Raw genomic sequence first — 121,896 nt, 5'->3', positions numbered from 1 at the left:
TAATTACTCTTTCCTAACAAGGTAGAATAACTGACACCTAGGGCTGTGCTTCAAACTAGCCTCTTGCTCACGGCTTGTTACAGGAGCACCAACAGCCCTCATGGACTGGGACTGCTCTTGGGTTATCACATCCTGAGATATTGGCATGAACTGTCACCTCTCGTGGCAAAGACAAGGTGGCTGCCTTTTTTTTTTTTCCTTCTTTTTTTTTTTCCTTCTTTTTTTTTTCCTTCTTTTTTTTTTTCCTTCTTTTTTTTTTCCTTCTTTTTTTTTTCCTTCTTTTTTTTTTCCTTCTTTTTTTTTTTCCTTCTTTTTTTTTTTTTCCTTTTTTCTTTTTTTTTAATGTGAAGTAGTGGGAAAAAAACAGGCAGTGAAAAAAGTCAAGCAGCCGTACTACATGTGCTGCACATAAAAGTTTTGCAGTAAACAGTCACAGTAGCAAGTAACCTAAACATATGGGTATTAGGAATTTTTTATACTGAACTTGAAGATATCCTGTGTTTCTGGTGGTCATCTGGTGAATGCCAAAAGAAAAAACGAACCTCAGCCTTCCTTCATCCTTATTCAAGCTTCTTCTCATTTTGTCTCATCTCTTCTCTGTGATACCCCTCCATGTGAATCCAGATCTGGATGAATCCTCTTAAGCTTGCAGTAGGACAGACCTTGTGTGCCCAGCAAACTTGCTGAGACTTTGAAGTACTTAAGGCTGCATAAATACAGTACTCTGGCTGTGACAGATGGGTCACCATGATGCCACGTTACAAAATGGAATTTTAGTGTTTTGGCGAATGGAAATTTTGTCGGTTACAGAGCCCTAAAAGTTTTTTGCCTTTGGGTTGTGTGCAAATACAAATAGGTATGCAAACTGAGTACTCCTCATTTTTATACCTTACCTGCATATATGTGTGTGTGTCCCAGGCTTGCTGAAGTGCAGAAGGAGAAGCAATTGTCCAGGAAAAATCACCATATCCCTTCTGCCAGTCTTGGAAAGCCAGGACCACCCTTTTTCCCAGGGATGGAAAGGTCTTCCTAGAAGCAGTATTGGGTATCTCTGGTCCCCTGAGGAAGCAGAGAGGGCAGGCCTGGCTCTCCTGGAGCCTTTCTGAAGCCATCTTTCCATTGCAGCTCCAACCCTTCTCCAGTTTCCATGACGAGTGGCCCCCTACCAGGCTTTTCATCCTCCAAAGTAACAGAATTAAATTTGCCAAGAGCACTGAGAAACCTTTGCCTGGTACATGTAGTGCAGCACATGTATCTATCTCTTTCTCTATAAACAATATTATATTCATGCACATAGTCAAGAGGAAGTCCCTAAAAATGAGGTGAGGTCAGTCCAAGAAAAAGGGAAGAGACATTAGTCCTTTACATTGCAGCCCTTTAACTTGTTTGTTTGTTTGTTTTAAATGTTTATAAGGAACTGATGACTGAACCCAGAATAAATGCGGGAACTGAAGCTTAAATCCTTTGTTAAACGTGCTGTAAAAGGTAAGAGTTTCTGAACTTTTCAGAACTATTGTTAACTTCAGTCAGGAGCTTGCAAAGATTGCTGCAGAGCCACGATGGGGGGATGATAGACTGCTAAGAAGCTCTTATCTATGAATCACTCTGTTAGCGTGTACCCTCCCTGACCCTTTGCCACTAGCACGGGGACCCTAATTTTTTTCTGTGACTTTCAACTACTACTGTATTTGAAGCAATAAAAGCATTTAATAGTTCTGAGTTACAAATTACAAAAGAACATGCCCAGCAATTTTTCTTAGATTTTGGCTCGGTGTTTTCAGGATTTTGGTTTTTCAGCACAGGGAAACACGTATAGTGAGAACTACATTATGCTGGAGAAGCCCCTAAGCATTATATCCTACACAGTTTTCAAGGGTGGTTGGTCATCCATAGCAAGCAACTTAGATGAAGTGCAGCAGTGGATGGGTCACCCATTTGAATGGGAAGCTGGGGAGGAGGGAATGGAAGTTTTGACTCGGCGTGAGGAAGTTCAAGGTGTGGTTTTTTTCTCTGTTTAAATTCACATCTAAAACTTGAGTCAAGCAGACTGTCCCAGGGATCAGAAAGTAATGATTCCCAGGCTTTTACGCTGAGCTGGGCTTAAGCCTATATTTGCTTGAGGTGCATGGAGGACTTCACCTTACTGTAAATTTTTGCATAGCTGGCTGTCATTACTGATGTAGGGAGCAGATGAAAAGGTCTGAATGCTTGCCCTAGCCTGTTGGTGGGCATAATTTACTCCATTGTTCCGCTACATTAAGGGTTAGGGTAATCTCCACTGTCCACCTGTTCACTTGCTGTAATGTGTTGCCCTGTTGCAAAGCCTCACCTGTTCATGATGTATAATACCTTGATAAATTATTACAGCATTGGACTCTTGCAATTTTGTGCAGAAACGTTATCAGACTTCTGTTTGTGCTACTAGGTATGAACCAGGTTAAGTAAAGGTTATTTTGTGCAACAGAAACTGTTTCTTGTAACACATAGCCAATTTTCAGGAGTCTTCAGTTACTTACACAAAGGACATGCAAAAATCTGAACCCTTTGTTAAATGTCCAAATGGGACCCCAGTTCCTGAAAATCTGACCTCCATGCTCGCTCCTAAACACTTAAAAATTTGGACTTGAGCTTGGAAAATTTGTTGTCATAAGGGTCAGGATTTACATACAGCCTGTAAATGGTTTCAGTGGGAAATCAGAAAGATGGCAGAGACATCCCTTTAGTGTTAATTGTTAACCTGTTTTGCAGACCACCCATTCTGCCTGTGCAATAGAACAAGCCTCAATGCGGCATTCATTGCCAAGGTTCGTCCTTACTGATTTCCTTTAGCTGATTTAAAAAATAAAAAAAAAAAAAAAAATTGTCTCCTGCATCTGTTTTCCTCATGAAATCTTAGGCTGACTACAAAATCCTCTTAAAGTCTCTGCTGACCCTGTTTCAGATTTCATTTTCAGGGGAGTGCTTTTTAATAAGAAACCTTAAGAAGTTCAAGTATTAGCAGGCATGAGAGTCGTTTTCCTGCACTGTTTTACTGATTCAGCAAGATACTTATGCAGATGATCAGAGGCACTGTCAGGTTGAAGATAATGTCATGACTCCTACCTTTAAGTTAGGCGTAGGCTTAAATACCTTAAATACTTTATTCTGATCTGGCTAGAAACCATTAGCAGGGATGATCAAAACATCAAGCTTGCCTGAATCCACTCAAAGACCCGAGGGTTCTCTGCTGTGTTGTTGTTTTATTTTATTAAACCAAAATTAAAAATATCTCCTATAGCCAGAGAGCCTTAATCAGGCTAAGGAATAGCAGTTAGAAGAATAATAATAAGGACGGTACTTTGAGGGAAAGAGGACGGTATAGAAACAATCAAAAACAAAACAGAGAAGGCCACCCACCAAAGACGTGTTGAAGGGATGTAAACAGCCTTGAGAGTAGGCATGCAGATCCTTGAGCTTCTCACATTCAAATAATACAACCCACTTGCAAGCAGTTACTGTCAGAGAGAGGAGGAGCCTTTCTTGGCTGTAGTTGTTGAGTTGCAGCCTACAATTAGGTAATGTTTTGTTTCAGGGCCCTGCTGTATGGGAGGTACTGCTTGTGCAAAGGCTGCCTTTACTCATGAATTTAGCAGTGGCATAGCCTCCGAGGAGAAAAATTATCTCATTAACTCTTGGCGAGGAGATGGTGTGCAGCCAGAATGCTCCACATGTGCACAGCATGGTCTTCATCACACAATACAATTTGTAATTGCTGATTACTTTTTGGCTGATGTTGAAAGCCTGCCTGTCAATCCCCACCTGGAGTGCAAAACAGTAAGTAAGCATCCTCCCCCACCTCCAGTCTGGTTCAATGTGAGCTTCACAGAAAAGGCAGGCAAGTCTTGCTGCAAGAGGGGCTCATAACCTTTGGTCATATACAGCTCTCCAAAACTATGAATTAAATTCCTGAAGGATCATACTGTAGGTAAGTTTTCTGTATGAGTGCACATGTACTTAATGCATTTCAGAAGTGTTTTTTCCCTCCCTCTTTCATTTTTTTTTACCACTTATTGGAGTGGCTGGGGTTTTTTTAATGATAACCATGGAGCTTGGGAAACCGTGGGATTTATCATACATAGATACATCCAGTATAGGGTTGTTCTTGCTTGCAGTCAAGCAGTAACAATTATCCCAGCACATTTTGGAATATTTAGAAGAAAATAGTACTTGGACCAAAAGCCATTTTTTATTGTAGCTTTTAAACGTGAAGTATTAAGGAAGTTAAAATTATGTTGTTTTCATCAAGGTGATTAAAAGTTTGGAAAGCTCATGTCAGTGAAAACAAATGAGTGTGCAGAAGACAGAGATATTGAGTATAATAGATGTTCTACCCACATTTGCCAGTCGGTCAGTCAAAATCTTGAGGGTTGGAAAACAATTATCATTCACCAAGTGCTCAGCATCTAACCCTGGTTCCTTCTCACGCCTGTCCTGCACGCTCACAGTTTTCTCCTTGTATATGAACATAGGCTGTCTTTTCCTGCCTACTTGCCCTGCCTCGCTTCCCAGGTGCACATACGCTTCTAAAAGCAGAGACAGTGCTTTTAGAGAGTCTGCATAGTACATTGTGTTATCTGTTATTCCAAGTGGATAACTAATTTTATTTAAGTGGGTACTTCCAGACAGAATGACATAACAATTAACAATAAATGGCAAATTCACTGAAATCAAAGGACTATTTGAAAGTGTTAGGCAGGAGGAGAGAGGGAGAATCTGAACTTCATATTCCCTGCATTTCTTCAGGTTTGTTCCCTCAATGCTGGAACTCCATTTCCTGGAGGAACTGAAGCGTATGAATCTGCTGATCTCTGATACACTGGTGTCCTTGCCAAACCAGGTAATGGTGTGTAAGACTATTTCTGTACCTTTCCTAACACAGCTGTCCCTGTGTTATAGCAGCATGGTTGTCGATGACAGGCTGTTGCCCTTCTCTAAAAGCAATGAACCTTACACACACAGTCCTGCCAAAAGATGTTACTCTCACCTGTACAAATGGCAACTAGTAAGAGTAAATACTGACCCTATTGACAGCAATTCCTATGCTTTTTTGGAGCACAAATTGCTACAGGGAATAGTTATTTCATTATGCCACTGTGCCCTATATGATAGGCCGGACTTACTTTGTGGGAAGATGGTATAGGGTTATTCAGAACTCATGACTGATTAGTCAAGAGGCAAGAACAAAGAAGCATTTCAGCACAAACCAAAGTTTGTTTCTGTTTATCAAAAAAAAAAAATCTTTCTGGAGGTGTCTGTCCAGTCCACAGCTCATACAGATTAGCTGCTGGGGAAACATTGCTTGTAACACTGTGCAAAACGGTGACTGTGTCTTGTGTGCATGTGCCCAGCTTTGACTGCAGGGTAGAGACAACTTAAAAATGCACAAATGTATTGTGCCCAGCATGGGCTTACGGCCTGAGATGTCTTTTCCTTTCAATTTTAAATATTTCCTTCTGAACTGTCCTCCCTCTCTGGTGCGCTTGTTCTCAACACAACAGCAGGACTGGGAGGGCAGGTGAGGGCTGTTGCTGCTGCATGAAATGAATCCCCAAGTTGCTGTCACAGTGGAGTACTTCCTCCCTCCTCCAAGGCAAATTAACAAAGCTGGTGCTCAAGTGGGCATCTCTGCACACACTGTGCTGCACATCTCTAAGCACACCAGGCAAAATCCTGCACAGTCTTAATAAAAGTGGAAGACAGCCTTGATTTTAATAGATAAGAACAGGACTTTAGGGAACAGTTTTCCAAAGAGGGCAAGTCTGGGAAACTAGACTGCCTAGTCACTAGGGTTGTGGTTGAGTTGGCTCGTACTGATGATTGCTGGGTTGCTGACATATGCAAAACACCAGAGCTGTGAATGGAGAGCGCCTCAGTGATGCTGACAGATTGGCTCTACAGAGCGTCTTGTGGCAGGATTTGTTTTTGCTGAAGGCTGGAATTCGTGTGCATGCTGTATATGGCAGCATTTCTGTTTTGATTAGAATGAGTGTGTGGGAAGCTCCTTGTACTTGCAGGCTGCATTATTAAGGTACGATGATTTATAACAATAGATGTGGGGATCATCTGAACTGTAAAGTTTTTCTCTGGGGAAATCTGAGATAGCGAGGTAAATTAATGCTTTCTGTGCAGATTAATTATACAAAATTATGCTTAATTAAAAGGAATATTCTAGTGTAGGTTAATCCAAAAGATCCAGAGTCTTCAGGTACCCAGTGGGCCTCTTGAGATATCAGTAGGGCTGGAGAATATTGGCAGTGCAGGTAGGAGTTACAGTTGAGTATTACTGGAAGAGTTTGAACTTCAGACCCATTCAGAGGGGAAAGAAGGGCTATGGGAAACCTGGGAGACCTGCAAAGTCAAATAAAATGTTTGTGTAGGCATTCAGAATGTACTGTCAGCACGGAAGGTTTTTGACCGTTAAACAAAAGTAGAAATTGTGCTCTTTCTTCAGTATTCAGAGTACTTGCAGGTAACAGACAGGTCCCCATAGTCTATCTGTTAACTACAGAAAGCATATAGGAGCAACTTAATATGTACAGAGAACAAAGGGATTAATGTCAAGTGTTGCTGAACAAATTTGTTACCCAGAAACTCTCAACTGAGTGCAAGTCTGGAATGCACCCCTTCTCCCAGTATTGCACTAGTGTAATTATTTGTTTAAGAGGTATTCACGTGTTTACTGCCTTTGTTGAAGCTGAGCCCCACAGGTAGGTCTGGCCTCTTCGTGAAATCTCAGGCAGAGTCATGTGTGAATGAGGTGCACTTTTCATTCAGTGAGCCAACAGCTCAGATTCTCAGAAGACGTTCAAAACACGACGTGCGGAACATTTCATGCAAAAGAAAAGTTTATCAGATATACACTTATATCTTGTGGACAGTCATTTAGTGTGACAAGTGTACCGTAACACGCTCATGACATATGGATATCCTGAGAAAGAAGCAATTTATTTGAAATAATATAGCAGATTCTCCTTCCAATTTTTTTGCCCCCCCCTTTTGCAACCATTGGCTATTTCAGTTATTGTTTACCAGATGTACCACTGATGGCAGCATTGTGTTCTTTTTTCATGCCTAGGGTTTTTGGTTTTAGCCAGCTTTCATATCCTGCAGTTTCCCGTACTGTCTTTGGGATTTGTGTACAACTACTGAGCAAGACTTCAGTATCGTCCAGTGGCAGTGCATTCAGCTTGGAGCTGAAAGGCAGGGTGCTAACTAGAAACCTGGGGGATGCAAGTCTCCAGTTTTCCCCCATGACACAGATTCTGTTTCATGCCAGTTACTGTCTCTCTTCTCTTTCCTTTTACCACCTCTGAGTATATAAATGTTATTCTCGCTCGGCCTGTGATTGGGCCTGATGATTTCTTTACAGTTAAAATTGAGCACAGGAAATCTTCTGACATTAATGCAGCAAGCTTGATAGTGAATAGGGGCAAAAATGATTACATCTACAGTAGTAGCTCAGTCTTCTGTTGAAACAGTGGAGCAAATCTGGTAGTCCTACTCACTGATGATCATTAATGCATTTTTAGCTGAGAACCAAGCTGGTCACTGGCTCCTGTTGGTAAATGCATCTGCCAAGAGCAGCAATGTAGATTTGGACCCAGTAGGAGAAAAGTAAAATTGAAGCAATTCAAACTGATTTTTTTTCTGGATGTGTCTCATTCCATGTGTCTCGTATTAGAATTCACAGTGAGTACAAAATTGTCAATTGGAAAGAAAGCTGTTTCAATCTGGTCTGTCTCTGAATGACGCTGAGGTGCGATACTGAAGCTGGTAGTAAATAACATTGTTTTGACCAGAAATTTCCATACTGAACTGTAGGAGGAAACTTGACTGTGTGTTCCAGTGTTTGATTTGTCTGTCTTTCCTGCGCTTTAATACAATGATGGCAGTCATGTTTGTTCTGTGTGGCTTCTGTATGTTGTTAGGACTTTATTTTCTGTCATTGTTCTGACACGCTGCTGCTCCTGCAATGAATTCTGCTATTGTTACCTCCGTTTTTTTGTTTCCTGGGGTTATTATTTTTGCAGCTTCCGGGTGTGTGCATTTATGACATTTCTTGAATGCATTTCAGGGAGTGTATTCCAGAGCAAGTCAGTGGGATGATACGGTAGGTTGTCATTTGATACCATGATTTTGGCAGAGCTATCAGAGCATGAAACTCTAATAGACTGGGCATTAAAGAGCGATGTGTAAGTTTCCTCTTGTGCTATGAACTGATGTTTGTCTGAGCTGTGAGAATCCTATTTCTCAAGCTGTGCTGAGCTGGGGACGGTATGCTTCACCACCATTTCCTTTAACCACCAGTGAGACAACATGAACACGTGGATACAAAACTGGTTTGGGGAGACTGAAAGTTTATTCCTGCCTCTGCTACAGAGTTGCAGCTGCTCAATTAACTTCATTAGAACTTTGTTTCTTTTTCCAGTGTGTGCCTGATTTGACTGGCTCTTCAGGGCATACGCCATTTGGGAGATGTGTTTCCCTATATGCTTATGCGGGGTCCAACTGCGGTTGGTCTTCTGGATACTATTGTAGTTCAAATGATGAATATATTAGTTTCAAGGTATTTAATACCAATATTTGAAAGCCTTCATTGAATTATTTTTTTCTGGGGTAAACCTGTACCTAATACCTCCAGCAAATGGAGACTATGAGGACTGTCTACCTTAGTACTGCATCAGTATGGTGGTTTGTATGCAGAGAAACAGAGTATTGCTAATTAAATCATCCTGTGGATTGTACGGGGATCCAGAACTAAACATTTACCTGTTTGTTACAATACTGTAAAAATATAAACCCAGTAGCTGCCATTGTAATGGTCACAGCATTAGATCCTGTGCGTGTATCTAGCATCAGAGCTGTTAGACCCTGTTGGCACTCTGCAACCTAAAGGGCTTGTACACAGTAGCCTGGAGAGTTCCCTGAGGTGGGGCTTCCAAAAGCGACACTAGAATTTGTTGGAGGTCACTGGTTCCGGTGTGACGTTTGGCCCATCTGGCTTGAGGAGTGTTTCTCAACTCTCAGACGTTCGCACGCAGGTTTGCTGGTACTGCTAGCAGTTATCTTCTACACCAGTGGTCCCCTTGGAGTACCTTCCTTCAAGGCTCAGGGGTGAAAGGTGTAGACAAAGCATAGCTCTTAATCTAACAGTGCTAACTCCTGCTAACCTGGTTTTCTGGGAGGAGGACTTTACTTGTGTTCACCAGGCATCCAAGGTTTTAACCCTCTTTCATTTTCATGCTATAGAGGGAATCCTGTAGGTGTATTTTTAAAAAGAACCATGTCTGAAGTGTGTTGGACAGTTTTTTGGTAATCTGAGAACGTTATAAGGTACTTCCAAAAAGCAACCACTTTTTTAAAGTAGTTTGGGGATGGGAGGATGCTGCCACTTGTTGAGCTGAGTAAATGTGTGAGGTGGAGAGGTTGTTTATTGTGTGCGACAGGCATTGTACAGTCAAGAGGACTGATAGCTTGCACGTTATATCAGTGGCAGGTCTGTGATGAGTTCATATATTCAAAGAACAGAAGCTGGGAAACTGTATGCAATGACTGACAGGCTTTTCAGTTGCCTTTTGTCTGTTTTAAAATATTCTTAATTAAATTAACGTCTTCTGAATGAGAGGCTGCAGTGCCATGCTGACAGAGCGGCATTCAGCGGGCAGCCGTGCTTCCCGCTGGCAAGCGGCAGCAGTGTCAAATGACGTTCGGATGGGAGAGAGCTGGTGCTGACCACCTGATTTCCCAAACATGAAAACAATTAATTTGTTCAGCTTTTGCTTTAATTGGGCATTAGGGTGGAAGCGTGATATAAGTACATTTCCTTTGCAGTTGTGCCAGTACTTTCTCATGGAAAAATACACCCACTCTGATTGTAACAAGGAGGCATCAGAAAGCAGAATTACAGTTAAAGCAAAACTGAGTTTAATTTGGCTGAGAGACAGGGCGCAGTGGTTTTAATCAAATGGAGAGCTTTCCTGTGAGAGATTGAGTTACTCCACACTAGAAAGCATCTTACTTTTTAATTTTTGACATGGATGGTCAAGAAGTGGAGCTCTAGCTAGCTGTATCACTGCTGTGTAAGGTTTAACTTCCCTGTGAAATGTTTTTTGGGAAAATGCCTTCATCAATTGCAGTTTTTCTTGTTCTGCTGTTTCTCTCTTTAAATTGAAAGAGGTAAAGTAGACACCCAAGTCCGTGAACTCAGGGAAGAGCTCTCTCAAAGTGGAAAAAGATACCGGGTTTATATTTTGTCAGAAACCTACAGTCAGAAGAGTGCAAAGTGTGCACGCTGCAGAGGGGGGAAATGCTGTAACCTCCTCTGTGATGTTAGATTAGCAACCTGATGCCCTGCCATTGCATTGCCCTTGTCTGCTGGAGGTGTGGAATAACTGAGCAGAAGGATGGAAATTAATAGGTGATAAATTTATTTTGACACGGATGAGCTGTGTGATTCAGAGGGGGAAAATTGCAGGCATAATGCATTCAGGAAATACAGCGAAGCAGTCAAAACTCAGAAGTTCATGAAGCGTATTTAGATGTCAGCATTCTGACAAGTCTCAATAGCCCATACTCTTGCTGAAAATGAAAATGGGCGTTTTTTCCTTAACTGTCTGGAGGTTTATTGGACACATTGGGGGCAGAATTCAGAGTTAACTAGACTTAATTAATAGTCTGTTCTAGCTTGGTAGTGCAGACAGCAGTAGCTCTACTGACAGTGAAACTGCAGATTGACACAAACTCTACAGATAAAGTCCAGCCAAGATAAACTCACACCGTCTTTTCATGCATGTGTTGGTGTGTGTCCTCGGGTATGAATTTTCGGCTCTGGGCTTAACAGATTATTTCTGTGAATGGCTTCTCTTTCATTATGAACTTCATTGAGTAACCAAGACATTTTGAGGACTATGTAGACTTCTGAATTATAAACAAATTCCAGAAGAAGATTCCACCTTTTTGCCAAATAAAATATACAGTAGTTACATTTTAGGAAAATGTCATTGCACTTTATCAGGGCACATACTCATTCCAGGCCAGCCATTATGAAAACTTATGGGTTCATTTGGAGAAAAGATTAACTGTTCAAAGTAGCCCAGATCATTGGCAAAGTGGTAACAAAAATAAATACTGCTAATGTTGTTATTAAAGATATATCAATTTTTAAGGGGAAAAAAGTGATTCTTGGGGAAGGTATTCTGAGGGAAAAAATTATTAAAATGGATCTGTCTCTGTTTTGGGGCCGGTGGTGTGGTGGTGGTGTTCCCTCTCTCCCCAACCTCCCGCCCAGTTCCTGGCACTTAACTTTTCATGGAGGAGGTTGGTGTGATAGCTCTTGTTCAGCTAAAGCTTTGTTCATAACAATCCCTATAAGAAATACTGATTTCTTTTTTCTAGTGTTGTGAGTCAAAGTATCTCAGATTTACAGAGGATCACTTCTTTTCAGTATCAGAGGGGGGTAAGAACAGAGTAGCTGAAGTAAAATCCTGCTTGCATTCTGAAGTCTGACATAACTTAGCATATGTTGACTGTCATGTTTCCCTAGGTATTACATAGCAAACTTGAGGTGCTTAAGAGAGCTCCCACTAGGCCATGAGTGAGGAGAGTATTTATCCTGCCTATTAGCCTTGGAAGAACCTGAAATGAAACTCTTACACTCAAGAGACAATTAATTTTATAATGCTGAATGAAGAGAGCAATGCCTTAAGTGCTGTCAGCAGGCTATGCTGAATTCATCTGAAAGTCAAGTTTCTTCTGGGTGATTGTACCGTACCACTGTCAGGAGAGTATTGCAAGGGTTAAGTCATTTTTTTAATAGAACAATCTTTTTCTGAAAGAATCTGTTCAGATGAAAAATATCCTAAAGAAGAGATGAAAACACCATTTCAGGGTTTTTGTCTGTTTAAGCAAATGACATAAGAGTTGGGATTTCCCTGAATAGAAATCTCCCTGTTTGTAGAGCATCTAGCGTAAGATCTCTCATGGATCACTATGGCACAGTATAAAAGTTTATTAATTATTATAGCATGACCTATTTGGGCACTATTGGCTTTCCAAAAGCAATCTTTCTGTTACAGTGGCACAGGATTTTCTCCATCAATTCTTTAGATGTCTTCTAGTCTGAGAGCCCAATGCCTTCTCTCCTGCCACTTTGTGGCATCACTTTTGCATCAACACAAGGGTAGCATGAAACACACACTGACCCGAAACTTGGCGTTTGGCATTCAGGGTGTGCTGATGCTAAGAGTAAGACAGTGATGAACCATGTGGTAGGAAGAGCAGCCTAGAGGCACTGCTAAGAGGCAGTAATCCAGGGCTGCTGTCAGGCTTTGGCACAGTGACAAAATACCATAGAACTGTCATGCAGGAGTCAGTGGCTACTCACTGCAAAGTCTGTAACCTCCTGTTATGTTATACAGTAGGATTGGTGGTATAGTTTACATTATTTTTTAATATAAAATGCCACTGGTAACTGTTCAGCGTTAGGAAAAATTTGGGACGTGGAATTTGCCCACCAAAGAACCAGAATACTCGTGGTGGTGGTTTACCTGCGTTACCTTGGATGTTGTTATTTGCCCTTTGGTTTTTGATCATTTTTTCTTCTCTCCATAGTGGTCCCTGCCTCTGATTCCCCAAGGCTGTGGGAAATTGATGATGGACTGAAAGGAGAGCAAGGGCTGTAACCGAATGGCTTGGCAGCAGGCTTTGGGTGCACTTAAGCCCTCGGACATTTGAAGTTGCTGCAGAAGCAGTTGCAGGGAGGTATTGTCTGTGCCATGAACAAAGCATGCAGATGACTGTGAACTGATGTTTGGAAATGGATTGGGTAATAAAATGGTACGACCACGCTGCAACATGGCGCAGACAGACCTTACCTTACTGCAATTTCAGAAGCAGTCTAGCACTAGCAAGAGGGAGCTCAGCACGGGCTCTTGTGCTCTGCTGGTGAGCCCTGTCTGAGCATTGCGCTGGTCTTATTAGTGTCAGCTGTGGGAACGCGCTGCTGTCTGCAGTTATCGTGCTGCCTGGCTCTCTGCAGCTGTCTGAAGTAGGAGGAGATCACTGTACGTGAGAGGAATCCCAAGAGCGGTATCAAAAATGGCAAAGCGACCAAGAAGTTTGATTAACCAGGAAAGATCAAAAGAGCTGCAGGACTTAGGTTTGGCCAGGTGATTAAGACACAACCTGAACTGTACAAAGGCATTTTGGGAGTCTCACAAGAGGAGGAATTTCAAATTAGCTGAAGCAAAAACTCTGGCTGAAGGTCAGGAAAGGTACTGCAGCGTGAGCAATCCAGCTATCCGTTTACTTTGGGTACCACCTGGAGGTGCCCGGCTCGGCTCAGAGCCTCTTTGTGCCAGGCACAGTATGGGCGTACACAGGGGTACAGCCTGCACGCCTGCTGCGAAGAGGGGGTCACCTGGGGCTTTTGAAGCACACCAGGCAAGGCAACAGAGCAGATCCTGTTTCGGAGGAGTCCTGCAGGACAGGGGGGATAGGCAGGATGAGCTATTGGGCTGTACAAACTTTGCTCTGCGTGATTTTGGCTTAGAGTGAGGTGGGTGTGTATACGCGCTCCACGTGGTATTTTTAACTGGCTGATGTTATGTTTCTTTGAACCCTTTTAAAATGTCGGGAGACTGAAGGCTTTTGTTATAACAAGCAGAGCCTGACACACTGCTGAGGATTTGCAGCTGTGAAATGGGGGAAAAAAACTGGCACTAGGGGAGGTTGTTCCTTCTTAGGTAGCCCCTGCTCCCCCAGTAAGCCCCAGGGAGGGGTTCGGGAGGTCCTGCCTTCCCAGCACCGACCAGCATTGGCAGCACTTCCCAAGCAATTCTTGTTACACACAACACAACCAAAAACAAACAACAAAACAACACAAACAACAAACAAAAAACATTTTACCTGAATGCATAAATAGGCTTTTTATATATATATATGTGATACATAATTAAAAATATCTCTATATATGTGCTGTTCCTCCTATATAAATAAAGGTTCAGTATTGGAATTGGCTTCCTGTGAGAGACATGTTCAGCTTGTCATCTGTTGCATTTCACTGTAGGTTGTTCAGAGGGGGGCAAAAGTTGATTTTATTTTTTATTTCCAATGTCTGGGAGAACAAATAATGAGTCTAGAAATGTAGATAAACCACTGGCATTATTGTAAGCAATATTGACTTGAGGAAAAAAATGCTTACTTTTTTCTTTTGGGATTTTGCTCTTTTTTTGTTGAATGAAGTCCTTCCCTTTTGCTCTCTGAAATTAGCCAGAAGTGGTTGATAACTTTTTGTTTGTTGTTTTCTCATCCAGCAATTATTAGTGTTCAGCTTTAGAGAGCTCTGCAACCCATCACCTATTTTTTCCTTAAGTTTGATGTGGAAGAAGCAAAGTAAATTTTGTGATTCTGACATACATGAGAATTAAATATTATTTCTGAGTAAATGAATTATGCTGGAACTCATGGGCTGGAAAATCAGCTGATATAAAAACAGCACAGCACCATTTGAACTAAAACCTTTATTATAACTTTTATCAGCTGAATTTATGTAAATGTATGGTAACACTAAGCTTAGTCCTCCATCTCTGAAGTCAGTAGCTGAGCTCCATCCAGGAGGGAGGTGGCTCAGATGGGCTGTGCCAATGGGTGAAGCTCTGACTTGCATGCGTCTCACGGTATCTTATTTTCAACACCCCTTTAGGACAGAGTTTGAAGATGGACTCAGCAAGTAGAGGGAAAAGAGCATTAATGTGCAGGGGAAATTTTTTACATTTCAAAATCCACTGTTACCTCTTGCTGGGCTCATTGTGCGTCTAAGTTTTGGCTTGAAAGAGATTTTTGGCTCAGGGTGCATTTGCAGTAGCAGGGGGAGTGTGACAAGATGCAAACCAGAGCCTCAAGGGGTTGCTCCGGAGCTTGCCACTTCTTGTGACCTTACAAGCGTTGCTGAGGGCAGCAGCCACGGAGCGGGTTAGGGCGAGGAGGACAGACGGCTGCAGACTTGCTCCGGCAGGTAGAAAACATGGCAAGAGGCAAGTTCTTCACAAGGGCGTTTGCCACTGCCTCTTCTCTTGGCTCAGGCAGCAAAAAGCCGATTTTGCCATTAGGAGATGGCCAGAAGGCTGGAAAATGTAAAAGGATGGGAGAAAAGAAATGGGGTCAGGAGCTGGGAGTGAAAGGTTGATTGCTTGGGAGTGCTCTCCCCAGGCACAGACCGTGGGCAAGCAGAGATAAATTGTATGTGTGAATAGAAAATAGATGGGATCTGACCTTGCTTACTGAGGAGTTTAATGACAGTTCAGACAATGAAATCAGGGGAAGGAGATAGTTGCCGTAATTTTAATCTTTGTTTATCTTTACATAGTCTTAGAAAAAATGTTATGTATTTTAAACGAGGGAACAAGTACAGAGGAGAGAAACGGCTAACTGCTCTGTGTCTCTGAATGCTATTATACCAAGAGGTCCCTGAGCTGATACGGGTCTGTATCATAATTTGCCATGGACTTCATACTTTTATTAGAATTACTAGCAGTGTTACAAACTGAATTTACCTGTCATCTTCTGAGATGAAGGGAACAGTATGATTGTTGGAATGGCTGATGTCGGTGCCCCTTGGTCGTTTCAAGTTACTAATGTGATTTTTTCAGGTATAGAAAGTGTTATTATTACATGGACGGGCAACAGGACTTCACTTGGGTTTTGGTTCACTGTTTTTGCTTGTTGAAACATTGGCAAGAGTACAAGTTTTTCTTTTCTTTTTTTAGTATGCAGAAGGTTCAAGTTGCAACACTCAGGACTTGGACATTTCCAAGATGTGATGGAGTCTTACGGCAGGAACTAAAAGGTGGTTCCCTGCCAGGTCTGAGCTGCTGCCCAGGGAAAACAAGTGATAGAGGAAAAGTTACAAAGAGAAGAATTTAATTTTTTTTTTCTTTTGACAGCTGGCTAATCTTTCTGAATTTGGAAGGTCATAGTCACGAGGCATAGGCAGAGTAATAATAGCAACGTGTGTCTGACAGAATGCCCCACTGCTTTATGGCTATTAGGAAAATACCACAGGAATTAATTTTTTTAAAATAGCTCAGTGTTGCAGGCATAAGGGGTGTGACTGTGGTTGCAGGAAAAAGTTCTGGCTTCTTAGTTCCTAAAGTAAAAAGAATCCTGTTTGCTTAATATTTATCTTGAGGACTAAATTGGCCTCTCGTGCCAGAGAAAACAGTCTTTGGGTTCAGCAGGTCCTGCGGCAAAGAAACTTTATTATAGGTTGGGCAGGATCTGGCAAACATTGCCAGGTGCAGTGCTTTATACCTAACGTGAATCTTCCTGGTATACAGGGGCCTAAACTTAAAAGCATGCAGCTGAGGATAAAGGCTTTGATAGCCTGTTTTTCATCAAAAGCTCAAAACCACAGCAGCAACACAGAACTGGAAGATGGAGAGAAAAAAGTTGGGCTCCTGGAACAGACTGGAGAGTAAGAGAAAAAGTGCAGCTGGGAAACTTTGAGAGTGGTGTGAGGAGGAGGTGGAGAAGGTAGGAGAGGAAGCAACCTGTGCAGAGGATGGGGAGCTGTACCCCCACATGGTGTACCACAGTGGGTGCATCCAACTCCAAAGCACACGCACACGCTTACTGTGGACAAGATAAAGAAATACTCCAGTTCTGAATTCACAGTCTGTAGCCACTTGCTGCTTAATTCAAGATTTGGTTATGCTTAGAAGCAATGCCAGTGCCTGCTCTCCTGCTGTCAGTTGATGGTGCCCGTCAGCATCCCGGCTGCTAGGGCTGCCAGCACACCACGGGCTGGGTAGTGCAGGCTTGATAGGCTGTATAAATTCAGGTGGTTGTTCTTTGTGGATTGCCCAACCACAAAGGCTAAGAGGCAAATGGGGCTTTTTCCAGTTTGATTTGAAGGGACTTGGTTTGAATCTGTTCACACCAGGAGCTTGATCCAGCCTTATCTGAAGTCAGGGCAGTGGCGGCAGGATTGGGCCCTGCCAGGACATAGAAACCCCACTATGGCAAGGTGCGTGGGTGTCGTGATGCCCACGGCTGCCTGCCCTCGTGCTGTGCAGAGACAGCACACAGCTGCGTAACGGGGCAGCGCAGCTGCATTAACGCAGGCTGTGCCCGTGCTGGTTTATTCCACTGGGGGAAACCAGCAGATCTAGGGCCTGTCTGGAGTGGTGTTGGCTTGGCACCAGGTCCCCTGGTGCAGGAGCACCATTAGGGGCAGGGGCCCCGGCTGGGTGGTGGGTATTGCCTTTGCATTCTGCCCAGCGAGTAGAGCCCTCAGCTGGGACTAATTGGGGCAGCCCAACCTCTCCACCAGCCCAGAGGGTTGTAATGTCTGGAACCAGAGGAGGCGGTTTGAGGGTTTGCATTTTGCAGGTGAGAGTGCCAGTACTTCAAGTGTAGTGCTTATAAAACTGCTGGTAGGTCTGCTGAAGAGCTTTTGAGAGGTTGGTGTCACTGTGGGCTAGACTGGAAGCTCTGCAGCAAAACCGTAATGTGCTGAAATGTGAGGCTGCAAGAGCTCTCCCTTTGTCTTGCCCTGATGTTGCCCTGATTTAGTGTTGGTGCAAATGCATTTTGTAAAAGACTTAGAATGCTGGTAGCTGTTTAATGAAAGAATCCACTTTGGAGTCTTGTAGAGTGCTCTGCATAGGAGATAGGTATGACATGCAGTACCTAGGTAGGAAGAAGAAAAACTGTAGCACAAAGCAGAATATGGTGAAGAAGGGAGGAATGTTGTGTTTCAGTTCTTTGATGTGGGCAAAAAGAAATTTGTTTGTTTTCAGGTACAGGAGAAACAGGATTTTAAACAACAGTTCTTACTTGGAGTAAGAACTCCATTTACTGTATCTGCTTTGAAACGCTGCTGGGATGTTTGTTACTGGAGCACATGCGGCTCTTCTGCAGTGAGTTTGCCAACTGCTTGGCAAGGGACAGGGGAAATGCCTGTTAAAAATTAACTAGCAACTGAGATAAATCACATATAAACAGCTCAGGGAGCACAGTGATTTCATCAGTATCTGATCTGTTTGCTTGTCTCATGGCTGCCCAAGTTCCTTTGTAATGTTTTTTTGGTTTTCTCTGCTTTGTGCACAGTGGCATTCTAGATGCCCTGATCAGCAACTCCTTCAGGAGAGAAAGTCAGATGTGTTTCTGTGAGCAGCTGAGAGGATTCATTTTAATGAGAAGCAAGGTATTTTGTATGGTATTAACGAAGGACCTGATCTTGTGCCACAGAAGCCGATGGCAGCTGGGTCCAAAACAGCTTCAGCGTGCCTCACCTGACTGTGGCGGTGGCAAAAGGGCCAAGTCAGAGGTCCAGGCTTCTGGAAGTTACAGACAAATTAAACTTATTTGTAAGCTTTCTCCCTTCAATAATGCTGGATAATGGAGGCTTTTAATTGTGCTGCTGCTTTTAACTAACTGCTGTTGCCGGTTAGGCTAGTTGACCTGTCTGCTGTGGTTGTGTGTCAAGAGGACAGTGTGTAGCAGTAGGATACGCGAGTAGGTTCAAGTAAATGGCGTTTATCTACCTTTAGGTGCACAATATAAGTATTTGCCTACTTCTGTTATCTGCCACGTGGGTGAGTTTACTCACCTTACAGCAGTATAAATAAGGGTGTAGAAAGGTGCACAGAGAAAATTCTTACTGGTCCCTTGAACATGTTTAGGGAGCTCCCGGGCAGCTTCACCCCTTGGCTGAAAGGCCGGTGGGTGAATCCTGATACCACTGGAGCAGCCTGTGCCTGTTCTGCTGCAGCTCTGTACAGTTCCCTTATGAGTGCAAGAGGTTTGTATTCCCAAAAGTGCAGTCATCAAACGCTAGAGCTTGTTCGTGCAGTCTGTACACATCCCCTAAGGGAGTTGTTGCCCTGTCGCTGAGACGTGAAGCATGGGTTGTCCGTATTGAGTGTTGGGACACAGCTATCATTCCATGGATGTTTTTAATAGCAAGGTTTGAAAATCCCCCTCATGTGTTATTTTCATGTCGCAAGATTACCTTGCCGTCACTATTGGCAGCCTCGCATGGTTTGGAGATGCTGTGTTCCCGGGCTGTCCCAGGCAGACCGGCCGTTGGAAACCTCACCAGTTGAAGTGTGTGTCAGTGCATTTCAGGGCCAGGAATGGAGCCGAGTTGTTTTGCAGTGCCATGCTGGTGAGTGCAGTTGCAGGATTCCTTGCATTGCCCATTTGTGCCTCCTGTAGTTTCACCCATAGGTACCTCTTGAAGGATTATAGTTCAGATCCATTTGCCGCGTGCTCAGGATATTGCCTTATTTGGGTTTTTTGTGCGGTTTTGTACCTACGCGCTACTTGCAGTACGCAGGGGATTTCGGTCAGAGCAGCTAGCGCAGAGGGTGGTACTGAATGGGTCTCCTCTGCGGAGGGTCCCTCATTAGGAAGGAAGCAGACTTGCATGTCAGGGAAGGAAAATCTCTTCCTTACCTTCATCAAGGAACATGAAAGTTTGAATTTGCCCAATGTCTTTAGTAGCACAGCTCGTACATCTGACAAAACTTGAGAGAAAAATGAAGAGAGTTGCATGCGTTAGGGACCACATGGTCCCAGCCAGCTGCAGAGGGTTAGTCATCATTTGTGTGTTTGCTGCGATGCCAAACACGCTCTTTGGGCTAAGTGGTGTCCTGGGAGACACCCTGGGGTGGGTGGCTGAATAGAAGATGAGGAAGAGTGTTACAAAGAGCCTGAGTGAGAGGCCAGTGGACTGAAGCTCTGTGTCCAAGCCGTATTTGAACCCTTACAATTTTTGTCTAGCCCTCTAACCACCTATGTAAGTGGATCAAAGGCTATAAAGGTGATGAAGGCCATGTACTTGATGTACGATGTACTTTCTCTGCCTGTTTTTCATATTAATTAAATATTTTTCGCAAGCCCCAGTCCTGTATTTGTTTATTTGGCGAATTACTCCAATAAAAGCTGGCAGAGTAGCTCACAGTGAGTTTCCCAGCAAGCGTGTGAATGTGCCAGGGCTGCTTGCTAATACACAGCCAAGCTGCCAGAGTGCTGAGGTCTCCTAACACCCCCCAAAACTGCCTGTTGTACCTTGTGGGTAATTAAACATAACTCGCTTTTAGCAATCTGCTTCAGTAATGGAGTTCAGCCAATTAAAGTATCTTTTTATAAGCAGGATAAAATCAGTGGCATACGACAGGAGGGTAACTGAATTGCTCACGGTTTAATGACACTTCTAACTGTGCAATAAAGGTGCCTGGTTTCTGCGTAAATTGTTGTACGCTATAGAGTTGTGGGGTTTCATATTAGTGAGCAGTTTCAGTGTCTTTGAGCCCTGTTCATACACTCCAAGCCACAATGACTAAAGGGATCCTCTACACTGTAACGAGAATCATGTATTTGGTATTTGAGAACACTAAACATCCCGTCTGGGCATGGAAACCTTGAAAAGCCCTGTGGGATCACAACTTTTCCTGTCCTCCAGCTGGTCCAAGAAACTGAGGTAAGATGACATTTCCTGAGCTAACTCAGAACTTGAAAGGGATGGAAGTCAAAGTGTCTCTCTTGGGTGCCCTTCTGAATCCTACTAATCAAATTTCTTGCCTTAGACAGTCTTCCAGTTATTTTCCTCATTTGAAAGCATAACTGGCACTGCTCAGTGCTTATTTGGGTTTAGTTCTCTACTCATATCAGGCTGGATGTCAAGATGGTCTTTGCTGAGGTGTTGTCATCACCAGCTGAGGTGGCATACATCGTGTGAGCTCCCAGATGAGGAGCTCTTCTGCTAGACCTGAAGCCAGGGATGTGAGAGTGTATTTCACTGTGCCACTCTCAGTATTTGTATCTAGATGGAAAGGTCTGGAAAAAGGGAAGAAAGTTTACTTGCACTTGGCATCCCAAAATAACGGTATTACGATCCAATGAGTAAGTTCCAACATCTGCTGGAGCAAAATGATAGGCAAGAGGCTTGTTCTTTTAAGTCAGCCAGCATTTTTTTTCTTAATTTAAAATTTGGATGTTGCCTTTGATCTGTTACCGATCACATATCAAGGTATACTTTTGGCTGCTTATCTTTTTTCTCTGGGCACTTGTTCTACACGTGTATTATTGTGCTCATCTGGGAATAAAATCATGTAAAAACATACTTTAAATTGGCAGTGGTTCCCTTTTTTTTTTTGGCAGAACCACTGTGGAGCAGCTGTGTGACAACCTGAGACAGAGGCTCTGAGGAAAATGTGTTTTAGGAGTGGACTGTGCAGCTTTCCCAGCGGGAGTGTTGGTGGGGCTTCCCGTTGTGCTTCCTCTGTGGATTGGGAACGTGGCACAAGGAGGAAGGCTGACAAGGCACCGTTTGAGGGCTGCAGCAGGAGGGGGACCAAGGGCAACTCTTCCTTCTTCTTCCACATCAGACTGCTGTGCGGGCCAAGAGCACCTTAGAGGTACAGCCAAGAAACACAGCTGTCTGTCCCCCTGTTGATTTCACGAGCTTGCAGGACCTGAGGGTTGTAGCCATGGTCAGTGGTTTTTCCCAGGGGTACAAGAAGGTGTGATCACGTTTGAGGACACCAGTCACAACTCTTGCTAGGGACCGGACCTTGGTGTGAGGGTGGTAGGTATGAGCATCCTTGGGATTTTATTCATAGGGATTTTTGTGAGACTGTCGCACAGCTGCATCTCAGCATCGGTGGTGTCTGTGTAGAAAGAGGTAGTGCATGGGGCAGGGGGGGACAGCAACCTCTCCCCCTCCCCTGTGCTCACTCCTCTTGCTTTGATGACACCTGCCCTAGCTCTGGCTTTTGATGACTCGTTTCTTGTTTGCTGGCTCTGTTGTATACGTAGCTCTGCAAAATACTTTTCACAAAGCAGCCACACTAAGAGCAGGCCAGTTGTGCAAGCTGAGAGGCAAACTGTGTGCGTTTGCATCAGGGGATTGGCAGAGCATTTCTGAAGGAAAGAATGTGTTTTACTATTCGTGTCGTGCTGCTGTGTCCTCAGAAAGCACTCTCTTCACCTGCCTACAGTGCACAGGGCACACCTGCCACGGCTTAAATCAGGACTTGCAAGGTGGGGCTGCGCCTGGGTGGGTTTGAGGCTGTTTCTGCGGGTGCCGTTCTGGGGAGTCGGGACCTGCAGCGACATTGAGCCCCATGGGCTCCAGCTCTCCCAGCAAACGCTGGCACAGCATCAGCCCTCACCAAACAGCTCCTGGTATGGCTGGCAGTCAGCTCACCCTGGCATCAGCTGTTCACAGATAGAGTGCGCATCAACACCCTGTTGGGGAGAAGGGGATTTAATAGTATGGATGCATGGATATAGATTTAATAGTACGGATACAGGTATTATGTGTTATCTAACCTCAGGGATGGAGGCATGTTTGATGGAGGCATGTCCCAGGCATGTTTAATTGACTAATAAAACAGTGGCCTCTGTGGAGTTCATGGAGACTTAATTTCTGTTAAGTTGATATTATTACAAACTGAGACATTTTGAAAGAAGAATCTTTCTTAAACCAAGTGGAGTATTACATGACTATGCCACCAGACCCATGAGGTTTTGCATTGTATATGGAAGCTTAACATTACCAGTTTCCTTGCAGAGGAGAAGGATGGGCACTCGCTATGATACATGTCCAGTCCTTTTGTTCTTTCGAAACCAATTTTCTTTGAAAGGCTTTTTTGTTGTTGTTTGCAGTAAGAAGCCACAGGTACTGAACTGGAGTGTATGCATGCTGCAGTAAACCTGCTTCCTGCATAGGGAAATTCTCTCTTGGACAATCCTGATGGGGAAAAAATTTGTGGTGAGTCCATTTCTTTGAGTTTTTGACCTAAAGTGGGGGCAGGGGCAAAAGGCAAGGGAAGAGGTGATGTGGTCCCCGCCCTTCTGCTGGGGCAGCAGTGGTACCAGAGCAATGAAGGTGTCTCCCTGAAATCCCATGTAAGTGGCAATCCCAAACTTTAGCGCGGTGTTGCGTACAAATGCAGTAAAATCATTCTCTGAATACGCACTGTACCTTGTCTTTCCAGGTGTTTGCCAAACTCGGAATGAATATCAAAAGGATTCTGGATGAGAGTCTGAAATGAGAACATGGGCTGTTGAAATGCATGATGAGGAAAAACCTGGGAGAAGAGTGTGAAAGAGGACGATTCCTGGCCTGAACAAAAGGTAAAAAGTCATAAAGTAGAAGGTTAAAAATTACAGGAGAAGTGCTGTAGTACCTTGTGGTCAGAAGAAGGCAGGATTTGGCTGTATGACAGAGAGAGGAGCATCCTTATTCTGTGTGCTAGATAAATACTTGGCTTCCTTGCTCAAACACTTAATACTGCCCACAGCCTATTGGGCGCAATACGCATCCGTGTGCACACACGCGCGCACAGTATATGCAATTATACATAATGTTTCCTGGTATATAGGGTACAGACATGCTGTAGGGATGGCCCTTTTGCTCTAGGGATGTGATGTTTGCGATACCTGTAGAAGAGTGGTTTGATGGCAATGGAGGCTTGTTCCTGGGGAGTCCTTTAATAGGTGAATTGCAGGAAAACAGTGAAGTGGCAAAAATCTGCCCATGTAGTACAGAATGAGGTTAAATATTACTAAGAGTAAAGAAAGAATTGGTTGATTCTTAACAGCTATTGGGAAGCAACCTGAGGAAAAATAATGATGGAGTGCCTGATCTATAGAGTGAGGAATTATTTCTGTCTTTATCCAGAAAATTCAGGTCCACTTTGCTTTGTTCTGTGACATGTTATTAAGAAAATGCGGGATAGATCTATACTTTTGACATGTATCAAGCATGTGTAAGCATGATATCCCATCTGGCTCTCTGGAGTTAGAGATTTCTTACGACAAAAAAGGCAACCTAACGCCAACAGCCCAGTGAGCACTCGCATCCAGTAATTGGATCAGCTATCCTGATCTCGGTGATGTTACCCAGGCTGTTTGTCAAGTTTAAGAAGCGAGAGAAATTAAAAATAAAAAAACATTCATTTTTCAAAAAACGGGCTATCTCAGCCCAAAGCAACCAGCAAGAGTACTGTCTAGAGGACAATTTGTTTCAAAGCAAAGAAACAGGGTTTGTGCTTGGAAGAGGTCATACAAGTGCACAAGGAGAATTGGTAAGAGCAGAGCAGCTAGAATGTGATTTGATTCATTTTGGACTTACTTACAATCCTGAAAACCTACACGGAGCTGGTGTCTGAACTCTATAGGTGCTTCAGTCCGTACTGTTAAAGTTGTCTTTGTGGCCCCTGAAGGCCTTCAGTCCGTTGGCATCTTCTTCTCAACCAAATAAAGCATTATGGACATTCAAAATGCATTTCCTCACTTATCGCTAGGTCAGTTTGATGCAGTAGGTGTGCTCTGAGAATGCATTAACTTTCAACACTTGAGGAGGTTTCTGTGTTCTTTCAAACCGCTTCTGGAACTTACCACTAAAATGTCTCTTACTGCTTTCTAAAGTTGGAGGTTTACACCAATGCAGCACTCATCTCGATTTTTTTTACTGGCGTGGAAAAGCTGAAGCCATAAAAACTTGTGTGACTACAGGACATCAGGATAAAACAGCAGGTAAGAAAGTGTTTTAACTACCAGGAAAACTTTGATAATTTGGTGTTTGAGATCCAGATCTATATAAATAAAAATTGCATAGGATTTAACTGGGCCTCAGTTGACAATTAAGGACTCTACCTTTCTAACATTCACAATTAAAATTTTAAAGACAGACAGCTACAGTTTATCTTGTTGCATATCTTTAAATGCAGAGTGAACAGGTTTCAAGGTGACTGTCACAATGCATAGCTTGATCCAAAGTCTCTGATTTTAGCAATCTTTGTGACAATTAGTGTGCCTTGTTTTCAGGGAGGAACAACCTGTAATGGGGTATATATAGAGAGATCTGGCACTGGGATTAGAGGCTGGTGCTACTGTTGCATCTTTTCTCCAGGAATACAGAGCAGGATGATGAAGGCTGCTGTCATAAGCGTTCTTCCGCTCAGGGTTGTCTTCTCATGACTAACTGGACTTTTATTAGGGTGGTTATTGTAATCTCCGACTATATTAAAACCAGTATTTTGACCTCCAAGTCTAGGGTAATTTATTGAAGGAAACCTAGGGAAGCTTTTCTCCAGAATGAATGGGGTTTATTGAAAGCACTCACTAGTGACTTAATGACACAGCTCTGATGAAAGGTGAGGTGACTGTACACATTGGAACCTGGAAACAAATCTTGTATCAGTCCCTTCCATTGTACTCGCTTTGATGTCAGCAAATGCAGTAAACACACTGCCACTGGTCACGGTACCTGTAATTTATGAAGAATCTTTATTTTCAATCTTTTTAGGGGAAAACTGTTTAACAAGTCTTTTAAAAACAATAAATTGTAAGCTGGCAAGAGGTTATACGGTACATTTGATATACGTTTTCACGTTAATTTAGTGCAATTTCTTCTGCTTGCCTGAGTATTTAAGCTGGAATTTCTTTTGGCACAGTTACCTATTTATTAAACCCTCAGCAGGAAGGGCAGTTACAACCTACTTCATAGGAAGACCTCAGGCTATACACTCATCTCTTTCTGGAGGCTCAGATTGCTCCGTCCTGGCTGAGGTGTGTGGCTGCATGGAGCTGCCTGAAAGGGCGGGCGCAGCAAGAGCTGGAGAAGAATCGTCACAACAGAACCGCTGACTGACTTCGCCTCGTCTCTTCAGAAACGCTGAGAGAAAGTGACCCATACAGCGTCACGGCACAACCAGCTGCAGAGGTGAGTGACTTAGAGCCATAGCAGCTCCTTCAGAGCCACACAGACTACCTCAATGTCCACTCAGTCAGCTGAGACTTCGGTTCTTACAAGGCTTTACAGTGTTCCTTGTTTGACTGTAAGGATGAAATGCATTCATAAAACACAGAGACCCTCAAATCCTCCTCGTGTCACCTGAGTACTTATTTCTGTTTACCTTCTGAATTCATTCAAATTCTGGGTTCTAAGGGACATCTGTAAAGGGGCAAAAAACTCTTTCAGGCTTGCATAGATAGCTACTTCACTTTGGTTGCATTGTCATCTTTCTGGTTCATTTCACTGTAATAAAATTGAGACTTTTGATCCAGAAATGAAAACAAGATTTCCAGTTAGTAGCAAGTAACCGCCTCCTTTACTGATTACTTTAAAATACGGACAAGGTATTTCAACTATTCACAAATATTTCTGACATATTACAAAGTAACGTAAGAGAAAAAGATCATGATCGTATTTAAAGCTAAACAGTTTAAAATGTTTACAAATGCATTGTTTTTTCCTTTCCAAAATGTTTGTCGATACAGTTTTGCAAGAGACTATCTGTTTGGTCAAATAAACTTCTGCTATACATACTGTGCTTTGTCCTAGGGGACAAATTGGAAAAATATTTTCAAAACAGTACTTTCTCAGAAACAGGGAGTTGGAATATGACCTCTAATGGTCTTGCAACAGTGTCTCTGTGGACTTTGTGCAAGGCTTAACATGAATTTTTTTTCAATGATGGTTTTATAACATGACATGAAGCTGACATTATTTTACATTGTATTTAAGTATTTAAAAGATCTGAGACCTATTTCTTCTATATATACATTTTTGAAGCTTTAAGGCTGCACCACTAACAACATTTTATCAATCTTTCTTTTGTCATTTTCTGAAATGTTACAATTACTTTGTCAAATTTAAAATTGTTAGCAGCAACGATGATGAAATGTTCCTCACTTAAAAAAATCCCAAACCAAACAGAAGAATTGCCTGGGAAACTGCACATCACATGCATGATACATAACTAAAAAATTAGTCCAAAGTTCTTTTAAATATTTAGTTCCAGCTAGAGCTGATAGTTGTTCTAGTTCTAAAGAATAAAATGTTTATTATATACAGAAGGGTTGGATGGAATATGGTCATTTGACAAAGATCACTCAAGGCATTTCATGGTCTGAATTGTTCATACAGCATTAATGCAGCTGCCCTTTTTGCTTACACGTAGGCTTGTGCCACCTGTGGGAAGGGAACATTCCTGGTAGTGTCAACAGGCTCAGTCTTACAAGATGCAAATAATTATTATCTTCTCCAGGCTGCTCAGTCTTCAGCTGAACCAGGAGTTTCTTGCAGGACTTGGAGCCCTTTAGGGCTTGCTCCTGAGCTAAACGCAAACTTGTACAGCATTGTCAGATGCCAGTTTACATCAGGTAAGTGTTTGGTCTTTTGCCTTCAGCATATTACAACATGAAAAACTGCAACAGCATTTTCCGACGAGCACCATTAACTGACTTTGGTAACGTATCTATTAGCACAACCAGCAGGATCAAAGAATATGCTTAACTCCTGTCTTGTACAATAAGAAAGCACAGCTGCCAATTACCTTGCAACTAGAGTCTGTAAATATTAAAAACATAAATATGTTAATAACCATACACATATACACAAAACACAGCAGTAGCAATATTACAGGATGCAATGCCTACTCTATATAACTGCTTTTTGTTAATACAGATGCAATACCAAAATAAATGCTATTTAATATGAAGCAAACCCTTCTTCAGAGGTCAATGGCAGTAAGCCAAAGTTCATGTCCAGGCTTCTACTAATCTGAGGTGACTCTGAAGCTAGATCAATCCCACTGCCTATCAAATCTCATCAATGAAAGAGTAGCACTATGGGAAGACAATGACTATCAGTTAACACTAAACCTTTCTGAGCTGGAGCTTGCTTTTGCCACCATTTGTAATTAATTCTCCCTTTTTCACAAGTGCTCTTTGTGTGAGCACTCACCAGGCTTAACAGGGGATAAAGTTATTACATACCAAATATGATTTAGAGGTGAGGATTAATAGAAATGACCAGCACAGGGTTGGAGTTCCTGAATCCTGGGAGATGCTCTCCATGTTTTTAAGTGACATTTCAGTGAGATTGCACTTAGCAGATCTCCAACTTTTTCTTTTTTTTTTTTTTTTGTGCGGTTCTGTTTCAAAGCTTGGTAGGAATAGCATGGGAACGGCTAGAGGAGATGACTGTGCTGGTCCATTGTCTTTGCTAATGCTCTTCAGAGCAGCGTCCTCTCCTCAAGATCACGTCATCTAGTCCAATATCCCCTGTTCGTCCTTTCCCTTTCTCGCCTTTGAAAATAACCTGGGAAGAGAAATAGAATGATTTGAGTGCAAAAATAAAGTAAAATGAAAGAAGCTTTGGTTGAGAGAGGTCTCAACAGTAAGAAAGCAGAGGCAATCGTAACTGACTCACAAAAACCTATTTATTCTGCTCAGAATTATGGCTGTTTTTTCTGTTTGTGATCCTCTCCCTTCTTCCCTTTCGCAGGGTCTTTGTGAAAAAACAGCAGTTCAGGACAGAGTTGCTCCAGTTGCACCATCTGCTGTAGTGAGATGAACCTCCATGTAAGAGATTCTTGGGCCCTTCCTACATACCACCTCTGCGCCTTTTTCATTGTCCCTCATGGCAAACACATAAAATCCTCTGTGTTCTGAAAAATCTTGTCTAATAGAGGAGCTGTCCGTTCCTAAAGCACCTTGCAGCTGCCTTAGCTGTGTGAACTAGGAACACCCATCGTTTAACAAATTTTGGCTCCTGCAGACTCATGGTAATCTACAGAAGCACTGGCTCCTCACAAAATGGCGGCAGAAGTTTGGGTATGGATTTATGCAGATCATTAGCTGTCCAGATTTAGCCTGAGTAGGAGAAATTCAACAAATACAAAGCTTGACTAGAAGGACTGGAGCATAAATCAGAGATGATATACAGAATGGCCAGCTGACTTTAAGAAACGCTTCCCGTAAGTCAGTACTGCTCACCTGTGCTACTGCTGTAGATTCAGAAGCCTGAACTATTTAATACAGTCAGTGTTTTTGACCATGGCTTAGAAATTATTCGAAGCCTGCAGCTTAGAAATTATTCGAAGCCTGCAGCAAAACTTTGTAAGAGTCTGCTCTTATCACTGAGCTGGAAAGAATTAATACAGGTTCATAGATCAGAAATTCAGCTGTGTAGTTAAAAATAATTTGGATGCTTCCTGAAAGCACACTTTTAAATAAGGAGTAGGAATGGAAGAGGTCAGAGAAACTCTATGTTGAATGTACTGAATTATTTTTTAAGAAATGAGTGATTTGGGGTGTACTTTAAAATAATTTACACAGAGCTAATTCATTAAAAAGTGTGATGAAGGATTCTGTTCTCCATCCATATTCTCCTCGGGGTTCCAGTAGGCCCCCCTTAAAATCAATAGTGTTGAGTTGCTTTTGGTTTTTAATTAGCTAGAAAATAAATCTTCCATATTTCCTCTTGATTTCTCTGTGGCAGAGGCCTTGCTTACCTAGAGCTTTCTCTCATTCCCTGATCCTTGGAATAAGTGCCACAGTGGTTCAGGTCAGCAGCCCAGGCTCCCCATGCTGGCTGGAAAAGATGCCAAACTCGACTGTTCTGTGAGGTGCCACGAGGCAGCTCTGGTCTGTGGACCGGCACTCGGTTATGGTTGGCAAGCCGTGCTGACAGCTGTTGCTGAGGTGGTCAAGAGAGGCAGGGGACAGTGCAAAGGGGAACTGCTGGTCTTGTCTGGGGTCTCTCAAACTCATTTGCTTTTCTGCCAGACAGTGTATTAGTGATACACACTTATTTAATGAACTGCTCTATCAGGTGAGACAGACCTGAGGATTGCCAGAAGTGTTAAACTTAGTGAAAAAGGGTAAGAATGTGCCAAATATACTGTTCACCTGTTATAAATTTCCATATTCTCAGTCTGACATTCGCTTACAGCTAACAATGTCAGGCATGTTTTGTTACTATTGCAGAGGTAAAGTTTTCAGAAAATTATCTGCGGTAATTACAGCCTTAATATTAATTTTAGAACTATATACTGTGTGTGTTGTAGCCTGCTCCCACCATGAACATTATGACGTGTGAGCTTTTTAGGCCCCCTGATATCTAAGTCAGAGCAAAATAGGCCCTGAAGCACCCAAGCCCCTTCTTCAGATCCGAAATAGAAGCTACCTTCAAAGCTAAGCAGAGGTTGAAGAAAAATGCTGAGCTTTTGATATCAGTTTATCACCCAATGTTTCTGAGATTTCCAGGTATTGAAAGATTCTCCATGGCACTTCAGACAGCTTCTTTTGATTGCGCTAAACCATTCTGTGTTATTGGTGTAGTTAAGTCATCATTTACCTCCTTGGCCAGATCAGCTGCAGGTACACTGAAGAGCATAAAACCATGTGAGATTGCACGTGTAACCTCCCTGCATTATCAAAAATTACTTATTTGCAATATCTTTGCCCTGGTTTAGCCAGTTACTAATCCCTAGGGGATGATTCTTCCTATTTCATGGTACTGTGTTATTTAAAGCACTGTTCATGAGGAACCTTGATACAGGCTTTTTTTAGAAATCCGTGTACAGTATGCCATTGTCCATTAGACTACTCTTTCCTACATGGTGATTCCCTTAAAACAGGCTGTACAAGGTAGCTCAGTACAGGCTATTTTGTCATTTCCTATATGTCTGTTGCTGTAGGTGGAATTTTTTTTTGCATAAAACTAATTTGAAAAAATGCACTACTCTCTTATCCTTAATGTGATTCCATTGGCAGGGATCAAAGTAGTAAAACACAGGCTGAAATTGGACCCAGAAGACAAACAGTCCAGTGCTACACCACGTAAGCGTCTTCAGCTTCTCGTACAAAAAACCAAAAGGCAGCACATGCATTGGTACTTACACTCTTGATGCCTAGTCCTCGTAAAGTTATGTGTGTCCGTCTCCAGCCATGGCCACCATTTCTTCCCCAAATGGCTGGTCCGTGAGCGCCGTTTTTCCTTACAAAGACTTGGAGGGCACCAGAATGCAGTCCGGGCACCTTATGCCTAAACGACAGGCACAAGTCACCAGCCTGAGCCATGTGACCCAACGGCAGGATAAGATGCGCTACTCTTCCTTCTTTGCCTTTGGGGTCAGAGATGGTAAGATACTGTCCCCCTGCAAAAGAAAAAGCGGTTAGCTTTTTTTTTTTTTTTTTTTTTTAATTCTACTATGTTGCAGGACCAAATGCACAAGAGTCATTAAAAAATAAAAAAGGGCTCCACAAGGTCTAGTGAGTCTTAAATAAGGCAGATAGATAGTGGCTGGAACGTGAACCAGAACTGATGCATCTGCCTCCTGCGGGATAAGAGTTACAGTGCTGGTCTTCTGTTTACATTAGTACCAGTTTAGGTCTTGCCCATCTAATTACTTTTTTACAAAGCAAATAATACCTCTTTTGAAAATGAAAATTTCATGTATTCCTTCATTTCTGACAACCCCTTGGTGACCGCATGATTTTAAACCTACAGTGGCATTAAAGCTACTGTGTACATTTATGCGTCCTGTAAGCTGCAGTTTTTTGCTATTGGATAGATGAATGAGAAGGCCAGCATAAATGTTATCACGTAATTGAGCTACAGTTCTGTCCCTTTCCTTTTGTTTGGGACCTGTATTAACAGGTTAAGTCTCAAAACATATCCATTTGCAAACATGGATAGCCTTTTCATTTAACTGTAATTTAAACTTAATCTGGATTAGAGATAGAAAGCTAGAAACAGTAGAGATTTCCAAATGGCTGTTAATTTGATCCACTCCCTGAAGTCTTCTCTAACAGTAGTAAGTTGTCAGTGAACATATATACTTAATTCAAAACCCTATTATTATCTCTGATCATGTATGAAGTAAAGGTGCCTTCATAAAAACACCTAGAACATGAAAAGTAGAGTATCTCAGGTATGGCAACACCCCTTAAACCTAAAAAAAAAAAAAAAGGCATATACTTCCAGAAGTCCCATGCACCCTTTCACATAGACACTCAAAACTACAATAAATGAGACTTCACCTCTTGGAGAAAACCCACGCCTGTATTTTTACTTTTCATTACAACTTTTGCAAGGTGGATGATAACTTTAAAATCTGAAATTACCACAGGGAGGAGGATTCATTTTTAAAAAATAAAAATTAAAAAAAAAAAAAATCTTACTCTGAACCTAAGATTATTTTTTTTTTTATGAGATCTGATTTTTTTAATCGTTTGTTTTGTCAAAAAATCCAAGTTTAATGAACCTAAGGTAAAGGTGGGATTTAGGTTCCTTAGTTGAAACCAAAGATGTAGAAATATTGGGGGTTTGTAATATTGTTGACAGAGTCTTTACTTAATTATAGAATAGAAAAATATTTTTCATTTAAATTGTTGCCCTGCTACTACTCAACCAGAGCTTTATTTTTTGAAAGCCACAATGATTTCCCTCAAAAGCTGTGAGATTTAATGACAATGTACCAGGGCTTGTCACACACTTAAAAAGAAAGCCAACCTTGTTTCCAATTCACTGCTTCTACATAGGTTTTTAAGTTCTTTGGTCTCCATGAGATTTAACAAAGCAAAGTAGTATGCTGCTGTCTGGGGCCCCAGATCTGCATTTGGGCCTGAAGTGGGATCCAGTTGGTTGGGGTGGTTTTAGTTTTGGATTTGTTTTTTTTTTTTTTTTTTAATGCATTGTTTTTGCATCAAGGTCACTAACTGCTAAAATAAGCATAACAGACTTTAAATAACTGCACCTGTTTGTTGTAGATACAATTATATCACTATAAAAGTACTGACTTGACTCATTAACTGCATCTGTTTCGGATAGTTACAGTGACTGAATCCAATCAATAGGAAACAGATTTAGGTAAGCACAAAGCCAACACATCTGTAGGCAAGCCCCTGCAGGAAAAGGTCCCCTCAAATCAGCATTTTCTGCATGCAAGATAAGCTTCTAAGGCTTCAGCATGGCACCTTTCAAAATGCAGATTCTGATAAACCAATAAATAGCAAACTTTGAAAGGTGAAAGCAAACACTCAGGAACAAGCTGTGAAAATAAATCCTTGCAACAAGGTATTACAGACAAGAGGGAGTGGGTGGGTGACTTCAAGGGACTAGTTTTAACAGGTTATGTCAACAGCAGCAGAACATACACAGGAAACAAAAAGCTGAGATTGCTTCCCTGACAGGGAAGCAACACGGGAGAATAAAAATTCTAAAAAAAAAAAAAAAAAAAAGCCAGTTAAAAATCATGGTTCTGGGACTTAATATGTATTAACAACAATTTCTGAGTACAGCTAATGAATATGCTTTAAGCAACTTTCTCAGAAACAAAGCACTTTTAAATCCACTGTTTCAAAAAGATGTTTGAATTATGTTTGATCTTTTTCAAAACGCCAGTCTGCAAGCAGGAGACAGCTACCTGTTTTCTCATCTGCAGGAGGAAGGAGCTCTGCTCTCTGAGTCACTCGTGAGACTTTTTAAGTGTCATAAGGAGCATAGGAAATACTAGAGCATGCCTGTGGGTGGGGAGGGGCCCTGCCCAGTAAGTGAAGACAGCATTTCCACTTAGCCAGCTAAACAGCCTGAAAAAGGTGCCGGGTCACCCGCTGCGGTGGCAAATGACTGTCTCATCAATGGCAATGTAAGGACAGACATCTATGATGAGGTGGTGCGTAAGGAAAATGGTTCTCAGTGCCCTCACCCTCCCTCAACTTAACCTATAACATTTTACTGCCTGAGAGCGCATTTCCTTCCGAAGTCTGCCATCCCCTCACATAATGTAAGCATTGTGCACTTCAAAGGCTGCTCTTCTGGGTATGAAGTAATCCCATCATTACGGGGAGCCAGAGATGTGTGTCTAATCCCCAGCAAGCACTGTGGGGCAAGCACTGCTGGGGGAAGGGTATGCAGGCAAGGACAGCCAACCTCCCAGTGCCAGACAGTAAAATCAGCAGGGGACAAAATACAACTAACTTCCAGCAGCGTAGATGTGCAGTTCTGTTGGGACTACACCAGCAGAGGTGTGCCAGTGGGAGGGGTTGTGGCTTTGGCTGACCACCAGTGCCAATGCCACTCTTCTCCTACCCTACAAGTGGCTAGTACACGCTCCCCTGTAATACTCATTGCAAGGTCACTTTTTACCATCCCAAACATACCCATTTTCAGAAGTCTGTGCATATGAGCACCTTCCTTCCAGTTACTTAACAGTTTTCCTATACACGGGCTGCTGTAACTCAGAGTAGAATTCAATAAAATCAAACTGAGAGGTTAAACTAGAACTAGATTTGGCAGCAGAACAAAGACTATTTCCAACCCTTTCTATAGTTTTGCTAGTAATATGGAAATAATTAGTTTGCGTGGTGGTTTGAAAAATAAGCTTTTATTTATGGTGAAACAAAGTTGTTTTCTAGTCCACATTTTTGTTCTTTCTGGTTCTTTTAAGACAGATAGTCTTTTACTCAATACATTTACTACTCCTTCGGAGACATTCCTATTGTAAAGATACCAGCTATGATAAAAGTGCAAATTCTCAATTGCTCTTTCGCTTTGGGAATCCTCAGGTTTGATTTTTATACACAGAAGAGGTGTGGGTGTGAAATATATCCTGGAACTAAAGGGAACAGAAGCTGTGTAAATTTGTCGTAACATGAGAACTGTCATCAACCTCAAGCCTGGGTGGTTCTTCAACTACAGGATGTGATCGTACACAGGTATCTTACCTGACGCATCCCTCACTGGTTCCCAGTGCAAGTCATCATCTCTGTCCTTGATCCATCCGCACAGTCCACTATCAAAATTACAGCTGTGTACCAGCACACCTAGGCAGAACAGAGCAGAAGGTCAAAAAAAAAAAAAAAAAGTGATTTGGATTGTGTTGGTTGGGGAACTACAGCACTTTCCCTTTACTTGCTGACACTAGCAAGTAAATACAAAAATTAAATGCAGCAGAAGGAGCACTAGAAAAAGAATCTACAAAAATACTAAAACAATAAAAAGGATGCTAATGTTATTATTAACAATTCACAACATTTTTGTGCTAAATCTGTTAGGAAATGAAACTATAAACATTCACTTAGGTGGTGGGGTTTTTTTCTTTTTACAATGCATAGTTTAAACAAGGGGCATAAGATGTAGGACTCCTGTAAAAATGTATAAAACCCCAAGAAATCTCAAAAAATCCTAAACCCTAGGCCCTGAACAGGAGATGTGATCTTTACCTGGGTCATCGTTTGCTTCAAATTCATCGGCGGTAATCCCTCTTTCAATTTCAAGTATTTCAAACAGATTATTGCTCACTCCAGGCTGGCGTGGAACTGTGAGAAAAGTAGTTTTTCAGAAATGAATGAGATAAAGGTAGTTAGTGACCTACTTCCTTATCTTTAATAAAAAACAGCAGAGCAGCTCTGGGCATTGTGCTTTTCTTGGAGAACTCAATATATTTAATTATATTTGACATGAAGATTCATAAACTTTATGCCTATATGATTTATGTTGTAACATTTATCTGAGCACTGCAAAAGGTGATTCCAAATCTGCTAGAGGCTCTTCAAATGAAAGCTCCTTTTTAACCGGGGCAGGGGGGAAGAGAAAAAAAGCTTTAACCTTGAAGCACACTATTCCCCTCCAAATGCACTTTTAAAGATAGTGGTTTCTCAATAAAATAAAGCCGCATTAAAGCCCTTGCTCAAACTTTCCGATCCACTTACCTTCCACAGATGTTTATAGGAGAATCTCAACAGGAGGCAGTGGTACTTGGAAGAGGCCCCACACACACCTAACCTTCGAAACACAGCTGAAGGTACCTCCATCTATCTGCAAAGGATTAGAGCTCCCTAAACAATTATCAGGAGGGTACTGAGAGTTCAGAAGGAGGAGCTCTAGTGGAAGCTGGAATTCAACTGTAATTATACTTTTTGCTTTCCAGCACAGTCTGTCTGTCCTTCAGCTGCTGTTCTCAGCTGCAAGAAGGAACACTCTTGGTGATTAACAGGCCCAGAGGTTATTAGACATTCAGCAGGCAGGACAACCTGAAATTTAAGAGGTCTTTGCAGGAACAATGGCTGCCAAAGTCAGGTGGCTACAAAGAGTTCCACTTACTTCTGAAGACGCTGTGCCAGTCTGTATAAGTCTCCAGAAATAACACACCCATGTCATGCCTGATGGACAGCTGTCAACTAGAGATAAACAGATTGCACTGGATAGAGCTGTCTTGGAAATTCCTCTTTTAGAGGCAGGTCTAGTGCATAATTAATAACAGTAGTGGTGTGTTTTGGACACGTCCTTAGATGTTATAGAAACCTCTGACACGGTATTTGTAAGGGCCTTATCTATTAAAAACTTGACACGTTTTCCATTTGCAGTGCTAAAACAAGTATCTTAATGTCTCTATAGGCTTCTTAAGCAAGCAAGAACAAGAAGTATTGAGATGACTTACAATTCTAAGCTGAAATAAAGGACTGTTGTTTTCAGGAAATCAAATCAAAGGTAAGAAGGAACTTCTTTTGCACTAGGACATGTAAATAGCACTGCTGCAAGAGCTCCTCTGAAGCCAGAAGACAGAGGTGAACGAAAAATAAGAATGAAGTTGCTTCCTGCTTTTTGGAATTAGGACAGAATAAGCAGCCTGATAAAAGGCTGACCAAATGCTAATGTATTTTAAAAGTGGTATTACAGGCTACAGATCTTGGATGGAAATTTTGTATGTTAAAAATAAATAAATAAAAAGCTTGAAGTCTGTAGGAAACTGATTAACTCCCTAATATTATAGTCATTTTGGAATCATTACGTCTCTTTTGGTTTTTTTTAATCCTTTGTAGATTTTGGATTATGTCTATTTGCAGTCTAGGATATTAATGCTGAAACTGCCTCAAGGACTTTAGGTTGGCTTGGGTAGTAAAGGCCTGTTAATTTTTAAGGATACATTGTAATAATATTTTTGCTGCTTTGTTTAATCTGTGTTTTTGCTTACGTGATTAGAATTTTGAGATTTAACATGAAAGAAACCTTACAAATGTGCACAGTCCACACCACCTAGGCCAATAATCACCCTGCAATACATTTATGCACAAATACTATATTAAATTATATAAAGAAAAAAAATCTGTTTACCTCAGGCAGCAAAATATCGAAACAGGAATGCTCTAAAACCATCGTTCACCCTTAATCCCTCCCAGCAGTATACTGCTGTCTTTCCTAAGAGCTCTATCTAACATGTAGGCGGGGCAGTTAAACAAGCCCATCATACAGCTATAGTCACACCTGCACAGAGGTGCTTACGGCAGTGTAAGCTGTTCCGACACGTAACCGCACAGACACTCTTACACTGCTCTAACTGCATTACAGTCATGGACAACCACGAGCAGTAGCTTACGGAGTAGGTATGTGTGTGAACCGTCTATGTGTGCCTAGACCACCGCCGCTGTGGTACACACAGCAGCTATTGGCACCATTTAAATTCAGCTGCAGTGGGTTTGCTCAGGGATGTTAAAAACTGGTAATTCAATTTGCCAGCCACCTAGGACAGCAAATTTTGTAGGAGTATTTACTTACAAAGCCTGCAAAACTAACAGCATCCTGTAAATTACTTACTGTCATTTCTGGCAGGACAGTGCTCTGACTGCAATTTCGCCTTAGATAAGCCCTCACAGCGGAGTTTTTGCCTTGCGTTACAACCACGCTGCAGGCTGCTGCTCCCTGGAATGCAGCAGTCCCCACGCACGAGACGTATCTATGCTGCACCCCCAGGGACTATCACCTTGCTTTTCCTCTTCTTGGACTGCACTAAGGAAAAAAGATACTGTTCCTTTCCTACGCTCTGAAGAACAAGTCGGCAATCCGCTTCAAAACTGCTGAGCGCAGCATACGTACGGACTGTAGCTGCTAGTCTGGAATGGACGCGCAGCCTTTTCTTGAAGTATCTTTACATCTGCCACACCCACACGGCACAGGGATGGAAAGAGGCCAGCCACGGCAGCAGACGGAAAAGCAAGCTGCCCTCTCCCTGAGCTGCAGGAGGACTCCAGCCTGCGAGGAACCTCACAGTGCCATCACCCTCAGGCCCCCACATACACACCAGCGACGGGATGCCCATATCCTCTTCTCATCTAGGTTAACACTGAACTTAACACTCTACACCTCCATATCTTCCTGTCCTTCCCCTGCCCCTTAAGTTTTGCTTGGGGACCAAAGGCTCAGACCACAGACTTGCAGATGGTTACAGGGCTCTAAATGAACCCTGGCAGAGAGCATTCAGGAAAGCCACTGCCATGCTCTAAGATTTGTAGGATACTCGGGGGTCACAGTCTCAAGGTATGCGCTTGCTCTGTGGATCCCCTTCCGAGACCCTCGGAAAATACTGCAGAAATATTGGGAATTTATTTGCCAAACTACTTCAGTTTACTTACTAAAATACCATTTCTAACGCACTGCTATTTTTTTACAAATCTGAGTTACATCTGTGCACACACACAAGCATTCCCCAAATTAAAGTTGATATATTTGCCTATAATTAAAGCTCTACAAAAAAGTACTTCTTCAAAACTTTATTCCCTAAAGTTCTCTCCAAACACTGCTGTTATGAACTTCTAGAAGAATGTGTTGCAGAACTTTAAACCAGTCACTTCAGTGCTCAGAACTAATTAGAGGAATGTGCACTTGATATGAAACAACAGTTACCGTAAGAGATGTGGGACTCTAAACCCATGTGTACACTTCTTTTTGCCACGACGACTACTATGTTGAGTGGTGATCGTGGGAGAAAGCATTTGGCACAATTATTTTCTGCAAGCTTTCCAAGCCCTTTCTGCGTACTTTATATAGCTTATCACTGTGCTTTTCACTTAACTTCAATGGTTTGATAAATCTTGTTAAATATAAACTTGGCTTCTTTTTCTTGGAGAATTTTATAAGCTCTGAGTAAGCCAATACATCAACACTACCATATTCTCAAAGTTCATGAGCGAAGTTCTTCATAGATGCATGAATGTGTGTGGGGGGGGGAAATTTAATAACTGCAAAAGACTGATTTCTTATCAGCTCTTTAATCCTTTGGAAAAACAGTAGGACTTTTTTTTTTAATTTACTTGCTAATTGCTGAGTTTGGGAGTGTAAGAGATGGTGTGTACATGTCAGGTTATTTGTAACTACAGAATAATCACTGTTTTGGTGTTACAAAACCAAAACAAAACATGGAGTGCGCTTCATGTTATTAGTAATTGTTACTACTATTACTAATGCAGTGTTCTGCCTTGCAACAAACACTGCGTTCTTACGCAATTCCATTCCACACAATATTCATGACCAAGTTTCCCGTTTGTTAAAAAAAACAACAACAAAAAAAGGACAAAGATTTTTTGACTGAATAGTTATGATTGCAAGTTGTTAAATCCCACTTCCAGAACCCCCCCACAAGTGATGAGATCTCACACAGAACTAGTAGAAAATAGCTAAAAAGAAGGGTAGTCCAGAGGTCAGTCAGACTTAGTAAACAAGAATATGTCCTGTTTTCCTCCAGGGAAGACTTCCATATATGCTGGGCTAAAAAGAAGGAGCAACAGAGAGGTACACTTCACCCTTTTATCCGGATACCTGCAGTGTCCAGGATATGTTGCCTAAAACTCTGCATACTCAAATTCTGCAGTGAGAATTATTTCAGGAAGGGCTTTCATGGACTGTCCCACCCTCTAACAATACCATCTGCATAAGAGGGGAGGGATGGTGCTAGTGTGCAACTACTCTAAAGTCCAGTCTTGCACTTCTCGGGCAGTTACAAGGCTCATTAACTTTGACCTAAATTAAACATCTTATTATATATTTTCCCAGAAGATTTTCTGAAAAGTAACCTGCCTGCTTTTCTATGAGCAGCTATTCAGGAGGTGCAGAGTGACAACTGAGTTTCAGGGAAGCACAGCTAAAATAAGTAGTCTACAGAAGCTTGCGTATCAGATCTGGGGACACAACTAGTTGGAAGATTGATGAAGGGTGTGATTTGTAAGAGTCCTAGATCTTATGATTTAGCTTCAGAGTACAAAGAGGAACAAAGTGCCTATATTAATGCTTAAATATTAAGACAAATACATTTTAATAGGTGTCAGAACAGTGAAGACAAATGAAATGCTATTGTAAAATGATGCTACTCTAATGATACCATGAAATAACAAAACCCACATTCTTTGATTTTAGCATTTCCCTTTTTTTCAACAGCTTCAAGGATCACATAACTGCATTTACTGCACTAAGGACTTTTCAGGGGGAGCAGAAAGAATCAAGTTTTAATCCAATCGTTAATTTTTTTTAATAGCTGTTATGAGAAAAGTCTCCTAATTCCAATCTTTTCAGCTCCACTAAGGGCTAAGAAGGAAAATTGCTGAACTATCTTTTAATACAGATAAGGGGTTTTGTTCTTGCTCTGCTGATATCTGGTGTTATGCTTTGTCTTTAAGTTTATGCTCTTAATGCTTATCACCCAGATCCCGATGGTAGCAGAAATTCACAGTCTTACTGAGTACGTTCTATTTGTTAGAGGCTTTATCCGAGTAACCAGAAAAGATTCCTCCGTACTTCACTGTAGTTTGTATCAGGCCTGAAACAGTTAAATATTAAGCCATTGCTGCATTCCTCCCTCATTGCCATTCCCCCCATATCCATATCAGGAGAAGATTATCCTTGGTGCCAGATTCCACTGTCTGCATCTGACTAAGTGGTTCAAAGGCCAAGTGTAGGAATTCCATTTTAAAAAAATACTCATTTTTTTGTTCTCTGAAAAAGCAGCTCCCCGAAGTCACTGCAGACATTTTTAGAAAAGGGGTAAAGCATCTAAAGAAATGCAACAACCCAATACCTTTCAAAAATTGCAAAGGTATTTAAATAAAGTTATCAGCACTATTATAATTTGTCCTCTGTCACCACTGAACAGACCAATTTCACCGGTCCTCAGCTGATTTCAAGCTGAGCAGCACATTCAAGAGTGTTCTGAAGTGAAAGCTTAGGACAAGTTTACTCAGCGTGTGGGATGGCAGCTCAAATAACAATGAAGGGAGAAAATAGGGAGCAGCAGGTTACCAAGGTAAGCTCAGGAAAAGGTTAAAAAAAGAAAAATGAAAATTTGAGAGATGCTTGCAGAAAACAAGTACACTTGCCCAGGCATGTTTCCTCTCCTGGTGTGGACCAATCCCAGACCACCTGTTGTTTGGATGATTTGGCCTAGTGCACTAGGACATCTATCAGCGTACAGCGCACCAACTACCCCTTTCCCATGGCTTGCCTTACAGAAGTACCACCTATTCAGATAGCTTAGCAAAGCAGCATTTACTGTCATGCTGCTTTGTCAAAGTCTGGCTAAGGCTTCAGAGCCTGAGGGGGAAAAAAAAAGAAGGAAAAAGTCCATGCATCACAAGATAACATAGTTTAAAAACACAACTTTAAATATTGAGGTCTTCAGCAGATGCTAAGGGCTGGAAGATCAGAATTGCCAGCAGTCACTGGCTACAGTGCTCTCTGTGCTGGGTTTTGCACATCCTTGTGTGACAAAACACATTTTGTGACTCTTTGGGATACAACAGCCCCTGGCGACACACAAGGAAGCAGCCATCTAAGAAGACACCATAACTCTTCTGAAGACTTTACAAAACTGAAGTCCTACTTCATGATCTGAGTGGATCTAACATCAATTTCCTCCTCTGTTTTCCAAGACGGTAAGTGTTATAAGATGACTGAATTGCTGCCTGCATTCTCCCATGGGAAACAAATAAGGAAGGCCAAGAGTGAGGCCTTCTCTTCTCTTTTCAGGCAGGCATATGGGGACCACAGTGCAAATTCATTTTTGAGCTTCTTTGCTGCCTCAACTGGAGAAGCAGATGATGTGGGGAAATGAACCTAAAGAGGCTCAGCATAAGCTAAATGAAATTAGCTTATATCCACAACCCAGGAATACTGCAAAGATGTCTGATGTGGGTGAGATTAAAACTGCAACAGTTCTGAAGGAATTAGCTGAAAGAGCCCCTTCCCTGAGGAAATAGAGGCAAGTGAAAAATCCACAAATGTTTTTGGAGGTGTGTGGGGGGATATGTTGGCACATCCACATGGCAGATAAGCAGCACGTCAGAGGTTAGCTAAATGTTACTAGTTATTTCAGTTTAAAATTCTGTATTATCTTAACATCATGATCGTCGACACTGTGTTTGGCTGTGAGGAATGCTTTTTGAGAGGCCCTGGCTTACGCTTGGTGGAAGCGCTGCCTTTCTGAGCTTGCGGTGCCTCACACAGAGCAGCTGCAGCCCAACAGTCAGGCACACAGCGACCCATGGGCCCAGAGCAGGGGCAGGGCTGGCCTGCAGCACGCCAGCAGGAACCTGAAGCTTAACCCACCTGGCAAATGCCATCTATAAGCTAACATGAAAGGCATTTGAGCTAATGCGCTTCACCTCACATTTGCCACCGGCCAAGAGCACGCACACAGCCAGTTCCGCAGCCCAGCTAAGGCCCAGGAACTCGGCGCCTGGCAGTAATGCTCCCATGCTGCTGAACCCCTGGTGTGATGACATTTGTTGAGTATCTCTGTATTATCCTCAGAAGTGCAGGTCTCGGAGCAGGCGAGGACAAGCTGAGTCATGCCCTGCACATCCCATTGTAGTAATGTATGTGGTTATAACTTTTCTACCTGTTTTTCTAGATGTCCCACATAAGGAAACGTAACTTCACTCCTTCCCCAATAGATAAAGCAACACCTTACTCTACAGCAATGCTTTCCTTGACAAGGTAGCGCATTCTTCTGGAACAGAACTGTTTTGCACCTGACTGTAGTTTTCAAATCCTAAACAAGTGCTTTTGTGCACTCACTAAAAAAATACCTCTGGACAGAGAGAAAGTGGGAGGGGACACCAGTGACCACCACCTAGATAATACTTTCAAAGTAGTCATGAAAGACGGACGGAGACAGACGGACGGAAAGACTTCTGCCACACAGTTATGTCACACACATGTGTGTATATCAAGTATATCTTTAGCACGGGATAGAAGAAGAAATAATATGGGACTCAAGACACATATCTGTTGAACTCATCTGAGGAGCTATCTGTCCCTGTATTACCTAGTGAAGCCAGTAACGGTTGCTGGTGCTTGACCTGTTGGAATCCTGCTGTATTGTGCACTGAAGCCTTTGAAGCTATGTATGTATATCACAAACCTCAAAGGGTGGCAGCTGACCTAAACAGTTGAGAAACACTTAGCAGAGATCAACTTTTCATGTGTTTGTTGTATGTACCATAATGCAAGCTTACAGTCAGAAAACAAACTCTCTTTTACTTTCCTGCTTTCCAAACCCCTCTATCTCAAGCATACGTATTGAAAGCATTAGCTTCAAAATTGAGCCTCTAGGGACAATACAGAAAGACAATTGTAAATGATAAGCTTTATACAGATGATTGTTATGACTTCATGAAACTAGCTGAAAACTACCCCTCTGCTTTAGAATCCCAGAGAACAGCTGCAACACAAGACAGCCTGGGAAATGCAATGCTGGAGTCTAGAATAATTTCCACAGAATTCTGTATTTTTAACTATTGGTTCCCATTATATTAAGTTTTGGGAGTCTTTACTACATTTCTTTTTAGAATTTTATGTTAAAATGTTTTTATATTTTAACTGAATATACATTGCTTAAAAAATAACCTTGAAAAAGCCAAAAGCACACTCTTCTGAGTAGTACCAGGATTTATCTTCCCAAATTCTAAGTCAGCTTTTGTCTCCGTTTTAAATCTATCAAACTGTCTACAACAGATAAGATGTCAGCAGGGAAAACAAACCATTTTTTACAAGGAACAAAATATTTCACTGTGTAATGACCTAAAAGAACACAGTCCAAGAAGTTACCGCATAGATGCTAAAGCAACTGGAAAAAAACTCCCACATTGCTTGTACACCTGCTCTGAGACAGCAAACTTTTCCTCCTACTACATTGCTTCAGCAGCTTTACTGTGCAAGTTGAAAGGAGAAGGGCCGATGCAGCACACCCTTCCCATCTCTAAAATTAGCGGCAGAACTAAAGATGAAACCGGGTGTTGACTATTTCTTGGCAGACGTGTAACTCTGCATGTGCCAGTAATGTCTTCTGTGGTATGCACTAAAGCTGGTGTAGAAATGGTGCAGTAGCTTTCAGAGCAGCTCTTAAAATGACATGTGTTCATGCTATGAGAATCTTTACTATCTTAAGCTTTTCATGTACCCATTTTCATAGATGCAGTCCACAAAATTAGCCTCTATGTTATTTTTATGCAATTTTGCCATTGCTTAGTCATAAACATCCAAGACTATTTGAATTCATACAATAAGGTAACATAACAGAGTCTTTAAATAATCAGATATGGTCCCATTTCTTACCATTCTTAAAGCTAAGGAAATACGTTGCCTAAGAGTGACTCTGAACTCCCTGAATTTGAATCCATTAAGTATTTATGAGTTATGTGGCATTTCAATATTTTTCAATAAAATGTCTTTCGTTCTCCAAAACTTTCATCTGAAAGCGTAATTAGGTTAAGCACTTATACAGGACAATATGGTCACAAACAATTTCAGGAAGAAAACCTGAAATTTTTAGTTGAGTTGATCCAAAATTTCCTCCCCACAATTATTTGTACAGCTTTACCATATGAACACTTTAAGTTTTGTGGTTTTGTTCTCACTGATAAAGTGTTCCCAAAAAAACCCCAAACAGTACAGTGCATACTTTCACCTCACTGTATCTACAATTCTGATATATGAAAGGATGCATAAAATTACTTACTGAACACATCTCCGCGGGGTTTCTGAGGATCTATCTGGATCCTGTTGTCATCTCGAATTCCTTGGGAAGATGTAGTTTCAATGGGAACATGTGAAGGCTCTTCAGTTGTTATCAGAGGAGTTCTTTGTGGCGGTAGTGTAGGTCTTAATGTTGTAGGTTGAGGTGGTGGTGGAGGTGGAGGCCTCGTCACTGGCCTTGTTGTCACTGGCACATACCTAGTGGTTGGCTTTGCTGTCAGTCGAGTTGTTGGCCTGGGTGTAGGACGAGTCGTTGGCCTGGTCACCGGCCTTTCTGTAACAATAGCAGGTACATATGGTGGTCTGAGGGGTTGCCTTGTGCCTCCAACATCAGGAATCCTATTGGTTATACCACTGCCTCCCTTAGGAAGCGTGCTGTTGCCCTTGAATATATGATATGGACCAGGTGGTTCAATCATAACATTAGGAATAACTGCAAAGAGAATCCAAACAGGACCAAAATGGACATCCGAGTGTCTTGCCCCAGAAACTTAACAGTGTATTTCAGTATGACGTGGAGAGTCTTTGCTGAAATAATTTCTCTTCTTCCAAATGTTTCCACTAATCCGAAACATACTTTAGCGTCAGCGTTGCTGAATTATCACATCCCTTTAGATAGCACTTCTCATTACAGCAGTTTAGAGATGATTTAGAATGACTGAAGGCCAAGAAACTTCCACCCTCACCTCCTCCCAAGCATCAACTCTTTCAGAGGTGGTAAAACTTGCCTAAAAGCACTGTTAGTAAAAGAGCATGGACAGGAAGATGTGTGTTAAGCAGCTCTCTAAACTGGACAAGTTTGTAGTCAGGAGCAGAGGCAAGTTTAGTAAGACTTCAGTGTTACAACCATTTTGGTCATGGATGGGCAGATACCTTTGGCTTAAGAAAGTTATCTTTCAGACCTTTCCACTTCTTCTAAACTTTTCTCCTTGTCAATAAGCATTAATCATTTTACAGAGATTGAATCTAAGCCAATAGCCTTCATTTACATCTTTACCTTTGCTAACACCAGGAAACTAAGTAAATGGCATTTTTTCAGCCTCCACAAAAAGGAGGTGGTGAACTGAGCACCACCTACACCACAGTGACAGTGCCTACAGTACCATCTCCCCCAGTATTTCATACAGGACAACAAATTTTAACTTGGTTTCACAAGGGGAGTTTCTGCAGACATGAAATCCAAGAACATCTGTTTTGTTATTTATAATTTTCTATTTGTTACTAAGCCTTTTATATCTCACTGGAGATCTTAAAAATCCCAATAAGAACTCTAGTCACATATTTTGTGTACAAGTGTTTCAAGTATAAGACACAGTGAAAATTAAGAACTACTGTTTGTTAAACAATGAATTGTTTGATGACAGCAGGTAAAAAGGTTTTCTCTCTGGCAGCCTGTTTACTACTATTCTTTTGAACACCCTGTGGGTTTTATATTACAGTATATTAAAATATAAAATGCACTTTAGGACTATGTCCCAGTAACACATGAAGTGCATCCACATACAATTGCAAGCACTCAGGTTGTGAAAGATCACCTTAGCCAGATCACATTACCGTGACAGCTGTGACTGCTACAGCCAAAGGAAACAAGTCTGCAATGGTACTGCTCTTTAAAGAGATCGGTGAGTCACCAAAGACCAGAACCCATGTATGAACACAGCGTCCTCAAAAAGATTCAGCAGATGTCATAGAGCTGCACAGTCCTGAGGGATGTCAAACATGGGGGAGCTCTAATGGCCTATTCTGTACCAAGGGGGACGGCTGCTTCTCCCAAGAGAGGTGAGGAAGGGAACTCTCCAACAGGGAATGCTTCCAGAGAAATCGTCCCTCTCAGCTCTGCTCACATCTGGGGAGCAGTGGGGAGTGGCTGGGGTGAGCTGCTGAAATGGGCCAGTGGCAGAGTGTACATAATAACAGGGTATGAGTAATATGTACTGTTTGACCAGACCTACCCTGCTTACTCAGTTCTCATCCTGAAGCAATCTCTAGAATGAAGCTGTGAATAGGGAGAGGTGAATTTCTTTCTAATTATGAAAATGTCTTAGGGAGAGGTATTTTTACCAAGGCATGCTAAGACTCAGAAAACTCTAACTACATTCACTGGTCTCTTATGAAGTGTTAAAAATAGTTAAAGAGAAAATGAGCCTGATAGTGCTGTATGTCAACATTTACAACATGGGACACATTTACTTTCAGAATTCCTTTTTTAAAAGGAGCATTACATACGTATGCAGTTTGTTCCATTGTCTCTGTACCCTTCTTTACACTTGCATTTGTAGGATCCTGGTGTATTGTAACATCGTGAAAAACTACCACACTGATGGTGGCCAAGGGAACATTCATCTATATCTGCAACAGAAAGTTACGTTAAAAAAATCATTTACATCAAAGAAACTTACTTTCTGCTTATCCCTGCAAAAACACAAACAGTAGTATGGTCATTAGGAAAATATTATTAATTTTGAAAAATTTAATAAAACTGAATTGCCAAGGGGAAAAGGAAGATAGACAGTCACAAATCAATGCGATGATACAAACATCAGGGTAAAAGAGACTATTGTGCAACTCTGGTATTGCTCAGCTTGTACTTTAGCATCAGCTTCAGTGATGGGGTATGGGTAGATTGCAGCTGAGATCATGAAGATCACAATTTTAATAACCACTTCTTGAAGGTGACATGATAAGAAAAGAAAAACTGAGTGTACGAATATGTATGTTCTTAATCATACAGGTATTAAACTGTTTTTTCATAAAATGCTTCCTCTATTATACATCTGTATAGATGTTCCTACATCAAGTAGAAACCGCTTCAAGCATCTTATATATTATTTCCATGTTTGTTGTTACTGATGCAAGCAAAAATCTCCAAATTCCAGTGCTCTGCGTAGAGATTTCTCTCAAAAAAATATACTTGAACAAACATAAAGCAATGCTTCATTATCTCCACATGATCCTTTTTTCAGTAAAAGGATCATAACTAGTCGAGGCCCTGGGAAACTAAGATGGTGGGACCTGGGAGCATCTTTGTTGAAGGGCATACACCAGCTGCATTCCAGTCTCACGTCCAGACAAAACCAGGTTATTTCCTAACCCCAGCCTTTTCCCCACCTGTCTTCAGGGGAAGGAAAGTTCGGCAGGCTAGGTTGGAAGGAGCTGGGGTGTGCTCTAGCCACATTTTCATATCTTGGATCTCGAGGTATGCTACAGAGCACACCTGAGTTACAGCTCAGACATAGCCTAAGCTCATATACTGCTCCAAACCTGCAACTGCCTGTGCACAGCGAAACCTGTGGGGACAAAGGCTTTGGAAAGGAATTCCTGCAGTCATCGGCTCTGCTGTCCCACTAGGTTCCACAGGAGAACCAGTTACAAGAATGGGGCCGAATATAGGCTTTCTTTTTCACAGTCTATTTCTATAATCCACTCTTTCCTAAAATAGAGATGCAGTGCAACCTAAAACAACCTGCTTCAAATTTTCAGCCATAATAAGCAAACATTCCTCTTTAAACCATCAATTTCAGTTTAGAATATGCAGCTCTGTTACATGCACTTTAGAAATAAGTTGTTATTACCATGGCATTGGTATTTGCCTCCAATGTACATTAGATCAAAGCCTTTATGACACCTGCAAATGTAGCTTCCAAAAGTATTGACGCAGTGCCTAAATCGTGGACAGATAACTCTCCCAGTAGCACATTCATCAATATCTGTGGAAACAAAGGAACTGTATTATTCTTAATAGCAGTTAAAATACAATCTTTACTATCTAAATTAAACTAGTTTCACATAATGAAAAACTAAAGAAGAATAGCTGAAGTATTTTTGATAACGTCCTTTTGGCTACAAGCTAGTCAGCCAGCACTAACACCTAAGCACTTCTGGCTGTGCCATCTCAGTTCAGCTCTTGGTCACATGGCTGAATTTTTATACGTCCTGTGCCAGAAGCCTTTACAAATACTGTGAGTGACAAGAGATGCACTGGCATAATGAGCATTGCTACTGAATTTGGAATGCTTGCTCTATGCTCTTGCCGTCCTGGTACCCTTCCCCTTGGAGAGATGTTCTCTAATTCCCCACAGAACGGATGACAGCTTCTTGAAGGCCTCAAAACACTCGTCCTTAAAACTGTAATGGTATTTGTCTGAAGAAAAGCTGTATCATGTTATTTCTACAGCTTTGTTTTGTCCCACTAAGCCCTGCCTGCTCATAAAGACAGCACCTGGATTTACAGACAAGGAATGATAATAAAAACTACCCTAGTAATTCTTTTTCTGAAACATGCCTGAAATATTGTTCCTGTAGCACAGATCATACACGCCTATTCAAAGTACATCACCCTGCAGTAGGAAGTGGTTTGTTTTTTTAAAATCTCAGGTGTCCCTAATCCATGACCTGCCCATTGAGTCTATCAGGAAATCTTCATCTTTTCAGGACTTGCTCCAAACAGAGTTCAAGCTAATGACAGGGGTGCAGTATTTCTGGGCCTCCTACCAGTTATAGTTACCACAGGCCAAACGCTTTCTGAGTACCTGCTCTTTGCAATTGCTTACCCTGCAGTGCCTGCGCAGTAGCTGACCCTTCTTTCACAGACAGGCTGGCTACTTAAGTGACCTTAAAATATCCCTGAGGTTCTGAGATGCATGGCTGCCATTTGGCCTGCCAGGGGCTCCCAGCAGGACCTGAAGCAGTGCTTCAGCAAGCGACGTCCAGGCAAGGACAGAAGACACGGTGTCCATGGGAAGATGCAGGTGATGCTCAGTAAATGACTGATGCCCCTCATCTCCCAGAGGATGCTGCCGTTCACGCTGACTCACAAGCCAGGCGGAGGCCCAGGGAGCAGCTGATGCTCACCCAGCCCTGCTTGCACTGCCTGGGAAACTCTCAGATGAGGTCAGGCTGATACACAAAAGATGCTTGCGCTACCACTCACTTTGTAGCCCTTGGAAACCGAGCTGAAGCCTGCTGAGTGCTTGAACCCTAATTCTTCACAGAGGCGGAGGCCTGCCATGCCTGGCTGCCTCTGACGCACGCCGCTCCTGACATTTGTTGGTTATCTACAGAGCACAGTTCAAGCCTTTGCTCTGCAGCTCTATCAGGAAAGCAAGATTTTGCTCTCCTCCACGCTGTTCTTTCCCCATAAGGAGCACTTCAGCTGCAGGTGTCAAGAGTGCAAAACAAAGCTGAGTGATTGATGCCCTGCTGCTTGCAAAAGAGGCCTGAACAAGGCAGAGAGTAGCCTGAGTCTCTTGCACAGCACAGGAAAAACGTAACCACAAAACTGCTGGTTAGTTAGGGCAGCTACCTGAGGCAGGGGAGGCGTAGCTTCAAATTCTCCAGGCTGTGTTTCCCCCAGCCAAAAGAAGTGACCTAAAGCCATGAATTACTGGCTCAATGGGCTGCCCCAGTAGCTGCTGCCGGCACTGTCCTGCTCTGCCTGAAGAATTACTGAGGGCAGCAAGGATTCAATCCCTCAGCTCCCACACTCCTGGCCCGTCAGACTGCTCTGACATCGCAGATCTCCTTTACTCTCGGTCGGGAGCACTTCTGCAATGCCGTGGTAAAGGCCTGAATGAGAAAGAAAACGAGGCCAATACTGGGCACCTCTCCACGTGCCTGAATCTCCCTATAAATCTGCCTCTTGGTTTGAATCTATTATTAAATTTTTAGGCTTTGAGTACATTATTAACAGTTTTAGAAGTTCTACCATGTTCCCTACTGTTATTTAATTTACAAGCCACAATTTTCTGCCCTTTATTAAAATATTATTTCAAGGCTGCAAATTTCAGACTCTTGATTACTATGAGTTAGTTGGGGTTCCTTGTTGTTGTTTTTGTTTTTATGTTTAAACCACAACTTCAAAAAGCAATTCAGTAAGAAAAAGATTAGCCACTGAATATACCTCATCATGGCATGGATTGTGTTCTTTAAAACCTAATGTAGCTTGTCCTGCCTTTCCCTCTGAACATATTCATGTTTTTGCAAATTCCCATAAGGCAAGAAGTATATTAGATGATGAGAGCACTGTAGTGGTATTGTTCAATTTTCTAGGCAGTTACACACCCTAAAGGTACAGGACTGAACTGCTAATCAATACACTGTTGAAAACTGACACAAAAATAATGGAAAAAATTAACAGTCTACTGCTTGCATTTAATATGAGAGGTGGGTGGATGCTCATTACTGGTGGGAAAAACACTTTTCGATCATTAGCCAGAAGCTGGTATGCACGTGCTTACGATTAGTTTCCTGCAGCTCTCAAATAGTACAGTGACTGTGGCTTCTTTCAAATCCGTGGACCCATGCCAATTCACACCTGGGCCCAAATGGTGTAAGGCTGTTTCCCTTTGCCTGCTGCAACATGCTGCAGCTCATGCCTGCTTCCTATGAAAACTAGGGCACGAAGGGGTGATTTGTATTCTGATCTCAGCCTGGTCTGCCATGGGGGTAACATGCCCAGGCTTAGCGCCAGGGAGCTGCTCCAAAGGCACACAATACAGACAGCACCTACTATGTGTGATGGTCAGTGTTCAACAAAAAAGCAGAATTACAAAGTCTTGCTTCTCTCCTGCTGTATGACCATATTACCAATTCAAGCAGTAAACAACAATGAGATTGATTTAAAAATAGGATGATTTTTATGTTTACAAGGCCATATTTTCAAGTTTCTATACACAACCAAAACAACTAGAAAGAATTTATTTTACAGTGAAAATAATTATTTTCAGTCTTCAAAGAATTTCAGACCTTCTGAAGCTGAGATGTGTATACTGCTAATTTCATTAAATAAAGTCCAAATCCAAAAAGCTGGCAACACTGATTTATTGATTCAAGAGTCATTAATCAATTAATTAGTCAATTAATCCGTATTTTGACCGAATACTTTCCTGAATTCTTTTTCAGTTCGTTGTTATTTAGTTTATATGATTTACCTTCATAGCCAAATTGTTTGGTGGCTCTTTACTGATTGTCTGGAAAGTACATTTTTAAAAAAGAATGATCAGCATGGGTTGAACTAAGAATAGAATAATGCCTAGAGGAATTTCCACCTGTGCTAAAAATAAGCATTACATTCCCAGCTGTCTTTCAAACTCTCCTCAAACAAGGATTTCATGAGCTGCAGCCAACGCACACTTCAATTTTTTTGTCATCATTTACACTTCTATTTGTACTACAGCAATACCCAGACCCTCACTGCAGCTGATGACCTCCCCAACAGTGATGGGCTTGTACACATGTGAGGAAAAGGCACAGTCTTAGCCCCAAATAGGTTCAATTCTTGGAGGTATTTACTGGGTTTAGTACAACTCAAGGTCAATAAAGAAATAACACAAAAAGGGTGCATGTCACAATCAGTTCTTACCAAAAAAGGTGAGTAGATCATGTTATGATCCATGAAGGACAGACATCTCTTGCTGTGACTACTTTCTCTGTATTGTACAAGACTGCTCTGAATTTTTTGTGGAAAATTTTAAAAATGGGTTATGAGATCTATCTGAATGATGCACACTAAACTGAAATGTGGGTACACAGTTCTTCACCTTTCTGGGAAAAAAGTGGAACTACACTAAAGAACTGAAAGCGCTTCATAAAACTACATAACTGGTTTGAGTGCTAGTCATCAGCATTAAAAGTGCACTTCGTTTATTTAAAAGTATGAAGTTTGCCTGAATATAAAAATGCACACTAGGAGAATGTTGCAAGTATTTTTCTAGCAAATTTCTGTACTTGGTATAACAAGTTATTATTTATACTTAAAATCTCTCAGCTCACTATGGCATGGCACAAGTCTCTTCCAAAGATCTATCTGCCTTAATGTCCACAGCGTGATTAATTACAATTCAATCCCTTCAGCATGTGACAATGGTGGTTTTATTTTCCTCCTGTTCTACCTATTCTTTTGCATACATAGACGTGCCAATCATGCACTTCAGAAAGCCTCTGACTTAAAGCTGAGCCTGCTCCTCATATCAGAAGATGTAGAATCTGTCCCTTGCTCTGCCAACAAATTCTTGGTCAGCATGGGTCAGCCACTTGGAGAACCATCTCCCCTGTGGACAGCCATGATACCCGAATGGATAATTAGGGCATCCACGTTCTCTTACATTCTTTCAGGTGCAAGTGTTGTTACTGGTTATGGAACTGTAGCACTGCATAGGATATAAATAATAAAATCACTGAAGCATCATATCCATTCAGGATGTATAGTTAATGACTAATGAAATCACATGTCACACTGTTCTTCAGACCATAGTAGAGTGTGGCACAATACCGTCTGATTAACCATAAGCACCTTTGAATGTGGGAACAAAACATTTCACCTTTCTACAGTCTGAATTCCTGAGTTTATTTTAACCTGGAGTTTTCAGAGTATGGAAGAAAGACAGTAGCTTCAATCCCATTAATATTGGGAGCGTGCACAGACCTTCACCTCGTCCCAGCACAATCGCAGTGATTTGCACAAATTATCCCTCTACTCCCTGAACCTAGGCACCACCTTGTTGGGTATGAGGGAGAGCTGACCTCCCCATTCTTTTTTTTTATGCAGGCAGGTATTTTGAAGTCTCTGTTAGCAATTGTTTAAAATGACCTAGTAACAGGAGTGGTAAGGGCCTAGGGCTTGGAGGCCAAGCAGCCCATGGAAGTTTTATTCAGTCAATGAAACTTGCAGGACTGGAGGAAAACGCTGGCAATCTCTGACACAGACCACTTGAGAGCACTTGAGGAAAATGCCTATCCCGATTCTCATTAGTAACATCTTTACACTGCACCTGTGATGCATTCTAAATACATCTGATAAACTCTCTTGAACTGCGTTCAGTGTAAGGATAAAAACATTCTGGAGAAAAAAAATTAAATCTACATTTGATCACCTACCTATGCAAGTCCTTCCATCAGGCCCCAGCTGCAGTCCTGGAGAAGGACAGCGGCAGCGTACTTCCCCTTTCAGTACATCACAGCCATACTGACAGTTTGCCATTGAGCAAGAAAGGGCATCTAGGGAAAAATAATTTAACGTATTTAGATAAGGACTTAGATCAGTACCAGAAAATGACTAAAAACTTTGGAGAACTAAGACATCATATAATTATGACAGAAGTGGAAAAATGCTTGTTGAATTTGACAGGTGTCCATTCAGGCTTTAAAGAGCAAATGCAGATGCAGTAAATTTTTTCTTTCTACAAATTGCATCTCCAAGGAAAAAAAAAAAATAAAAAAAGAAAAAAAGCACAGCACAACAATTGTAGCAAGTTATGTCATGGAATGCAGCCCCATGAGGAATATAAAGCCCAGTATGTACTATAAACCCTCCTGGACAGTCCTGCCATTTTCAGATCAGAGCATCTTTAATTAAAGGTAATTTCTCACTCCTTCTCTCTATCCAGACACTCAAAACATCCACTTTTATGGGAGCAAGTAGGAACCTGATCTCCAGAGAGATGACAATATAATTTTATACCAGTCAAACAACCAACATCTGCAGCTTTAATGACTTTACATTCATAAGGACATAATACAGCGGAACTGCAGGTGTCTTGCTGCAATGAAAACTGCAAGCACTTGTCCTTGAAGGCCAGTTAACAGTGATTTACAGCACTGAAGAATGCTTCTGGGGAAACTTGTAATAAAACTAATAAAATCAAAATATTTGCTCTTGTTTTGTTCAGCCTAATTTCATTAGAAAAAAGCAGCTCATCTTGTGCAACTGCCTAATTTCCAGCAAGATTAATCTTTTACTTTGGGACTCATCTTCATCTCATAAAAGTTTCCCAGGGAAACCTAAGCAGGGATCTTGAGGAGCTTGAAAAAAGCAAGCAACAAGCCTTGCCATACTTGAGCACGTTCCATCTGGCATAAGCATGTAGCCGTTCAGACAGTAGCACTTGTAGCTGCCGTAGGTATTCATACACCGGTGTTTGCACGGCCGTGGCTTTAGTCCACACTCATTTAGATCTGAAATGAAAGGTACATGGGAAGGGGGTGGGAAAAGAAAACATACAAAGTATGTGTGAAAAAACTACAAGTTCAAGTTCCTGGAGAATGAAGGAAAAATACAGCAATTAGCTTTTTATATGCAGTCCAGCTGATTAGCAACTGTCCAGAACATCCTGCATGAAGCACTGTTCACCCCTCCTGCCAAGTGGTGTATATTCTTCTGTTTCACAGATATCCTTTCAGAAATGACAGTATTAGCATTAAATTAAGTGCCAACAGAAGTTTCATTAGGGAATGCACAAGCTCAGGCTGCCCACATCTTGCCACTATTCACGTTGATGCCACATCCAGAACCAGCCAGAGCTCTGGAGAAGAGGAGGGAGAAAGCAAATATCACTGCTGCAATCACTATCAGTGATTCTGATAGCAATTCAGTGATTCGCTCTCATGCTTCAAAATTAGTCACAGAGGAAGGTAGGAAAGCTGATGCAAACCTACTTTAAACAATCTCACAGAGAAAATGTATTCCTTACTATCTAGAAAATACTGAAAAAAAGTATCTGACATCAGTGATATTTGTCAAGGACTATTCATCAAGGCTACTATTTCAGATTTACAATTTAATACAGAATTCATGACTTAAACTGAAAACATTCAGCCTACAATTTTTGTATTAGTAGACAAGGCTTCTAACAAGAAGTAACGATTGAGCGAGCATTTCCTTCAGAATTGTCTTCCAAGAAAGAGTACATGTTGGTTTTATCTGGGTAAACCAGAGTAATTTGTTACTTAGTTATTTGTATAAGGATGAATAAAGATGACAATAAAGGTGAAAATAATAAATCTGTTCACAAATCCAGCCAGCAAGTACTTAAAAAACTGAATTACGGACCCTCATCTCTAATATTGCACAATGCTGTCTGGAGGTCCATTACAGTAAGAGTCATGGTTATTTCCAGGAACTTTTCAAAGAGCCATCTCCACTGTTGAGCATGTTCTCATCAAAAGTCACTCCCTAATTCACGTAGCAGAAAAGTAAGCCTTGGGGTTCCTACTGTGTGGTAGACACACAAACACAGTAGCCACTTTGTAAAATGCCATCTGAGAAGGAGAAGCCTGCTTTCTATGGACTAGGCGTGAAGGTTTAGAGTTAACACGTTAAAACAGACAAACATACCTCTGGTTAGAATGAAGTCAGTAATTTTTAACAGTGTTTGTGCATATCAATGAATCTGTTGTCTTCTGACCTACTTTGTTTTCATCCTCATGGGGTCAAAAAAGAGCAAGCATCATGCAGACAGGTACTTGCCCCTCCCCAAACCCTTTCCCTAACTGATGGATATGACTTTTTTTTACTTCATTTTCCAAGGCCTCGGGAAGACCAGCAGGTTTAGGGATAAGAATACTTCCTGCTCCCCTCTGCTGCAAGAGGGTGGTGGTAAGGGACATAATTTTCCCTTTCTTCCTGCAGAAGGCTGAACAAGACGTTTCTAGGAAGCCTGAAGGGAAACGTTTGCTTCTAGAGTGGCGAGGTGAGCATAAGCAGGACTTCAGTGAGGAAAAGGTGTCAAAATAAGGGCTGGACCTGTGTCTGACAAACAAGGAGTGATAACTGTCTCCACAGTCTTCCTGCGGATCATGCATCCCTTTTTAACTCTCACTCTTTGGGAGTCTGAGAACATTTCTGGAGTTGCTAGGACAACATACTTCTGCCAGCAGGCACCAATGCCACACTCACAAGAGTGTACCTGCTGGGTTTGAGCTGTAGAAGAGATGTACATTTTCTACTGTGAAAGCGGGATCTTCAGCTAAGAGTTGTGACTATTGATAGAGTACGTGCATATGTCAAATGGCAAAGCAGCAGATGATGACGCTAGAGGGGAAGGGCAAGCTTTTGTTGTGAAAATCTTTGTGTAAAAAAAACTTTACATAAAAATGCTCAATAATAAACAGGTGAAAGCTCATATTTTGGGAGGCAGAATTCTCTGGGCAGCACAAAAAGCTGCTTTTTTGTTTCTTCTGTAAAACTTACTACAATTAGGCAGCTCCTGACAGACATTATAGCTGCTTTAACATATTTATTACACACGCAACATGTCTGTTAAAAAAGTCATTGTTAAATTCAAAAACTCTGTTAGTTTGACTTCAATTTACAAAAGTACCCCCACAGAGCCCATACTATTGACTATTCTATTCTGACAACAACCATTTTGAAATGAGAGAAAGAAAACTTCTAGAAGTCTAAAATACCTGTATTCTTCCTCTTTTGTACAAAAAGCATCACTTTTCAAAATAAATGCGTAACAGAGCTAAGTACAAAATACTTAACTAGAAGTAGGGAGAGAATGAGGAAACATAATGCTGAAATTAAGCTGACAGGGCAGGATTTTAACAGTGCCTGTGTTAACTTTCAGTGCTTGCATCCCACTGCACATCAGCTCCTAAGTTCAGATACTCAGGAAGACTTTACCCTCAAGAACTGTCTCACATTATTTCCTGAGCTGCAACCACAGATCCAAAGTTGAAAATTATAAGAATTTATGACTGTTCTCAGTTTACCATCTTGCATAAAGTGTAGATTACATTATGAGCCTTAAATAATTGGATCTTTCTACAGGACTCTGAATACTACACCACCATTTGGTACATAATATTCTTAGTACAGAAATGAAAGCTCTGGTATTGACAAGTAGACAGCTATTAGTAACATACTCTGAGAATAACCTGATCTTAAAAAGTAGGTGCAATCAACTGTATTAGGATATCACATCACACATTTTTCATTTGTGGAATTTTGACTAAATTATTTCTATTGTCTTCGCTTCATTCTCTTTCTGCCTGTCAACAAATGCTGTCAACATCAGCTTTTGAGTCACATCTTAAAAAACATGCTGAAAGTAAAATGCCTGTGCCTTGAAAAAGTTCAAGTTTTTTAACCTTGCTGACGTTAACAGAAAGCTAAGATCACAAGGCAGCAGAAATAGGCTGTTAGCACAACTCCACTTAAACCTAAACCTCATGTGTCATGGGTTTTCACTTTTGCCTTTGAAATTACCTATTGAGAGAAAGATGTTTTTAACCTTGTGGAGTCAGAAAGAGTGCTACTGTTTAGGAAAACAAGTACTGGCAGTGCTGTGGCTGCTTAAGAGAGAAGCCAGCCTGCAGACAGGTTAGGTGTGTTAGAGCATACTGCTCAACCCATCTTATTTTCCCCAAAATGCAACTTTTCTTCTTTTCACCAGCACAGACAGGCATGTACTCGGAAACCGCATGACAAGCACCACTCAGTTTCCTAGGAGGCACATTATACAATTACTGGCAGGTCCTACTGGTTCTACATAAAGGCCTGTATGAATATGCTGACAGCTCTCTTGATCCACCTCCAGGCACCCACAATCCGTAACAGCGTGCTTCCCTAAGAAGAGTCCGGATGTACTGCACGTGGACTGGAGGAATGCTGAAACATTCCTGCTATTTATACACTCTATCGGTTTGTGTGTTTCTTGTTCCTTAAGTAAGGTCTATTTTTTCAAGAACAGGTTCAGGCTAATGTTAGCAGTCAAAAAATCAGCCGTAGCAACACACCTCTTGAACAAATGCTGGTTACTTATCAATTGTGTATTTCAGGCAACATCTATGAAGACATCTCAGTATAAATGTCTATGCATCAAAAGAGAAAATATGAAAACAGCAGAAGTTTCCTCTAAAAAAAACCCTGAAAGCTAAATGTATAAACTCAAAGGCTAATAAAAATAACACTTTAGCATTGTTTTTCTTTTTAATAAAATATCATTATTTCTTCTATATAAAATAACTTCTAATCTCACACTGGAATTTAAAATATAAAGCCCAACATTATTAAAAAGTTTAACAAATCCCATTAATTTCTTTGCAGGAACGCCCACTCACTGCCCTGCACTTGAGAATTTCATTGTTCAACCACTTAAATTCCCATGTTGCCTTAAATTCCCATGTTGCCTACAATTATACAGTCAAAGCAAAACCAGCATTCTTAATTTCAAAATAACATAAGACAGTACTGTACATGAAAGCAGACTGACAGTTTTGGGCACTATGGAAAGCAGGTCTACAACATAAGTGCAGGCTGCTGAGCACAAGTATTTTATTTTTAAAGAAATGAAATGAAAATGTGAATGCAAGGAAAGGACAAGACTGCTATGCTGGCAAATCTGGATGTGACTTCTTTGACTACTGTGTGACACCACACATGATCCTGAATAATGACCGACTTGAGCACACACTTAACAATGGGGCACTTCTTCCTAGGAAGATGCAACACACACTGCTATTTTCTTTAATTATCTTCTGTAGAAGACTCCAGCACTCAGACCTTTTCTGCCTTTTTCTCCCTATTAGCTAACTTGGATCAGGCAAGACAGAGGTCAAATATTCAATACCAAATTTACTCAGACTTTGAAAACAGAAAACCAGGGACCAGAAACCAAGTAAAAAATTCAACTGTTATCACCATATTATAAACAGTAGATCAGCTTTCATTTCCAGCAACTACCATCACACTACCTGTCAAACCTGTCAAAATTATGACAGGAGATTTGTATCACCCTAAGAGAGTTTTGTTCGCATCACTTAGTCTGATTAATCAACAGCTGTCAAGTCCAGACATTAACAACCCTCATTTTCTTCAACTTCCAGCTTTATGTAAATCACAGTTTTGTCTTTATCTAACCTGATAAACAATTTCCATTGCTCTCACTTTACAAAGGAACTTGGAAACAAACAAGAAGTGCAGGCCCTGAAAGAAGAGCAGAGGAAACAAACAAAAGCAAGTTACAACCATGAGTATGGTGGAGAGTCAAGCCTTTTCAGAACACAGACACACAGCATCAAGGAAATACAATCAGTTATTTGCTCTGCATGCTAATGACACTGCAGGTTCAGCTTTTGCATCACAGCCATCAGTCTGGTAGCCTCCAACCCCTTTGCAAGAAATTGTATTACTGTTTCAAGCCGTGCAGGTAGAAGGAGCACGCCACCTGAAGTACAGGACCATCTCACCCCTTGATGCTATATTTCTTGCATGATGATCCAGGGGGCGGAACAGAAGTGCTGCACTGCTCTGACCAGGTGGACTTGCAGATAGCTGCTCATCTTCATAGGATGGGAAGAAGGCATAATAAAAATGAAATTACCAGATCTTTGTAATATGCATTACTTCATCATTTAAAAAAAAAAAAAAAAAAAAAAAAATCATCTTTCTTTCTCCCTCAAGTGCTGACAAGAATTGCATTACAAAAAGAGAAAGTAGCAAACTTTGCATCACATTCCTGGAACAAACAGGGTAAGAGGACAGTAAGTTATACAGAAAAGCAGCCTTACATTCTTTGCATAAAGACAACCTTACCCAGCCGCACAAAGTTAACCTTCACATGCTTTAGACTGCCAGCAAAAAAATCACAAGTTTTCAACTATTCGTATTTGTCCGTGAACACAGGTCTTACTGAAGAGCAGGTATCAATTTTCTGATGAACACATTTTGAAAGAAGTATTAGTTCCGTTATTATCACTACAAATTAGAGAGCGGGCACAGAGTGTTTTCTTTTGAGTTGCTCAGCTTTTTTCTTAACCAGTTACAGCTGTAAACCTGGGATCAAAAAGCTAGAAGGGAAACACTAAAGCCGCTCAGGAGATTTGAATGCTGTAGGGAGAGCACATGGTTAGCTCTTGTGCAAAGTCACTGCAATTTAATTGCTGATGATAGCAACATAATAAAAGAAGTATCAGCTAATCCTAACTTCTGAGTGACCTAAAGCAAGGTCTAGATTGCCACAGCAGCTGCAGTGCCACTGGAAAAGGGCAAGAATCCAGGCATCATCACACAGTCAGGGTTCAACAGTTCTGCTGTGAGGCTGTGTTCGTCTCTTGGATTGGTCCCTGGAATACAGCTTGATCCACGAGGGCCATGAGCAGATGTGATGTAAAGCCTGTTTATCAGCGCTTGTACTCAAAAAACACCTTTCACCAAGAACCTGAGCATACAGCCCAGCACCATTCAACACATCCTAGAAAGACTTCTGTCTCTGCAGGGGAACTCTACCATTTCTTCTGCCAACACCATTACTTTCTGTTATTGAGAATTATTATTCTAGAAAAGAAGTGAGAAAGATGGCCCATGGACTGAACAGGACAGGTGCTATATTAAGGCACAATAACATAGGTCACACTTAACCTGTGCGATTTGAATTTCCTCCTGGCAAAAGCAGACTCTGCATCCACTATACGCTTTCAGGTCTCATCCTAACATGGAATCGGCACATGGCAAGAATGCATACCCTGACCTCAGGAACACCTCAAGGGTCTCACCATATAATAGAAGAGATATAGGCTGTAGTCACCTGAACTGGTGTACATTTGGGACACCACAGTCAAAAGGCATCTCAGAAACCTCACGCACATCTGCCATGGCAACTTTGCCACCAATACCATGCAAGAATATTTGATCAATACTGCCTAAAAGGCTTCCTTCAATTGTTTATCACCACATTTTTTTCCTTCCTTAGCATTTAGTGGAAAGTGAATAGTTTAGTTCAAGACTGCAGCCTCCAGCAATTTGCACAGCATTCTTGATATTATTAATTAGTATGTGTAAAAACTGTTACATATACACATAACAACTGTTAGCTCACTGCACTGTTTTCTAAAAAAGTTCCAGACTGACCAAAACAGGTGCAGAATAATAAAATCGTAACAACCACCACAACACCAGAGTAAAGGGAAAAGGAGACAGGATAATCTGAGAAGTGACAGAATAAATAAAACTTAAAACAAAACTGAAAAATACAACATTCATTTCCACATCAGTTTGGGAAGGATTAGTAAATCTGAAAATAAATATATAGCTTTCTTAAAAGAAAATAATTCACTCTAAAATCAACACATCAAAAGAAGGTTAGCAAACATCAGGGTACATTTCTGAACAGCAACATAGTTCTAAATATCACACTTTTCTACCATACTTCCTCAGCACTCTCAGAAAACATATGAACTTTTCCTGCAGGCTGAGACAACTGGAAAAGAGAACAGTCTTATTAAGATACCTTTGTATGTGAACATGTCTTAGGCACCGAAGTCTAATAAATCATGTATTACAATTCTGTTTTATACTCTATGATCTTTATACCATTACATGTTTTGGAGATCATTTTTGGCAAAGAAACTACAATGAAACTATATTGATAATTCAGTAAGAGAACACTTCATCTTTCCAACTCTGAAGTATGCGCTACAATTTATTGCTATCTAGGTAGTTCAGGATTAGAAACACAAAAACTGGAATGCATGAATGAATTTTTTTTTAATTAAACAAATATTATTTCACTATCCAAACCTGAAAATTGTGAATTTATGAAATAACAATCCTGACCACAAGATTTAAATAATTTGATTCAGATTCAGGAGAGCATGTAAATACATACTTAACATTAATCTCATTGATTTAATCTGAATGAAAGCAATTTTTCCCCTGTGTCATTCCACTGCAGATGTCATTGTCTCTACAAATGTCAGTCCCAATATCAGAATAGCTACTACAGTAGCTTGGTCTATGAGTTCATTACCCTATAAACGCAGGTGACACACGCAGCATTTGGAGGGCTAGAGGGATCAATACTTCTATGATTTCAAGAAGAAATTTTCTTTCTTGGACTTCACTTTCTTACCTTGGTTGCAGGTTTTTCCAGTGTATCCCGGGTGGCACTTACACTTGTTTGGCCCAACGCATTCACCATGTTTGCATCCTGGCTGACATATAGCTGCAAATAGAGGAATACTCATTATTCTTCCACTCCAGTCACGTCTGACAGCGCTTTACTTTGAAACAAATGGCAATGAGCTAACAAATAGTACCATTTATGTTCCTCCCTTCAGCATCATTATATGCTTCAACTACTACTGTTCCAACATCAGGTGCACCTCCAAAAATAACCACCATCCCAATACACGTGGGAAGAGCGCGATACTTAGTAGTAGTCTATTTTTCTACAACATTTCATTGTGCTGTTTCTGGGATATTAAACCCTTTTAATACCTAATCAGCAAGCAGACACTGTGCCTTCACTTGCTCTCTCTATGTATATATATACTATGATTCATGCCATGGAATTCTGTAAACCTGGAATATGCCCAACTACATAGAAAACACATACATCAGTGTCATAGGCGACATACAAACAAAACCATAGTTCAGTCACCGGCAGGCAGTAGCACAGATCCTGGCATTCACCATTTTCCTCTGACTATAAGGCAACACTCTTTACCCCCTTATTAAGCAATGTTTTGCCTAAATCTCTCCCTTTTGGGTGTTTGGATTCTGGCATGGGAATTATTTTTATTTTCTTTTCTTTTGGAGGAAAAAAGGACTGGGTAAAAGCAAAAGCAACACTGACTGTAATATGCTGCTTTATCACTGCACATACCCAAATTACTTCTACTCAGAACATTTCAAGCATTTATTACCCAACCTGCTATACAGATAAAGTCTCAGAATGTGAAGTTATGGTCTACTCTGCTTCCACAGTCAAATTTGCCAGGTAATTTCTAATTCCCCAAATGAAGCATAAACGCAGCACTCCAAGAAATAACAGCTTGGAAGCCATGTTTTGGTACCTCTCTCAATATAACACAAATAAAATTCATAAAACAAACTTTTAAAACTTCAATAATAAAACAAGCATTGCTTTTCAAGAAATAGAATAATTCATGCACAAATGTATTTCTACTGATGTAGGTTTAGCTAACAGGAATATTTGCAGAGTGCAACGAATCCTGCCTAACTCTGGAAACCATTTTACAGCTGAAAACTTTAAACAACATTTCCAAGTCTTTTCTTTATTAGAAATGTCTTTCTATACTAAACATACTGTTTCAACCTACTGGAAAACTAAACCATTTACTATCCTCTAAAATGTTGTTTATCATTATATGACAAAAATGCAGATGCAAAATTCTGGTGAGCTTACTGTTCAAGCAAGATGGACACAAATTAGACAGAAATCAGAGGGTGGCATAACTTGAATATCCTGTAATCAGGATTTACTATTTACCCTGGCTTTAAGTTCATTTTCTAAACTAACAGTATCATTTGGAATTTGCAAAGTAACTAACTAGATCCAGCTGTAATATTAATTAATCTGACAACAGGCTGTGTCATAAAACTGCATGTATTAAGGATGTAATTTAACAGAAATCTGTCAGAAGGCACTCAAAAATGTAGCTTGCATTCTAGCCAAGCTGTTCAACAGAGTTGAATTAAACAAAATTAAAAGAGGAACAAGAGATTAGTTTTGGTTGTGGAAGAACTATGCAAATATATCTCTGATGTTCTAAAATCTTCTCCATAAGATTGAAAGCATCCAGAATCAACAGTTCCCACAAATGCATCCACAGAAGCAACTGTTGGCGTAGGAGTTTGCTCCAGTTTTAGGACTGCATTTGCCCTTTGTTATCAGGGCGGTTTTTTGTTTAAACGTTATATATACACACATATATATGGCCAGTGATATCCCCTAAGAAGATAAAACCTTGTTTTAAATCTACAGCACAGCTCTTGACGGATCTTCCTAACACAACGGTGCAGTCTCTTTTCTAAAACTGTCTTAAGGAATATCTTAAAAGGCAACAGAGAGGAATGTTTCTAGTTAATGCAAGATATTTACTTTTTTCCATTAAACGCTGTCCAGAAACAAAGAAATGGGATTCATATTTAGAAACAACTCTCACTTAAAGCATTTGGGAAAGGAGTTGCTTAGACTACTAAAAGGTATGTTTCAAAAAGTATGCCCTTGGGTAATGGACAGATTTGACTGAAGAAGAACTTCTAGAACATTGTACTTGGAAACAATTACAGCTTTTTTAATCACTATGGTCATAAGCAGGAAAAAAGATCTTCTTTGTGTAAGAGCCCATTTAGGCACTGAGACTCTTATCTTCCTGACATCATAGACCCAAGTCTAATTAGAGGAGATGGTGGCAAAATGAAGACTATGAAGACCAACTTCATGACTTTGAAGTCACTGGGAAAAAAGATGTGATCTAAACTACAGTAGAGAAATTACTATAAGTATGTTTTTGAAAGTTTCCATGAAATTTCAACCAACTTTACAGAAAATCCATATTGTGGAGTGGGATACAGTTAGGTAATAATGACTCTTTAAAAAACAGAAAGCACCACAGGATCAGCTTGGTGTGAAGTATTACAGTTCACTAGCTGAACCTGTGGCAACTTTAGTTTAGCTGACTTTAAAAAAGTCTTGGTCCCTCCCTCAATTGCATAGATTGTAAATTAGCAGCAGCTCAGACAGAGATAAAAGTTCTCATACTTGAAGAAGAAAAGCCTTATAAAATTCAGTAATGAAATAAATGAGATTTTCATTTCATTTTGAAATGAAAATGTTCCTCTAATTCAGAAGGTCAAATACGTTTATATTAGGAATGGGATGTTTTGCTTAATTCTCTCAGTTAACCAAGTAGGTCAGATACCATACTAGAACAAAAAATATGTCTTAGCATTAGTTTAAAACAAATAATATACAACTGTCTACAGATATGAAACATGTAACATAAGCCATGTTATTAAATCAAGCAATCGGATCTATGTGATCTTCAAGAGATCATCTAGTCCAATACATGTCAACAAACATAGCTCCATACTATGCAGTATTTAATGTCTTGTATGACACACAGGTGGGTAACTCCTGATCTAGTCTACCACCTACTCTCAAGATATAATTAAGAAATGCATTTAAATCACATGACAGATACCTCTCTCCTCTGTTTTTAAAAGTCTCAGTTAAAGGAGATCTCAGCCCCTCAGCAGTCTACTGCTCCAGAATCTCTACTACCACAAGGGAAGCTTCCTAACAGTTAGCAAATAAATCACTATCGATAAAGTCAAAGTCATCATAAAATGCTTTTTTTGCACATTAAACAGGTATTTGGAAACCTATGTTTGCTGCCAAACACCATACTTGCAGAAATCCTAGTTATTAGAGTACATTCTGTGCGCTTTGGCTACTTAAGTATTATGCACCTCATTTATACACAGCTGCTGAAATTCAATACAATGAAGAATTTCTATACGCAAGAGAAAAGTGCTTTGCAGTAAGCTCAGCTAACACCACAGATACATCCCACAATACTTCTTATCAGGAATCAAGCCACCCTCAACAAGCAATTTGTATATCCTCCCATTAACTTGAACAGGGGGGTGGCTTTGCACAGTCCTCAGGACTTCAGAAGCAGACAGCGTTCAGCCAAGTCCACACACCTAGCTGCGGTTCCACCAACCTCATCTATATGCCCTTCCGACTGACCTCTACTGGAGTCACTGGGCCCAGAGAGGTGGGCTGGCTTGGGCTCTCATCTGCAGCCTGCAAATGCTCCCTTCTCCAAAGGAGGAGCTGCCCCTGCACCGCAGCAGAGGTAACACTTGCTGACTCCCAAAGGGTTCCCTTTGAGCATGGTCAACAGTGAGATCTAGGTATAAAAATAAGCTTGAGCCTGCCTTTCTGCATTTCTTTTCATAGCAGGCAGTTATTTCAGCTGTTTGGTATGAGTCTAGGCATACACCATATATGCTGATGCAACTGGGTTTTTTCTTTGAATTTTCCACTTTACTTATTTTCTTGCAAAATTCCAGATAGAATAGAATATTTCAGTTGCTCTGGTCACACACAAACACATGGAGTTTATCCATTTTTTTAACACATTAAGATTCATAAGTAGTGGGGAAAAAAGTCTCCCAACTAATATTCTTTGCATCATGACAATTTAAAAATTCCCCCACAACCGACCACAACAACCAATAGAACATCATTTCTTTCCCATCAACTCACATTTACAATGACTGAAACAAGCCACGTCCATTGACTTCAGTCTGCTATGTAACACTCGCTTCCCTGCTAGGCAAGAAGGAAATGTAGACAGTGGAGAGTTACATCAGGCTGAGAAAGCCACTCTCTTATGCACGTAAGGCAACGAAGTCCAGAAGATAAGAGTCTGAAAAGGTTGCCAATAAGAAGCAAAAACCTTCTACTCTTTATAATAGTAATTGTTTTAAACAAAAGTTAAAAGTACACTTGTATAGACAAATGCCACTAAAAACAAGATTGCTAATTTATTGTTAAATCAATATCAACAAAGACCTACCATTTCTCCAAGGATTCCTCTCTGAAAACATTTAAATTCCCATTGGGTAGTAACATGGACTGAGAGAGGAAGAAATCCCAAGCACAGCTATTTTCATCTTTAGTCAACCACTGCTTATTTATCGAGGCCATAGAATAAACTACAACTAAACTTTCCATTTCATTTTGTTGCCCAATTCATTCAAGAAATATCAGCAAATAAACTCTGGTCTCCTGATTATTCATTTCACTTTGATCATTTTAAATTCTTTTTTTGCCCCAGATGTGAAGACTTGCTCTGTCTCAGTTCCCACTGACTTAAATGGAGTCAAGGAGGTATCCTAAAGCCTTTTATTTGGCCATAAATCTAACAGAGTACCTATTTTAAAGGTTGGCAAGAACTACCTTTTCCTCCAAAATAAGATGATCAATACCACATTTTAAGTCTCCCTTAAACTTCAGGACAAATTAAACTTCCTGTGAAAATAACACAAGGAATTGAAACATGAATGAGTGGTTTGGGTTTAGGGTTGAGGGTTTTTTTCCAAGTGTGGGAGAGAGGGAGAAAGAATTTCTGGTGAAATGCACATGCTGTTAACATGTGTTATGCTTGTGTAAAAGCCAGAAGCCACCAATCTTCCCAACCACTACTAGCTGCTGGTGGTGTCTGAGCAGGACTCAATATTCTGAATTATTATTTTTTAATTGTTGCATAAAAACAATAAATGAAAAAAACATTCAATCAATTCATTATGGGTCTATAATGCTGGGCGTTTTTAAATTTCATCTGTATTTTCCCCCTACACACAGTTTCCTCGGAACCACTTTGGAAGTCCCCCTCAGGTTTTGTCAGTTCCTCTGCACTAAGCTGCCCATGTTTTGAGGGCATGGATGACCAACACATGCTGTCTCCTCTATTCCTTCTCATCTAGATTTTTAACGTTAATGATTTACTTGTTGATTACCAAACACTGTTTGGTGGAATCCTAACCAGACGGTTGCACTGCCTGGTTCCTACCTGCCTAACTCCTCCTCTTCATTTGTGGCCAGCAATGGAAATCCCTGAGCTTTCTTAGTGGAGTATCTCTACCAATTTAACTCTTCTTTGTTTTTTCAGTGCTCCTAGCTACATTTTTCATCAAAACAGCCTTGCGTATAATTCTGTTTATAATTCTTACATTCTTTTTCTCTGCTTTGCCTCTTAATTTCTGTTCCTTAATAGTTATTTCTTATTACTTGCATTTTCTTTCTTGCGCGATGCCCACAAGAGGGTTTCATTGACAGAAGTTGCCCTCAAAGTCCTTAATTGCTCTTTCTGCATCCCTCCACTCAAATCTGCCTCAAAATGCCAGACTGCAGATGTCCAACCTGTCCTTGAACTTCTATTTTCACCTCTCTGAAATCTAAGAATATGCGTAAGAACACCTGCATCTGAAACAAACTATGCTGACCATCTGCCTGAACGGCCTTGCTTCTCCCCTCTCTTCCCAAGTAACATATAGCCCCCTATTTATTCTGACTCTAAATCCCAGCTCCTTAAAATCCAGTTTGCCCAAACACAGAAAGTAATTTGTGCGTCAGCCCAGAGATGATTACATACTCTTCAGCTTCACAAACCTTTATTGGATCCTCTTACACTGCTGAATGCAGAACAGACTTCCAATCTTAAGATTGCTACTTACGTTCTCCCAGTGCCAACTTTATAACAAGACTTGCATGTTGGTGAAACAAGCTTTCCTCTATGTTTCCTTCTTCACCTGAAACTGGCTCCCTATTTCCTGTGGTGCTAACAGACCACAACCTCAATGTTCTTTACTTCTCTTCCTCAGAGCCAGCTTCAGCTCACGTCTGTCTCTTTGCATTTACTTTTTACAATTCTTTGCAAATTATGCAATTGCATAAACATACACTCAGGAAAATAAATCTGCCTTATTCAGAAATTTGGATCTAGGATCCCAAAGGTATGAGCTAATTTGTAAAATAAATCACTGCAGCTCTTTCAGAGGTACATATTTCTTTTTTGTTCAACTACATACAAATGCAGGAGAATGCATAAAGCTTAACCTACCACACAGTTACCAGTAGGTGGTCAAAACATGTCATACCCGTAACTCACATTACATAATTACTTCTGAAAAAATAACTTTGCTTCCCAAATAAGTGTACTAGCACTCACAACATACATCTCTGCAGCACTTAATAAGCCTAACTAGGGCAACTAGGTATTAATTTTCAGATAATTTCATATGCAAAACATTCCTTACTCTATTTTTTGAAAGATAATAAATGTCCTTGACCAACTTCTGTAACTACAGACCGATAATATCATCAGATAAAATGGTAGTAACTAATGCCTGAATATTTTTTCACAAATTACTTTCACTTATTTTTAACATTCATGATAACAAATGTTGTCAAAATGCATGCTTAAGCTTCCATCTGAAACATACAGTTCCATTAAGTAATCGGCTCCTAATTTTTCATGCACCACTACTACATTTGCCTGGGTAAATCAGTTACTCAGTTTGCACATATGATTCTGGTAACAGCACATTAACATGACAAACTGCAACCAGTGCGGGCTATTCATTGCACTGAATTCTTTGCTTGGCTATGACTGCTGCCAAATGTGTTTCTAAACTGCATAGACAAATCCAGGCCCTAGTTCATGAATGCCTTGCTATTCCAAAAAGCTCTTAAAAGCATGCATAACTTAAGCATGGGTAACACTGAAATCAATAGGATTTAATGAAGTCAGTGAGTTAATCTAATGCTTATGCACTTAAATACTCTTTTTAAAAAACAGTGAAAATTTGATCTAACGCAATGCAAATTTAGAAAAGCAAGAAATATTTCATGCTTTGTCAATCTTTTCATGTTTGCATTTCAAGTGGCTCATGGTAATTGCTTGAAGAACAGTGCTCTATCATCTCAAATGCCTGTTTGTTACCTGAATCTTTCTGTGTGTCTCCTGAATTCCAGCAGGTAGAAGCAAGCTAGCGTAAGTGTTTCTATGTGTGGTGGCAGAAAACAAACTGGGCCCTTTTGCTATTTTGTTCAGTAGAATATAACACCCACTGGCTTCAGCAGAGTAAGTTCTGTATCACAGTAACAAAGATGACTTTCACAGACAGATGAACAGCTGATTGCTTTGCTCCCCTTTCTAAAGACTGGTATGCCCACCATAGGGATAAGTAAACAAGACACGTCAATTCCTAAGCAGCAGTGGACTACAGCCCTGGGTACCAAGGTAGAGCTGTGTTGATTTCATTTTGCTCTAACATGCCAGGTTGTACGCTGCTGTAAAGCAGGGGCTGTAAAGTTTCCCTGTTGTGGGAATGACAACCTGTAGTGGAGGTGCAAAGCAGGCAATGGGGGGCAATAAGTGCTTCAGCCATCCCAAACTAACCTCCCACTGCACGTGATCCAATACTGTGAAAGCAAATTAGGGCTCCTAACTCTGACAGCTTGTAAATATGATGCTGGGAGTATAAACAATTTGCAGGAAGGAAAAAATGTTGCCGGGGGCTTGAGGGTAAAATAAAGAAAAAGGAAAAGAGGGAAAAGGGAAAAGTGCAATAAATATCTCATCAGATAGGTAACTGGGATAAAACAGCCCTGTTAATTTCCTTCCCCCCCATCTTCCCCAAATCGAATGTTTAAAGAAAGAAAAAAATAAAAGAACATCTACATCTTCTTGTCAAGTATTATAGTTTTCATGTAAACTTATGACTTAGAGGCCATAACTCTAAGTCATAACCTTGCCAAAATTATTTTAAGAAATATGTTCAGCTAACCTTTGGGCTGGCACCTTAGGCTGGCTATTCTCTGCCTTAAGACGTAGAAAGCTGCAAAACAAATATCCAAAAAAAGAAATTCGAGCTTTTTTTTTTCCTGTAAGGAGGATGGACTTGGCTGGGGTTTTTATCAACTTGTTACATTCCTGGAGACTTAACACACATTCAACATTCAGAGCTTTTCTGAAATAAAAAAAAAATTCTGGTACACATTTAAAAATGGAAATACCTTACATCAGTATTTCATTATGAGATTTAACAAACACATTCTGATACATAAGCGTAATTAAATATAATGACGTGATGCTATTCTTATTCAATCAAATAAGGAGCTACACTTTGTCATGTTTCATATGGTACATAGTTGTAAAAATTCTCATGTTTCACACTTCAGGTTCAATGTTTCCATCAACAGAACATAAATGCTTTTCTTAAAGAGACAGTATCCTTTCATTTAAATATAGGTATATATTTTTAATGTTGTGTCTCCACAGAGCAAACATACACGGTTAGCATCTGGATGCTAATTTGAGAGTAATTAAAATTACACCCATTTATAAGTATCTGAACATCTGCAACCAATAAACATGCTGGCATATAAATTTACTGGTCATTTTTATAATGTTTAAATTTTGAATGTCACCTAAATTAAAACTAATGCTTAGAGACCTTTTCAGCTCTTACTACCATATGAAACTAGGTATGCTACAAAAGTTAAATAAGATGGAAACACAGATTTATGTTTCGGGCTTATTTTAAATCAATTTATTTGCCAATAAAATTAATGTTAGCAGCATGGCTTGTTAGGCTACATAGCCTTATTATAAAAGACTGGGACTTAAGCAACAAGTATTTTAAGCAGTATGTGACCAACACTTAAGGGTTTGCTATGATTGCAACTTATATTGGTTTAAATTAGTTTCAACCAAAAAGTCCCTTAGCGTTTGTTACAGCTGAGGGAGGCTCTCCAAGTTGTTACTGGGCTTCGAGAGAAGCTCCAGATATGAATACACTACAGTTGTAAATGGTTGAATCATGTTACTGTTAAGATTTCCTTGGGAAACACTGGACTGCAAAACTATTATTCTATGTATGAAGTGCAGGAGGGATGCGGTGGGGAAGTGGAAAAGGATACTGTATCTTTAACGTAGTAAAGTCGTAACTACTTTAAAAGCATAAAGCTTCTAAACTGAAAAAAAAACCCAACAAACACCAACTGAATAAAAATAGCAAAACCTCATTTTTTCTTGCATAGCAGTATTAAAGCAGTATTGCAATTCTGTATAAAATGTCTTTTCATTGAAAAGTACCAGGGATGCACAAAAATATTGGTCATTTTTTTAAGAAGCAGACATACTGCATATCAATATTAATTAAACATTGTCAACAGAATGCATTAATACAGGCTGTAGTCTTGCAACCACAAATTCCGTAACAAAACGTTTATTTACTTTAAGGAGGTTTCTGGTAGTGGGTCAGTCTCCTGGAAGCCAGTCTTTTCATGGCTTGTCATTGACAAAATCATGGGTTTATTTTTGTGCATCTTGGGCTATACAGAACTGCCATTTCCACTGAAAGCATTGTTATGTGCAAGAAACAGAAGTCCTAAGCAGCTCATGGCCTCTTCTCCCATTGATGTATGAGATTATTTATATGGGTAAACTCCCATCAACACTATCATTGGTGATACAAAATCTCCTTCTAGGCATCAATGAGAGCACAGCCACCTCTTCGCCCCCCCAACCACCAACACCTTGCATCACTGTAAATAGATTGCACAGTACAGATACACAGTCTTTAAGCTCATTAGGACAGGAGCAGCAGCACAGGCACTGTAAGTTTCTTCACAACTGTTGTAAGAAGGCAGCAGCATGCACAGTTCCCAGCAAAGCATTTGGTTACGCCTACATCTGCTATATCAGCTTGTACAAGCTCCCCTCTCTGTTTTGCAGGTCCTCTTAAGAACCTCCTGAAACAGTATGCTTTCTACTAGGTTTGACTAAATCTAAATGCTAAGCTGACATCCTTCAGTTAACATTTCTTAATGATGCAATGTTAAGGGGAGGTGTAAACTGATGGCTTGACTTATACTTTTACTAATGGGCTATTTTACTGTATACCTTCTTGATTGCTCTGTCCCTAGGCTTTTAAGCCAATTCTCACGGTTTTAGTGTAAGGTGGTGGGAAACTACTTTGCTGACCTATTCTGGTTTTGCTCCCTAGGTAGAACACTCAAACCTCAGCACAGGGAGATAACCAGATGGAGTTACAACAGATGGATGCTCTGAAAGAGCACACTCATCTTCACAACCCCTTCTCAAGACAAACCTTATAGACTTTGTTATCATTTAAGGAGAATTCAACACTGAAGTGAGTGAGGTAATAAAATAACATCACTACTTGTAAAAATCCATGTCCAGTGGGATTTTATTCCTGTCAAGCATCTTCTGTTGGTCAAATTTTCTGTCCACCAGACAAAATCTGAGTACCCTCTGCTGACTCCAACAGTCATGCAGACTCATGCCAACAGAGGATCTGACAGTGGATCTGCATCCATTTATAGAAACTGCACATCCAACCTTCTATTTTGTATATATGTGAACACAGCAAGAGGAACCATTTTTGCCATCACCTCTAGCAAAGGAGTTGTCCAAACTGTAATGCAGAATGAGAATTCAAGCTGGTTTATATTGCTTTTCTTAAAAAAATCTTGCTTAACCTTTTAAATCTACGTTAAAGTAGTATCTCTTTCTACAGTTCTTGGCTGTTAAACTGCAGCTGAAATTTTGAAGCAAAAAGCAGCCTACATCTTTAGTGTACCTTGACTACATGTAACTAGCATACAAATCAATTACAAACAGACATGCAGCCAAATACAAAGCAGGTATATTTTGTTCATGAAAGACACACGCATGTGGAAACCATTTTTATAGCTTTTGAAAGAACTACAGAGATATTTGCAAGCCAGCTAAAAGCAAGGAAGGTAGAGACCATTAGTTCTAAGAATAACTTTCAGGGAACCAAGATGGATTAGTGGTAAAACCGTCCACAAAGAACTGTTTTTCAGACAACCCCTACCATGGCCTGCTGGAGACTGAAGGGAAGAACTTCCACTTTCATACTGAAGAAAAAAAAGCATCACACTACTACTCACGTAAGTCTCTCCATGACATGAGTGCATCTCTTATCCCATATTTTAGTTTTCTGATAGGCTAACCAGGTTCCAGAGCTCAGTACGCAAGTATATATTCACAGTTGATTTCTGTACACCAGATTATCAGCGAGGGTCAGTCAGCAGTAGTTCCAAGGACTTTCCTGCTGCTTAGACTACCTCTTTAGCTAGCAGAGACACTTGGACAACAAGGCCCAGATTATCCTTTCCTTGAGAAACACTCAGGAAGACAGCCATCCCTGCAGAATACTGTCACAGACATCTTATTAGGGAGATGAGATGACAGGCTTCAGCAGGTCTCCTAGACTACAGTAGCTAGAATACAGGAATGGACATGACTGTTTTCTATTCTGCACTTGACATTTCTCATCCAGCTCAAAGAACTGAGCTCCAGCCCTACCACTGCTGGAAATTCTCTTCTCCCAGGTATTTCAAACCATGGAAATTAATGCTGACTAAAACATTAAAAAAAAAAAAAAAAAAAAAGAGTTGAATCAACTTCCTAAGGCAAATTTTTTCTGCTGGCACACAGAAAAGTGCGTTTTGTGCAATATGCATGCAGTGATGCATGCCCCAACTTGGTATTCCCTGTATGCTTTAAAACCCATTGAATGGGTTCTGGGTTAGGACAACACGCTCAGTACCACAGATGCAGGTGACTTACAATGCAAAAGGAGTTATGAACTTAAAATGTACTGTTGGTATCTGCTCTCACCAAAAACGCTCTGCCACAGGAAGTCAAAACCCCCTACTCTGAGAGAAGAAATCCAGAAGAAACTCTTTCTACCCTCACTTTTGCTCTGGCTTATACTTTTGCTGCATGCACAACAATAACACATAATAATGCAAGACAACAGCCCTATTTTTACACACTTCTCATCTTTGTCAACATACCATTTTTCACAGAAGTAGGCTTTTGTGTGATTACTCCCACTTACAGCTATTACTCCCACTACTACTTATCAAGGTGCAAGTAAATCCTGCAGGCTGGGCAACAACATGGGATTTTTGGACTGATTTCAACTGGGATATTTAACATCTAACTTTAAAGCACTGATGTTGTGAGTCCATCAGTGTAAAGGATCAGCTGATCATGTGATGAAGTTACTTCACATGAACCAAGAGTTGTTGCTTAAACAACACTTCTGCTGCTTCCAAATTAGCCTTTCTACACATGAGGTTTAACCAATAAACCTGGTTTATATACCAGATCAAAACCTCAGAAAAGCTACTTAGTTAAGTTAGCAATGGAATATATCCACAGTTCTAAATCTACATTAGGACACTAAATAAGTGTGGATGGATTTTCAATTCACAAGGAGTAAGAAATGCCAGTGAATTTATTTGAGTTACATTTGTTCAGCCCCTTTGAAAATATGGTTATATTTGTATCAATCTCGAAATGGATCTAGTTGCCTAAACATGGGTCTCACTTTGGTGTTCACAACCTGCAAGAAAGAAAAAAAAAAAATCCAACCTGTTTCGAAGTTCTTGATTATTTCAGTTGGAGGCGCACCTTCTAAGTGCATTTGCTGGAATTGGGAAGGGCATTTGGAAAGGCAATTTCATGTCACTGAAGAGAGAATATTTCTCCTGAGATATTACAGCTGACACTGAAAGGGTTTGGAAGCAAGTTTACGGACAGATCAGACCTACATGCACTTCTTTACATGTACAAGTCTTGACTGGTGTAATTTATTAACAGGAGACAGAGGATGTTTTAAAGGAAGAGTGTAAATTAAAGGAGGGGCCTGACTTCAACTTCTTCCTACATGTTCATAAGAGTGAAAAAGATAGCCGAGTTATGCTGACTTTGGTTACTAAGCAGCAGTAAGCATGACTATGCTCTATGTGCACTCCTTTGTCAGTCAGAGGGACATAAAAGGAATTACTCCACACTTCACAAAAGCAAGTTTAGCTAACACAGTTCAGTTTCCATTTGCAACTGTATGGATGGATTATGGATGGAAGATCAGGAGCACTGAGTTACCAAGGCTTAGTGAGTTACTGCTTGTCAGCTGTGCCACACTCCTACCTTGTTAGAGCTGACATATACAGGTTTAAACATCCATCACAATTAAGCCGTTACCTTAAATCACACAGTTGGTTTAAACTAACACATTTTTTCTCAGTAGCCATGGGCAGAAGGCATGCCCACATGTGTTTGGTGGAGCAGCTCAGCTGGACAGCAGAAAATGTATACAGGTATGTCAGCAATCACTTGCCCATGGCTCACCGTGGTTCAGAGGTCTCCATCAATGGGGACAACGCTGTCATGTATCAGACCCTATATTCTTGCTACACTCTGGCTCCAGCATGGCTCTCACCTTACATTTGTTGTCAGAAAGATAAATTCAGAGGTAATTAGTGCCTACATAGTAAATTAGACATGAGTAAGCAGGTGAGAGTCCAAAGGTGCTGTAGCGCTTGCAGGCATGCCAAGGATGGCTCAAACTAGTTTGAGAAAAGGAGTTCAAGCTCACAAATAAAGAGCTCAGCATTATTGCCTGAATATTTGCAGCTTCTTTTTTGGACTCATTTGTAAATTGGGTCTCACTCCAGATTTTTAAGCCTGACTCTATACTTGTTTTCATCATGCAAATACAATTTATTCTAGAAATGGCAAAGAAAATGTACATCTAGTATATAAAGTTTGACATGTATTTCTGCCACTCATGTTGGGGATAGGACTAGGAGGTTTGCCTTTCTCCATAGACAAAGCAGGAGAAATAACTGTGTACTTGGCTTTTTGGAAAATTTTCAGTGATATCCCTTTGTACAGTAAAATACTCAAGTTTTCCTTTGAGGTCAGGAATGCTGCCTTCCGTGCCAGGTTAATCCTTCATACTGAATGCCACATTCCCAAGGTGGAGAGTTGACTACAGATGTTCTGTTTGGCTGCAAGCACTAGAAAGATTCACTTTCATTTAGCGTAATCTCCCACTCTGTGATATGACTGGAATTTTCACCACCTACAACCGGGGCAGATTTTCTTGCTTTATTTTGCTAAGAGTTTGGCTCCCATTTGAAAACTAGAAGGACCTGCTAAGTTTTTAATAAGGCCTTCACGCAAATATCTGAGACTCTTCTGAACCAGCGATTCAAAAATTATCAGCACCCAGTGTGTGAAAGAATGGGAAAAAAAAAATGCATTTAGACACCTAAATAATAATTGTATTCTTTTGAAAGTCTGGTCCCAACTACTGGAGATGACCACATAAAATCCATCTCTGCACTTCTTGGAAATGTGCATGGAGAACAAATCTGTGAATAATGGACTAAAATGCAGTGGAAGGAGGTGAGAATTCACCCAGCTGTAGCCTTAAAAAAAGAGCATTTACAGTATCTGAAAAAGTTGGCACTACAAATGACCTTATTGACAAAATTCAAAGAGTAAAAAATAAAAAATACTTTCTCTGTATTATTACTTTTGTAATTTCAACTTTTAGTTATGAATCTTTTAATAGTGTCACTTTATGTTATTCTTGTCTCCCAAAATCATAAAATTGCAACCCCAAATCAGACTTGGTAATAGCAAGAAATTCACTTCCACCTAAACATGAGCTGCAATTTATGGTCACAACACAGGAGACAACTTCTCTAAGGAAAGGGCCACAGTGAGACCCTTTTAGTGTTCTGGGTTATTTTGGTTTTGTTCTTGGTTTGTTTGGGGTTTTTTTAAACAATGTGAATTATTGATACTTGCCAGTTAAGCCTTCGTAGCCTCAAACATGTAAATGCTCAATGATTTTCAAATAAAACTGCATTATGAAAGATGGACATAGATTCTATCATCTCTGGAGTAGCCTCAGTCAACCTACTTCACATTCTCCTTCTTTCTCTATAAACATTCAACCCAAGGAAAGAACTACTTGTTATCAGTTAGAGCCCTAAAAATCAAAACAATCCATGGTATGGCCTGAGAGATATCAACCTGAGAACTATGCATCAAAAAACAGTATCAGTGATGTTATGTCCCAAAAGTACTTTACACGGCTTTTTTACCAGTCATCTTATATACCTATTAAACATTGTGGGCTTTTAACACACTTGGGAAGGAAAAAGGCAGTCTTGCTGTTTACAGATTTGAACAAAACCTTTGCCGAGAGTCTACAGTTGCATTGCCAATGCTATTTCTATCTTTTGCCTAATATTTGCCACCTACAGTCACTGCCCTGCAGACTAAGCAACTTACAGTATTTAATACCTGCTTTACTTTAAGAATGGCTTGGCAAAAAATGATTTAGTTTGCAGACATTTGCATGTAAATAAAAAAAAATAAAATTGAGGACCAATATTTATAGGTTCGCTCCTGCAAAAACTTAGGGGATATCACTCACATATGCACTGTTAAACACATGAGCGAGCGTTCCCAGTAATTTTAACAAGCTGAGGTCTCTATGATACTCCTAACAATTTTAACTTCTACATAGTGCTAGCTGCCACCACAGAATACCTTTTGAAGATGTAGTTAATGATGAAGACTTATGTACTTGGTTATCCTGCAATTATATCAAAGATTCTAGATAGATGTGAGAATCTCAGAGATGTTTCCCTTCACGTGTGACCCAGTAAAAGGATGCTGTCAGGGGGATTTATTCCCTTAGTTTGGGGTTATTGAAAGAATGTTTGAACTTAATACTAACTGGAACATTTCCATTGAGTTTCTAAGTGAAATATCAGTAATTTGGGTTTCCTTTTTGGATGCAAATATTCTCGCCCTGCAGTGCTTGTAACATGACACAGTGCAGTGTTATGTCAGGCTATTAGACCAGTGCATGAAATGAACCGGAAACCAAACAGAAACTCCCAAATTCTCATTGCCCTAACTAAAGTTTACCTTACTTGATTGGAATAATTTTTAGTACTGTTAATAATAAAATTTTAACGTGACAACATCCTTCTAAGTAAGTCAGACTCACACGTGCAAAAGCCTAAGCCCTGCATTGTAAGAATGTGCGTGAACGTGTGAAAGACATGACTAGGTGTGTACAAGCCTTTTCTACAAGTGACTAGAAGCCCCAGCAGCAATGATACTCACGTTGGCATTGTCCCCAGGACAATCGGGCCCAGCCCCAGCAGCAGTCAATTCTACTTCCAAATCGACACAGTCCTGCGGAGGAGACTATTTGTCTGGGCCACCTGAACAAGACAGTTCAAAAAAGTCTGGTGAAACGTTCTGAAAGTAGCTAAAATTATGTCAAGAAAAACAAAAGACAAAGACCAGCAAAAACCTCTCCTGCATGGAGATATATATCCTTTTTTTTTGAAAACAGTAACTGCTCTAAGCTGAATCTATGATATTTCTATCGTTAACACTTTATTTAGTTCAGAAAATGTAAATGACTATAGGCAAAGAGGGGAAAAGATAATTATGGTAACTTTGTAAAGCCTGAAAAAGCTGACAGGCTTTGCAATATGCTCACTGCTGCCACTCCCAGGCTGGTACTAAGTAACTTCAGAAGTCTGAAACAGAATTTATAACATGGAATAAACCACCACCATAAATTTTCAGCATTGGTTTATTTCACAATATGTAGCCAAATTTTCTCGCTGAAACATTAAAGGAAAAAAAAAATCAAACCAAAAGCTTCCTGAACCGTTAAACAGAAATTAAATACAAAACGAGAGCTGTAGTCTTCCCTGTTCCAAGGAGACGACACCACAGCCTCCCGCAATTACAAAGCGTTGTCATAAATCGTTACTGTTTTTTAATGACAAGCTGAAATCCCGTGAACGCTGCATTTGCACACATCCCCCGAAGAGATCCTTGGAGAGGGGATCGCGCTGGCCGATCTACGCGCCCACGGACCTGTTGCGTTGGGCAGTCGGCTCCTCGCAGCACCCACGAAGCGATCTCCACCTCAGCTCGCCTCGCAGCCGCTCGCTACACCTGACGCGGCTCGGCACAACCCACGAGGCACACGCTCTCCAAGCGCTCATTTTCAGCTCGCTTCGTGTTAAAACTTGAGCGGCAATCTTCGCCGTATTCTGTTTCAAGTGCCTCGAGGCGTCAATAAACTAATTTTATTTTTACAGCACGCAAAGCGCTTTGTTTTTTAATTCTTGCAGGACGCAGCCCTGCCAGGGCAATAAACTTTTTATACCCGAGCCCACGTTTAGGTTGCCGAGCAATGCGCGGGCCAAGGGCGCGGGTACGGGGCCGAGCGACCCCGTCCCGGGGAACCCCGGGGGCGGCACCGGGTCCCGCCGCCCCCGCTCCCCGACCTGCGGCCGCCTCCTGCCCCTCGGCCGTGCCCGCGGGCACCTCTTCTCGGCTGAGGGGCGGGAGGGCCGAGACAAGTCCCGCCGAGGGCTCCGGCTGCCCCCGCCACGCCGGGAGGCAGCCCCGGGGTGGCCGGTACCGACACCCCCCCCCCCCCCGCCGCCATGTCGCGCCCCGGCACTCTGGTGGCAGTTAGGAGCCCGCGGGCCGTTACAGGCGCCGAAGCCCCCCGCCCGGGAGAAGAGCCCGGGCTCCCGCCGCTCTCCCCACGGGGGCTCCGACCTGCCCGAGGAAACACCAACTTCCCTGCCCGGCCGGCCCCCCGACCACCCCGCGGGAGCCAGCGCCTACCTTCTGTCAAACTCCCCGGCCGCCCCCAGGGAGATGCAGGACGCCAGGAGCAGCCGCAGGGAGAGCTCCATGGCCGGCGGGGCTCTCCCGCCGCGCGGGCTGGCCGCCGAGGCGGCCCGGGGTGGGCAGCGGTGGCGGAGGCGCTCCCCACCGCCGCGCTGCAAGGCGGGCTGCGGGACGGGACCGGGGGTGAAGGGGAAGGTCCGGCTGCCGCCGACGCCGGCTGCGCTGCGACGGCTCCGGAGCGGCGGCGAGCCCCTCTCTCTCTCCGCCCGCCCGCCTCGCTGCCGGGCGGAGGAGGCGCGGCACGGGGAGCGGCAACGCCGCCCGTCCCCGGCAGAGGCGCCCGCGGCCGGGCCGCCCGCCTCCCCGCTGAGGGGCACCTGGCGGCCCCGCGGCCCGGCCCCCCCCCCCGCCGGCAGGGCCCGGCCCCTCGGCGTGTGCCTTAGCCGTACCGGTACACCCTCCCGCGAGGGGCCGAGCGAGGCAAAAACCGCAGTCTGAAGGCACGAAGAAGGGTGGGCTTTGTTTGTGTGAGCTCTTCTAGCTTGAGCTTCCTGAAGCAGGACGGCCGCCCGCGCCTCTCTGCGAGCAGAGTCCACAGCGAAAGCTGAGAGTGTTGAGATGGGGCCTTCTCTTGCCAACCAAACTTCCCCCAGAATAAAGCTTTTCGGAAGAATTACAAGGCTGTATGTGGTTTTTCTGGCTCAAAGGCTCCTATTCAATAGCCCTCAGGTGTTGGCATGTGTGACATAAGGCATCCCAGCCCTTGCCCAGAAGAAAAAAGTGACAAGTTTAACCCACACAGCATGTAACGGCGTCCTAGCACCACTACCAACAGCAATGACTGCATCTGTACTCCACATTAACATCCAGTTAAAAATACAGTTAAAATACAGCAGTTGCTTTTGTTTTGTTTCTATGAACTACAGCTCTGGGGACTTACTGAAGGACACTTTTAATAACAGCCTGTCACCAATTTAGGGTCAGAGCTGCTCTGAGATCCCTCTGATTACAGACAGATGGGGCCAACAACTTGGGCTAGGTTGCAGCATTGGTTTTGATTTGTGCCTAAATCAAGGCTAAAGCTCATCAGCTGTTCCTACAAGGGTCTGGCTGCAGCTTAGAAGCAGAAAACAAAGATCTTCTGGGTTGCACGTAACACAAAGCCAAACCCTTTAGGGAGCGTTTGGATGCCAAATATGATTTCAGGCTTTATATTTGAGCTGGTAGTTCTGCACAGAGCATTTTCCACCTTCAAAACACTTCACAGATAATTCAAGCAACACTACACAAAGGTAGCTACTTTTTGCACAGGATACAAATTGTGCCAGCGAGCTTTCGAAAATTACACCCTTCCCCAAAGTGATTTTACCACTTTCTGCTCACGTTTGCAGCAGAAAGACCCCTCCAATGCTCCTTCCCCTGTTTTTGTCATCTTTTCAGGACCCTACGTTCCCCAGGCTAAAGCTTTCTGTCCACAGCCTCAACCCAGCACTTTTCAGACAGAAAAAAAACAACGGTAAAAGCTACAAGGTGACGATTCTGCAACGCACTCGTTAGGTATGCTTAGATAACAAGCAAGCCCCCTTAGAGGACTCAGATATAAAAAGTGCACCAAGGACCAAACCTGGTTCCCTTCATTCACATGAAAAGCTGATAGCCAAACAGTGAAGACAACACCACAGTGGCATTTGGGAAAGACAGGAGGTCATCTGGCTCAGATGACATTCTTGTGGAAATATAGAGCTGATTTCCAGCTCTTGACTGATTGATCACTTTTTTTTTTTTTTTTTTTTTTTTTGACTTGGATGTGTGATGTGGGATAACGGACCATGCAGAATGAATTCACTGCCAAGATTTTATGGGCAAAAGGGGAGAAATCCTATTTGTGATAACCACATGGATTTCCTTCTGATAACAGCATCTGCCTGCATCTCTCCAACTTGTAGAAAAGAAGTGTCCACAAATCACACCGCAGCCAAATCCAGGACAGGTGCCAAAAGCAACATTTGAACTTCACTGTGAATTAAGGTCTAGGGCAACCTGACACTTTCCCTCTGATGTCCAAAGAGACATGTCATAAAATCAATTCCTTTCATGCAATGCTGCACAGTGGTACTTACGTACAGAGCAACATTAAAGCACGTGCTAGTCCTTTAAACCATGTATACTCGCCAATGATAGTAAGATCATCTAATCTCTCCAGACTGCACTATTTAAGATCTCCTCAGCAGCCTGTTTGGCACTCTTACGTGTTAATGCTAGTGTGCTGGTCAGACCTGGTGCCTACTCCAATAAAGATTGTCTGCTCTTGGTTAACTTCTGCTGCCGTTACAATTTGTTTTGGAACATCAGCCTGAAACAACAGTTAAACAGCCACTGAAAGATCACGTACTGCACTTCCATACCCATCAATGAGACTGAATATCCAGTCATTTATGAATTCATTTATTTTGGCAATGGTTTATCAATGCCAGTGGAGTTTTCTTAGTAAGGTAGTTTTTCATATCCAGGACACTAGAAGGATTACTAAGTGAGCTGGCGAAGAACCGAATCTCTTGACAAGTTAAAGGTGTATAAAGCTGTCTTCCATATCCCACTGCTGTGTGGGTGTGCATCAAGATAATTTATAGAAGATGGAGATGCAGAAGTTGTTGGAAGTATTACTAGAAGCACTTTCGTGCCTTCTGTTTAGTGAAGCAGTATGAAAGCCTGGCAAATGTTGAAGCCAGAGGGTGGGCTGACCTGATGTTCAGCAAGACATTAGCAACAAAAGTCCAGCAGCTGTGCATCAAGCACTCAGATGGATGACTAGCACATACCCAGCTACAAAGCAGAGGATGAAGTGGAGCATGGACCAAAGAACAAGTGTCCAAGAAAGCTTTTTCAATGATACTGATAAGACACTTGGTTGACTGCAACATGATAGTCAGGTTTTTAGCTGCAAATTAGCAACAGTGAAGCAGAAACACAGAGGAAGACATGGTATTTTGAACAGCAATGAGGTAGCCTTGTGTATGAAAAAGTCAAAACGCATGCAGCGATTGCAAACAGGAAGGTAAATTTTGCCTGAAAAGGTGCTTATTTTGTGCAAACATAGTGACCCTTCCCTCCATGCTTATTTTACTCTTCTCCATTCCCCCATAAAGATGTTTACATACCTTGTGCCAAAGAAGCCACACTGTCAGTCATGACCCTCATCTCAGGCTTTCAGTCTCATGGATACATTGAGCTCAGGTTGAGACCCTTCTATGAAAATCAAGACCCTAAACTTGTTAAGATACTCTGTGTTGAGAGCAGAGGAAGAGCCTAAAATACTTGCAGTTGCCCATGCCACTAGAAAGCCCATTAGGTTCTGAATTATCTAGAATTTCCCAGGGGATGAAGCCCCAGGTATACATTCTATTGCTGTATCCTACACCGTAAGTGATAAAGGCACATCTGACTACACACAAAACCGAATTTTGGTGATAAGGTGGCAGAGAGTGAAGAAATGTTCTAAAGAGCGGGGCTTGCTAATTCTGCTGCAAGGAGGGTAAAGGTGGTGATGGCAACTGCTGCTTCTGGGATGGCAAGCGTGACAGAGTGACGTCTGGCACAGTACAGTTAAACAACGCATGCAGAAATCTGTTCAATATACCGCTCTGTACAGTACTCGTATTTTTCGAAAAAACAACACAGTGCAGTATTAAACTCCATTAAAGAACCAATGTCATGAGCAATATATGTAACTGGTAATACAAGTAACATCAACTAAAAAAGCATGTAAACAACAGGAAACCCAGTTCTAATGAAATGAAGCTTACTTACAGTTTTCCCTAGTGAAACGAAACTTTCTTGTATGCACAGGACCTGTTCCTCTTCAACAATAATACTTAGTTTTACTTCACTTGGGGTAGACTGTGCTCAGCAGTCTCAGTGTTTAAAACTTCAGCTGCAGGGCTAAATACAGGTTTCTAATACACTCTTTGTGGTTATAACCATTCCTGAGGGGGAAAAAACAACAGAACAAAAACAATTTCTGGAGTACTTGCTGCAACCGACTGGACAGCCAATATTAAGAAAAAAGAGCTGAAAAGATACAAGTGGTAAATATGTCAGGCTGACAGGTATTGGTAGATGATAGAATATAGTAGATATGACAGAAATCACACAGAAACAACTTTAAAATTTATCTTTATTGATGCAGGTAGCTATGAATTGGTCATAATCACACCAGTAAAAGATACTGCTTTCAGGGCAATCTACTGCCAGGTAACTTTTCTTTGAGGGAGGCATTAAATGAGTAACTTCTTTCAAGTCCACTTTTTTAATATTAACTTCCTCCTTGTTGTCTTAAAACACATTACAAGTATTATGAATTAAGTCCTCTATTCAGCAGAATCAGGCAATACTTTTTGTAACTCTCCATTTACATAAGCAGAAATTATGGAACAGAAAATGATTTTCCCACAAACCAAATCATCTGTCAACAAACTAGAAATAGATCTCCCATTTTCCAATTTCATACTTAAACCACAAAGCCATCCTTCCTCCCTTCTAAGTATTTCGCCCTCATTGAGGCTAAGAAAGTTAACCACAAATACCACACTACCCCAAGTCACTAAATCACGCTGATGTGTGTAAAACCCACTTGATTTGTAGTTAATGGCATACATGATCATATTCTGCATTTGTGATGCTAACGTAACACATATACTTCTTGCAAAATGGAACAGAAGAAAAGAATCCAAGTGCAAATTATCTATGAAACTTTCAATGTCATTGCTTTTCCCCTGGGGCTACGCAATTCTGCTTTTCAACCAACTTTATATATGGTATATTTAAAAGTAGTATTTATTGAGCAAATATTATCTCCGTCATATGCTAGGTAACAATTTCTGTCAGTCCCATGCTAATAAAACTGTGAGGCATCAAGAAAATCCAGCAATTCAATCAGCTAAATCAATCTTGGTACTCTACCTCCCTCTTAGTAAACCTACTTGAAAGGGTAAGAAAGTCATCAAAACTATCAGACATTGTAGGATCAAATTACCTTCTGTGCAGATGAACACTGTGCTTTGGAAATACTAATTCAAAAGCTTCCAAATGATTTTTCTGCATCAGGTCTTCCAAATTAATTTGCTTTTTCCAGTGAGTTTTTTCCACGCCTACTTGATCCTTCTTTAAAAACTATGAGTGGTATTTGTGTTGAAGTTTCCTGCATTTCATTACAGTGTAAAGAAATTATTTCCCCCCATAAATAAACAATAATTTGCCTTTCAAAGCCCAGCAAAATTTCATATTCCTTTCCACATATGTCTTTTAAACAGATTTCTAACTGTCCATGTTATCAATTTTTGTACCAAAGGTATTTTGCATAGGGGATCAGAATGATAATCCCCCAAATTTAACATTACCCTGTTCATTAGGGAGTCAGTCTACTTGGCCTCACTTGCAACATGATCACTGAATGCAGAAAAATCTGCAACTGATGTAAAAGACATCTTCACCAGGATGGTGAGGGACAGCATAGCCAACTTCAAAAAATGGTGCTAAACTGCCTGCACTAACCCCAGCCTTGCACATCCTGCACGTCTCAGTGACACCAGCAATGAAAGAGATGCAACTGTTGGAAAATATGGGCTTCAGAAATTTTTTTGTGAACAGGACCAGAAACTACACTGCATTGATCCCCACTTGCGGGCAGGCAACAGGGTAGAACTGGATGAGTTCCACATGCGAGTGAAACAATTGTGAATGCCTTTACAGATTGAGCAGGAAAAACACACATATGGCCTCTGACGCTGTCTGAAAAAGGGAGAAAGTGAAGAAAGTTTTAGGAACCTGTTGAATAAATGATTGACAGACTATTTTATGCAATCAGATTGTCAGCACTGAGCAGAACGCCTCCAACAACACATTAGCATCCTTGTTATCTACTCCAGGTTGTTTCAGCTAGTTAGCTCTCATTATTCAACGCTGCCATTCAGTCAGCCTTTGGGAAAGCCTCACAACCAACCAGCTAGGATCGGTGAAAAGGCAGCAGGGCTAAGTTTCCTAAGGAGCCTGGCTTAGTCACGCTTCTGTAACAGCGGTTTTCACATAATCTTTGTAAGGTCCTACTGTTCCATTAATACACCAAGTCCCATACAACTCCTATAGCTTTACAGCATGTGTTCTGCAGATCATACTACAGCTCTTCATGTCCAGTTTTACCCTGTGCAGCCAATGTCCAATGATGTCGCCTTTCCTCAAGAAACCAAATGCTTGAACACAAGAAAACTGTTCTATACATAGCTAATACATTGTCACTTAAATCATTATAATCATCATGGGCTACATGTACATGCACTTAGCAGTCAGAGCGAAGAGACCAGAACTGAGGCACAAGAAAGACATTTCACCTCAGTGGAAGTTACTAAAGAAATATTACTTATATGGCAAGAAAATACACACACTCGGCAACAGTCAGAATCAACAGTGCACTGTCTTTTTCATGGGCAAGAAGTGCATAAAAACCTTCTGTTCAACAATATTAAAGGCTGATGACAGATTCTTTAAAAAAAAAAAAAAAGCAAAAATCAAATCACCAGCTTACTATCTATAACTAAAAGAAAACATAAAGAAAACAAAACAGGAAAAAAGTCACACATGTCATACAGAGGATAACTATAAAAAAAGCTGTTAAGAATTAAAAACCCACAAGTATGTGAGCTGAAACCAAACTTAACGTCACACTTTCTGCTATAACTTTAACAAAAGAAAAAGGCAACATTAACAGAAGAGATCTCCATGAAAACATGTTCTTGACCACAGTTCTAAGGTAAACTGATTTGAATCAAGCAGGCCAACTGCTTTGTATGTTACCTGAAATAATTATGGACTTTACGTGAGTTTTCTCTCTTTCACGAGCCCAGACTGCAAGCTAGGACTTCTTGGGCTCCGTAAGAATTTTAATATATAAGAAACAGCCATAAATTGGCCTGAAAAGTTACCAGAATTGTCGTTAGGACAAAAGCAGCAAATAATCTGTGCAGCATGGAGTCAATTGTTTCTGCTCATGAAATACAGTCCTTACAGCAAGAAATACACTGGGAGATGCAGAACCAGATGGAAACAATTTACAGTAGCCTAAGATATCAGCCTTGACTATCACACAGTTTTTGTAACTTTGTTTTTCCCCACGCCTTGGGCTCATTGCCAATATCAGACAAAAAAAAAAGGTTGAAGGTCCATATACTAATACAGGTATGCTGCCCAGACTACCTATATAAATTATAAATTATGACAATGACTTTCCAGAGAGAAATGATTGAGCACTACTTTAACCCGATCCTTTAGATTGTTTTTCTTTTTTCATACTGAACCTGAATTGCTACATAAATTCTGGCAAAGATGGATAAATTAGCTCAAAATACATAAAACACTTTAGGTCCTGATTTTCCCTCTGTTTCATTTGGTTTCAGATGCTGTAACTTTGTTTGCCTGAGCTAAGCAATAGCTGTGTAATGAGATGGACCTTCTGGTACTGGCTGCTGATAAATTGACCTAGAACTACTTATACAAATTAGTTTAAATTGTTGTTCTCAAGGGGAAAATGGGCTTGTCCAATTGATTGAATTCCTTATTTAATTTCCATCTTGTTTTGACATACAGAAAATTCCTAGTACATTCTGAGATACCAAGGAGGACTAGCAGGCAGGAAAAGGAAAACCTACTACGGATGCTCTGAGGGAGAGTTTTCATATAGTTATGGCGTTGCTGACCCAGCCCCTCTGTTCAACTCTACATAACTGCAATCTCCAAAAGAACTTTGTGTGGACAGCTGATTATTTCTATTGCTGTTTCACAGCATCACAGAACGGTTGAGGTTGGAAGGGATCTCTGTAGGTCACCTGGTCCAACCCCCCTCCTCAAGCAGGGTTACCTACAGCTTGTTGCCCAGGACCACGTCCACATGGCTTCTGAATAGCTCCAAGGATGGAGACTCCATAACCTCTCTGGGCAACCCATGCTAGTGCTCAGTCCCCCTCACAGTGGAAAAGTGTTTCCTGATGTTCAGATGGAATCTCCTGTTTGTGTCCACTGCCTCATCTTGTCACTGGGCACCACTGAAAAGTGCCTGGCTCCATCTTCTTTACACCTTCCTTTCCGATATTTGTCCACACTGATGAAATTCCCCCCTGAGCCTTCCCTCCTCCAGGCTAAAATGGTCCCAGGTCTCTCAGCCTTTCCTCATAGGAGAGATGCTCTCATCCCTTAATCACCCTACTGGCCCTTTGCTGGACTGTCTCCAGTAGCTTTGTATCTCTCTTTTACTGGGGAGCCCAGGACTAGACACAGCACTACAGGTATGGCCTTACCGGTGTTGAGTAGAAGGGAGGGATCCCCTCTACCCCTGCTGGCAACAATTCTCCCGCCTAATGCAGCCCAGGATGCCATTAGCTGCCTTTGCAGCAACAGCACATTGCTGGCTCACATTCAACTTGGTGTCCACCAGGATCCCCAGGCTCTTTCCTGAGAAGCTGCTTTCCAGCCAGGCAGCTGTCAGCATGTAGTGCATGGGGCTGTTCCTCCCCAGGTGCAGGACTTTGGCTTCCCTTTGCTGAACTGCACGAGGTTCTCATCAGCCGATCGCTCCAGGCTGTCGAGGTCCCTCTGGATGGCAGCGTGACCCTCTGGCATACCAGCCACTCCTCCCAGATTTGTGTCATCAGCAAACTTGCTGAGGGTACACTGTGCCCCATCATCCCGATCATTAATGAAGATGTTAAACAGAATTGGACCCAGTACCGACCTCTGTGAAACCAACAATTTATACCAATAAAGTTTTCATATGTTTTAAGTCAAAACCAGAAAAAGATCTCATAGAAGCATAGTATAGTAATAGTTAAATAAAGCGCTTGACTGGTATGATGAGTATTGCACAGATAGCTGCTTGTGAGCCTTTTAATGCCTTTCAGCATTACAGTTTTTGTTTGTGGTTTTCATTAGGTAGGATCTGAAACTAAAACGTGCATGAAAGTCACGTCTTCCAAGAGGATGGAAAAGATTTAAGATGGGTTTAAGTGCTCAGTGTGAAAGGAAATGAAGCAGTTTCAGGGTTATCTACAGGTTTTGGTAGACAGTTACTGACTCTTCTACATCCTGCTAAAACAATGCAGTCAACATTCAGTTTTACTTTGTACTATGCTCTTGAAGCTGTGCATTCAAAACCAGGAAGTCCGTCCAAATAACACTTCTAAAGACTTCTGTGAGTTTTCATGGATATCTTTTGAGAGGAGACAATAAATTTGGGATTTCATTTTAAAATGCAATTCAACACATGCCTGAACTGTTGAAATAAGCCAGAATTCTCCTGAACTGCAATTTTCATAAGGTAGAGAAATACAATAGTTCTGGCTGAGATGGATTGGGAACACCAGACTAGAAGCTTTTTCCATCGGTAATGAAGATACTCTGCTAGGAGTGAAGGGAAAGTGAGGAAATTTCAGGAACAGAAAACAAATGGTAACGGCTAGCATGAAAGGAGAGGGGAAACCTAAGAAAAGAGACTGGAGCAAATCTGTCAATTTTAAAAACTGGTTTGCAGACCATATCAAAATGTTCTAGGACAAATGAAATGGTCCAAATTTTAAAGGGCCCTGCAGACCTTTAAATAACAGAATCCACAGGTAACAGAATTAATGACAGAATTAATGAACAGGTCTATGGACAGACAGAAAATGGAACTAGGACAAAGGGATAAAAGTTGATTCCTGTCACATTTCAGAAAGTACATTTTATTCCTGCCTTTTTAGTTCTAATAGATAAATAACCATGACTGATAACTATGCTTGGTCAAGTAGGGAAAGTATTAAGAGTTGAAAAGACAGACAGGAAAGTGTCTATAAAAAGCTCTACCTTCGTTCAAGAACTATAGCCTGAGCTACTCTAAAATACTTTGCAATAATCTGATTAGTGTTAAAGCTGCACCTTTAAACTGACAAACTCTCAGCTCTCAAAGACAGGGAAACTATCCAGATAAATGAGGTGTCATTTTTCCTTTGAGTGCAGTTAAAGAATGTCAGCTGCCCATCAGAAAATTACTGTCAAGCTTGCATGGTACTCAGTTTCTACTTTTACTGAAGCTAAAGGCAATGATCATATAAGGAAAAAGGAATACATTTTAAACATGTTAAACTGGGAAGCAATCAGAGGAAGTCCACTTAAAGGATCAGATTTGTTTGTACTGTAAATGACATTAAAGATGCTAATCTCTGGTTCTTGGCTCCCAGAAGCTTATGATTTTGGGATTCAAACCAACAAACATTTGAACCCAATCCTAGTGGTACTGAACTTCTAGTTCATTTAGTTTATGAATCATTTCCCCAACATCAATAGCATTACTGACCTGAATATAAAGTTAGGTGTGCACAGTCATAGGGTAACTCTCTACATTATATATGCAACCCCAAAGAACACTGCATCAGTGTGCACTAGGGATGTGTTTCATTAAGCAGACAGGTCATAGAAAATTCTATAGATTCCTCCTGTATGTCAAAGCCTGACTGATTTTCTCACTCTTCGAACAGTGACAGCACAACAGAGTCTGGAGCATAGCTTAGAATTAAACTAGCACCTCCTGGCATTTACTGCTTTTAGTCATTTCTTCCGGTTTGGCTTCATATGGGTGCCAACTCCAGTTTTGATTTTCTTGGTTCAAACCAGGTAATTACTAAGTAAAGAAAAGTATTTTGTACTCTGTCTCAATGTGTGGAAGGTGCATACAATCAGGAGAGCCAGACAGCACTTACAGAAAACCTACTGTGCTTCATGTAAGGTATGAGTCTAGCGGACTTGATCACCCAGGCACAAAGTATTAATGTTCAACAACAGCTTGAGACCAATAGCTAAAAACTTTGTATTACTGCTTTCTGCACTGCATTGACTCTTCTCTGTGGATGAAGGTTAGGTATTAAGTCATAGCAATTTTGTGCATGTGTATGCCTACATTTTCATGGTTAACAGACAACCCTCAGAAAGACAGCAACATTCTTCAAGATTAGATGCACAAGACTGACTATCCTGAAAAATTTTAAAACTATACTTTCTAGTGATCTCTACCTAGAGCAGCAAATTCTGAGTAAGGATTGTAGACACAGAATGGTGCTGTTATCCTCAGAACTTGAATGCTCCCACTTCTTTCAAGCAAAGTAAGTGCTAACATCAAATTAATTAGATGATTTATGTCTGTCAGGTTGACAGTACACATGTCAATCGTATTTATTCTTGTAACAGTAGCTACTGTGTATACCAATAGTATACAGATATCCTGCTAATACAAGATTATCATGACCTGAAAACAACTGCAGTTGCAAATTCTCTCAGTAAGGATTATTAAGCTGGAACATGTTTTACTTTAGATGTCTTTTTGGTATTTATTACAGAGCACATAGAAGTAATCCAATTGTAGTAAAGATTCATAAACTAACTGAAGGTTTCAAATTGTATAATTGCTTTAAATCACTTTAAAAAGGATTTTCTTTTCCAGAATCCTACTTTGAACATGAAATGTTACTCCAGCATGGATGAGGTATTTATTTATAACCAAATGTTTGTGTGTAATGGTCAAATGCAAAAAAAGAGGAACTGAATGTTTATTTTAGTCTTGATTTTCATCCAGTACCTTGTGTAATTTATCCTGAAATTCTAATTATATCCCCCTATATAAGCACTGCAAATATGAAAACAGAGAAAATCCATTTGCTAGAGCTTTTTTCTTTCTTTTTCCAAAGGAAAGAGATGCTTGCGGTCAAATTACTTAATGAAAAGAATTCAATGTGTCAGCGATCATCCCAACAAAGAAAACATGTCCATTTACAGTATTGTTTAACTATTTCTATAGTTGGTGACCTCACTAAATGTGTATTTGAATGGGAACATGCCAGATGAATAAAAACAACCTTGATGGGTGCCAAACATTAGCCGTTTCTACAAAATTAGCTAAAAGCATGCAAAAGCAATGTGCAAAGTTACACACACCTACTACAACTATTGGCCTCTTAGGCAACACACGTAGTCTATAGCTGATGTGATTTTGTTTAAGAAAGCAATGTCAATAAAATACACCAGGAGTTACAACCAGCCCATTATGTCATCATCCAAGCTTATACTGAACCACAGCAATATATATGTATTATAGCTCAGGAACTATAACACAGCAGGGGTATGAAAATGGGTATCTATTCATGAAGGAAAAATGCAGTTTATGCTGAAGTACATGAAAAACAATGTTAGCTGGACAAAACCTATAATAACCAGAAGCTGTGCAGTTCAACAGCCTTTTAGTAGTTGAAGAATAAAACTGAATAAAAGTTAATTTTAAGAAGTCAGCCACTGCAGACCTCAATTAAAGGAAGGCGCCTGGGATTTGCAACAGTGAATCAGAACTTTGAATCTTTTGGTTGCCAACAGTGGTCCAGACTGGAGACCTCCGAGAAAGGAGCAACAATGTTTTTAATGAACAGCAGTTGGCTGGAAGTTCTTGGCCTAAGTTCTAAAACATGAGGCTTCCATCCCCCATTATCCTCCCCTCCCGTCCATTTTAACCATGGATAACTTCATTATCCTTATTAAAAAAACCTCTGTTTAAAACCCTGATTTAAAACCTGGCTCAGTGATAGTTTGTCATGGGGAATTCCACTGGCTAAATATAGATGCCACAAAGAAACATGCACATTATAAACACGATCACTTACCTTTAAATTTGCAAACTTACTGGCACCCCCGGAGTTCTGTACTAAGTTGGTCGTGTTATCCCAGACCACTACTTTTGTGTTTTCTTTGCAAAATAATAGGATTCTTTGTATACAAGCTATTAAAATCACCTACATTATTTTCTTCACTTTATGCTTGTGTTTTAATATGTATTTTTATATAGACTGAATGCAACCAAATAGTAGGTCAGCTTATCACAAAACGCACATCAGCAGCTCTTACATCTATCAATTCAAATAGCCATAGATAACCCAGAAATGGTCCACAGTCCAGGAAATACCAGATGAAAAACCTCTCTACAAACATATGGGGGGGGACAGGACAAAATTGCTAGAGGGAGAGTTCCACAGCTGGAATATCTCAAATAACCATCCTCCATTCAACTCACCCTTCCCTCTCCACATTTACACCCCACTGCTCCTCTCACATGCCTGCACCCTAAGTAGCCTGGCTGTCTTGAAAATAGCAGGCTAAAACATCTGATAAAAGTCAGATGTTCCTCAGTGCAGTAGTTGCTGTGTGGCTTTTTTTTTTTTTTTTTTTTTTTTTAAAGATTAAATTAAAAGCTAATTTTAGACTTGTTCATGTTTATTTCATAGGCGAGAAAACTTACCCATTTCCTCCATGTTTAACATTTCCCATCATACCACAGCCACAACCTGTTTCCCCCACTTGGACGCTGCTCTCTAACTCATACAAGTCCATAGGAGTAGACAGGACACATCTGAGAGTGCTGGGAGAGCTCACCGGCATCATCACAGGGCTGCTCTTTATTGTCTTTGAGAGGTTGTGAAGCATGGAGACGTTCCCCAATGATTTCAGAAAGGTAAATCTTACAGCAAGAAAGACAGCACAGGGAACTATATGCAGGTCACCCTCACTCCCATCCTTGGGAAAAATCACAGAGCAAAGCCTCTTGGAAGCCCTCCAACCTGTTAACCTCTATGATTTCCATCTAACTTTGTAGCCTCCTTAAGAAACAGGTATCGCCTCCCCACGCAAGCTCTAAAACTGCAAAAATTCTCTCTCCTTTTTCTTACCTGCAACATCATTTTAGGAACATTTGTTCTGGCATATCAATCCCTAATCATTCCAAAATGATACATCTGTAACTGGAGTCATGCCAAGGCCTTGGACATGCTACTGTTTGGGGGTGAACAAAATTGCAGAAATCCAAAGAAAAAACACTAAAACTGAGAGGGCATCAAGACAATGCTGGACATCAAGGAAAGCTAACTGTTGAGTTTTGTGTTCCATGGCACAGATGAATTTACTGTTGCATTTTTTACCTTAGATATGCCTTTTCCTCTTTATCACTTTCATATAACAGAGGTTATTTTCCTTTGTCTCTTGTGTCCATGACTGGACAATTGCATTTCTCTTGAATATAACTTAGAATCATATTGCTATAATTAAAGGTGTTTGAGCTACGACACAGTTGTACTGGTAACAGTTCAAAGTACAGTAATATACTCTATCTTCATACATTCAAAACACATTCCTTCCAAAAGACTCCAAATTCTAATTATACTGTTAAATGAAATGTTGCAACACTAAATGCAGCAAAAGCAACCAAATACTAATAAAAACGTTAAAAATTACAACAATGACATATTAGAATAAAGGGCACATTAAGTACACTGGCCTGTTATTTTAAATTGACACTGTAATGCTCAGAGAAAGCTGTTAACAATTAAAAATATGCATGGAATGCTGTTCCAACACACCCAAAGTAATGATCTGGGTTGAAAAACTAGCACTGGGAGAGGGGAAAGCAAGAAAAATGGGCTATAACAGCACACTAATAGAAACATAAAATGACAATTATGTAATAGAACTGTGTAGAACTGACAAAAGTATAAGAATTTTAACGTGAAGTAATGTTTTTGATGGATTAAAGTGCATAAAAATATTAAAAATAATTTCTGAAATTAGACTTTGGCTTTGCCATATGAAGTGAACACGGCTAAGAAGCACAAATGCCTTTTTTCCGTATGCTATATCTATTTCTAATCCTTTTGCAACTAGCAAGTAGTAGTTTATCCAAATTTCATGATCACATACATAACATAATTATTGACATTATTTTAGTTCTCACATATGTGAGATTCTCCTGACTCCACCACTCATTTAATTGCACTAAGGCAGACAGAACAGAGATTTTTTTTTTTTTTCTTCCTAAGCTTCAAGAAATGTAACTCAATCCTCACCAATATACAAATACCATATTGGGCACTAGAAGAGATTCCAAACTCAAGACAACATCCATTGAAAAGAAGTGATAATTAAAAAAAAAAAAAAAAAAAGCAGTATCAGCAATACATTATTTCTATACTCCAATGTACTCGCTGCGAACTAACCAAACCATAGGTGGCAGAGAAGTGTGTCGGTACAGCGGATCTAAAAAGGAGAACAAATGATATCACATCAGCTTGATGTCACCACATCAGCAGCATCTTTCAACCTTCAGATTTGTTAAGTGAGAAACAGTAATGGTTCTTCTCTGCAGGTGGTTTATCTATGCATTTTGATCACTGGGTAGTGTAAGCATTTTACAAGATTTTCATGGTGAATCCAATAAAATCAGGTTGCAATACATCTTACATGTGGTTGTCCCATATACAGGTGCAGAATTTTACAACCTACTGATGAAATGCTTCCTCAGTACTGAAAGAATCAAGCCTCCATTGTGAGCATGTTTCCCACTGGACTGGCCACACGTGGTACACCTCTCTGGGCTATCACTGCATTGTTACGCTTTGGTACTTACATATCCCATGACCCAACTCGCTTGCATGTCTGCTCCACTCAGAAACTACCAGCTGTATCTCTTTGAGAAAGTACAGAGCGCTCGGCATTCCATGCCCATTTTCCATTCTGCCGCATGCATGTCTACTGTAGCAACCTAGAGAATTGCAGAAGATTTCTGCCATTGTTCAAGTCCAATATATATAAAACAGTTCAAGAGCTTTTCATCAGAAGTTCACAACTCCAATATGGTATTACAGATTCTGTTACCAAGCCTCACTCAACCTCTCAAAAGATCAATTTAACACCCCCAAAAAGATTAGTATTTACATTTGAAGCTAACTCAGATGCTTTTAAAATAGAAGCCCCTTAAAACTTTTCAAATACCCACAACAATGGAGTCTAAACATAGAAGGGGCTGAGTACACAAAAATAATTAAGAAGTGATGTTTCATGTATTTGAAAGTCAGTGGATGAAAACCAATTATCCTCAGTATCATGGAGAGCTTGCCATCTTCAGTGCAGCCATGATTTCAACTCTCACGTATCCTGAGTAAGTGCTCTTCTAATTCTTAAAGCTCAAGGGAAATCTTTCGCCCAAGGAATAATGACAAATTTATCACAAGGAATGTGACACTAAACCTGCTGAAGCAATACAAGTCCATTTCAATTCAAACAACAGGTTCATATTTCTCAATGATACCAGAAAACTTTAAAAAAAAAATTAGCACTAAAATTAGTAGTCATATTCAGTATTAGTAAAATTGTATCATTTAGCGAACCTGTTTCAAGGGCTCCATCACAGCTGATGCTGTGCAAATTTATGAAAGATAAGCAACAATCGGGTAAAATACAGTCTGAAGGGGAAAAAGCATAGAATTAGTCAATAATTAAATTTCTAGAATCAGTGCTTACTTCATTAACAAGAATACTCAAATAATATCACCCACTTTCCAGAAAATGAACATTTCCACCAGCACCTTTAAAAAAAAAAAAAAACCACCACAAAACAAAGTATGCAAAAAATTCAAACATTTAAGTAAAATAATTCTGAGTTACAAGTTAGGAAATACACCACTTGACACATACACAGTTTAAAAACTGTTCTGTTTTCACTCAGAAATGACCCAAGTGATTTCTTATAAAACTATTCTAAACACTTTTCCTTACATATGAGGCTTAACAGGGGAATTTTGAAAATACAGGTATTTTCTTAAATTCACTGTGAGGAGAAGAGTGCAGAGCAGGACACTTCATTACTCATTTAATTTCTGAGTAAATAAAGGTTACAAGCAAAGAGAAAAGTAATTTTCTTTCAGTTTTCCTGTTTGCCTATAATCTCAATATATTATTAACTTAGGAAATATAATTTCTTTTAATGGTAGTTGTAATAAGCTGAAACTTGCTAAGGACAAGCTATTGAACTCAAACCATGATAGCCAGGTAGTTTCAGTGCAAGTCTGAGCATGGAAAATTCTGAGGTCTTCTTCATTTTATTAAAGAGGCATGTAAGTAACATTTTTGACACTAGACATATAGACAGGTACATGTATGATACCTAGGTTATCCCTTTTAAAAAAAAAAAATAGTAGTAATAAAATCACAGGAACTTAGGCTGAGATGGTACATCAGGAGTGTGTTATGACAGGCAAATGCTCCCAGGCAAAACCACTGAAAGTAGTACTTGAATAGGCTTAAAGGAAAAAATTGTGCTTTTCTTTCTGCTGGTGACTAAGCAGCTAAGCACTAAGACTGAAACCAACACATCTGTTGTTCAGTTACCTTTGTTAAGCAATGCTTTTCTAGGTCAATACTCTTTAAAAATATATATATTCATTGAAAGGGTAAATTACTAATCCTAAACCAAAATCTTGACAGAAAATAGCTGCAGCTGATGGTGTCTAGCCAAACTAATATCCATATAAACTCATTATAAAATCAGCTGTGTGCCACTTCACTGCAGATTACTTAAAGCTCAAACTTGTATGTGTACATACTTGATCATACAGGGTTTTTTTAATTGTTCTTTTCAGTGAGAATACCTGGCATAGCATGTCATCTAGGAAGACAGCTATTTAAAAAGACATTTCTGCTTATTATCATGGCCTTTTCAAATGACAGATCCACCAGGTAGCTGAAAGTCAAGCAATAATCAGAAACAGAAAACGTCAGTCTAAAATTTATGGCAGCCTTACGAACGAGTCATTTCATATGTGTCTTTGTAAGAACGATCAATGGGTAATTTTGACAACACATGTAATTTTCATTTTAAAAAAAAAAATCAACAGACTGGTTTAGCAAAGTAATACTAACTTTTTTTTTTTTTTTTTTTTTTTTTTTAAGATCAAGCCACAGAAAAATTAGGGGGCACAACATACCTACTAGGAATGTCTCATGTTTATTATTACCCCTGCCTAAATATGGCAATACTAACACCTCTTGAAATAGGACTGAGGAAGCAGATAATTAGCACAATAAAGAAAAAAATGAACAAACAGAAATAAAGATACATGTACACACATATGACTAACACGCAGAGGAGCTCAGTTCAGTTTGGTCATCTGTTTCCTGCTATAAACTTATTTTTTCCAGCATTACTGGCTACAAGGGCATCATAAGACTGGCAAGACAATGGAAAATTATGACTATGTTAGGACAACATTTTGTCCACCCTACAGCTGGTCCCAGTGGGGCCAGACCCATAAGAAACACAAATAGTATTTAGGTCTGCATCTTGGACATCAAGCTAGCTCCTTGCATAACAAGCTGCCAGAAGAACAACAGTTGTTCACTTACCAGGACCACAATCTCCAGTCACCTTGTTCAGGGAATTCTATACTCCATTAATTCCATACCATTTACGTATATGGAAACATGTAACAAATTAACATACCTAAAAATTAATATAATTGAGCTCACATTTCTAGAGGGAAGTACGTGGCACAGAGTAGCAATTTAATCTGTGGTAAATTACCTATTATCAGGAATCAATCAGTTGAAAATACCTTCTCCATTTTATGCTTTTTTTTCATCTGCTTCTCTTCAGTTTTCAATAAACAAAACATCAGTTCACCTCAACTATAGTTCAGGCTTTACTATTCATAGTAAGGTAACTCCATCCTTAGACATGAGGAAGATTCTGTTCTCCTGAGAAGTAAAGAAACCAGAGCACGTTTATGCCAATAGTGACAAGGTCACAAAGCAGTATTACAAATAGGATGCAGTCTCACTACGCTGTAAGCCATCAAGATGATGTATACAATGAGATGCCATCAAAATATCCCTGATCTCTGGGGGGGGGGGGGGGGGGAATCTGTCACAAACTCACTTTCTATACTTTGCCTTATCCAAGAAAAATGGGATGTCATGATGCGTATAAACACAGCACTAGTTTTGCAGGTTATCTCCCTCACTTCTATAAACCTTTTCTTCCTGTGAAGCCTAGATCTATGTGGGAGAGCAGATATAAAATAATTTAGGTCACAAATAAGCAACACCTGTGGGAAACTCCATCATTAACATAAAAACAGGTACTTTCAAAAATGGAAAAAAAACCTCAAACAAAACAGAGATTGGTATTTGAATTCTTGTGTGACTTTAGCTATTTTTCTTGACTGCTAAGTACCTAATAACCTCTTGGACATTTGTCCAAATAAGGCTCCTTCTCCAACTCTGTTTCCAAGAAATACTGTTTTTCCTGTTAAAAAAGCCATTTTGATCTTTTATTCAGTGGCACACACGCTCCCCGTGGCACATCCCAAATGTATTCCTTCTCCTTTTCTGGTAGATCCAAAAACTGTTACAAATTATTGAGACAGATATTGTAGAAATTTTGAAGCAAGTAACAGCACAGATTTTTGCTCTACTGAAAGGTATTTATTATTGCATAATATCGGACCATGCCAACTATTCAACATCACCATAATTAAAACACTCGTATTGGTACCCATTGCCTGGAGCACAGCATTGTGAAAATCCTTACTGCAAACAGCATCAAAGCTTGCATCAGGTGCCTCACCTTGATCAGTTCTTACTTCAGCAGCAAAAGGTAATGGAAAGACATTTTCTCACTCCAGATGTAGTATCTGGAGCTCTAAATCAAAGAATGGTTTGGGTTGGAAGAGACCTTAAAGATCATCTAGTTCCACCCCCCCTGCCATGCGCAGGGACACCTTCCACTAGACCAGGTTGCTCAAAGCCCCATCCAACCTGGCCTGGAACACTTCCAGGGATGGGGCATCCACAACCTCTCTGGGCAACCTGTTCCAGTGTCTCACCACCCTCACAGTGAAGAATTTCTTCCTAATATCTTATCTAAATCTACCCTCTTTCAGTTTGTCGTGGTTTAAACCCAGCCGGTAACAAAGCAGCATGCAGCCACTCGCTCACTCCTCCCCTTCAGCCCCAGTGGGGTGAGGAGAAAATATAAAGAAAGGCTCGTGGGTCAAAACAAGGACTGGGAGGGATCACTCACCACTTACGGTCATGGGCAAAAGACATGCTCAACTTGGGAAAAAAACAAAATCAATTTAATTTACTACCAAACAAATCAAAACAAGGATAATGAGAAGTAAGATCAAACCTTAGAACACCTTCCCCCCACCCGTCCCTCCTTCCTGGCTCAACCCCACTGCCCGTTCTCTCCACCTCCTTCCCCCGGCGGCGCAGGGGGACAGGGAATGGGGGTTGGGGTCAGTTCATCACACGTTGTCTCTGCCGCTCCTTCCTCCTCAGGGGCAGGACTCCTCACTCCTCCCCTGCTCCACCGTGGGGTCCCTCCCATGAGAGACAGTCCTTCACAAACTTCTCCAACGTGTGTCCTTTCTTGGGGCTGCAGTTCTTCACAAACTGCTCCAGCATGGGTCCTTTCCGTGGGCCGATCTTCAGTCACAGACTGCTCCAGTGCGGGCTTTCCCATGGAGTCATGGCCATCTTTGGGGGCATCCACCTGCTCCAGCGTGGGGTCCTCCCCGGGCTGCAGGTGGGCATCTGCTCCCCCGCTCCCCTCCGTGGGCTGGGGGGGGACAGCCTGCCGTCTCACCGCGGGCTGCAGGGGCATCCCCTCCTCCGGCGCACCTCCTCCTCCTCCTTCTTCAATGGCCTCGGTGTCTGCAGAGGGGTTCCTCTCACATTCCAGTCCCCCCACTCACCGCAGGTTCCCCTTCTTAAACCTGTTCTCCCAGAGGCGCTACCACCATCACTGTTTGGGTCAGCCTGAGCCAGAGGCAGGTCTGACTTGGAGCCGGGGAAGCTTCTAGCAGCTTCTCACAGGAGCCAACCCCGCAGCCCCTCCCCCGCTACCAAAAAAACTGCGCCCCACAAACCCAAAACACAGTTTAAAACCGTTACCCCTCATCCTATCACTACGATCCCTGTTAAAAAGTCCCTCCCCATCTTTCCTATAGGCCCCATTTATAAAGTCTCCCCAGAGCCTTCCCTTCTCCAGGCTGAACAACCCCAACTCTCTCAGCCTGTCCTCACAGGAGAGGTGTTCCAGCCCTCTCATCATTCCTGTGGCCCTCCTCCGGACCCACTCGAGCGGGTCCCTGTCTTTCTTATGCTGGGGGGCCCCAGAGCTGAACACAATACTCCAGGTGGGGTCTCACCAGAGCAGAGTAGAGGGGGGAGAATCACCTCCCTCGACCTGCTGGCCACACTTCTTGTGATGCAGCCCAGGATGCGACTGGCTTTCTGGGCTGCGAGCGCACACTGCTGGCTCATTCAGTTTTTCATCCACTAATACCCCCAAGTCCTTCTCCGCAGGGCTGCTCTCAATCCATTCTCCACCCAGCCTGTATTTGTGCTTGAGATCGCCCCGACCCATGTGCAGGACCTTGCACTTGGCCTCGTTGAACTCCATGAGGTTTGCACAGGCCCACCTCTCTAGCCCGTCAAGGTCCCTTTGGATGGCATCCCTTCCCTCCAGCTTGTCAACCACACCTCAGCTTGGTGTCGTCGGCAAACTTGCCGAGGGTGCGCTCAATCCCACTGTCCATGTCGCTGACAAAGATGTTAAACAGCGCCGGTCCCAATACCAACCGACCAATACTGAGGAGTGCCACTCATCACTGCTCTCCACTTGGACATCGAGCCGTTGACTGCAACTCTTCGAGTGAGACCATCCAGCCAATTCCTTATCCACCAAGTGGTCCATCCATCAAACCCATGTCTCTCCAATTTAGAGACAAGGATGTCATGCGGGACAGTGTCAAACGCTTTGCACAAGTCCAGGTAGTTGACATCCGTTGCTCTTCCCTTATCCACCAATGCTGTAACCCCATCATAGAAGGCCACCAAATTTGTCAGGCACAATCTGCCCTTAGTGAAGCCAAATAAAGTAATTTAACATGAATAATGTTCAGACTTGACACACTGCTATCTTAAAAACTGAGCTCTCTCTGCGCGAGTACGAGAGAAAATCCTGGAAGCAATTGGTATTGCCATATGTTTTATATTTGCTATATATTCTTCCAACCTCCAGTTACTCCTGTAACTATAAAAAGTTGTGGAAAAAGTACTCCATCATTATCTACTGAAGAACTAAGGCTAAAGGTATCAATTCATACCTACTTGCTCATCTTTGTGCTCCCAAATAAGCGTGCAGTTTCCTTCACTCTTCACATTAAAAAAAGTATTTAGATCTTTTAGAGATATAAGTTTCATGAAAATTAAAATATTTCAGGATTCTTTTTTTTCCTCCAATACCTATTGTTTGTAATTCCGTTTGCCACATGCACTGAAGGTATGTTCACACTGACCAAAGTTCAGCTATATTTAAATTAATCCATGGCAGAATTCATAAATGTACCAAACCCATAAATATGCAGTAAAAATCTCCTTAGGAGCTATTTTCCATTGTGTTAGTGTCAACAGATGATTTTAAATTAGGGTACAAAACTGCCTACTAATCAGAGCACAGAAGAACATTTATTTTCATTTTACAGTAACACGACTGTGGTTGATCTTTTCAAATGGTTCCACAACTGCAACCTGTTAAAATTTTAAACTGAATATAAAATTAATGAAGATGATTTATATAGACACATGGAACTGTCCTTAAAAATTTCTTCTGACAGCAAGTTTCCTAAGAATGGGAAGCAATACACTTCAATTAGCAGAGGTGGCAGTGAAGTATCCATTCACTGACATCATCGCTAGCTCCTGTTATCTGGTCAGTGGATAATTAAGGATTTGCTTTCTTTAACTAAACACGCTTTCAAATGCCTGGTTACAGAATCCTTGTGTAATATTTAAAGATAATTTTTAAGTCTTTTTATAAAAAGATTGGTAAGTTAGAATACATTTTTGATAAGCAGAATGATGCCCAAAGTATTCTGACGAACTTTTATTAAAAATAATCTTCCTACAGTAGTATGGAATTCTTCAGCAAAGTCAAGCCACCACCTGTTGCACAGCCTTCTTCACTAACACCATAAATCTTTTCTGTTCCCCTAGTGATCTGCATTATTGGCTGATAACTGCTCTGTTTATGAACACAAATGCAGTTTTGACCATAAATGCAATTTTGAAGCAGCCAAGACAGCTTTACTAAAAAGAAAATCACCTTCCCTTCAATGAGACCAACTTTTTTCTAAACCTTTACAGATGGATATGATTCCATGCACAGTCGTTAGACCCAGAAACTTCTCAGTAAGACAACCAAAAGTTGCTTAATGATATATTACAAGTACGATTTGTGATGCTCTGCATGCAGTTCACTTTCTAAGACTTTTTGTGCTGCTTCCTTTTCTGAATGCAATGGGTTCAAGATGCGTGATGTCTGTTTCCCAGCTATGCTTGTATTTGCTGGATGTCATTATGCACTGAAGATTTATGTTCAGCCTCAAATCAAATGCAAATTTCACACCCTAAGTAGGGATGCCCACAAACATATTGTTCTTTGGAGAGCAGCTCTCTGGCTCCATAGATATAACTTGGACAGAGTAGTTACGTTCTTCTGCAGCCCATGCCCGATCCAGATCCACAAGCCCCATACACTGCTTTCCTAAAACGAGAGCAAAGGAGAGCATGGAAACTCTAAAAATGTAGAAAAGTTATCAGAAACGTGCACTTCAATATTCAATGTTAGGAAAACACATCAGTAAGTCATCTAAAAAATAAGTTCTAAAGCTACTTAAAAAACTATCTTAATCTGCGTTACTTCAAATAGACAGTCATTAATAGTTCTAAATCACATCTGTGACTTGTAACCCTCATTTAGCAAAGATCTTGAGAAAGATTATTAACTCTTTATATATGGAGAAACATAACAGGCACAACTATTTTTAAGTATTCTCAAAACTTAAAGAAAAATCCATGCATTAATGTAAAAGCCAGAGGAAGAAAAAAATGCCTAGTTTACCCCATAGCGCTCTGAACTGCCAAAGTTCCACTCCCTTTACAACCATAACTGTTTTCCTCCTGTACTTTCATCTAAAATCTGAAAAACTCTGGTTATAAAATATCAGTAAAAGATTAAAAATCGAACAGTGATCCAGTGCAACGGATTTGAGACTTAAGAATGTAACTGCTTATAAACAAAAATACTAAATTACTAATGAAAACTAATCTTACCTCAGATTTACCTGCAGAAAAAACAGGAATAACAAATTCAAAGTTTTTTTCTGCTTAGAAGTTCGTATTATGATACAGCCATGCCAAGATGATGGGGCCATTTGTCTTTATGTATTTACTCATTACAATTATTATATTCTGAAATACAGAATTGATTTGTCAGATTGTATTTTCAGCAGTTTAAAACTGTCTTGCAAGAAGGATTTAGTACTTCCCTGAAATGTTTTACCACTAATAGTCATACAGTCTCAAATCACAAACAAGGCACAATCTTGCTTCAGTCTCAAAGCCAATGATCCTACTTCTTGTCTTGTTCCTGACAGAATTGTACAGTTAAATATATTTGGGATATGAGATGATGGGAAGAGACAGGAGCACTTATTCTGTTTACCATCAGAATACAAGTCTGGCATTCCAAACTACCCTCTGGAACTTCCTACCCCTCTCTCCTGAATATATACAGAGCCTGTGTGCCTGTACCATTCCAAGCCCTGGTATTGCATCTGTTACGTGCCTGTAGAAGTTTTGGGTAGGTGGCACAAACATGTCCCTCAGTATCCTTATATTTCAGAGCAGCTGGTGCACATCACACTTTAATACAGTACTCAGTCCAATCTACTCTGTCTTTCCACAGCAAACCAATGGCCCAAAGTATTTTCTCCTTCTCAGCTGAATTCGTTAGTTACAAAAGAAATTCACTACTTTGACTTCACCAACATTATGACATTTGGACTCTGTTCTATTGGTGGCTTGGAATTTGGGAGGGGTAGTAATTGGGCAGGAGACAATTTAGAGATACAATAATATGGTTAGGCCTGAAAAAGAGCTTTCAAACTCAGTCCTGTATGGATTTATATGTTGCAGGGAGAAATTACCAGTTTATATAACCAACCAGGATAGATACCCATAAATTACTTCTTGTGGCACTGTTCTCCTACATTTGTGATTTCATAGAAAGTCACCTTCTGCAGTTGGTTGAACAAAATGGCACGTACACACTCCTGCCACTGAGAGCAATATCATTATTATTCCAAGTCTACACACTAAGGGGCAGTTGGGATTGTCACAATTGGGGCCTGGGTCCCCAGGTGCTCTCAGTAAGACCATGTGAAATATATGGAGCAGTTCTGTGATGAGACAGAATAAATCAGGTGGGCTGTAGCGATGTTCACAAAACCATTCAGTAAGTTTGCACTCAGGTCCCACTGCTGCATATAGTGGATAAAACACACATGTCCAGTGAAAACGGGAAACAGAACTTTGTTCATTTAAGAGGGAATTGCTGTGTGTAGGGGAACTGGGTTCAACTGCGTATTTTTACGTTCACAGATACTCCAGAAATCGGTGATAACTCCTTTGACAAACGTGCTGTTTCTGCCATGACAGTCACAGACAGAATGCTGCATTTTAGTGCTTTAGGGGCTTACAGGTAGTGAAACAAAATGATCTATCACTTCACTGAAGCGGCATAAATTCAGTGCTAAAATTGCTAAAATACAGTTTACAATACAATCCTAAAATATTCAAAAAGTAGCAGAACGAGTCATTTTGCCACCATTTACAATAGAAAAGAAAAAGTCTCCACCTGTTCAGGAATATTTTCATTAAATGAAATCTACACAGTTTTCTCAATACCTGATCATGCCTTGCACAAAATTAAATTAAAAAATAATCTCACCATTGCTGTACACTGATATGATTCAATCTTCAATTATTTGCAAGCAAAACATAAAAGTACCCCAATAAGATTCCCATAAAACCAGAAACTGAACTGAAATGGGAATGATCTTCACTGAAACAGATTAGTATTACATGGAACTTAAAGAAAAAAACATTCTTTAAAACAGAAAAAGCAATGATGTAGGGGAAGGGAGAGGAATAAGATTTATGTTTGGTTTTTTGTCAGGGCAAAGCATATGAAAGTTAAATTTGTGAAAAAAAATTGCAGTTTCGGAGACAGAGAACAGATAAAAGTTACAACCTTTCAAAAAAGTTTTTTTGGGTCCTCTTCCAATTTTCAGTCCACCTGGCAAGCAGCAGGGGACAATGTGGGGTGCTACACTGGTAACTGAATACTGCCCTTTTTAAAAATTTTTTTTCAAATACTGTGATGATAGCAAAAGAGCTGACAAATTTATTATAAAATAGGTAGTTATCTCAGAATCTGTATTATTTTCTTTTTGTGCAGTGAGTATAGGAAATACTTTGAATCTTCAAATTAAGCTTTTTAAAAACATTATTTGCTACTACTGCTTTAATATACTTTCTAAATGTTTCTTGCAAGCCTAGAATGCACAGTTATACCCTGAGAGTTCCCAGCCCCTTCTGTCTTTTCTGACCTGGAAAAGGTCATAGCTTCCATCAGAACACTAATACCAGACAGGAGCACATTATACCCTTTTTTAAGGCAAGGAATACTAGAATATTGCACATAATGAAGAAATGACTTTGCTTATTCCAAATATTTGAAGTGTATTTTGCTGTCCTTCTGACTAATGAAATTCCTGCTATCTTAATGACAGCTTCTTGCATTTCTTTTCCTCAGAAATCATTGACACCTGACCAAGAAACTAAAATCTCAGGAATCAACTTACTTTGGCTCTTAATTGCACAGAAACAACCCAACAGAAGGCAGCTGCTCTTACTCAGAATGGCAATAAAGTACAAACCTGAAACAGAACTGATTACCGAATGGTAAAAATTGAGTCATGCACTGCTGTAGCTGTAACATGTTTCCCCACAATGGGAAGGCTGGTACCCCAGGTAAGGGGTTAGCCAAACCGTGTTCATGGCAAAGTCTTCAGATTTTATATATTATTGATTATTTAAAAAAACAAAACAAAACAAAAAACCCAACAGAAAACCTTCCTGTTTGTTTCTAAAATTATTATCATGACCCTAATAATGAGGTGGCCCAAATAGATCTGTATGCTCTTAAGCCTGCCTGTACCAAAGCTAGCCCAACCTCTGCAATTTAGCCTTATTGTTTCCAGCTGGCATTAGATGTTTGCCCTTCTAAAAGAGTTATCACCAGCAATTACAAGCAGGACAGAGGGTGCACACTGAAAATCACTACTATGAATAGCCTGTGCTTTTATGTAAGACGAACTGGCAATAGCAGGACTTCAGTGAACTTTACAAAGACCTCATTCTTTTCAGAGAATGGTGGGAGAAAAAAAAAAGGTGAAGCAACAAAAATCAGTAAAATGCAAACCCTCTATCTCACATTGGTAATTCTGAAAAAAGAAAAGAGTTTCCATACCATAGTTCAGAACAGCAAGAGGCAAAATGTGAAGAAAGTCAAATTTTTCAAGTGTTATGTGAAGACAGCAACTTAGTGCCCCGTTCATAAATGTACTACTTCTTCCTTTATATATCAAGGTAAATTCATTACTGAGATAGTTTACACAACAGCTGCAGAAATTCATACCAATTAGCCTGCGTTCAGGTGGAAGCTGAACAGCTGTCTGATCGGCAAATCTGCAAAGGATCATGTGCTCCTAGAAACACAAGAAAGTAAAGAAATTTGGTCCAGTAGCATTTCCATCTTCCAAATAAAGTAAGAAAAATCTAATTAAATGTTTAAAAGTATCAAAAACACTATCATGTGGAAGACTATATTTCTAGAAAAATTATTTGTGTGCAAATCCTAATTTTGATACTGCTTTGGCTTGTAAATATGTGTGTAAATCAAGTATTTGTAACCATGACCACATTTCTACTCATGAGGATTTGTTTCTTGCCAAATTTTCACTTAATTCTCTGCAGCAGTTGAATTGGATGCAATGTGTACAAGATAGCATTCTCAAAGACATACTGTAGACTAATTTTGCCTTCAATTACTGATGAGCAACACAGCCTTCTTTTAGCACAGTCATCATGGGGCAGCATCTCTGCATTAATAAGCAGCCAGGACAAAATTCTTAAATAGGTGATTTGAACTACTGCACATTTCTCCCAAGCAGTGATTTTGAATCCCAGAAGCATCAGCTTGTGGGTGAAACTTCCCCCGCTCTGCCAAATCCATTCAAGATCAACCCAAAAGATCCTGAAGGCAAAATTGATCCTGAAGGCAAAAGATACCTGGCTGTGAATAGGAAAGCTTCCTACATCAAAATGAGCACAATCCACTTTCAAACTATCCCTGTTCCACTTAAAAGCTTTTGCAGAGGCTTCTACAACAGCTGCTGTTGATTTCTTCCTGTCCTGTCACCCAGGGGTATGGTGCAGTGGAGGGTTAGCCCCACCACCTTCCTCCCTGCTTAGATCACTACACAAGCAGGCAGAACCCCATTCTCATTTGCCTTCAAAAAACACCACCTATGCTAGCGTAATGGTTTCTCAAAGACAAGACAAGACAAGGAAGACAAGTTAGCCAGACAGTGAGAGAAAAAGCCTTGAAGGTGTAGCAATGAAATTAATGCTCTGATGACAGCTGTGCTCTTTGGAACAGCTGCAATATTAAGTACAGGACCGAGTAAATCAGAACCATTTTAGAACTGTACAACATTCCCCAAGTCTCCTATAATGTCATGGGGAGAAAACAGAAATGGACAACAACAAAAAGTGCTCTGCTAAGCAAAGCTTCCAGAGCTATAGTTCTGAAAAAAGGACATGTGTCTTGCAACAAAAAGAAAACTTTTTATTTATTTATTTATTCTTGCCTGATATAAAATGATGATTTTAAAGATTTGGTTCCTGTAACAGATGGAGAGAGCAACTTCACCTGAGGATCCTTCGGCTTCCTTCAGTATCCTGAAGTAAGGACACTTACTCCTGCTTTTTATTAGGGGGACATAAACATCCAAAAGTCTTCATTTCACAAAAAAACTGAATGAAATCCCATCTATATTAAATCAAGATGGTAACTCCCTCCACAGTACACTCCATCCAATTCATAAATTTAATAGACACCTGACCACAAAAAAGTTTGCCCACATATTATAAATCAAAATATCGCTACTTGATACTCAAATATTACTCATTTAAATAAATTTACAATATCTTGAGGTAGGGATATTTGTTCCCTAGTACAGCTCATTCACATGAATGTTTTCAGCTCACAGCTCCATATGAGAACAAGTTATAACATGTTTAGGACTTAAACATGTTATGCCCAGTCAGTTCAGATCAAATATGGCTATTTTTGTAGTACTAAAGAGCTGAAAATGTTAAACCCAGGTGTGACTACTGGAAAACGGAGGAGAAGGAGAGCCACAGCCAATGTGGCTGCTGTTAGGAGAGAAGAAGCAGTGATAGGCAGCCTGGGGAGAAAAAGAGGGATTCAGAGGAAAGAAAGAAGATCCACATTAGCATAGAACCCCTCACCAGCCTTCAGGCACCCAACATAACCCACCTCTGCAACATCAGGTTCTCAGCTCATCCGACTCGCCACTTAACCTGAAAATCTGGACTGACTCTAATGCCTTGGCTTCCTACAGAGATGATCCAAAAAGTTAAACTAGAGCCTAAGTCATGACTACATTGTTTCCCCATGACACAGTCATTAAATTGTCACATTCCCTGTTGGTAGAAATAAGAAGAAAAGCATTTCTAAAATAATGAAGATAAGAATTATAAACTGCCCAAACTTTGTGTGTGCATAAACAGTTAACTTGCTTACTAGAACACCCATGCCTTCAATTCCTATTAAGTTTTCAAAGCTGTATGTGCAAAGTTATTCAGTTTTACTTTCCAATTCTCCTATGGGGAGAGTGTCTTGACAAATAGTCCCAAAATGTATCATAGTAGAAATCCACAGCTATCATAACCTTATTCTCTGCAGCTATAAACTAATGAATTACAGCATAATGCTCTCATCAAAAAAGTTTTGGAACTGCCAGACTTCTGGATATCTTTTTAGATCTCACCAAAATGAAAGATAAGAGAAATGAATTTAAAATGGGAATTGGAGGGGGGTGACACAGACAATGTCTGGCTAACACATGGCAGCTTTGGCTACCAGCCAATAACCTGTAACAATTTATTAATATGAAATATAAAAACGCATCTAGCTAGCTGGATAACAAAAGTTATTTATAACTAGGATTATTTGAGGCACCAACCAGCCTAGACCATTTGTATAGACGCTTACATTACTAAGAGCAGCAATATTTTTTAACATTGTCCTTGGTCCCTGTGCCCTTCTGCAACACAAATAATAAAATGCTGGAACTTCTACAGTGTTGACAAACCCTGTGAGTTAAACCTCCATGGATTAACAGATTAAGAAAAAAATTCACTGAGCTTTAACGAGATTATACATACTATCCCAATCTAGGCATCCTTGACTTTATTGTTGTCACCATCTCGCTCTGTACTGTCAACAGGTCTACTTTTAATAATGAGTTAGTAAATAAACTTCTTCTGAACTGAAACTTGAGTTCTTCATGATTAGGTGTTAGAAACATATAAATGTGTTGAAAAGAATGTTAATCAAGGGAAAAAATAATGGCAGGTCCAAATCCACTGTGCCGCTTTTATCGTCCCAATCTAAGGGCATTTATTTCCATGTAAATTAGTAAAGTGTACATAAAGTAAAGTGTCATGAAGATAAGATTAGCGTATTACCAGATAACTGAACTTCCCTACATAAAATGGCTGGAAATTATATGAAGTTTTTAATGCCCTCTTACTTGAGGATTAAAAAAGATAATCTCAATTTTCCTGCTACATATAGCATCTCTGCTATGCTCAATGTCCCAAAACCCATCTGGATATTAGAAATACCATCTCTCTCACATTTCTGTTACAAAGGTTTATTCTGCATCTCCAAAATACATTTCTATATTGTAAAAACCAAGAGCCTTGTCTGGGATTTGACATGTAAACTTCGTAATAGCCTTGCTTCTCTCAAATGGAAACATTCTTTCCATGCCACATTAAGTGCATCTAACCTTCAAACTTCTGGTTGCTCATCACTAACTAGTTCCAACACACTAGACAAAGCTTAACAGATCAGTACCAGTTGTCTGCTGCCCACCTCTCTGCTCCTGTCCTTTTTCATTCCCCTGTTATCTTCATTCTGTCGGATCCGCGTGCCTCATTGATTCTTTCTCCCACTTTTCTCCGAGACTATCTCCACAGACTCTGGCTCCCCAGGGTCAAACCACATTTGAATATTTTTGAAATAATTTTGAATAATGTTTTTAAAACAACACTGTATGAAATTCTTGCTGATGAGTATAAGCTCTTCCTACTCACTATGTCCAATCTTGAAGACATAAATCAGGGGGTGAAATCTAATGTTTAATCAAAAAATATAGCTATAAAAGCAATAATTTTACCTAAAAAATTATCAGGCATTTCAACAGTATAAACAGTTGTATTTAAGACCTAAATAAATTGGTATCCTGTAATTGTTAACTGATACATGTTGAAGTATCTTAGGAATGGCTCGCTTATACATTATGATAAAAAAAAAATTCTTCTGTGGAGAAACTATTTAATTTTATTGAAGAAAAAAAGCCTTAAAAAAGGAATGGTGGAGAGAAAGCTACACAATGACATCTGTGCTACTAATGAACATTTCACATAACACATGCTCCTCCTTGCAATTAAAAGATAACCACTTTATTTCATTTGAGAAGACAACCCAGTGAAATGCAGGAAACTGCACATAACCCTTCCCCAACCCTTTTACATACCTTGTAGGACAAAACTTCTTTGAACTGATGACTGAAAAAAAAAAAAAAAAGACCGATTCAATTAACATCTAAAAAAGCAGAGGTGGAAAATAGAGCAATCATTACATACTTGAACACATTTTAAACAAAATAGCAATATCTGTACCCTACAGAAAGGCATTCAAAAAAATCAGAAACCATTACAGTTCCAGTTCACTAGAAAAGGAAAAACTTATTTGGTGGTGTCTTTTTTTTTTTTTCTATTGTATTATTCATAAAAGTTCTCTCTTTAAATCATTATAAATACTAACACAGATTTACCGGTGTTTCCACATTGTCACATAAACACTTCATATTACACGTACACAACCTCTAGACATGCATATTTTGTTTGTATTGCAAAAGAAAAGTGCCTTTACAATGGAATTGAGTACAGAACACAGGCAATATGGGGATGTGAACAGGCTATCATGTTTTATGATCATATCAAATAAGGCAAAAAGAAAAAGCAAACCCTAAAATGTAGCTTGAGCTAAGGCTGATAATTTTCTACATAGGCTTATGATGTGATATTTAAAATTTTAGCAAACACAAAAACATAATTTACATTCTTGCAGGACCTACAGCAACAAAAGTTTTCTAACATACTGAGCATTTCCAGACTTCATGATCTAAAACCAAAACTGGTCAAAAGTTAAACAGTATCCAGGCAATTTTAAAACAAGTCAACAGAGAAATGCTATATGCCTGCTAACTTTAGAAGGCTTAAAATTTTATTGCCTCTTCCTTAAGAATATTTATTTGTTTTACTGTGTCACAAGAGAAAACAAAAAGGGACACACATAAAGAGATGGAAGAATAAGATTGACTAAGAAAACACTGTTAAACGCAAAGTTTTTCAAACTGACAAATTCTAAATATTTACTCTCCATGCACTTCTGTGACAGCAAACTTCAATATTATAGAAAAATATGAAAAAAATATTTAACATGGATGCATAAGATTCTTTTAAATTTGTCAATTCCTTTTAAGACAGCATGTTTCAATTTCTTGTTTTAGCAAATATATACCTAAGACAATGTTGTAAATCCTAGTAGAATTAAATCTGATTCATCTTGGAAATCCAAAATGCAAAGCTCAGCTTTACAAAAAAAACCCCTCAACCCTCTTCCCCCATCTACTTCTGCCTCAGAAAGCTGTTAGCCTCTTATCTTCTGCCACTTTATGCTTACCTTTTACATTTTATTTATATCAAAGGCATTAAAATTCTTAAGCCTAAGATATATAAGTATCTCCAACATGGCAGATCTGAAGACGACAAAATAACGACACAGTCCATTGAAAAAGTATTAAAAATATGAACTGAAATACAGGAGAGCTTGTCTATTTGGGAATAAATCAGAAGAGTTTCACACGCAGTAAACTGTGGTATAAAGCAGATCCATTTCTTTAAGCTGATTGCCTACATCTTTCTCCAATATTAAAATGTCAATTCCCCTTCTTACAGTAATTTTCATGAGTTTTCTATTAACTTTGTGATTTCAAGGTAAAAGGTCTGCGTATTACATAGATTCCCACATACGGTATCTACTATGTTGATGGTATAAAGTCTTCTGAACTATGAATAGATAAATCCAGACAAAAAGTAACCCAGGAATTACCAATCTGTCTCCCTTTCAGGACAGGTTTGCAAAGAGAAACAGGAGGAAACAGCTGCATTGTATCTGTGAACCAATTTAGCCTAGACACTTGCAATGATCTTCAATTGATTAATTCTATACTTGTAGTATTTTCTTCCTTCATTTAAGTTCATGTTTTAAAGCTTGTCTTTTTAGCTTTAGTTTACCTTTGAGGATATTTAAACTTCACTGTGTTTTGAATGAAGCCATAACAACAAGGTGAGATGACAAAGGCTGCCCGTGCTTTGATGCAGTGGTCGATCACCATGTCTGTTGCCACACCACATGCATGCAGAGCCACCTAGAGTGTTAAAAAACAAAAAACAAACAAGCAAATTCTTTACAGCAATAGTCTAAATACAATCCTGTTGCAGTATTTTTTTGGTTGGCCGAGTTACTTAAATATATGAGGAAGTTTTTGCAATGAGAGCTGTTATGCCAAAGGCCTGCTCCTTAATTCCTCAGTTTTTCATTCCTCTCCTTCATATCTATGCTGAGGAAAATTTATGGCCTATTCCATTAACAGGGGTACCATCAACACTGAACAAGGGTCACTCACCAAAAGCAGTCAAAAGGTAGGTGCACTGCATTGTGATATCAAATAAATTAAGAACGAAGATCCAGAAAGTATTAAAAGAAAAACTGCTTTTTGTCAAGCAAAAAGGACTTTGAAATATAAAGAACTATTTCAAAACTGGATTCCAACTTACCAGTAAGAAAAGTAACAGATATACCTGAAGGTCACATTTAAAGGACAACATTTACGCATAGATTTTGATCATTTGATTGTAAGGTATTGAGTAAAAACTTTAGAAAACAAAAATTGGTGGGGAGGGGAAGCATCAAATACAACTTCCCCTCCTTTTCTTTTTTTTTCTCCTTATTCTTTTCTTTCTTTTTCTTAGCGATGGGCTCTCAAACTAAAACTAGAATGCCATTCAATCACCACAGCTACCTGCAATTACACATTGATGTGTGTTTGGGCAACACACAGGTTGCACAGAAATTCTTCATGCTCTCCTACAGAAAAGCAAGTGAACGCTGTACTCAATATATTGCAAGGAAAGGCAAACAGCTCACTCCTATCAATACCTGTGATACCAAATGGGCCAGGTGAAATGGAGGCATTACTTTCTCTGCCTTCTTCCACGTAATCCGTAGCTCAAAGAGTAAGCCTGGTGCATACACATTGCTCTATGTTTTTCATTAAACTAAGCACATTTTGAGGCACATTTTTAATTTTATGCAGTGGTGCGGATTTGTAACTGCATTGTTTTCTTTGCTTTTTGTTCACTGTAAATTTAGGAAAAAGGTTTAAAACTGCAAGGCTCAGATTTCAGGGTTCAAAGTTGTTTTTCAGGGTACAGCAATTGAAAGATAAAAACTTTGCTCTCAGATATAGATTAAAACAAAGACTTTTTTGTTTGCAGACTGCTTGATGTAAGCTCAGCTGAGCAGACCATTAATCATCAACTGAACTTTAACTGCATACAGATGGTAACAAATATTCTTGTCTCAAGCAAAACATTAAAAAATTAGTATGAAAATAATTTTAAAATTAAAGTTTTCTGCTTGTATGAATTTAACAACAAAAATAAAACTAGTTTAACATCAGAAATAGATTTTTAATATCACAGCTATTAGATTATCATGGAATATAATTATAGTTACTTCCTCATCTATCCAAGCAGAAAACAAAGACATCTGCTTTGCTTGCATGTTTGGAAAAGAGACCTTAAAACAGCAGCAGATAAAACCAGTAGTTTTGCTGAGCCTGTAGGAACTTTTACACCAACCGATTTCTTCTTTCGGTTTCTCAGAATCAATTTAGTTAAGCAAAAAATCACAAATAAAATTCAAGACAAAGTTTTCTCAGGATATTCTATAAATTAAACTATCTGAAAAAAAATAACAAGTGAGGACTAATGCAGACAACGTATTTGGTTCACAAATCCATATATCTGTAGACACAGCAAAACCAAGTGACCCCTGAAGAGAGCAACAGAGCTAATGCAGTGTGAGACCACTGCCCTGTATTACTCCTCTGGCACCACAACTCCCCAGAACAGGCTCAGGTTCATGAAACCTCAGGCTCACTTTAATGATCTTAAAAAGAAAAGAACTCAACACACTCAAAAATACACTCCTCCCCAAACAAACCTTAAACTTTTCAACTTGTTCTCATGAATTAGCTGAGATACTGGGAGTACTAATAGAAGTATTAAAACCAACTAAGATCTCAAAGACTCCTCTGGGTGTTGGCATGTAAATGAATACTGGAAGGAAATATTTGGAAGCTCTGACTTTTAGACTGAAATCCTTTATTGTGGTTGGTGGTTGTACTACAACATGTAGTAGTACAATGTACCAGTACGTCTGGCACTCAAACAGGTTGTTTCAGAACCTTTATCTTCATTACCCCAACAATCCATAAGGGCAGAAATTTTATGTGGAGCAAAAGGGAAGTGGTTGACACTTTTTTTTTAACCTGCTTTTGAACTCCCGGCAGGTAACAGATAAGCAAATAGCTAAGTAATGCAGATTTGATGTCAAGGTAAATAAAATGCATATAAACATGTTTTAAACTAATACCAAAAGCAGAGAGATGACGACTTCTGTCACATCCATTTTTCTGTACCTCTTTAAGTTTCAAGTACTATAACCAGTGAATTTCTTATCATGTCCACTCTCACATTTACACTGTACAGTCTTACTGAAAATGGTGAAGTCTTGCAATGAGTGACAAGCTTTACAAGCCTCAGAAGATGGGTTTAGAAATGATGCATTGCCACACTTTGTTCATAACTATGTATTATGGTATTATATTGTCTTTTTTGTATCAGACCAGTGTTTATGACATCTAAACTTTGCATTATTTACCTTCAAACACACCAAACACTTGTGCTACTGGTCAGTAAACCAGCCAGCTCCTGTCTTAAATGTAGCTGCATAGGAAAGTTAATCCTGAGTTAATGAGCTAATCCAGAAGAGTGATTCATGGTATGATACAAACTAATTCTGAAGCTGAGATTGATACAGGTCTCCCAAAAAGGGAAAGCTCCAGGTTTGTCTGTTGAATAGTCTACAGAATCAAGTCAAAGAAACTGAAATCACAGGCCTGGAAATGAAGAATTTCCAAGTGAATTTTTCTGACATATACTTCAATATTTTCCTTGTCACAAAACTTCAGAGAGAATGTAACACTTTTTCATTAAATAAAAACTCCATGGAGATATTTAACTTAGTATTAAAGTTAAAAATAGACCCCCAAAAATGAAGACAGGAACTCCAATGATCACAAAATTGGAGACTCATTTTACCAAAAAACTATTACACATTTCACACACAGAATTCAGTAAATTATTCATGAGATCCTGATTTTTTGAAGTAGATCTCTAGTTCATCCACTGCGATTTATATGACAATGTAGCACAGAAAATAAAGCTAGACAATTGGAAATTTACACTTGGAAGAACTGGGCTAAAATTATTTATTCTCTCCTCTTTCTCCTGCACTATATTTCTTTTCCTTTATTAAATAAACCAACCAAATAGTTAAACAGCACTGTTCATGTACCATAAACCTTCAGCATTAAGTGTCCTCAGCTACAGCCAAAACAGGCCTTTGGATGGATGATTTAAAGAACAGTCAGACTTGAGCTGAAAGCTTGGGGCTTTCTGCAAAAGTTCATATTCTATTAACAGAATATAAAACTGGAAGACGGGAATCTTGACAGAGTTACAAAAGAGTATTTATGCCTTACTCTTCACTAGGGCTGCAGAATTTTGGAGAGGACATTCATCTCATTTACTTTCAGGGCCTAACACAGATGCTTTGAATCAGTATTCAAATCAACTAGTTTGCTCCTGCACAACTCAGATTCCTGCTTTGGTCTGCTCATTTACAGTTAACTGAGAGTCAGAATATCACCTGTTGACTGCAGTAGGAGTGCTCAGCGCAAGTCCTACAAAACTGAGATATCATTCTGCCTTTATAAATATAGCTTGAGTATACTGTACACACTGAATACACTTATGTATCATAAATATAACATTCTCTCTGTCATGATAGTTCCTTCTCAGTTTTGCATCGTATAGTGTTGAGTTGTTTGCTTGATCTTAAAATGCTTTTACTGTCACCTAACTACACTTCTGATCTCACTTTACTGTACTCAGGCTTAATTTGAGCAACAGTATTCTTCTCTTCCCACCTTCAAAACCTTCTTCAGAGTATATCCATTAATGAATCACTGATTTTAAAACGCCATGACTAAACCAAGAATCTACCCCACTTTTTCTTCAACATGGTCAGGCAGCATTCATATTTTTGTATTTGATTGGAGCAGACACTTCTTTCTTCACTCATGCAATACAAAAGCGATGCCAATTTGCAACAAATAAATCCAAAACTAACTTAATACAGATCAATATAACACAGGTGCTTCTCATAGCATCAAAAATACCTATCTGTAAGGACATACAGAATTTTCTTCTCTCAGGTATTTTAGTTGTTTTAAGAATAATTAACCAGTCACTGAAGTTTTGACGCAGAAAAGGTATAATCACTTACCCCAATGTTAAAAGTCCCATTAAAATAGTCCAAATTTGCTTGAATGAACCAAATGTTGTTTAAACCTAGTTCATCACTTCTGTCTTTAGCACGGATCAGAGACAACTCCTTATTTTCTACGAGCACCACCTAGATTTCATACATAGGAGAAAGTAAGGCAAAATAATACTGAGAAATCAAAGTACAAATTACCAACAAGTACAAAACTTTGTAGTTTAGTTGAGAAAACCTCTAAATTACTTGTGGCAGAGCTTGAGATCTCCACAATTATTAACAGGAAACCCAACAACAATGGAAGGCATTTAATACTTGCCAATATCAATCAGCTTGCAAATATTTTATATTTTCCTATAACTTCTGTTTTCTCAGAAAAGCACCACACACGTTTGGGATTATGCTAAAAATCTGCATGTTTCAAATCTAAATCCTCTGCTGAGACAACTGTGTCTTCATATTTATTCTCCTTACATGCACATCTTTTTAAGATGATTACCAGAGACCAAAACCTCATACTGTCTGTACTTTTTATTTAGAATTTACCTGACATGATGGCATCATGTGAGCAAGAACAATTCCAACATGGCCCTGTGAAAACAAAAACAAACAACAAAACCTGAGTGACTTTTCAGTGTCCCCTGTTGTTGACTCATTACATGATAAGCATCCCCTAACCAGTGACAGAACCTTTGAAACCAGCTAAAATTTCAGTATTTGTATTTTTGCTTTGCTTTGTGGCAGCAACCACCTAGAACTGCAAAGACGAAAGCTGAAAGAAATTGCATCATGTAAACAAAAATATACATTACCCCTCCACTGCAAAAATCCACAATCACATCTCCAGGCTTAGCAAGCTTTGTCACCGCTGCTACCAAATTATTCAATTGCTGCTGCTTCCTCAGAGCCCGGTCTCTAGACATCTTTCCTGGGAATGACAGAGAAAATACCTAAGTAGTGATCAGCAGTTCTCAACATTGATAATTTTAAATGGGTAACAGCAAATCATTGCAAATGAAATTTATGGAACACTGGCTGGAACACTTGGGCATCCAAATCCACTTTGAGCTAAATTCACAAATATTTGGTAGAGCTTTCTCTATACCTTTAGCATATTTAAAAATTTACTTTCCAATTGTTGCTGTTAGTGTATCCTTAGGAACAGACTCGTATAAACTTTATATAAAGTAATCAAATTGGTGTAAGCTCTAGCCTGATTATATTCCAAACCTGTGAATCATGCCCAGAAACAGAGCTCAAACCCATCCACAGTAAGGTTGCCAAAATAAATCCCTATTTACCATACCTATACACTATCCTTAAGCATCTTGTTTTTAAAAGTCCTACTTTTTCTCCTGTTAATTTTCACTTTTCATAATAAGCAGCCCTGTTTGTTTAAATGACTCTGTGTGCAAGGAGGTACTTCTCAAAGTGACTACTCCTGCATAGCAAAGTCTGGCTTTCCATCACATCTGTAACACAACCAGAAACAGAAATACTATTAATTTCTTTCAAATGTGCTGGGTAAAGTCCAACATACAGTTGCTTCAGATATAATGAATTTGTTTAGTCAGCACTTACATATTTGTAAAGATGCATTTTGTCTCAGTGGGGCTAACAGAGTGCTGACAGACCTATTTAATACTCTGTTGGTTTGTTCAGAAAGCAGTTTGACATAGATATTGACAGTAAAAATATTCATGAGCTCATCTTTTCAATAAGAAAAAAGGTACTGAAACAAGTCTCTTGAATGAGTTTTCATGAAGGAGGTTTAGGCGTGCTAAACAATCCAAATGCTCTCTGAAATACGAACATATTTCCTACTTGGAGCACCACATTATATTTGAGTATGGGCACTGTTCAGTTTTGTATTAAATTCATTAACTGTCTATTAAAAATACATTTTTCCCAGTACTGAGGAGTAGTTTAGAACAAACCCCACAAATCAGTGAAGCTTCCTGGTTACTACAAAAGCAGTTCAAATCTCATCACCATAAATTGCATTTATTATCCAGTTTATTGTTTAAATCTCTATCCTGAAAATGTATTCTTTTGTATTATATTTTATTGTAAATAACATTTCATTTTATAAATAATCCATCAAATTCAACAAACTCATCAGATAAAATCACTACATGCTCTGGGTAGAACGAGAAAAAAAATCACTTTTCAAGATATTACATTCTATACTGTCAGGGCAAAGAAAAGAGAAAAACTGACAACAGAAGGCAGAGGAAATAGGGCAGAGTTCATTCTGCACAGTTATTGCACAGACAGTCATTTTAAAAAAGAGTAATGATGTTTTAAAAAAATATTCCTAGGTGACTGCACTGCATGGCAACATTAAAATCTGTACTACTTCTTAATGGAAATTAAGAGATTGAACACAACCTTTTCACTTCTTATCAACTTCGTAAGCATAAAATAGTACATTTTATAAAAATAAAACCACTGTTACATTTCAAACATTTTTTACACTTTGTGAAAGTTACCATAAAGAAGAGTCCCAGAAAATTAAGCTTTCTAATAACAAAAATGTATACAAGGACTGTGGATATGAAACCTTTACCACATAATTTAAAATGATACATACATTTTAAGGAATCACCTCTTTCACATGAGTAGATCCTTGGAAAAACCTTTTATGAAAGACTATTCTGGAAACCCTAATTCCTTGTATGCCAAGTATCTATGTGAACTGCTCCATAGCTTGCCTCTAATTTTCATGTTTCCACGTGATAAACCAATGTTCAAATATTCTCAACATCTGCAGTTCTAACTGTAGCCAACAGAAGATGCAGGCATTCCAGCATGTGCAAAATCAAGTGCTGTCATGGTGTTTGAGGTAGAAATTCAGTTTGTGAGGTCAAACCTATAATTTGTTAGGTTGACAGGTATTGTGATATTAATAGCTAGAAAATCTAACACCGAAAAACAACACAAGTAAAAGTTCTCTCTGTACATGTGTATGTATGCAAATACCCACACATACAATCACAACGGATTGTTTGAGTTTTAAAAAGCAGCTGTTGTCCTGCACATAGCTCTAATCTAACTAAGGCTACCTTAACAATATATGAAAAGAACCAAGAAATCTGATTTATATTTGTCCGCTATATCCCACCCACCTGAAATACAGCTGTGGGAAGGGAGGCACAATTAACAGGGACTTGATAATACAGGCTACTACTTCGGTTTGTTTTCATCAATCAAGAGACCTTATTGTTTTTGTTTCAATTATTTCAATTCTACCTGATAAAGTACTTAATAATTATAGTTGTTGCTCTAAACCAAATAGAAATGACCAGATGCCTTCCCATTTTATGGAGGCAGCAAGAAACTGAGTTACATTTGAATTCTTTCATTTGATAGGCAAAGGAGCAGCCAAGCAAGTCCAGACTTCCCAACAGATATAGCTTCCTTAGAAGCCCACTAGAAGCTGTCAACGCACAGTATCTACATCTGACTCAGTCGACCCCCTGAGTATTAAATAAGAAATACTTTACAAAAATATTAGCCTATAGCCTTTAAAAACTCTCTAAAAATTAACTCTTCATGGTCACCAACAAACAAGGTTTCATCCTCCCTTACTGTGCAGACAATAAGTAGCATACATTCCCTTGAAAGGTAGAGAAAACCAAGCTTGAATCAATAGGTCTTTTGTCTGCTCTACCTC

The 121,896-nt window shown here is 40.2% G+C and overlaps 2 protein-coding genes and 1 long non-coding RNA gene across 9 annotated transcripts in view; 1 reads left to right on the top strand and 2 right to left on the bottom strand.

Moving 5' to 3' along the window:
* Positions 1-327: 327 nt before the first annotated feature.
* LOC115345178 lies at positions 328-29,521 on the top strand. Its single transcript, XR_005932806.1, has 12 exons — positions 328-1,322; positions 1,415-1,485; positions 3,572-3,813; positions 4,783-4,876; positions 21,205-21,461; positions 21,555-21,631; positions 22,714-22,819; positions 23,046-23,184; positions 24,481-24,588; positions 25,532-25,777; positions 27,018-27,219; positions 28,346-29,521. It is a non-coding gene; the product is annotated as an uncharacterized LOC115345178 (long non-coding RNA).
* On the bottom strand, positions 26,143-80,617 carry NPNT (nephronectin). 5 transcript variants are annotated; one of them, XM_030023539.1, is made up of 14 exons: positions 80,288-80,617; positions 78,752-78,852; positions 70,539-70,589; positions 62,278-62,370; positions 59,618-59,710; positions 54,479-54,598; positions 53,522-53,641; positions 48,220-48,354; positions 46,874-46,996; positions 44,631-45,080; positions 35,071-35,166; positions 34,573-34,671; positions 30,745-31,001; positions 26,143-28,159 (listed from the first exon to the last, which is right to left on the bottom strand). In XM_030023539.1, the coding sequence occupies exons 1-14, from the start codon at positions 80,356-80,358 to the stop codon at positions 28,064-28,066; spliced, it is 1,905 nt and encodes a 634-aa protein (XP_029879399.1). In that variant the 5' UTR covers positions 80,359-80,617; the 3' UTR covers positions 26,143-28,063. The 5 variants fall into 5 exon arrangements, with proteins under 5 accessions (XP_029879399.1, XP_029879438.1, XP_029879418.1 ...); XM_030023578.1 differs by having other exon boundaries at positions 44,631-44,921; XM_030023558.1 differs by lacking the exon at positions 59,618-59,710.
* A 22,070-nt stretch (positions 80,618-102,687) lies between these two features.
* The window catches only part of GSTCD (glutathione S-transferase C-terminal domain containing), a 71,587-nt gene continuing 52,378 nt past the window's right edge, over positions 102,688-121,896 (bottom strand). For all 3 annotated transcript variants that reach the window (XM_030012354.2, XM_030012363.2, XM_030012345.2), the window contains exons 6-12: positions 119,033-119,148; positions 118,767-118,811; positions 118,227-118,355; positions 113,825-113,958; positions 112,000-112,030; positions 107,784-107,853; positions 102,688-103,784 (exon numbers count right to left, since the gene is read on the bottom strand). In XM_030012354.2, coding sequence (XP_029868214.1) covers positions 103,648-103,784; positions 107,784-107,853; positions 112,000-112,030; positions 113,825-113,958; positions 118,227-118,355; positions 118,767-118,811; positions 119,033-119,148 — 662 coding nt within the window. In that variant the 3' untranslated portion in view covers positions 102,688-103,647. The remainder of the gene's footprint in view (positions 103,785-107,783; positions 107,854-111,999; positions 112,031-113,824; positions 113,959-118,226; positions 118,356-118,766; positions 118,812-119,032; positions 119,149-121,896) is intronic.

This window comes from Aquila chrysaetos, chromosome 1, assembly GCF_900496995.4.
Source record: "Aquila chrysaetos chrysaetos chromosome 1, bAquChr1.4, whole genome shotgun sequence".
NCBI lineage: Eukaryota > Metazoa > Chordata > Aves > Accipitriformes > Accipitridae > Aquila > Aquila chrysaetos.
The sequence above is the reverse complement of the archived record's forward strand: the minus strand, read 5'-3'. Positions and strand labels throughout refer to the sequence as shown.

Bases quoted from the DNA above. Each gene is read 5' to 3' on its own strand.
- NPNT (XM_030023539.1), bottom strand. From the start codon at position 80,358: ATGGAGCTCTCCCTGCGGCTGCTCCTGGCGTCCTGCATCTCCCTGGGG. The intron at 54,599-59,617 runs GTGAGATGGTCC...CTTTCATTTCAG, and splicing joins AAGAAATATAGCATCAAGGG to ATCTAAATGAGTGTGGACTA. The intron at 28,160-30,744 runs GTAAGTACCAAT...TTCTCTTCCCAG, and splicing joins GAGGACTAGGCATCAAGAGT to GTTATTTTCAAAGGCGAGAA.